This window comes from Rhipicephalus microplus, chromosome 10, assembly GCF_043290135.1.
Source record: "Rhipicephalus microplus isolate Deutch F79 chromosome 10, USDA_Rmic, whole genome shotgun sequence".
Taxonomy (NCBI): domain Eukaryota; kingdom Metazoa; phylum Arthropoda; class Arachnida; order Ixodida; family Ixodidae; genus Rhipicephalus; species Rhipicephalus microplus.
Genome location: NC_134709.1, coordinates 52,522,939 through 52,654,046, shown reverse-complemented (window position 1 = coordinate 52,654,046; position 131,108 = coordinate 52,522,939). Strand labels below are relative to the sequence as shown.

Genomic DNA, 131,108 nt, shown 5'->3' with positions numbered 1-131,108 from the left:
GATAATAAGACAGTGTGGACATACACGAATCTAATTAGACTCTTTGAGCTAGAGCTTGCCAAGACGCGTAACAAGTCACCCCGGAAAAGAAGACACAAACTCAAAAGTTGGTGGGATGAGGAAGTTAAGAGAGCCATAGCAAAACGTCAGGAAGCCTCTAGGGAACACAGACATGCTAAGCAGCGGGGTGAACCGACAGAGGATGTTGATAGAAAATGGGCAACCTTTCTAAGCTGTAGAAGGAATGCATCCCTTCTGATCAATGAAAAGATTAGAAGGAAGGGAGCTCAGTGGCTGGCAGAAATACATAAAAAAGATAGAAAGGCAGCTGCGAAATTTTGGAACCATCTAAACTCCCTAAGAAATGAGACGAGCCTAGAGCAGAGTTTTATAACTACAGCCCAAGGTGCTAGGCTAGAAGGGGACGAAGCTATTGAATATATAAGAACAAGGGTGACAGAAAAATTTCAACAAAGAAGTACTTTATGCACCACAATAGACAAAGACGAGTCAAGTGGCGCAATGGCTCCATTATCACAACAAGAGTGGGAAAGGGCTGAGAAAAGGGTTCCTAGTAGTACATCAACAGGCCCCGATAGCATTCCAATTAGGCTGATAAAGACATTAGGTCCAAAGTCTAAGCAGGCTTTGAGAGAGGCAGTGAGCACAATAATAATCGATGGTGAAGTTCCCGATGGATGGAAACTTAGCAGGATGAGCATGATCTATAAATGAAAGGGGGGCAAAGCTGACATAAACAACTACCGTCCTATAACAGTGACATCAGTTGTCTACAGGCTGGCGATGCAGATTATAAAGGAAAGACTGCAGGCGTGGATAGAGGATGAGGGGGTGCTGGGGGAACTGCAGAATGGGTTTCGGAAACACAGGAGGTTGGAAGACAATCTGTTTGTTCTCACTGACGCAGTGCATCGAAACAGCAGAAAAGGAACACAGGCCCCTGTGGCTAGCATTTTTGGATATCAAGGGAGCGTACGATAGCGTGGTTCAAGAGGAATTGTGGGGGATACGGGACACACTAGGCGTGGAACATGTAGTCACTAATCTTTTAAAGGGTATCTATAAAGGTAACAAGGTAGTTATAAAGTGGGAAAAACAGGTATCCAAGCCTGCAGAGGTAAAACGGGTGCTTAGGCAGGGGTGCCCCCTGTCACCCTTATTATTCATGATGTACCTACAAGGATTAGAGGCAAAATTAGAGGGAAGTGGACTGGGCTTCAACCTCTCTTTAGTCAAACAAGGAAAACTTATTGATCAGACACTACCATCATTAATGTACGCAGATGATATAGTGCTAATGGCCAACAACAAGGAAGATTTGCAGAGATTGATGGACATCTGCGGTAATGAGAGAGATAGGTTAGATTTTACATTCAGTAAGGAAAAATCAGCAGTCATGCTTTTCAATGACAACGAAGGTAGTGAGCTTAGAATACAGGAGGTCACGCTAGAGATAACAGATAAATACAAATATCTGGGCGTGTGGATAAGCAATGGGACCGAGTATCTGAGGGAACACGAAATATACGTGACGACTAAAGGTAACAGGAATGCAGCACTGATGAAAAATAGGGCACTGTGGAATTACAATAGGTATGATGTTGTGAGAGGAATATGGAAAGGGGTCATGGTTCCTGAGCTGACGTTCGGCAATGCGGTCTTGTGCATGAGATCAGAAGTTCAAGCAAGATTAGAAATTAAGCAACGTGGAATAGGTAGGCTTGCTTTAGGAGCTCAAGGGTATACACCGAATCAGGGAGTACAAGGTGATATGGGATGGACATCATTTGAGGGCAGGGAAGCTAGCAGCAAGATAAAATTTGAGAAGCGATTGAGAGAAATGGGGAAAGAGCGTTGGGCTAGGAAGGTTTTCAGCTACTTGTACATGAAGAATGTCGATACAAAATGGAGGAAGCGAACCAGGAAGTTGACTGGTAAATACTTAGAAAACAGCAGGTGGCCAAACCAAAAAGAACTATCGGTTAAGAAGAAAGTGAAGGAAACGGAGACTGACATGTGGGGAATGGGCATGGTTAAGAAGTCCGCACTAGAGATCTATCGAACTTTTAAGCAGGAAATTGCCAAGGAAAGGATCTATGATAATACTCGGGGTAGTTCTCTACTGTTTGAGGCCAGGACGGGAGTACCGCGAACCAAGACATATCGGGCGAAATACAAAGGGGTAGACACAGTATGCAGTGCGTGTGGAGAGGAAGAACAAACTGCCGAACACTTGATAATGTTCTGTAAAGGGCTTCATCCTATAGTTCAGGATGATGGCGCAGAGTTTTTCAAAGCACTGGGGTTTAGGGACCGGGAGGGCAAAATAAACTTTAAGCGGGTAGACTTAACTAGAAGGAGGTTATCTGATTGGTGGCTAAAGTCAAGGCACGAGTGAAAATTAAACTCTTCACTGCAAAGTACGAATCCTCAAACTCACTTTTTAAGAAAAAAAAAATAAATATAGTTCTTGGTTCATTAGGTATTATGGCTTGGTGGCACTAGCCACCGCCCGATCTGAAGGGTACAGCCATATCCATCCATCCATTCATCCATCGTCCATCCATTCATATATCCATTCTTCCATCGTCTATACATGAATCGATGGATGTACCGACTGTGCCCTTTAGATGGGGGGGGGGGGGCTGCTCACGTCACCTAGCCATAAATTACTATAACTATGCTACCAATATGGCCGTTGGTGGCTATAGGTGGCGCCAGCAACGGTGAGTGGTTGAACTAAGGCGGGCATACTCACTCCCATGGGAGCCCCGCTCTCTGGGCAGGTCATGAAAACAGTACGTCGAATTTACGGTGACGATCACGCACTCTGGTGGACTCACTTTGCCAGAAACCCCAGAAAACAGGGCACACAAAGGTCTGTTTGAATTAAGGTACTATGCTCCTTATCACATATATTAGCTACGTCGAGGTCGTAGAGGTGCACTTTGTATCCTTTCTGTGTAAATTGTGTGTCCGCGAATGACCCAACCAGCCCGCTTGGAGGTCACTTAGGGGGTATATAAAGCCGATAATTAGTTAAACGTGTCTATGATTTTGTGCTGTGACGCTAAGCCTAAAGCAGTTTTGCGATTTTTAAAGCATACAGTAAAAAATGATAAAAGGTTTATACTGGCGATCGGCTATATATAGCCCCCACAAAGCGACCTCCAAGTGCTGCTGGTTTCAAGCCAGAGTACAGCAAGCTTACGCAAAGAATATGCAACGTGTATGTTAATAGACTAGCGGTATTTATACTATACAATTATGAGCACTGTACATTTAAGCAAACAAACCTCCACATGACCCTTATTTTGATGAGTTCTTCTGCGTAAATATTTGCCGAGCGGACTAGAATCGCGAAATTTAAACTCCTTTTTTTCGCCCAAAGATGTCAGAAATGAAGAAAAAAAATTTCCAACGGTCTGTATTGAGGAGAAGCCAACCACTTGTAGTATAATGCATTATGGATGCAGAGGCGCGAAATTTTTTATTTATTTATTTATTTATTTATTTATTTCATCATACTGCGGGCCGAGTGCCGGCCCAAAGCAGGAGGGGCATACATATCACGACATCAACGTGAACAAGCGTATCCAGAATTTACACACTCAAAAAAAGGTTGAATAGAGAGACGACAATTGCATGTGCAAGCGGCACTACAATAACGCGTTCATAGGTAAGGTTACAAAGTGGACGCAAATGAAAAGGCGCATAAAACAACCAACACATCAGACAAAAAAAAAAAACACTGGAATCATATATTCACTAACAAATATTCCTCTAGACAGTGATGAAAATCGTGTGCTTGAACGACGAACTCTGGTAGACTATTCCATTCCGATATAGTTCTCGGAAAAAAACTATTATAAAAAGCAACAGTACGAGCAAATATAGGCTTCAATGCATGGGTAGACGTGTGACGCGTTCTTCTTGATGTCAACTGCCCTAGAAATGACGGTGGCGTTATATTCATCCTTTTGCACAGAATGCTCTGCAGGAAAAATAAACAGGCTATCTTCCTACGTGTTTCCAGGGGCGTAATCTGATTATTCTGCATTAGCTCTGAGATAGCCTCGTGTCTCCTATACTTTCCAAAAATAAAGCGAACTGCTTTCCTTTGAATTCTCTCGAGCTGGTGAATGTCTTTTTTTGTATATGGGTCCCAAAGCGCACATGCGTATTCCAGTTTTGGCCTTACTAACGCTAAATACGCCAAAAGCTTGATATTAGAAGGCGTGTCCTTAATTTTGCGTCTAAGAACGCATAGTTTACGAAACGCCGAGGAGCTAATATCTGTTATATGAGCCGTCCACGTTAAATCGTTGGTCAGTGTGACGCCTAAATACCGGTATTGCGTAACCTGCGGAATCACTGACTGATTTAGGCGGTATTCGAATACGCTTGGTTGCTGTTTTCTTGAGATGCGGAGTAGCACTGACTTTGAAGCATTTAATTGCATTTTAGAGTCCCCACACCACTGATCTATTTTCAACAGTGATTCCTGGAGAACTTCGTGATCGTTAATTGAATTTATTTCTTTGAATATAATGCAGTCATCTGCAAATAACTTTATGCTAACTGATTCCGGTAATATTTCTGTTATATCGTTTATGAAAATAATAAATAGCAACGGACCGAGCACACTGCCCTGTGGTACTCCAGACAGAACTGCCAAAGTAGGTGATAAACAGCCATTTATGTCTACAAATTGTGATCTTTTTCGCAGATATGCAGTAATCCAATTAACAAGGTATTGAGGAAGCCCAAGAACAGTTAGCTTGTGAAGCAACTTCGCATGTGAAACTTTATCGAATGCCTTACAGAAATCTAGTAGGAGCATATCTACCTGTCCAGATCTGTCTAGTATTGCTGCGAATTCGTGGACTGTAGTTACGAGCTGAGTAACAGTCGACATTCCTCGCCTAAAACCGTGCTGATGCTGAGACAGAATGTTATTCATTGTTAAAAAATCAAGAATTTCACCGGCTACAATGTGCTCAAGAAACTTGCATGATGTACATGTGACAGACACTGGTCGATAGTTTCCTACAATGCATTTGTCACCTTTTTTGTGGATAGGCACTACTCTGGCATTGTGCCAATCCTCTGGTACATCCCCAGACTGTAATGACACTTGGAATATTCTCGTCATGTATTCTGCTATTTGATCAGCATAACGGTTTAGAAATACATTAGAAAGACCATCTGGTCCAGCACTTTTTCTAATCTTTAGATTACGTAGCATTTTCAGAACACCCTCCACCGACACCACGGGAACATCTCCGATAGGAGAATTGGACACAGATGTCGCTGTAGTGTCGCTATCGTTAATAAATACGCTCTGAAAATATTCGTTAAAGCACTTGGCTAATACCGCCTCATCCGTCACTAGTTCTCCATCAAGTTTAACTTCTTTTATGCAATCTTTACGGTTGGAAAGAAAACGCCAGAACTTCTGTGGATCGTTCTTAATGTACTCTGGGAGTACATTAAGAACGATCCACAGAAGTTCTGGCAAAATACCTTACGCTTATCCGATTGATAGGCGTAAAATTGGAAAATACCTTACGCTTATCCGATATGTATCGCACGAAGAAGCCGAAGCAAGTATCGGGTTTACTCCATCAACGCATAGTGTGCCCTAAGACAAAAGTTTGAGCTTATCGGGGCTGATAAGAGCGTCAATTGTTTCGACTTGTTTTCCACGTACATTGCGGAGAAGACAACCAACCAGGGGAATCGCCAACTCAAAAGCGAGGTGTTTATGGCCATGACCTAATCTAGTCTTGACCAGCCAGACAGCCCTTCTCCAGCTCCCACGTCTAGTTCTTACATTCTGCCGCTGGGGTCGTATCCTACGAGTGGTGTGGGGCTTGTCAACACTTGTTCGCCGACATCTCCCTCGGCGTTCGTGGTCATATTTCGGCCAACAGAGCTCTGATATTGCGTTAATATTATGCACAAACAAAACATCATTCGGATATATTTATATAAACTTCATTCAGGAGTAGTTTGCAATTGAATGGACGCGTCATATCATAGGCCGTCCGACACTATGTGTGTCTACTGGTTCCCACGTTTGTCAACAAGTGTGCTATAGATACTTGTTGACAACTGCACTGAACAGCTTACTTGAGTCAGTGGTTGAACTAAGGCCGGGACACTCGCTCCCATAGGAGCCCCGCCATGTGGGCAGGTCGGAAAAACGGTAGGTCGCGTTTAGGACAACGATCACACATTTCGGTGGACTCACTTTGCCAGAAACACCAGCAAACAGGGCACATAGAGGTCTGTTTGAATTAAGGTACTACGCTCCTCATCGCATAAATTAGCTACGTCGAGGTCGTAGAAAGACACTTTGTGTCCTTTCTGTGTAAAATGTGAGTCTGCGAATGACCCAACCGGCTCCGCTTGGATGTCGCTTAGGCAGGGATATATATATATATATATATATATATATATATATATATATATATATATATATATATATATATATATATATATATATATATATATATATATATATATATATATATATATATATATATATATATATATATATATGGCCGATAGCAAAGAAAACCTTATTATTTTTCTGTCCTCTGACACTTAGCCTAACGAAGTTCTGCCACTTTTTTAGCGTAAAGTGAAAAATGATAAGAGGTATATATTGGTGATCGGTTATACATAGCCTTCACAAAGCGACCTCCAAGTGGTGCCGGTTTCAAGCCAGTGTCTAGCAAGGTTACACAAATAATATGCAAGGTGTATGCTAATAGACCAGCCGTAATTATACTATGCAATTATGAGCACTGTACCTTTAATCGAACAAACCTCCACATGACCCTTATCTTGATGAGTTCTTCTGTGTAAATATTTGCCGAGCGGACATGGAAGCGCGAAATTTAAACTCCTTTTTTTCTCGTCCAAAGGTGTCAGAAATTGGCAAAAGACTTTTTCCTCGGTCTGTATTGAGGAGAAGCCAACCACTTGCATTTTAATGCATTATGGGTGCGTGGCGCGAAATTTAAAAATACCTTACACTTATCAGATATGTATTGCACCAAAAAGCCGAACCAAGTACGGGGTTTACTCCATCAACGCATAGTTTGCCCTAAGACAAAAGTTTCGGCTTATCGGGGCTGATAAGACCGTCAACTGTGTTAAATTGTCTTCCACGTCCATTGCGGAGAAGACAACCAACCAAGAGAATCGCGATCTCGAAAGCGAAGTGTTTATGGCCCCGACTTACTTTACAGTGCTCGTAATTATATAGTATAATTACGGCTAGGCTATTAAGATACGCCCTGTATATTCTTTGCGTAAGCTTGCTCTACACTGGCTTGAAACTGGCACCACTGGGAGGTCGCTTTGTGAGGGCTATGTATAGCCAACCGCAAGTAAGTACCTTTTCTCACTTTTCACTCTATGCTCTTAAAGTGGGAAAACCGCGTTAGGCTTAGCGTCAGAGGACGAAAGAGTATAAAGGTTATACTTGCTATCCGCTATATATATACCCCCGTCTAAGCGACCTGCAAGCACGGCTGGTTTGGTCATTCGCGGAAGCACACTTTACACAGGAAGGACGCAAAGTGTACCTCAACGGCCTCGGCGTAGCTAATCTATACGATAACGAGCGTAGTACCTTGAGATTGCGATCTTCTCCCCCTTCAAGGCGATTACCAGCTCTCGCATAATCGCCTTGGCGGGGGAGTGTCTTTCCTGGTAAATATACCAGGAAAGACAAAATAAAAGGCAAGCATTGCGAGTCACAAATTTGAAACAGGCTCCTATCAGATCAAGTTTTTGCCGTGATCGTCGCCAGGCCTCCATACCCCTGCAGTCACTGTAGACTTTTTCGAATATTTATGATCTTACATGCACACTGATAGGGCAAAGCATCTAATTCCGATTGCCAAGTTGGGAAGCATATACCGGCATAAACACGAGGGAAAGATGCAACGGTACTTCGATGAAGTCGTAGACCATAAGCATGTGGCTATCATTTAACATTGGACCATACACATCCTCCTAATGCCCTCCAACCAGGATGCTCGAAGCTAACGAATTCTTAAATAGTGAAGGCTCCATAGCTCGCATCCAAAGATTGAAGATGGTTTGGCTCAACGACTTATTTGTACAAAGGTCGTGCTGGGAAGGTCTGCACAGTAACCTCAAGACCAAACCAAAGGAGCACCGAGTTGAGCCGTGTATGGCTGAAATGAAAGACTGCGGCCCAAGGCGCGCTAAACGCACGTGCTGAGACAGAATGACGCCTGCTTGCCTTATAGATAGACGAATTTGTTTTAAGTTGACAAGCTTTTTGTGTAGTTTGATGCAAACCAGCATCGACATACCACTACATTGCACAATGTGAACGGATGCCTCGATCATAAAAGAGTAACGTACCATATGCCATTCCAATTATTCCATATGTTTCCGTAACATACTTATGGAAAACAAATGAATTGTGTGAACGAACATAAGGGTTTATTGTAATGTCTTGTTTAAGATTAAGCCACATATGTGGTTTAATAGGCTTTCGATAGGGTTTAAGCTTTGAACGTGCACATCGGTATATCAATTGCACTGCAGTCGCATATGGTCGTGAAATAGGAACATCATGAAACATTGTACCAACTGCTAAGCTTATGTCAATAAATGCAGAATATGAGTCATTTATATTAGACATAGTCGCTAAAAACACTAGATTCACTGTATGGCCAAGGGTGGTCCCAGGGATCACTGGCATATCTCATGGAGGCAGCACAATAGGCATTCTGTCACCCACTTTTCATCCACAAGTGGTCACGGCGGAGTGATGACGAAGAGCACATCGTGAAGAGAGTCCTCACACGGAGTGAAGACCGAAGGTCAGACTACGGCAATCGGCTTTCTTTTACAATGCATTCTCCAGAAGGCAAGCTAGAGGCGAATCGTTGTGGACCCAGAGACACCATGACCCCGTTGCAGGGGTGCCTTGCCCAACCAGGAGGCACAGGCCAAACGTAAAAGGCGATTTTGGTTTGGCAAGCAAGACGAGGCAGGAACCAGGATGCGAATCCAAGTGGACGCAGAGACGCCATGACCATAGTACAGTGGTATTTGGAGGATTGCCTTGCTCATCCAAGAGGCATAGGCCGGATGTGGAAGGCGACGCGCGTTTGGACGAGGCATCCACTGGATGGGAGAATAGGCCGGAAAGCTGTAAGAACACCAAGATTTCACAATTAGATGTCTGCCAGATACAGAGTTAGGGTACGGACAGTAATGAAAGTTCATGGCGGGTTGGGACGCAATTTTCGACAATGCCAAATTAGGGCATGGCTTAGAAATAGATGATAGAACGGAATTTATTTTATTCTGCAATTGGTCGACTACTGTTCGCAATATTCAAAGGTTGTCAGTTTCAAGTGAACCGAAAAAGGCAGATTTTTCAGGCACCCAATTCAAGTCAATTACTGCATATTAGTCAAAGACTAGGTCCCCAATGCTTTGTTTCGGTAATGGATATATGGATTTATTTGGTAGTGCCTGACGAACAGATGATCCTGTGAAAACATTATTTTTAGTTTATAGCGAGCCTCACCCGGCAGAAATTATTCGCACTGTCCTTAGACTGATGCGCCGCACAGCGGATAGAGAGAAAAACACCTCGAGGAGGATCAACCGACGACGCAGCGCTCTCACGTGGCTGGTGAGGGCCCTGGAAACACTTGCCATGCAGGCAGAGAGCTCTCGTTAGCCTTTTTCACGAATGAGTTACAATATCTAACGTACGGGCGCCGTGCCGCGAAGCGCAAACCAGAGTCGCAGCAATAATATTCACATTCTTTCAGTGAAATGTAGCAACGGAAATTGCGTGGTGACCGGATGTGTGGTAATTTGTAGGCAAATCTGCGCCGCTTCGATGTGATTTGGTGGTGGGTTTCCCTCGCATTTCTCGTATGGTATTTCGTACACTGAATGCCTTAAAGTACAATTGAGAACTTAAAATGTCCCTTATGCCTTATTTTGCTAAAATGACTATTAGATTCATTTGGCGAGGTCGCAATGCAACATGTTTGCGGGGGACACTATAAGACACAGCGAAATATCTGCTCAGGCCAGAAACAGTAAGAATTAAGCCTTCGACATTTTTTGTTACTTAAACAATCTCGTAATAGCAAAAAAAAGTGGCTACATGGTGGAATTTTTCTTCCATAAGAATATGGTTGTTTCCAAGGGTGCTATCTCTAATGTGTCCAGCTATTACACATGTCCGCTTTGGCGCATCATATTCAGTTACTCGAAAAAGTAACAAGTCATGATATCATAGCACTCTTCAACATGCCACCAGCACATTTCCAGCGCATAAGCTAACTGAAATGACGAAAGGTACGGTAACAGGACTATTAACTTGACCATTTTAAACTTGTGTATGAAAGTTTCGAGCTTTTTGGAGAACGATGCAGGAATATGCAGGCAGGTAGGTGACCATGTAGGCAGGCGATGCAGGCAGGTGACCATGTTAAGCCTGACTCAAGAGATAACGTGATTAGAGCTCATGCACAGCCTCCGAGGTGTGCGTTGAAACACATATCTCTGGAGCTACCTTTGTTGCCGTTAAACGCATACAGTCTTTCCCATTTGTTTTGAGAGTTGCGAGAACCTCGCAATGTCTGAATGACGTTGCAGCTAGAATGACCTGAAACAAGGGGTGAGCTGCTTGCTGAGCTCCAACCAATCAATGGAAGTTGAACTAGACAGTCCACAAGGTGGACATATTGAAAATGGTGTACCAGGTGCACTGAATCTATATGAGCCCCAGTACGGCGGGGGAAGTGCGAGTTAAAATTATTTCAAGTTAGAAGTTGACTGTGGTTCTATTCGAAAAGGATTGGAACTACAGCCACGAACACATGCACTTGTAAAAAAAAAAAAAACAGATCTACAGGTCAAAAGCGTCATTTCCACATGACTTGATCACTGACACTTCACTGTAATTGGTGGAAGTAAAAGCAGTGTAACTAAAATAGGAAGTGCGGGAAGCTAAAAGGTTCGTCTGAAAAGTAAGGTAATGTGACTGTCTGTTAAAAAAAAATCTGTTTATCGTTGAGTAATTAATAAATGTTTTCGAATAGGCATGGGTGCACAACCTGCAACGTAATCCCCACGCTGCAGAAGTTCCCGGAAAGTCCGGTGACTTACGCCAACTGACTGTTTGTTAAATGGTGAGAACACTGTAAAACTGGCCTGCCAAGGCTGCTCCTGATCTTTGTGACAAGAAAGAAGACTGCTCGGATCACATCAGGACTGAATACGCCGCGATAGGATCAAGAGAAGCAGGGAAGCTCAAAAGAAGACTGTAAGACCAATTTCTACCGTGTTCTTTCCATTTGATGGGCCTACAGTCCGTGATAAGCACCGCAGCTGACTTTCAGGAAGCTTTGCGGCGTGGAAATCTTGCAGACAGAAGTGTATACGTATGCAAGGAGAATTTTAATAAGTACCAGATCGATCAGCAACCACTTTACCAGACTTAACGGCCAAAGCACGTAGATATGTATATGTAGGAGAGCAGGTGCAAGTATACAGAAACAAGGACATCACTTTGCGATACACATGCTTTCGAAATACATTATTAGCACTACTTTTACACCGGGAAGTTGGACCATCCACACTGCAGTCATCTGAGAGTCTGCACTTTCAAACATCACAAAATTTATACTACTCTTCTTTAACCTCTTCGGTCCCTGGGTACCCGATTCAATACCGTGTTAAGGCACATATCATCACAATTCAATATTCGTGACTCCAAATTTGTCTTGGCACAATGAGGATGAGTTGCTTTCACGAAGCCCTGAAAGTGGCGCCGTGCGTCTAGTCCTATTCGCAAAACAAGCGAACGAAAATGACTGAGTACTGCACGAGCTCGGGTGCGTCTCCGTGATAAGTGAAGGCTTTATTGCTTCGTGAACGACACTTTTTTAACTGTGGACGCCCTGTAGATCATGTTGAAAGTAATATCGGTACATTCGGACGCAAGCTGCGTTTTGCAGGTTCATTGGTCTAGCGGCTAACACAGAGCAAGATAGAGTATTATAATGGCGAGCGTTGGCACGTTTGAATGTGAAAAGACTGGGCATACAAACTTGCACACAAGAGAAGTCAAAGTATCACCATTGCTGACTCCAATTCTGCCCAATGAAAAACTGATATACGCAGCGCCGTGTCCTTACATATTTTTTATTCGCTGCGTAAAGAACGACTTCAGCGAAGGCATATGACTGTTCGCTGGCTCAGTAATCGAGTCCCATTTTAGGGACAATTATGCCAAAAATATCGTCTTTTTATTTTAAATGAACACAGCAAAAAAACTAATGACACGTGCACACTGAATTTGTGATTTATGTAAAAAGAAACGATGACTGACTGTTGAGTAATTGAACGTTTAAATGTGAATCAAGATCAATCATTACTACCTAAAAGAGCACAGTCATTGTCTTTCCTGGAACGCAATGTCGAGTGCCTTGGAAATGGCTGGGCAAGCATGACATTTGAAGACAGTATCACAGTTCACGCGTCGAGGCTGTTAAAAGATGAAAATTTGTCAAAAATAAATTTAGTCTTACAAATAGCTAATTTCAAGTAGCACATCAGCAACGAACAAAAGGGGAAACTTAAGGGCCCCTCTTTGTTCGCCATTACACCAGAACTAACTGACGAAAAGCCAAGAAAAGTATTGCGGATGCGATTTGGTTTGAAAATATGGAATGGAGAAGGCAGAGTGGACAAAAAGATAACCTGCCAATGGCAGAGACCGAACTGGCGACGTTCGAATAATGCGTCCGATGCTGTACCAACCGAGTTCTTCGTCCACCTTATGAGGTATATACGGGTTGTTTAAAAAAAGGTGTCCAATATTCTTTAAAATTGCAAAAAGGAGGTACCTTCGTTCTACTTGCGGCGTTGGCTTTTCTGTGGCAGCAGGCATCTTCAGATGGCTACAAGCATCAATCACGGCAGTAATTATAAAAATTAGCCCCATGAAATTTTTAACCAGTGGTGATAGCCGGTCGAGTCAAATGGGTGAACTCAAGCCCTCCTAACAAACAGTCCATAGCCACTTTCAAATTTTAGAAAAAGTGGCTGAACAGGCCAACTCGGACGCTATCCCACAATTCGGGCCGCGCTCCCGAGTCAGAATCAACGGATCTCCCACTGCCAAATCCAAGTCTGTTAGCCTCTCTCTGCCGTGAACATGACGAATGAGGTCCACTTGACCTCATTCTCTCTCTCTGGAAAAGCGGCCACTGGTAATCACCATGGAGCGATACAATCTGGGTTTCGCCAATTGAGCTGGCGAAACCGACACAGCAAACAACACGTCTACCATTCACTTCGACAACACTCTCAATGACACGCAGATACCAGTAGCACGCAGATACGTAGATATGTATATAACGAGTGAGCCCCCCCCCCCCCCCCCCCCCACCGCGCCAAGGGGCTTACGAGTTTTGATGCCGAAAACGAAGCTCACAGTGGCCGTTGATGATTGCCAGGTGATGTGGTTCTTTGTACGTAGTTCCATAAGCCCATGTAAAGTGCACATACACGCGCAAAAAAAAAACAGAAATGCGAAAAAAAAATGAAGCACGGCTTGCACGTACTACTACTACTATCGCGCGCCCGAACATCGTATCACTTGCCATACGCCGAAGAAGTGCCATCTACAGAACGCACAGCATGACGAGCAGCAAATGAAAAATGGAAGCCCGCCACCCGCGCGTACAGCGATGTTGCGCATGCGTTGTTGCAGCCAAATGTGGTGGCGCCATTACGTGACGATATCGTTCGTCGCCGTGTTATCGGCGAGATCGGCACGGGGCGTATTGCGCGGAAGAAAAGAAGTCGAAGGAAAGATGTACAAAGGCAATATCGACAGATGATTGTCGCGATCGGAATGTTGTAGAATCATGCTAGAAGCGCCTAGCAACAAAGCTAAAGTGCCCCCTCCCCACGGATCGCTTTCATGCGGCTGCCTTTTCGCGTACACCTCGCCCTCTTGAATTGCAACCCAAAGACCGGAGTGACTATCAGCGCCTTCCAAATGGACGCGTACGAATGGAGGCCCTCGTTCTCGGTCACCCATCGGAACCTGATAAAAAAAGGATAAGATTATGACTGCAATTGATAGCAGTCAGTCATAATCAGTGCGGAGGACGTTTTAGTAACAATGCACCGGGCGAAACATTCACGCACACTGTGACGTGAATCATGTATCGCTCATACTTTCTCATTATTCTCGTGTACCATTTGCTTAGTAGCATCTTAGTATCTTAATCCACCGCTAGTTATTCTATTTACTTATCATTCTCTTTCTTCTTGCAAAGCGTTGCTGATTCGTCGTGCTGCTGTAGCCCGACTCACTGCCACCGCTTCCCGACTTGGCTAGTAGCGAATTGTTCAATACACTGGGGTCTTACGTCCCAAAAGGACGATGTGGTTATGAGGAACGCCGTAGTGAAGAGATCCGGAAATTTCGATTCTCTGGGGGTTCTTTAACGTGCTCTGACATCACACAGGACATCTACCATTCGGCTTCTATCGAAATGCGACAGCCGCAGCTAGAATCGACCCCGTGACCTTCGGGTTAGCAGCGGTGAGCACCTTAACCACTGTACGCCACCACGGCGGACGGTGTATACCAAAGAAGTGGTGCTTTCTGGGCTATGACAGAGCGGTGGACACCAGCAATGTCGATCGCCTGAGGTTCTTTAATATGCCGCTCATAAATATGAGTAACACAGATCTACACGGTTACCACAAAAGTTTACGGACCACGCGAGCGCATGGCCAGAAACCTCTTCGCGACACTTCCGCTACGTCAGCGGCGGTCGAGAGCACCGCAGCGACCTGAAAGCATCCCTCCCCTAATCGATGGCCTGTCTCTTTTCTGGCTGGGTACAAACAATTTTCACCTTTCGCTTTTGAACGCAACGCGCTTTTGGCATCTGCGTCTACGAGCTTCTGCCTGGCCAGCAGTCTGTGAGCACAACTGTTATCAGTCGCAATCTTTATCACAAAGTGACCCCTAGCCAACAGAACGCCGTTTGAGGGACGCCGTGACAGTTTTGATCCTCCTATGAAAACAGCAATGTGATGGTTGGATGGATAGATGGATGGATATGGCTGTACCCTTTAGATCGGGTGGTTGCTAGCGCCACCAAGCCGTAATACTTAATGAACTCAAAATTATATTTATTTATTTTTTCCTTAAAAAGGGAGTTTGAGGATTCGTACTTTGCAGTGAAGGGTTTGATTTTCACTCCTGCCTTGACTTTAGCCACCAATCAGATAACCTCCTTCTAGTTAAGTCTACTTGCTTAAAGTCTATTTTGCCCTCCCGGTCCTTAAACCCCAGTGCTTTGAAAAACTCTGCGCCATCATCCTGAAATATAGGGTGAAGCCCTTTACAGAACATTATCAAGTGTTCGGCAGTTTCTTCTTCCTCTCCACACGCACTGCATACTGTGTCTACCCCTTCGTATTTGGCCCGATATGCCTTGGTTCGCAGTACTCCCGTCCTTGCCTCAAATAGTAGAGAACTACCCCGAGTATTAACATAGATCCTTTCCTTGGCAATTTCCTGCTTAAAAGTTCGGTAGATCTCTAGTGCGGACTTCTTAATCATGCCCATTTTCCACATGTCAGTCTCCGTTTCCTTCACTTTCTTCTTAACAAATGGTTCTTTTTGGTTTGGCCACCTGCTGTTTTCTAAGTATTTACCAGTCAACTTCCTGGTTCGCTTCCTCCATTTTGTATCGACATTCTTCATGTACAAGTAGCTGAAAACCTTCCTAGCCCAACGCTCTTCCCCCATTTCTCTCAATCGTTTCTCAAATTTTATCTTGCTGCTAGCTTCCCTGCCCTCAAATGATGTCCATCCCATATCACCTTGTACTCCCTGATTTGGTGTATTCCCGTGAGCTCCTAAAGCAAGCCTACCTATTCCACGTTGCTTAATTTCTAATCTTGCTTGAACTTCTGATCTCAGGCACAAGACCGCATTGCCGAACGTCAGCCCAGGAACCATGACCCCTTTCCATATTCCTCTCACAACATCATACCTATTGTAATTCCACAGTGCCCCATTTTTCATCACTGCTGCATTCCTGTTACCTTTAGTCGTCACGTATATTTCTTGTTCCCTCAGGTACTCGGTCCCATTGCTTATCCATACGCCCAGATATTTGTATTTATCTGTTATCTCTAGCGTGAGGTCCTGTATCCTAAGCTCACTACCTTCGTTGTCATTGAAAATCATGACTGCTGATTTTTCCTTACTGAATTTAAAATCTAACTTATCTCCCTCATTACCGCAGATGTCCATCCATCTCTGCAAATCTTCCTTGTTGTTGGCCATTAGCACTATATCATCTGCGTACATTAATGCTGGTAGTGCCTGATCAATAAGTTTTCCTTGTTTGACTAAAGAGAGGTTGAAGCCCAGCCCACTTCCCTCTAATTTTGCCTCTAATCCTTGTAGGTACATCATGAATAATAAGGGTGACAGGGGGCACCCCTGCCTAAGCCCCCGTTTTACCTCTGCAGGCTTGGATACCTGTTTTTTCCACTTTATAACGACCTTGTTACCTTTATAGATATTCTTTAAAAATTAGTGACTACATGTTCCATGCCTAGTGTGTCCACTATTCCCCACAATTCCTCTTGAACCACGCTATCGTACGCTCCCTTGATATCCAAGAATGCTAGCCACAGGGGCCTGTGTTCCTTTTCTGCTATTTCGATGCACTGCGTCCGTGAGAACTGTCTTCCAACCTCCTGTGTTTCCGAAACCCATTCTGCAGTTCCCCCAGCACCCCCTCATCTTCTATCCATGCCTGCAGTCTTTCCTTTATAATCTGCATCGCCAGCCTGTAGACCACTGATGTCACTGTTATGGGACGGTAGTTGTTTATGTCAGCTTTGTCCCCCTTTCCTTTATAGATCATGTTCATCCTGCTAAGTTTCCATCCATCGGGAACTTCACCATCGATTATTATTTTGCTCACTGCCTCTCTCAAAGCCTGCTTAGACTTCGGATCTAATGTCTTTATCAGCCTAATTGGAATGCCATCTGGGCCTGTTGATGTACTACTAGGAACCCTTTTCTCAGCCCTTTCCCACTCTCGTTGTGAAAATGGAGCCATTGCACCACTTGATTCGTCCTTGTTTATTGTGGTGCATAAAGTAATTCTTTGTTGAAATTTTTCTGTCACCCTTGCTCTTATATATTCAATAGCTTCGTCCCCTTCTAGCCTGGCACCTTGGGCTGTAGTTATAAAACTCTGCTCTAGGCTCGTCTCATTTCTTAGGGAGGTTCGATGGTTCCAAAATTTCGCAGCTGCCTTTCTATGTACTTCTGCCAGCCACTGAGCTCCCTTTCTTCTAATCTTTTCATTGATCAGAAGGGATGCAGCCCTTCTACAGCTTAGAAAGGTTTCCCATTTTCTTTCAACATCATCTGTCGGTTCACCCCGCTGCTTAGCATGTCTGCGTTCCCTAGATGCTTCCAGACGTTTTGCTATGGCTCTCTTAACTTCCTCATCCCACCAACTTTTGGGTTTGTGTCTTCTTTTCCGGGGTGACTTGTTACGCCTCTTAGCAAGCTCTCGCTCAAAGAGTCTAATTAGATTCATGTATGTCCACACTGTCTTATTATCCTCCGTGATTACTTTCTCAATTTGTTTAGTGGCTATTTCAATTTGCCTTTCTGAAAAAAGTTTTCCTGTAGTTGCTCATCTTGTCTCCTTCCCACTTTCACTGCTCTTCCAAACTTAGCTTGATACGTTTGTGATCACTACCCAGACTTCTGGAGCCACCTTCATCTATGTGCATTCCCCTGAGCTTATCATACATTCTATGTGACATCAGTGCATAATCTATCGTCGACTGCAGCCTCCCTACCTCCCATGTTATTTGCCCTTCACACTTCTCGGTACTGTTGCAAATGATCAAATCAAGCCTTTCACACATATCCATGATCATTTTGCCTGTCGGGTCGGTATACCCATCTATATCTTCTATGTGCGCATTCATGTCTCCTAGTATAAATATCTCGCACTCTCTTCCTAACTCCTGAATGTCCTTTGATATACACTCTACCATTGCCTGGTTTTCCTCTCTGGCCTTTGCTCCCGTCCACAAGTACACGAAACCAAGGAGTGTCATTTGACCTGCCACTTTCCCTTTTAGCCATAAATGTTCCTTGCACTCCTGCTTGACCCCTTGCCAGTCTGTACTTTTATGAGTGAATGCCCCAATACCACCCCCTTTCTGCTGCCTTCTGTTCTGTTACAATATTCCCACGCGTAGTCCGGATTGTTCGGAGGTTGTTCCATGTCCCTGAGATGTGTTTCTACAAAACCGTATACCATCGGCCTCTCTTCCCTTGGCTGTTCTTCTATCTCTTCCCACTTCAGCCTGTTCCTATCACCCTGCATGTTAATATACCCTATGTCTGAATGGGCTCGGCGCTCGTGGCTACGTCTATTTATGCCCCGGACTCTACCTATCTTAGACATTGGTGCCACTTTGGAATCGTATCTGTCCATAACACCTGTCGAAGAGTCTCCCTGGTTGTTTTCCTCATTACTAGCTATCCTGCACCCCGAAGGGCTCGCTTGCCCCCCAAAAAAGCTACTGCGCGTCCTGCAAGTCGTCAACCCACCTCATGACCTAGTCGCCCATCGAAGTGAATTCTGTCTCGTTGAAAACCACCCCACCTATGCACCTCTCTGTTTATTTCCACCACCTCAAAGCCTTTCTCTCGACTCATCCGCCATATCTCTTGGTTTGCGTTGACAACCGCTCTTTGCAGGTTGCTATCACGCACCGGTACCTCCGGTATCGTGCATATCACTACCTGTACCTTAGGAGAAGTGGCGCGCATGTCATCGACGCCTTTCGCCAGTGTGGCTGCTAGTCTTGCTGTATCTTCATTTAAGACATCGTTTAAACCACCTGAAATTATCACGAGGATTCGTCTATCAGCTGTAGTTTTGAGTTTTGCGCTCGCTTGCCTCATGACTGCTTCAAGCTTGCGTCCAACGCCCCTACTGCAACCCTCTTGTCACCTCTTACCCTGTCTTTGATGGCTTCTGTGCATCGATTTAAATTCGAGTCCCCGGCGATTATCACATGCTGTGACTTTTCAGCTGGAGCTGAAAGCGGTCATACGGTAGATAAGCGTTTTCCGTGAAAACTGTGAACTAACAATGCACTACGTGGCCGTAGAAAACTGAAAGGCCAGTCAATACGAACAAGACCCGTTTCCGGCACAGAACCGTGGTCGACGGTAGACGGCGCAGCGCTAGATGGCGCGGACAGCCAGTTTGGCACGTGCTCGCATAATCCGCAAACTTTCGAGGTCGACTTTACTTACAGTTCAGCTTCATCTAAAAGCAGCCGTCATGGCTGAGATTCAAACTCGTGTTCCCGAGCATACCAGCGCAACACCATGCAACCTACCACGACTACCAACTTCACGCAGAAGGCTGAAAGAGCTGGCGCCTCAAACGGCGCTGTCTTAACAGAACGATCCACAATCTCGAAGCTTCCCGAACACAGAAGCGTGGCCTGCGCCGAGCATTGCTGGTAGTCCTCGTGGGCGTAAACCAGATACCGCAAGATTTAATCGAGAACCTAACGTGGTATTAGCAGTGACGTCATTGAAGCATGATGCTAGATGGTCAGTAGGCAGACGCTTTCTTGTTCGGCTGTGCTAGCCTCAGTGTTAACCCGTCAGCATGAAACAAACACTATGACTTTACAAGTTTCCAGCATCAGTAAACAAACCGGTGTCGTTTAAAGGGGCCCTGAAACCCTTTTTTGAGTAACCATGAAATTAATTCACTGGAAAAGCGTATTGCCTCGAAAAATCAATGCCGCAAAAATGTTAAGAATCTGTCCAATACGAGCGGAGTCACAAAGCACGCTGCAATCGCATTCTCTCTTCTCTCGTCCCGACGCAAGCGCTGGAAGCTAAGAAGAGAGGGATGGCAGGGGCAAACAAAGAACGTCACGTGCGCCTCTTGTCCTTGAGCACTTTTTCTTCTTTTTCCTTCGAATGCGTGGGTTTTCAGTGTGATCGCGCGTGCACGCGTGGACAAGTAGTGGCCTCCCGCGGCGATATCTGTAACCACCGAGCGCGCCATGCTCAAATCAGCCAATGGCTGTTAGACGGGCTTACTACGAGTGATTTTTGAGCTTATTCCGTGATTTGTCGTGAGAAGAGAAAGCAAATTTTAGCTGACTGATATTTTTATTGCGAATTCCAGGTCGCGTGCTGCGCTATAATATTTGGCTCGCGTGTTGTCGGGAGCCTCTACTACCGATCAGCAACGTTTTCAGACCATGCTCAAAAAGTGTTGCAGGGCCCCTTTAAAAGCACCGGTTTCCCCATAAATCTGATTCATTATTGCGAGACGCTAAGTTTTCGTGAAGATACGTGGCAATTCGCACTTTCAATGACAGAGTACACAGATCAGCTTCGGCCAGGTTTACACGTAGTCACGTAGTCAGTTAAATGCTAACGTCTGGCCTCATCAGCCGAAACTCACCTTCTTTTGCTCGCATATATAGCAATCTTCACTGCTTGAGTGGTGCATGGATACCATAACATTGTGCGCGGAAAAACGCGCAAGCCTGCCATTTGATATCTCATATTGGCCAGTGCTTCGCCGCTTGTTGCAAGTTTATTGATGGATGATAGCACAATGCAAGCGATTTGCTTGTTGACGGTTCTCAGAGCGAAATTGACGAAATGTTCTCCGCGCACACGTTGTTGTTGGTGTTGTCGCAGTCGTTCGGCGGAGGGTATTCCTCAGACTGCTTTCAGCAGTGATATATATATATATATATATATATATATATATATATATATATATATATATATATATATATATATATATATATATATATTTATATTTATATTTATATTTATATATATATATATATATATATATATATATATATATATATATATATATATATATATATATATATATATATATATATATATATATATATATATAAACACATCTTGACGAATGAAGAGGGTTTCACGCTGGACAGTAGACGGCTGTGAGTGCACCGAGAGTGACACAGCGACGATGAACGACAGGCTGATAACTCGCTAGGAGTGAGTTGCACTTCACGTCCCCTCGTGCGTTGATGACGTTTAACACTCCCACACAAGTTCCTTTGATTGTATTTATTGTATCATATCCTTCAGCGAGGTCAATATAAAAGTCTCGCTTGTACAGACAATTATTACAAAAAAATGTCGTGAAAATCAGCAAAAGCTGCTTCAGTGAATTCTTCGAAATCGAGATGTTGTTTTCGCCGAGCACGGTTTAACATCCCCAGTTTTTATTGCATTACGACATACTGCCCTCAAGCACAGGCCACGAGGAGGGTTGGTTTTTCACAAGGAAATGACGTTGGAGTGAACGTCGAGAGAAGTGCGAGCATTCGAACTTGTGTAAGATGAGTGAAAGTGGACGTAGTACATGGATACGCAACAGTGACAGTGGAAACAAGGCCTCAGAGTGAAATCGTTGACAAAAAATAAACATGCGCGCATTCGCAAAACGAATCTACCTGTCATTGCCGTGAAACCTGCAGAAATCGATGACTTCGCCGGTATGGCAGTTCCTGCGGTGCCGTGCAATAGTACAGTGACTACCCATAATAACTTAGATGAGCGGATACAAAAATGCTAAAAAGAAAACAGAACGCCAAGCACCACGCCAAGTACCGGATGAAAACTATCTGCACATATGCGCGTCAGCTGCTTCCGACGAAAAGCTGTGGCACAGGTTCTCCACTTCATCACCGATAAGAGTATCCAGAGCAGAACCTTGTTCTTAACGCGCACGCGTTAAATTTACCCGTGTCTGTGCTCGTAATTCCTGGGTAGATATAAAGTGTCAATCACCTGTGGCACATACCTGCCGGCCGGTATGTGTCACGCGTTTCGCGGAAAGGATTTGACGACGTACGTGACGGGATTGGGAAATTAGTCATGTCATCACCATCGAGTCATATTTGTCAAACTATCTTACCCTTCCATACTAATTTGGTTTACCCCAAGTTGAGGGGATGATAAAAAGAGAACCAAGACGGAGGTGGATGGGTGGATAGATAGATAGATAGATAGATAGATAGATAGATAGATAGATAGATAGATAGATAGACAGATAGATAGATAAATAGTTAGATAGATAGATAGATAGATAGATAGATAGACAGATAGATAGATAGATAGATAGATAGATAGATAGATAGATAGATAGATAGATAGATAGATATGGATAGATTCACACTCGAAGTTCCGTGCAGTATATACGCAAAGAAATGTTTCGCAGCATTAATGTTCCGCATTAAGAAAGGGCAGTTAAAGACGACCAAGAAGCCTCAGGCGCTCCTTAGTGTTCGCAAAATTAAATTCAGTGGGCTATGAAGTACACTTCCATGCCTTTAATTTCGGTAGTGCTTGAAGTGCTAACAGCGTGTCTCCTACGCTGTTTGTACAGATTTCCAGTTTACTTGTCGATGATCTTTTCATAAGTTAACTGGATCAGGCACAACAATGTTTCTTTTCTCTCTTGTAGTCCTAAACATAGAATAATGAGACCGACAATACAAATGAAAACGTTGTTGAACGACTGTGAAACGTTTGCTGTATGCTGGTTCTGATGATACCCAAAGCCGGGGCGAACTGTAGCCGCTCAGACATCCGTCGATGCGACAGGAATGATAGCCGTTGGTGGCCGCGCTGCAAGTAAAAAAAAAAAATTATTGTGAGTGTAAATCTATGAAAAATCACTGTCACGTTTTGCGTCATGATACCGTGCGATAAGTAGACACATGCACACAGTATCGCACGACGCGACTGCGTCTTACAAGTGAGCGAGAGAGCTTTCACAAAGGGCGTGCTCTCAGAAAGATCGCATTTCGCTGTGATTACTTCGTAGCCAAAGAAGTTGATGCGATTGAAGACAATGAGCGATTTCATGGGCCTGTATCCTAGTGATGGTTGATATATGTCAAAGGGACATCAGCATCATAGTCATATTTGCATTTGACACTTTAACCTGTTACAGCCTCGCGTCAATCGCAGTTTTTGGTGGCGACGTGAGCCGCTGCTGCCGCAGCCGGTGTCCGACAAAGATATTGCCCATAATAAGAGAGAGAGAAAGAAAAAGTAAAGGTATTTTAGCTCCAACTTTGACCAGACTCGGATTTTGTGCGTGGGAGTCAGATACGTTACACTAGGACACGCCACTGCTTGCTGCGTCGCATGTGGCTCGCCAGAGGCGTCCAGTTAAACGGGGAGCTATGTAGTCATGCCTTGTTAGAGCCTGACCACATGTACGCATTGCAGCGCGTCAGCGCTTCGCGTCTGGACTCGGCGCCACGCCGAGAGATGGCGCGCAGCTTCGTCGAGACGCACGCCCTATCTCTCCGTTGGATGGATGGATGGATGGATAGATGGATGGATGGATGGATGGATGGATGTGGCTGTACCCTTTAGATCGGGCGGTGGCTCACGCCACCAAGCCGTAATACTTAGTGAAACAAAAACTAGATTTATGTTTTTTTCCCCTTAAATAGTGAGGTTAAGGACTCGTATACTTTGCAGTGAAGGATTTAATTTTCACTCGTGCCTTGACTTTAGCCACCAATCAGATAACCTCCTTCTAGTTAAGTCTACCCGCTTAAAGTCTATTTTGCCCTCCCTGTCCCTAAACCCTAGTGCTTTGAAAAACTCTGCGTCCTCATTCTGAACTGTAGGGTGAAGCCCTTTACAGAACATTATCAAGTGTTCGGCAGTTTGCTCTTCCTCTCCACACGCACGGCATACCGTGTATACCCTTTCGTATTTGGCCCGATATGTCTTGGTTCGCAATACTCCCGTCCTGGCCTCATACAATAGAGAACTACCCCGAGTATTGTCATAGATCCTTTCCTTGGCTATTTCTTGCTTAAAAGTTCGATAGATCTCTAGTGCGGACTTCTTAATCATGCCGATTCTCCACATGTCAGTCTCCGTTTCCTTCACTTTCTTCTTAACCGATAATTCTTTTTGGTTTGGCCCCCTGCTGTTATCCAAGTATTTACCAGTCAATTTTCTGGTTCGCTTCCTCCATTTTGTATCGACATTATTCATGTACAAGAAGCTGAAAACATTCCTAGCCCAACGCTCCTCCCCAATTTCTCTCAATCGCTTCTCAAATTTCATCTTGCTGCTACCTTCCCTGACCTCGAATGATGTCCATCCCATATCACCTTGTACTCCCTGATTATTACCGTGAGCTTCTAAAGCACGCCTACCTATTCCATGTTGCTTAATTTCTAATCTGGCTTGAACTTCTGATCTTATGCAGAAGACTGCATTGCCGAACGTCAGACCAGGAACCATGACCCATTTCCATATTCCTGTCACAATATCGTACCTATTGTAGAAAGAGGGCGTGGCGCCACCTACGGAGGGAGGAGGCGTATGTCTCGACGAAGCTGCGCGCTATCATCTCTCTACTTAGAGAAAGGGCGCGGCGCCGAACCTACACGCCAAGCGCTGACGTGCTGCAACACGTATGTGTGGTCAGACCTTTGCGTAGAGGGTGAGGGCTGTGAGGCGTGATGCCCTTTACAGGATATTCGAATTGTGAAACCTTGCAATTGGGAAAGCGTTGTTTGCGGATATTTGAAAAAAATCGTTCGTCTTATTAGTGTTTCCTTCACGATGCTAACATGTTCTCCAGTACAGTACACGTAACACAGTCGGCCTGAACCAAATAACACGAACAACTCTCTCCTGTAGAGCTTGAATTTTCTCTGAATTTATTATCGACTGGCGGTCATGGCAGTATGAAGCTTGCATACTATTGTGCAACCAGTAACCGGTGCGTTCTCTATTTTCTGGTTTTATTGAGCCGGCTTGTCATGCGTTCGCTAAATGTGTACCATCCGTGGGGTAAGTGGAGCGTGTGTACATAATATCAGTTGAGAAAAAAAATAATCAGTTCAGTTCACTGCGTAGTGCTGCACTTACTTTCGCAGTTCCCTTCGTACATGGTGATGTCATCTAGAGCGAAGCCTCCATCCGTGGCCTCCCCTTCGAAGTGGATCTGGAACGACGCACGACAAGGGTGTTCCGTGAATTTTACTGTCACTATCACATCTGGAACAACACGAAATGTCAGATGCTTTACTGTGGTAAAAAAAAAAAAAGGTAGACCGCAGTTTCTTATTATGGTAATCGCAGTTTAGGGAGGATGATGAGGGCTAACAAAAAGACCACAACATATCTACGGAGAGAATGATGATGAGCGGGGCGAAGCGTCCATCAGCCCGTCCGTGTTTCCGTCCGTTCGTTCTTGCTTCCGTCCGTCCACGTGACCATCCGTGCGTCCATTCATGCGTCCGTCTGTGAGTCCGTTCATCCATCTCTGTGTCAGTTCGTGCGTCCATCCGTCAGTACGTTCGCTCGTCTATCCATCTGTCCGTCCGTCTGCTAGTCTGTATGTCTGTCCATCCGTGCGTCCATGTAGTGAACACTCCAAGTACCGCCATCTCGCATTCCCTGTGGCACATACCCGCTCTAGAGTGGGTATGTGCCACCGGTGGCTACGTACTACATACATACATACATACATACATACATACATACATACATACATACATACATACATACATACATACATACATACATACATACATACATACATACATACATACATACATACATACATACATACATACATACATACAAGGGATGGACAGACCCACCCCTTAAGGAGCTTCGCCCCTAAAAAGCCTTGGAACATCTTATCCATGCAGTGTTCTGCTTGGAAGCTTTATCGATCACAGGAGCAAACTAAAAGAAAGGATGAATGCCGCCACGAAATTTATTGTGGGCTAAGAAGAACGTGTAAAATACATCGAAATAATGGTATTATAGGGAGCTGGAGAAGTTGTAGAGGCATAGGCGTATCAGTGACGTGCAATTAGTGACCTGCAATTAGCACTCGCATGAAGTGCACTAATATATAGAGACGAAGACATAGCTCCGCAGTCACTGATACTATGTGCAATCATGCTTAAAAAATAAATATTCCAAGAACTTGAGCCTTTCGGCCCTGGTGTCGTCAATTGGCGACACCATACACAACATCTCCTAGAACCTTGAAAACACAATAAAATCCGCTTATTCTAAAGAAAGTACTTATTGAACTATCCCCACTGCTATCGACACCACCGTTGTTTCATTTTTGCGGAGCATGGAGTCGTAAAGAAGAAGAATCTGAGCCGAGGTCGTTGGTGACGATGACGAAGGCAAGCAGAGGCGGGAAGGCGGCACTTTCGGGTTGAAGTCCTGAAGTTGCTTTAAGAGCTCTAGCACTTTCAAATACTACGTTTGTTCAGATTTTGTGAACTCTAGGGCATCGCAGAAATAACTTTGCTATATTTTTTTGTCAATTCATGACTATAGGGCATGATGATCTAACCTGATGTGAAGGTTGTAAATCGATTCATAAATACTTGCACTACTCTCTAATATTATTGCTTGTGGTTTTCTTAGACCCAAACTGCTAGTAAAATACGTACTAAGAATGTAACTGACAAAAACGAAAATTCCAGGGCTGATAGGGTTAAGGCGGCTTAGACTACGAGAAGTGCAAGTATATTTTTTTTCTGAAGTAAGTTCAAGTGTCAATTACGACTCGCAACTTTGAATCGACCTAGCGACGCCGCGACTTCTGAGTGTTGTAGATCCGCCACTGTTATCTAGTGGTTGTAAACGGTCGGCTGTTGGCCCCTAAGGTCGTGGAATTGAATCCAGGCCACGGAGGCCACACTTTCGATGAAAGCGAAAACACTCGAGGGCCACGTACTTAGATTTACGTGCACGTTGAAGAACCCCGAGCGGTCGAAATTCGCGGAGCCCTCCATCACGGCGTTCCTCATATTCTATCGCGATTTTGAGACGCCAAACCCAATCAATTATCATTATATCTGCGTGCTGTAAAAACGAAGAGGGGACGCATCACTCGAATGCTTTGAGTAGTCCTCTAATATTGAGTAGGCCGACTATCGATAGTGTATCTGTCAACACACACTTCCGTTAACAAATCTTCGTTATCGTGTGACGTCAGCAGGACGTCACACAACGAAATTTGCAGCGTCACATGACATCGTTTAAAGGCTCGACCGTATACGTACGCGTTGCAGCGCGTGGCTTAGAGACTCGGCGTCGCACCTTCTTCACAGAGAGGGGGGAGGGGGGCGCAGAATTGCGTAGCCACTCTCCCCGTCTCTTCTATAGGGAGAGGGTGCGGCTCCGAATGTGCACGCCACGCGCTGACGACCTGCAACGCTGGAACCTTGCCCCTGCTGCCGCCTGTTTGCCGCTTCAGCCATGACAAACACGCCTCGACTTTACACACGTACACTATCACATATACACATACACTACACATATCCCAGACATATTTCTACACATATATATGTGTAGAAATATGTGTAGGATGTGTGTCCAATAATTCCGTATGTTTCCGTAAGAACTTTACGAAAATATTTGAAAAAGTATAAAAAAATATACGGAAAACATATGGACTCTGTATGAAAACATATGGAATTATTTGACTCGCATACGGAGCGTTTCAGTAGGGATACTGAAACATATACTTATACTCTATCACCCCTATCCTATTCATACCCCTTCTTCTACAAGGCAATGCGCCGTGTCGCCCAAGAGGCAGACAGAAATTAGGTGCCTTCTTCTATCATGTCTAGAATCAATCAATCAATCAATCAATCAATCAATCAATCAATCAATCAATCAATCAATCAATCAATCAATCCATCAGTTACGCGTGGTCGGGCCCTAAACGTCAATGGTGCGCCGATCCACGATGCTTTGGAACACCACGGAAGGTGCAGAAAGCGTCAGTGGACGGGGGAGGAACATTGGAGTCGGAATGGCGATGAGAGAGCAGAGCTGGCGATGTCCCCATCAACTCCGCCGGTCTTTCACTAAGTGGAATAGCCCCGAGTGTCTAAATTCTCCAAACAAGGACTTTCCTCAACCTATATCTATTATTCAATGATTGCCACAACATAAAGTCACCTCTACCGGTTCGAACATTACTATATATGCAGAGAAAGACACGTTTCAAGCGGTAAGTTCATTCTGCCCGAGTGGCATGCATTTATGACGAAAGACCACTTGAGCTTACTGGAAATAAAATAAAGAAAATAGTCCCTTTGCAGTTCAAACTCCACATGACGTCAGCCTGTAGCATGCCTGTCATGTTTCCCTATCAATTCAAGACATGCAAACTTATGTGTATGCTAGTACGAATTGTTTGATGTGATTTTTATTGCTTATTTTCCAAATAAGTACCCATGTATAGCAGCTACAGGTTGAATGCTAATAAATATGCATAAGTATGTGTTTGCATATATCTATTATGAGGAATCCCAGGATCTCCATCACTTTTGAGGAATTGCTTTATTCAAGACGAGCTTGAGCTGACACACACTGACGATAAATACGGATGAGAAAGTTATACAAATAATGATGACACGTCCAGTTGACAATGAAGAATCAATGACTGCGCTCACAATATTGATATGATCAGTTTTGTTTACTTTCACGTTAGCTGTCCAGTAAGTACATTCCTTGTTGCACATTGTTGCACTGGACTCGCAACTAGCCACTTTAGGCTATCGGTCCAAATAACCGCTCTGTATTGAGTATTGCATTCATCAAAAAAAAGTTTCATTGATTGATTGATTGACTGGATTGATTGACTGGCTGCTTAGACTGACCTTGAATGGTGCCTCGGCGGCCACTTTGACTTGTCCGTATCGCCAGTCCGGCCGGCTGGTGTCCATGCGACGCGTAGACAGGCGCCACAGAAGAGTTCGCGGCGCGGCTGCGTTTCCGTTGGTGGCGCCATCGTCGCCCGCTGGGGGCGCCTCGGGTGCCTGGAACACGCTCAGAGTGGACGACTCGCCACGACCGAAAGGAGCGAACCAGAAGCTCAGGCATCGCTCGGCCTGGCCTTCGAGAGCCGGGATGGTCGAACTGCGGAGGACTGGGTTCTGCACCGAGTTCTGGTTGAATATGTCGAAGAAGATGTAGCCAGCTGCGAGCGGGGAGGCAGAAAAAAGTGTAACTTAAGTGATGACGCATGGATATAAATGAATAATAGTGACATTTTGCGCACAAATATGCCCTACCGGTAATGAGGGGACGCCGCAGAGGCATACTGCAGAATAATTTTGGCCACTTAGAACTATTTAGCACTTGCTTAAGAGTGCTTAAGTGTTAACTGCCTGAAGTTCACCTGGGCTTAAGTGTGCCCGCCGTGGCCAGGAAGTGAACTGACGTCGACAAGCTTAGCCGTGTCAGAACTTAACTGCTGAACAACCCCTCCGGGTGAAAGACAGACATCTGGCTGAATCTGTGTATGCAGTGAAAGATAGCTGGGTGGTCAGTTAGTTATTATGTGCACAAATGTGTATGTGCGAGAAAGCACCAGTAATGGGACATCTATGAACGTGAACTGATTTGCATACAAAACGCAAAGCAGATACGTCGTGTTCTTTCTTTCTCGGGGTCTGCTTCTCGTGCTTCACTCGCACAATGGTGGTACATAAGGTGTGACGTAACTCACTCGGTGCCCGGTACGTGTGGTCCTGCAGGTTGGCCGGTCGGCTGACCACCGACGCCAGCCTCCAGGTGAGAGAGTCTCTGGGCGCCGAGCCCACGCGCCCTACCAGGTTGGTCGTCGGAGCCGTGTCCGTGTGGTTGGTCCAGCCGCACATGTCGCGCTCGAACGAGCACTCGCCTGCGAACATGGTTTGATTGATTGATTGATATGTGGGGTTCAACGTCCCAAATCCAGCATATGATTATGAGAGACGCCGTAGTGGAGGGCTCCGGAAATTTCGACCATCTGGGGTTCTTTAACGTGCACCCAAGTCTGAGCACACGGGCCTACAACATTTCCGTCTCCATCGAAAATGCAGCCGCCGCAGCCGGGATTCGATCCCGCGACCTGCGGGTCAGCAGCCGAGTACCTTAGCCACTAGACCACCGCGACGGGGCGCCGGCGAACAGCGTCCACCTATGTGACTACACAGCGTGCCTGGTTACAACGTATTCAGGATCACTAGATCTGCGCGCCTTGTTGAGACGCGTTGGGAGAGGGGGAAAGGCGGCAGAATGATCGAGGATGAAGAACACTTAGCTACATCATCGGCACTGCCGCAAACAAGGGGTGGGTGGTGATGTTGATCCCCCTGCCGCTTTTAGTCATCGGCGTGAAAAGTTGAGTGCGAATGTATTTTTCGGGGAGATTACCTCGCGTCGATTTCATCGCGTTTTCAGTTGTCTGTATATGCGCGGATTCTAAATGCAGCCGTGCCAACGTGCTCTTCTCTGCTGTCGCAATTATGCTCGCGGAATCCCATTAGATGATGCTATGTCAAGTCAGGTCAAGTCAAGCTGTTATTACAACTCGTCAGTCCCATGTGGTAGAAGATGCTTACCCGGGATCGCCTTTGCTTTTTCGGGAAACGCTGCGGTAGAGAGAAAAAACAAAAACGTTACAAGCAGGCCCTATTGCCACAATACGGTGTTCAATCAAGTCACATAAAATCATTTTTTACATTACCTCGAACATCTGCACACTTCAGCACTAATAGATCGAGCAAGATGGTGCATGAAGCCACCTGCACCTCCCTAAGATTGCATGTTAGGGTAATCCACGTTGGTTTCCTTTGTATACTTCCGGGTGGCCCTCGGTAGCGGCAGTCTTTTTTTTCTTTTAAGAACACTGCTCTGGTTATTTGACTCCTATGAAGATTTGAATAGGGCATGCACGTGTTTCTCAACGTGAACCGACATGGCATGGTACACGGGCCTTTGGCATATCATCTCCACCCAAATGTGACCGCCTCGACGTTTGGGTCAGCAGCTGAACACCGTTACCACTGATCCACCGTGGCGGACTGAATACCTGCATGTAAGTTTGTTGTGTATGTATGTAAGCACCGCTGTATGTGTATGTATGGATGTATTAGTATAAATGTACGTATGCATGGATGCAGAACACCATATGAATGTTAATCCGGGCCCTTGAAAGTGCTACATACTTAAAGCATAGAGCCTACGTTTACCTGTACGACCGGTGTAATGCACTGAGTCGATTCCCATTCGCTTGTCGATAGTTTCAGCGCAAGAATGGTATGGAGAGATGGATGGACTGATGACTTTATTGAAGTCCTTCGGTGCATGTGCTTAGCGAGCAGCGGGACACTCCCACGTCGGGACCGAGATACCTTGCCCCTCCACCGCGTCACGGTCCCTATGAACTGTTTCAAAGCAGGTTTGCCTTTGGCTGGACTTTAAAATGCGCCAGAATTCAAGCCAAAAGTACCCAAAGTAGCCGTGTTGTGTCATATTATCACCAAATTGGTACCCAAACAAAACAGGAGCCCTATTGCGTAGAGGAAATGTAGAGAAACTAGCCATGGCGCCGTATAAAAATTTTTTTCGCCAAAATCGAAAAGTAGCCAATTTGACGCAAAGTCACAGACCCTCCTTTATGGTCCGAGCAGCACAGAGCTCGGTACCAGGACTACAACCGGGGGATAGGACCATAGGATGGTGAACTTCCTCATAAGTCGATTCACTCGGACTCAGATCGATTCGATAGTCCAAGTCTGAGCGAGTCCAAGTGAGTAATATTTTGGCGAGTTTGAGTCACAGTTATTGTGGTTGAAGAAAATTTTTCGTGATAGCTATGCCGAGTGAGTTTGGCTCAGGAAAAGTTTGGTGGGTCTGAGTCCGAGTGAGCCCAAAGCTCAATATCTATTTCTTGAGTGAATCTGAGTGAGTTCTATCAGTTTTTGCCGAGCTATGTACCAAGCAAGGTTTGGTAGCGGTCCCGGGAATGGTTCCATGCGTAACGGGTAGTGCGTGGTGAAGTGTTGAGTGTTATATGGTCCCTGTATTTCAGAACATGGCGCATATCCATTTTACTGGCGGATAAGACGGCCCCTTCCAGTCACGGTACACCGAAACTTTGTCATCTTCGAGGAGTACGAGGCCAACGGCCGTCTGCTCGGTCACCTCACGGCTATCCGTGCGGGCCATTCACACGTTTATGACCATCGAGAGAAGACTTGCTCGAGACAAAGAACTCCTCCGACAGCCAGGCGCCACCGGCGAAGCATGCTGCTTTGCGTATGCGGACAAGCACTATACGCCATCTTCGAGTTAACCGCGCAAAAGCAAATTTAGCCCCCAAGAAGTCATGCACTCAACTGTTGCAGTCACCGTCGAAGAAGCTGACGTCGTCCACTGCCACGTAGCCGACCCTTCCGTGGCCCCAGATGCCTTCGAGCACCACCTGCGCAAGAGCAAACCCGGATAAGACATAAAGAACGGGACAGCAAAATGACAGGACACACGCTAATTCGTAAGGACGACAATTTACCGCTTACGTACGCAAGATGCCTGAAGTGATTACTGACGTGGATTTAAGCTAAACGCTTCGGCCTCACAGCCTTGTGAACGGGGCTTCAGTGTGGAGCCGAAACGCTATCATTTTTTCGGCAACATCTTTCGATGGCGTTCGTTGTTGTTTATCTCAAGCGTCCTCCTACATTATTTTTCTTTTTTTTTCAGCTACCCAACTTCGCCTTGCGAAATTTCGTACAGCTCATTTGTCATACTCAGTCCCAAGAAAGGAAAACTACTTTCTCTCAAAACATCTCTGAGTGTATGCGTGTTTCGAGTGGCGATGCATGGTAGCAGTTCCCGTGTACCTGGTAGGCCTCGTTGATGGGGTTCCCGTCGGGCAGCTTGATGGGACACCGGGCCACGAGCCACCGGGAGGCCTGGTGGTTGTTGAGCCTCCACACGGTCTGCAGAGAGAAAAGACCCGGGGCCGCGTCTCGGAGCACGTGCACCCGCAGAGAGCCCAGGCTCGGGCCCGCCGGGTCGATGGTGCGCTCGAACATGTAGTACGCGAACGAGATGCACCGGGGAAGCGCGCTGTCCGGCCCCAGCTTCGGGCTCACAAGCCACGCCTTGGAGCCGCCCCGCTGAGGCAGGTGGCTCGAGCTGGCGAGGTTCATGTAGTACCCTGAAGGTATACAGCGACAGATTTCATTTACTAAGGCTGAAGGCCTGCTATCGGGCATTAAGTAGGGAGGAATAACAAGCAGTGATGTTGTGACAAAGGCACCAAACGTTAATGGACAAGATGAATGACCAGAATAAAGCATAAATAAAACACTAATCTCAGAATTCGCGAAATACAGTGCAAATGATATAAGCATGATGCAACGATAATACAAAGCAATAACACAAGTTCGACGTGCAGAAGTATTAGAGTAAATGCAAGAAAAGCACAACCAACTTCCAAATTAGCGATTAATGAGGCATATCGAACCAATAGTCAACCAACCGATGAGCTATAATGAAAGGTATGGTCGTTTTGGTTTGGTAAAGTCGTTCGAAAGGAAACTAATTTTTTAACAATGACCATGAATTGCCATAGTGCTTTATAAAGAAAGCAACAGAATACCAATCAAGAAGGGTGTAAGGCAGGGGGACACAATATCCCCAATGATATTTACCGCGTGCTTACAGGAAGTTTTCAGAAGTCTAGAAAGGGAACAGTTAGGGATAAGAGTTAATGGAGAGTACCTTAGTAACCTGCGCTTCAACGATGACATTGCATTGCTGAGCAACTCAGGGGACGAAGTGCAACTCATGATTAAGGAGTTAGACAAGGAGAGCAGAAAGGTGGGTCTTAAAATTAATCTGCAGAAAACGAAAGTAATCTACAACAACCTCGGAAAAGAGCAGCGCTTCGAGATAGGTAGTAGTGCACTTCAAGTTGTAAAAGACTATGCCTACTTAGGGCAGGTAATAACCGCGGAGCGGAACCACGAGATTGTAGTAATTAGAAGAATAAGAATGGGGTGGAGCACGTTTGGCAAGCACTCTCAAATTATGACATGTAGATTGCCACTATTCCTCAAGAGGAAGGTATATAACAGCTGTATCTTGCCGGTACTTAGTTACGGAGCAGAAACCTGGAAACTTACAAAGAGGGTTCAGCTTAAATTGAGGACGACACAGCGAGCAATGGAAAGAAAAATGGTAGGTGTAACATTAACAGACAAGAAGAGAGCAGAGTGGATTAGGGAACAAACGGGGGTTAAGGATATTATAGTTGAAATGAAGAAGAGGAAATGGACATGGGCCGGGCATGTAGCGCGTAGACAGGATAACCACTGGTCATTGAGGGTAACTAACTGGATTCCCAGAGAAGGGAAGCGGGTTAGGGGAGACAGAAGGTGAGGTGGGCAGATGAGATTAAGAAGTTTGCTGGTATAAATTGGCAGCAGCAAGCACAGGACCGGGTTAACTGGCGGAACATGGGAGAGGTCTTTGTCCTGCAGTGGACGTAGTCAGGCTGATTATGATGATGATGATGAATTGTGGAAGAGCGTTTCATTCAGTAATCGGTAAGGCAATAGGTAATTGCACAGAGTATCACTTTATTAATTAAGCAATGATTCTTATAACTAACTGCCTAAGTAAACAAGCTAGGAGAAAAGGTCCTGTTAGAAAGTTCTAGGTTTTTCGTAAAACGTCCGATTAGACAGTCTCTAACTTTCCGTTTGTTTTTCTTAAGTTTCAATTGCAGAACAACATTATTCACGACAAGTGCATGGATGCACAGAAGAACGCACACGCACACGGATGCGTGTGATGAAAGCAACATCAGCACTCTTGTAAATCACATAACTGAGCAAGTGTCCGTCTTTCAGTACGTCTCCGATGCTTTGAGCACCAAGAAAAAACGAAAAAAAACCTCTCGATGACATCCCCCCCTTCACCCCCCTCTGCCCCCGCCGTGCCTGGAACACTTGTTTGGACGTTACGCAGTTGCGAGATAAATGGCTACCTGACTGGCTACCTGAATGAAATGATCCGCTGCAACTGAATTGGGTCGTACGTTCTCAGCAAAAGAGTGTGATGTATAGGCAAAGGTCACTGACCGTCAGGTTTTCGCTTGGTGTGGTCAGCGGGAGGACCGTTGACCCCGTAGCTGTACTGTCGGGTCCAGTCTAGATCGTCCAGGCCGTCGGCCGGGTGAGGGTTAGTCCAGCCGCACGTGTCCTCCTCGAAGTTGCAGTCACCTGCGCGTTCGGTAGGACGGCTAATCGTATGAAGGCCTGACCACACGAACGCGTTGAAGCGCGTCAGGGCGTGTCTTCTAAGACGCGGCGTCGAGCCCTCTCCCTTCTGGAGAGAGGGGTGCGCAACTTCGGTTATCCAAGAGCCCAAACTCCCAATTGGGAGAGGCCATGGTGCCACGTCAGAAAACGCGCTGACGCCATGTGAGTGGTCAGTGTGCGAAGTCGGTCCCCTACGTTTACACAGTCAGACCAGTGCTATCTTGCGTAGAGAAGCGCGTAATTGGTTGAGAAGAATGAACACAGCACAGAAAAGACGCTCACTTGCAGTTAAGTTTATCGCGAAAAAAAAAAAAAAGCTATACACAAAGTAAGCTTATGCGCAAGTGAATTCCCCCCAGAAACTATCACAAAAATATTGCCAAATCGAAGACAAAATCGGTAACAGCCTAGATACATAACCGTTCAACTGCTGTGAATGAGTCTAATTTATTTCATCGTCAAATGCACCGAATGTGCGCTAACGCATGCGTCGGCTGCAAGAAGATAACCATATCTTTAAACGTATTTAATTTCAATGAACTTCGCATTCAGTTTTTGGGAAGGCATTCACTATGGAATCCTTCATCGCTCTTCGGTGAAGCGTGGTACCCGCTACACACTTGCAGCAAATTATATGAAATTTTTTGATGATGTAGCTGACGACGATAAAGAATTAGGCCTATCGCTATTGTGATGGGCTAGTCCCATTCGACGACCCCCCCCCCCCCCCCATTACGCAGTTCTCATTGTGTGACGCCTGTTTTTTTTTTTTTTTTGCTGTTCTAGACGCTATATTACACACACCGACATGAAGGCTGGCCAGGGTCAGTTTGCCAAGGAGTTCCAAGCACCGGCGTAGCTCAGTGGTAAACACTGGGCTGGCACGCAGGGGACCAAGATCCGAATTCCATTGTGTCCTTGCTGTTTTTAAAGACACTTTTTGGCGACCTTGGACTGAAAATTTTTGTCTGTCTGTCTTTCTATACATTTGTCTGTTTGTCCACCCTCATCGATACCTCAAACGGTACCAAACGGTGAACCCCATCCGCAGCGCCCACCAATATTGACTTCATAGTTGTGCGATTGTCAATTAAAAAGCAATTATTACGCATATCTGAGACAGCATAACAGTACGTTGATGTTTTGTATGTCTGCCTTTATACTTGAAGAGGCACACACAAGTAACTCTGAGGACTGTAGCGTTTATCGCGCTGCGCGGACAGTGCAACGCAATGCTCGAAAAGGCAAATGTTTCCAACGCTTTGTTACGACGATACGGCGGTGCAACCTGCCCGTCGCTTTGCGTTCTAAACCTTATAACCTCCGAGACTGGCGCGCATCTTTCTCCGGGGACGCGCACGCCTTCGTTTTCAAAGATAACTGCCAGATGGCGCTCGTGTCTAACGTGCGTCGATGCGCTCGTTCGCCTCCGCTGCATGCTCGAGGCACTCTAATGGAGCGCCTCCAGAATACCATTCAGCGATTTTCTTGCGCAGTACATCAAATAAGCGTTTTGTTCACTCTCTCCAGAAGCAAGACTATCGTTTTTTGACGACATTTGCAGTGAATATGCAGATTCGGGCAGATTTTTTTACCTAGTTTTTTTTCGCTTTGTGAAATTGTGGTTACGGACACCGGCAGTGGCGGCGGACAACTGTATACGGTGCGCGCGTGACCCCTGTTGGGATTTCATAATGGCTTTTGCAACAAACACAAAAACGACAAACCCAAAACCTAAAGACGTCACCTTTGAAAAGCTATTCACCGACTTTCAGCGCATGTTTTGTCTCGACGACACATTACAATCGCTACTATCCCTACATATTTAGGGGCGAAGCTCCATAAACCGGCACCCGTTCGTCCCTCGTCGCAGTGCGTAACCAGTCTTACGTTTTGACCTGAAAGGTGCGTGCCGGTGGGAGATTTCTTCTGTGCGCTGTTGAACAGTAAAAAATTCGCAGCGTGCGCGTTCACTAAAAGCCAAATCCTCCTGTCTGACAAGAAAGACAGGAGGATCTGGCAAGAAAGGGTTGCTACGTTATACTCGCTGGGCGTAACCTCCTTGGTTTTAGAAAGGTTTAGCAGCGTTGGGCCGCAGTGCCATGAATAAAGTGGACTACTATATACCATGAACTCGAGGTGGTTAAAGAAGTAGACACGAAGCGCAAGCCATAAGAAAGTGTGCATGTGACACCTCTCGTTTAGTCCTTGGAATGTCCGGTGGATGGCGGTGCTCCTATATCCGGAATATATAATGAAAAGATGCGAGATGGTTGTACTTGGAGTGTTGACTAGATGGACGAACGGACACACCGACAGATGTATGGACGGACACACAGATGGCTGCACGGACGGATGGACGCATGGACAGACGCAGGGGTGGATGCATGAACGAACGCAGGGACGGACGCACGGATGGACTAGCGAATATGCGAACAGACGCACGCACGGACGGGCGGATGGGCGCACGGATGGTCTCACAGAGGGACGCATGAACGGCCGGAAGCAATGACGAATAGACGGACCTATGCTTCGTCCCACTCTCCATCATTCACCCCGTCGATGTGCTGCCATTTTTGGCTTGCGCGTGTCTACGTGTATCTGGGCCTGCTGCGTGCACGTGCGCGCGCGTGTTATTTCAGGAGTTTTCGCGTGTTTGTGCGCAGCCGCAGGAGCGCTCCTCTTCTCTCTGTGCGTGAGTGCATCTAATCGTGAGTGCATCTTCTCTGTGTGCGTGGGTGCACGCGAAATGACGCATGCTTGCGTTTTAAATTTTTTAAACTACAATTTTTCGTCACGAAGCGAGTCGACACTGTTTTTCGAGTAAGCGCCGTTTATGACTGCATTCCTGGAGTCTTTCAAGGGGGAGACGTGAGAGCGTCACCTGCAGCGCCTTCGAAATGCTCCACGTTCTCAGTTCTATTTTGAGGGGCGAAGCTCCTTAGGGTGTGGGGTCGTTCCTTCATCTGATGTAGTATGTGTTAGTAGCCACTTCTAGTTAGTCTTAGTAATTGCTCTATATGCCATTGTGTGTATATCTCCTTGGAAATAATATCAATAGATGGCGCCTTCTTTGTCGATGCAGCTCGACCAGTGAATGGCAAATATACAGCAAGCGTCATTAATTGTGGAAAACAGGTTGATTGTATATCAGCCCAGGACACAGACACAACTATACTCGGCGACAGCTTTTCTTGACATTGGAGCGAAGGCTACGGAGGCGGGGCCTCCGCACATTTGTGTTACTACGCAAGTAGTCTGGCAGCTTGCAGACGATTTCGGTTCCAGTTTCGGTTTTAGCTTGCTCGCTGCACTAGTGTGTTTAGCAAAATGTATGCATGCAAAATGGGAACGTCAGAGTTAAACCTTGATGAGAGTGCATACATGCAGCTAGTCACTGTGCTGTTTATATACTGGTACATATAAAATTTTCCTTTGTTCAGAACGTTTTCCCAGCATTATTCAGCCTTTATAACAGTGAGGTTTAGGTTCCGTGTTCAGCCCAGTATATACGGGTACGCGCCACACGTGATCGAATGTTAACGTTGACGGTATTGAGCCCTGGTACAGGTGAAATGGAAGGCTGGTTGCGGCACGATCCGGCCACGGGCCTGTCTTGTTTCAGTTTTGCTGTATTCGGTTTACGCCCTCAAAGGCTGTCAGCAATGATCGGCGCAGACTGCGCCTCAGTGTTCGAGAAGCCTCACAATTGTTGTAGATCGTTGTTAAGATTGCGCGCAAGACGCGAACAGTGAAGCTTATTTCAGAGCTTGCGCGGCCACCAGTGATAAGGCTGGAAAGTTCGATGCGTGATGTATAAAAGACGGCGCGTCCCAGCAGACGCAGCCAGCGTGCGGAAAACGTGGTGCCGTCCAAGAAAAAAAAAAGAAAAAAAAACTAGGGCGCACGATAACGCATTTTCCATGAACAGCGTTCCATTCTTGTTCTATCCTTATAATGAAGAAAGCTTTATTTATTCGGGCCAAGTAACTATTAGAATCAGAAAATAAAATAGGTACTATTTCCTGGCGCGCGCGCATGCAGGCGGTTCGGCTCTATAGCTTCCACAGCGCTGTCAAAAAAAGCTGTCGCCGAGTATAGTATTGAAGAAGCAGGGATAACCCTATGAAACCCAAGGTCCACTTTCGTTCTAACAGATTCAAATGCAGCCTACCTAAATTTTTGTAAACGCTATATTGACTCCATTGTGCATCGACTTCTTACACAACTCTCCTCCTCACGCTCAGAGGGCGAATCGAAACAGCTGATACGGACCTCCGGCCACTGCGGAGTTAGAGGCAATGAGCTCGTCCATGTCTTGGCCAGAGAATTACCCTTCTGGACCTCTGACCCCGGCATATCGCACCACCCTCAGCTATGAGTATGGACCCGTTCCTAACATACACAGATATTCTAGAACATCAAAGACTTGAAAGACGGAAACTTACGCCCCCAGGGCCAAAGCTCAGTAAAGAATCTCAGGTAGCATGGCGTCGCCTGCAGACCTTGTCTTACCCAAATCCATGTTACTGTCCAAGATAGACATCGACACATGCGCACCAGAATGCAGGTTCTGCGTCACTAAAACAGCCACCCTGTACCACATAGTATGGGAATGCCCACACAATCCACCTCTACAACTCAGATCACAGCACAACACTGTAGGGTGGGAGGCAGCTCTGTCCAGCTCGGATCCGAAGACCCAAGAGGCCCTCGTGAGACGAGCGAGGACAGCGGCCCGTGCCAATGGGACCCCGAACTAAGGAGCCCACTCACCGACACTCCTTCCTCGGTCGCAAATAAATGTTTTTATTCCCTCTCTCTGACGATTAAAGAGGATCTATGGCACTGTTGTCATAATTCACAGCATGTCCAAGGAGTGGATGATGATGATGAGAGGGGCAAAGCATCCGTCCATCACATATGTGCTATAGTGTGATATGAGAGGATGAACGGACGGACGGACGGCTGCTCAAGACCTAGCCTGTCTCGCGTCCGGCAGCATGAACAGCCATAGCCCAGGTTGAATTACATCTATGAAAACATCTGTGACAATTAACAAAAGTTTAAAAGAACAAATTAAAAAGGCCAGACAAAATATAAAGCCACGAGATAGTAAAAACATCGACATTTAACCATCCCTAAATCAAAGCATGTGACAGAGCAAAATATTAACGATGAAAAAATAAAAGGCTCTTAACCAGAGCAAAAGAGAAGGTCAGAACACCATAAGAATAGCAAAGCAGCAACACCAACGTGTTAACAACCCGAAACATTCATGCTGTAGTTGCGTACGTGTTTCGGAGTTCAGACGGGACGGCTTTACGCTCTCCCATAGTAGAGTACCTAGTACTCTAATTTGTTACCCACTTTATCTAAACACACGTGAATGATACCGGATGTGGTCAAGGTACGGCTGTCAGCTCTCCCGTAGTACAGTACTATAAATCGTTAACCACTTCTTCTAAACACACGTTAACTAGATCAGCTCGGGGACTGTTGGTTTCACTTGACCAGGAAAAGGCATTCGATCGCCTCTAACATAGCTTTATATTTAGCGTAATGACAGCATTTGGCTTCTCGCAAAACTTCGTTGAGCTTCTCAGAAACGCATACCGAAATATACGCAGCACGTTGTTTCCTGATGGTTTAGAGAGTGCTCCATTTCCTGTTACCCGTGGTGTTCGCCAGGGGTGTCCTTTATCACCTGCACGTTTTGTACTCAGCCTCGAACCATTCCTTCAATCGCTAATCGCTGATCCTTACGTTAGAGGCCTGCCTCTTCCAGGTAGTGGTACCGTGATGGTGACAGCATTTGCTGATAACATCACGTTGTACTTGAAGAATGAGGACAGTTGATCCCGTAGCCTACGACTTTTTGCTATGTATGGCACGATTTCAGGTGCTGCGTTAAATTTTTCAAAATGACGATATTTATTCGTTGGTTCCCCAGACGCCTGCGTAAGTCCCTTTTTGGTTCTTCAAAAAAGTGGCTCCATTCACATTCTGGGCCTTGATTATACTTGCTACGACATATCAGCCTCCTTGTGGAATTCAGTAGTCGAAGATGTAAAACGACACGTCCGGGAAGCACAAGAGTATGATTTACCGATGCTCGAAAGAAGGTATTTAGCACAGACGGTGTTTTGCGGCCGTGCATGGTACATATTTTATGTTTTACAGCCCCCATTACGAATCACTAGGCCGTTGCAATCCCTCATTGGCTCATTTTTCTGGTCGGGTAGAACAGAGCTGGTTTCCCGAGCAGCTCTTGGGCAACCGAGAAACTGCGGTGGATTCGCATTCCCATCCGTCTCTTTTCGCTGCCGGCCGCTTGCCCTACGATTCTTACTTCGGTTGTTGCATGGTGATCAGTGCCCCGCGTGTGATCTTGCCTCCTATTTCTTAGGCACCAAGTTGCGCTATTTACTACCAGATGCACGGCTTAATTCTGCACCGCAAACACTTAACGTGCCTGCATTTTCCTCAACGGCAGTATCATTTTATCGACACGCGCAGCAGGTTTGTCCCGATGTGGACATTCTTGAAAGCCGCATTGTAGATACAACGGCGGCTCTTCTGCTTCCTCTGGTTCCTCCAGCCCTTCTAGCACAATCAAGACATGTCTCGTGGAGTGCGATAACGGCATCGTTTTTGCATGGTCACCTCCGTGACTTTATGTGGCGTCTTGGATGGAGAGTACTCCCAAGACGAGACAGGCTGGAGAAGTGGGGCATGGCCCCATCTTCCACTTCTCCTAACTGCCCGTTACAGGAGTCTAACCAGCATATGCTGCAGCAATGTGTCATTGCAAAGGTGTTTTGGAAGTCAGTTAACACTAGTTTTCTTGGCCTAGGGGTTAATCGCTTTGTAACATCTGGTCGCTGCTCGCGTAGACGCCTTGCACGCCTTCTAATAGCTGCGGGAGCGTTTTGTTTGTGGCGTAATAGGTGCGAAACTGTTGCGGCAGGTCATCGTCGTCGTGCTCTTTTTCCGATTCTGGAATGCCTCTACTATGAACTCTTATCGTTTCTGTCGGAGGAATTGTTCTTCCTTGGGGAGGAAGAATTTCTGCGACAATGGTCGTGCCGCTTTCTGTCCGCAGTTGACAGATGCGTTCGATTAGTCTTTCACCTGGCCTGGTTCCTATAGCCAGGTCACCTGTCAATGTCTGGTTAGTGCATGTAATCAGTATGTGTTAACTATTTCTATGTGTTTGTATATGTCCCATATGGGTGTGAGCTTTTGTATATATGCACTTCATTCTAACGCTTAAGTTATGTACTTTTTATGAATATTGATACCTGTTGTACATATTTTCTAATATATTCATGAAGTCTTGTAAATTCTGTACATATATCATCATGTACATTGTCCATATTGTGATTAGTGTATATATGTAGTGTATGTAGTTATTAGTACCATGGACTGTGGCCACCCTACGGACTTGGACCCTTCCGTTTAAATGTGTAATGTATGTTGTCCTTTGTCATTTGTTTGTTATTGTGCCTGTTGTACGGACGCTCGTTCCTTAGGCTTGTTGCGTCCCATGATAGACTAAACTTTTTCTAAGTAGAAAAAATTACCTCTGGCTGCCCTAGCATGTAGTCTTCAACAGTGATCGAAACGGCTGAACGCTCTCCCATAGTTGAGTAAGAAGTACTCGAAATCGTTAAACACTTATTCCAAACACACACAGACAACAAAAAACTGATGGAGGGGAAATCATTGCCTAGGAGTGAAGCCGGAAAGATGGCGGCTGCGGTGGCCATCTTACTAGGGGTATGATAAAGTATCACCGCTCAGAGATTACCAACAGAATGTTTCCCTCGCACGCCCAACGAGTGTAAAGTGGAAACTTTTTCGGGTCACGTAGTGTTCCAAGTGCGTCCTAGTGTTACTAGTTTTACTTAGAGAGCCTGTAATTGGAGGCAAAGTTCTTGTGAAATTCCGTCACCCATACTCGTTTTTGTGTGTTATTTGGCTGTGTTGTCTGTAGCCAACCGGATGTCCTTGTGGTTAATCTCCCTACCTTCCCCCTTTTGTTGCTTCCTTCCGCTGTCTGTTATTGTGTGCGTAAATACCTGTTGGGCGTCGGTATAAATAAGCTCACATTTCTCGCTAGTAAACTGTAGTTACTTTGAGCGTAGTCCACCTGCGTTCCTTCTTGTGTCTCTAACAATCCACATCAAAAGTGGGATGGTGGCTCTGCGGCGGACTCTGGTCTTTGAGGGTGGGGTGGGGAGTGGGCGCATCGGTGAAAATTCCGCATATGCACGGGCGTCACCAAAGTGGAGGTAGAAGGCAGATGTTTTACCCCCCCCCCCCACCCCGACCCAAAATTTTCAATTGTGCTAGCGTATATATAAAAACGCACACAAGACGCACGCATAACGTATCGTTGAGCCCCCCCCCTCCCCTCTTCCCTCACCGAGAATATATGTATGTGCGCGTGTGTGTGTGTGGTGTGTGTGTGTGTGTGTGTGTGTGTTTGTGTGTGTCACTATTTCGAAAGGTGCTGAAGCAGGACGTACCTGAATTCCTGGCCGCCGTCTGTGGTGAAACTGAAAAACAAAAGAAGAGGAACTTTTAAGACGGGGAAAAACGAGACACGCCCCTCGATGAGTGACGATAACTGCACTCTCACCACAATCGAGTGCGGTCGATGATGTCGATACTCACTCGGGCACGTGCCCACCCTGAAGGATATGTTGTCGATGGCGATGTTGCCCAGAGAGTTGGCGCCCACGCTGGCCTCCAGAATAAGCTGACAGAAGGGTAGGAGGGAGGAGGATTGAATGTACAACACAAGTTTCAATTATTGACGAAAGTAGGAAATTTTGACGACTTTTTTGCTTCATACAGCCTCAATGATAACCAACCGATAATGAAGACAGAGAACGTATAGGGGACGCTAATTGCACTGTTTCGTCTATTGCAGTTATTGTAATGTAAATGTAAAAAAAGTGAAGTGGATGAATAGACAACTTGTCTGAGGGTAATAACTGATAACATTAATATAATAATTGGGGTTTGAAGTCTCTAAACTACGATAGTTATGAAAGACGACGTAATAAAATAATAAGTGTTCGGCCTTAGCGTCCCCAAACCACCATGTGAGAGACACTGTTTTGGAGGGCTCCGGAAATTTCGACCACCTGCGGATCTTCGACGAGCATCTAAGCCTAAGCACAGGGACCTCGAGCATTTTCGCGTCCACCAAAAAAGTAACCGCCGTGGCTGGGATTCGAACCTGCGACCTGCGGGTCAGCATCCGAGTCCCTTAGCCACTAGACCACCGTGGCGGACCATTGTTCCCCGAGGTGGCCAAACCCTGAAAAAACGAAGTGTCAGAAAATTTGTTTGGGCTAATGCGGCCGAATCACAAAGAAACGCTCTGAAATCCTCCACAATCGATGGGCTGACGCTTGTGATATGTGCGCAGACTTCGCTGCGTAATTGAATAATGTCATTTTTTTTTCTTCTGAAATAAACCTGTGATTGCCCAACCTACGATGACAAAGTTTGAAAAGAGAGAGAGAATAAAATGAGGGAAAGGCAGGGAGGTTAACCAGAAAATGGAGCATGTGGTTTGCTACCCTGCACTGGGGGAAGGGGGAAGAAAGATGGGAAAGAAAGCGAAGAGGGAAATAGACGCGCGCAAAAAAAGAAAAAAAAAAGGGTGGGCTGGGGTGCTACAGTTTATACAATAGGCCACTGCCACGCAAAAAGTTCAGTAAGGCCTTCACTGATTTTCTGTGAGTACACCAATCATGTCGTCTTTCCAGCACTGATTGTTCAGACAAAGGTCAGTCGTCAAGGCGAGCTAACGCAGCAGCTAGTTGCCGTCTTTGCACGCTGTGACGAGGGCAGTGACAGAGAACGTGCTCTATAGTTTCATCGCTGCCGCAATGACCGCAGGCAGCACTGTCTTCCATGCCGATTCGGAAGGCGAAAGCTTTGGTGAAGGCGACACCAAGCTATAGTCGGCAAAGCACCGTTGTGTCGAGTCGAGAGAGTCCAGACGGAGGCCGGAGTCGACGAGACGTGTCCAGTCTATGCAGTCGCGTGTGCCGTAAGCACTCGGCGTTCCACAAGGATTTTAATTCTGCATTAGCGATTTTTCGGATTGTCATTGCAGCATCAGTCCTTGAAAATGGTATAGATTCTTCTTCACCATATTCGTGTGCTGATCGAGCAGCTGCATTGTCATGTTCTTTGCTCAATATGCCGCAGTGACTTGGAAGCCACTGAAACGTGATTCCGTGTCCTTCGTCGAAGAGGTGGTGAAGCAGCTCTCTAATTTCCAGCACTAGTTCTTCATGAGGTCCCCGGCGTAAGGCGAATATCAAACACTGTAGTGCTGCCTTAGAGTCCGTGAACATGCTCCATTTCTTGGCTTCTTGGTATTTAATAACTTTAATTGCGCTACGTAGAGCAGCAAGTTCCGCAGCTGTCGATGATGTCTGGTGGGATAACCAAAACTTCACCGTTGTCGCTGTTGCAGGAAAGATCACCAACCCTGCAGACCCATCTACTTTAGTTGAGGCGTCACTATATAGATGAGTATGCTCACCGTATTTCTCATATACCAAGAGAAGAGAAAGCTGCTTTAGCACTGGAGACGAGAGCCGGGCTTTCGACCCTATGCCTGGAACCGTGAGTTCAACATGTGCTTAGGTCATACTCCATGGGGGAGTTGAAATTCTGGATGGAGTTGTATATCCCGTAAGAATGCGTGTGTGATATGACATGACTGTCTGGCATAATGAGGCACGAGGTCGGTCTTCTGGCAGTGAAGCTAGATGACGGGCAAGGGCACGAGTAAGATGCCTCACGTGTCCTCTGAGCACTTCCATCATGATATGCGTCTTGAGCGGCTAGTCATTAGCGATCTCGATTGTCTCACCTGTTGATGAACATCGCGGTAGCCCCAGAGAAACTCGTAGAGCCATAGCCTGGATGCTTTCGAGAGTCCAAATGCTGGTTCTACAGGTATTGGTCAACGCAGGCAAACTGTAGCGCAAATAGCCAAGAAAAAGCGTCTTGTACAATTGCGTCATTGCATGTACTGAAGTCCCCCACGTTTTTCCTCCAGGATACTTGAATAAGTTAGCAATTTCTGTCAGCCTCTTCTTCAAGTGGGTCATATGTGGGCCCCAGCAGAGGTCTCTATCAATGAATACGCCTATAAATATGTGCGTCCTGACATATGGTTTGACTTAGCCGTCGATAGATATAGCGTATGGTCCCATTGGCTTTCGACTAAAAGCAATCAATGCGCATTTCGCTGGCGAGATTTTCAGACCCTGGTCCTTGAGGTACACTGATACCAACGACACAGCTTTCTAAAGTCTTGCGCGTACCTGAGGTTTTGTCACGCCAGATGCCCAGACGCAAGTGGGCCATATGTGGGCCCCAGCAGAGGTCTCTATCAATGAATACGCCTATAAATCTGTGCATCCTGACATATGGTTTGACTTAGCCGTTGATAGATATAGCGTATGGTCTCATTGGCTTTCGACTAAAAGCAATCAATGCGCATTTCGCTGGCGAGATTTTCAGACCCTGGTCCTTGAGGTACACTGATACCAGCGTCACAGCTTTCTGAAGTCTTGCGCGTACCTGAAGTCTTGTCACGCCAGATGCCCAGATGCAGATGTCGTCAGCGTACATGGATAACTTGACCACACTTGGTAGCCGTTCTACAAGACCAATGAGAACGATGTTGAAGAGGGTTGGACTCGAGACGCCACCTTGCGGAACTCCACGATGCGTTGGGTGTTGGGAGGTTGGACCATCTCCAGTGTTCACAAATAAGGTCCGCCGTTGTAAATAACTGCGTGTCTAACAATACAGTTGTCTGCCTAGGCCCACTGACTCAATGGTTTCGAGGATGGCGTCATGTAGAACGTTGTTGTATGCTCCTTTTACGTCAAGGAACATGGCAGCAGATAGTCGTTTACCTGCCTTTTGTTGCTGGACATATGTGACGAGATATATAACATTGTCGATCGAACATCGGTGACGGCGAAAACCAGCCATGGCGTCCGGATATATCTCATAGTATTCCAGGTACCATTCAAGCCTGGCCAAGATCATTCTCTCCATTACCTTTCCTACGCAACTTGAAAGTGCGATCGGTCGGTAAGAGGCAACGTCCAGGGGAGATTTGCCAGGCTTAAGAAAAAGTACCAAGTGGCTAATCTTCCAATCTTGCAGAGCGACGCCAGCTTGCCAGGAATCGTTGAAGATGTTAAGGGGTGCTTCTAGTGCCCGTTTACCAAGGTTGCACAGCATCCTGTATGAAATGTCATCCGGGCCAGTCGACGACGACTTATTACATACGACGAGCGCCGCATCGAGCTCCTGTGATGTAAACGGTAGATCCATGCGCGGGTCCCGTGAGTGAGGAACATGATTCACAGTATGTAGGCTTGTGTACGTTGTCTGGCCCACGGTCATAGCGCAGAAATGTGCTACCTCAATTTCGAGCCGGCGATGAAAAAGTGCAAGGGCTTTGAAGGGAAAGCGCTGCTCTGGAACAGAACGTAGGCCTCACACAATTCTCCATATCTGAGACAGTGGTTTATGAGGATCTAGCGACGCACAAAATTTCCTCCATCGTTGGGTGTCTAATTTGTCGAGGCGCCGTTGTATCTTCTTCTGGATGCGCCGGGCTGTTCATAGATCGTCCGTGGAATTGGTGCGTCGGTATCGTCTTTCGGCACGACGGCGGATCGCACGAAGTTCCTCCAGCTCGAGGTCAAATTCAGAGTACTTCGAATAGCATATTATTGTGCGCATAGCCGCATGTGCAGTTTCCTTAATAGCTTGCTGAAGACCATTGGACAGGCCTTCTTCACAAGTATCCTCAAGTTGAGTTTTGAACACAGTCCAATCTATTCTTTGTGTTGTGGTAGAGAAGCACGTGTTAGAAATACCTTTAGTTTTCAGGTAAGTGGGGATGTGGTCGCTTCCGTGTGTTTCAATGTCGAAAAACGACTTTACCCGTGTAGCAAATCGGCGTGAAACAAAGGACAAAGCAAGGCAGCTACTATATGTAGTGCCTCGCAAAAATTTAGGACTGACGTTATTCAAAAGGACGAGACCATGGTGGAAACCAGTGATCCTAGACGTCGTCCCGTTGAATTAAGCCTTGAGCTACCCAGATGGGATGATGCGCATTGAATTCCCCGGTGATAACCCACGGACCCGGATGTGCCCTTAATACGCCGTCTAGTTTGTTGGCGTCGAATTGACTTGATGGGGATATATACACACATAGAAGTGCGAATGTCACCTTTCCTTTTTTAACAGACAAGCACACATAATGATTGCCGTCGTTAGGTTGCACTTGCTGGACGACGTAAGTAAGCTCCCGGCGAATAAATACAACAACCTTGCTACTTTCGATGTCACTTGAGGAGAAACATGACTCGTAGCCGGATAGTCTGATTGGGTGCGAATATTTCGGTTCACATACAATCATGATAGGAAATCGGTACAGATGAACGAACTGGCGAAAATCAGATATGCGAGATCTCAGACCTCTTGCGTTTCACTGAAAAATCGACGCTTCTCTGACCTCCTGTCGGAACGACTTGTGATTGTCGGCCATTGCTTTACAGGAGGCTTGCAAGGACCGGGCTCAACCCATCCAGCACCTGTAGGCCACTCCTAGCAGATGGCGTATCGATGCTTGTCAGAAGACTTCTGATGACACTCACAATGGATCGCGGCATCGGAATAATTTGACGATCTGCTGTTGGAGCCTCGTCAACAGCAGCATTGGCTTTCACTGAGAGCAGAGAGCGGGAAGGCTGCTCGGAAGGCCGTGTGTTCGCAAGCACCGGCCAGTCTTCTGGGGTGAGAGGCTTCGCCACTGGAGGTATTCTTGTACTCTCTGGCTGTTGATGGTGGTGTAGACCTAAGTGGTGCATGAGTATCACCATGACTGGAGCGCTTCCGTCGGTGGCGACGTCGACGCCGGATTTTCTGTGAAGCTTCTCTATGGGTGGAGTAATCCCTGACCATTTTGTTCCAGTATACCCATTTCTTTCTTGAGTCTTGGGCATTCCTTAGACGTGGCTTCATGCGTACCTCGACAATTGCCACACCTATAAGTTGTTGCACAACAGGTGTCTACCGTGTGCGCCTCCGCGCACCGGGGGCATACGGTGGAGTTCGCACAGACGCCCTTGACATGGCCGATCTTGAAACACTTGTGGCACTGAAGCGGCTTTGGGACAAAATGCCGTACTACATGCCGGAAATGTCCCACCTTTACGTGCGTAGAGATTGAGCCGCCCTTAAAGACTATCTTTACGCAGCGGCTGTTCCCGAGGCGGCTTATATGCTTAATGACCACTCCTTCGTACGCCGGTTTAATCAGAATGGGTAGATCCGTGTTTGGGATTGCCAAGTCAATGTCGTAAATGACACCTGCAGTGCAGGCCCCACTCATCGGTACGACCGCTCGTACTTTGACATCTCCGAACTCTGTCATCATTCGAAGCTTCTCCAGCGTGTCTGCATGTGTTGTGTCAGCAGCTAAAACGTTCTTACGTGTGTTTAGCCGGACCTCTTTGATTTCATTTTGTGCTGTTCCCTCAAGAACAGTGGAGATAGCTTGCCTGTTCAATTTGCGAAGGCTGACGGAAGGATCCAAGGGCATGAAGAGAATGGTATGCGGACAGCGTTCACTCCTTGCCTTCACGGTTGACGTGCTTGCTGGTGATGACGTCTTGATGAGCCTCCTTTTGGCCTTCCGACTCTTCACAGACACGAAGCTGACATCTGATGAGTCGTCGCCGTCGACTGAGTAGATGTCTGTGTCTTCACTGGAGCTGCACCAAGAGGCTTGTTTCCTTGCGGAGCTTACGAATGTTGAGCTGTAGCCAGACGGGCCAGCAGTTGGCTCTTCGTCCATGGGCACGAGAGCAGGAGCATCTCTTGAGCCGTCACTGGTGTTGAACCATGAGCCTTGAGCCACAGAAGAGCTTGAGGGCTCCGACATTTGACCACGTGGGCCTGTAGAAGTCGCTGCTGCCATCACCACAAGGCGGGACGCAGAGAGCGTCCAAGGAATTGTGGAAAATGTAACGAAAAACAGTTAGTAGTGACAAACGTGTTCTATCACTAAGTAACTTCGTCGTCGTCTATAAAGTAAAAGTCTACAATTGTCGTCTACAAAAGTCTACAAAAGTCGTCTATCAAGTTTGAAAAGTCTACAATTGCAGTCAACGCCGGCTGTCGCCAAGGCTGGGAAGCATAGGAAGGCTCGGGCGAGCATTGTTCTCGCGAACATCTATAGAAAAGGGTGCTGCTTCTGCTGACATAGTGGCGTTTTTCATCGAAACTTAACGCTTTTATCAGCCCTCAGCAAAGTCCAGAAAGAATAGGGAGTTTTAGATTACCGTTTGCAAGCACTGCGGGCGTTGCAGGCATAGCGGGCACCATATGAGTTTTAGTTTAGCGTTTGCCCAGCTGCGAACCGCAACAAACGATCGCAGCGACACCATAGCCTCGAAACCAGCGCTTGCGGGCCACATGCGGGCCGCCATAATCACCCGTAGCCTCGAAACCAGCGCTTGCGGGCCACATGCGGGCCGCCATAATCACCCGTAGCCTCGAAACCAGCGCTTGCGGGCCACATGCGGGCCGCCATCATCGCCCGTAGCCTCGAAACCAGCGCTTGCGGGCCACATGCGGGCCACTTGCGGGCCGCCATTACTGCACGCAATTTCGGATTTTTTGCGTGCGGTCCGCGAATGCGAACGCCGACTCGCGTTACGACGCATGCGCAGTGGCAGCGACCGCACCACAAGTGCTCACGGTGCGCTATTCTAAAACTCCCTAATTGCTGCGTAGCTGGCTACGCGAACACGAGTGAAAACTCGCCAAAAACGCCATCGACTACGGCGACGGTCAACTGCCGCTGTTCCACGGATAGGATAAGCACTCGTGCTTCCTTTACGGAAGCGTTGGAACGATTGCCATGTTTATTTTTTTTTTGAGATCAATTATACAGACACTCTCGGCTGGATATCACCACCAGATTGGGCGTCGGCGTCGATGTCATGTACCGTATAGATCCTTTCACTGTTTACATACACAGACCGTCGATGACTTCCGGTTTCGTCCGCCAATGTGCCTTAATAGCATAGGTGGGCAAGAAGAGCGTTAAAAAAATAGCCCACTGACTTTCTACAGTTTCGTTGCAAAATATATTCAAACATATATCTTCTTTTAAGCAACATAAAAACTGCAAGAGATTGCTTTGAACATTACGCACGTTCTTTTTGTCTGGAAAACTGACAAGATACTTTCCTTACCTTTGAAAAAACTTCAAAACGTCCTTTCAGTTTTCACGTTATGAGCTGGTAAATGAGGTAACCGGAAGTTTTTTTTTTGGGGGGGGGGGTGGGGGACACAACGCTTGCAATCTTGAAACCATCCATATGTATATGCATCTATATATAAGAAAACGCAAGATGGAAGAAAATAAAAAAAGAGACTCCTGCGCGCGGAATCAAGCGTGGGACCTCCGCGTCGTGAATGCGAGGCGTTGACCACTGTGGGGTACCTCCTGAAACGTTCAAACGGCAAGCTATTTATATATACCACGTACCGCTGTTGGCGGGCATCTCGGGGGGAACTATCGTGTTTTGAGCATTATCAGCAAGATGGCGCAATGCCCGCGCGGCAGTTCTCATCTTTCACGCGTACTTTGGCCCGTAGAGAAGAGGGCCGTGGCGATCTCTTGCGCGCCCTTATCTCCCGATGGAGAGGACCATACGTCTTGGCTGGCGTTGGGCTTGCACTGGAACAATTCTGTTGTAGTTATGGGGCGTACAAAGGTCACTGAAATCGTTGCACAGCCTCCGTTTGCGAAAAGGGCGCGCATTTCATACACAGCGAAGTAAAAACTAAGACGCTTATTCGCGTGCATCTTTACCTGTGAGTACGTTTCGTGCGTCATTTGTGCGTAGATAGAAACGCGGGGCACGTTTCGATCTGCTTGCCATTCTGCGCGTGACCTTCCAATTTCTTGCTATCACGTTCATTGCTTCACCATTGCGGCAAAGCTGCGACTTTTTTTCCGCTTCATTCAAGTCACTAAAGCTTCACTGAACGTTACAACCTATATAGTTGGTCGTCTCGTCTAGATTTTACAAAGTACATTGTACACGAGGTTGTTGTTACCGATGTGGCACGATGCCTCCCCTTAAAATAGTTAAATAACAAATGATGCGAAGCGCAAAGCCGTACTATGTGTAGTCGAGTAATTAAGAAATCTTTGCACTGAAGCAATTTAGGGAAATGACCATGTGCTAAAAGCAAGTACAAGTAGCAGCACCCTCAGAAAAGCGCCGACTGAACCTAAGGTGCTGCGCGAATGCGGCTGCACCGCCGACCTATCCATGGCCCTGGCATGCGACCTTCGGTGCAAAATGTTCGCTGTGCTCTCACGTCAGATATCTGCATATTGGCTGTACAATCTGACAGCTGCGACAACTGACGACTTTGGATAGAACATTGGACCTCGTTTTGAATGCCTCTGCGCATGACTTCGTGGTTTTAAAAAATGTCTGAAGTTTAAGCGCTGACGTATGTTATCATTGCACATTAGCTTTACATAAGCTGTGAAATTAAAAAAAAAAGGTGATTCTGAAATCTTCAAGTTTTTTCGGCTGTGTTTCTTCTGGTGGTGATAGCTACGGGGTTTTTTTTTTGTACCTCTTTTGTACAAAATGGGTGAATGCAATATGCCCATGTTGTTTCATTGTAGTATTGGATCTCTTTATTACGACGAACACTTTGATTTGCAGCCAGCAATTTCTGAACGATGAAAGGTCAAACGATCCAATAAACTCCACCGACGTAGTCACTGCCAAAATCGAGGTTTATACGCGCGATTTTTCTCACGTTTACAGTGCTGACTTGTAAGTTTTATCAGCGCTGGCATTTCACGAGCACGGCTCCCGTGCAAACCATTCGCCCAGAAGGAGTGGGCGTCGAGGCATTCCACATTCGCCGGCGCGGCAGTGCCTCCTCAAAATCTACCATACAGAAACACACGACACATAAACGAAGCTAGTATGTCCATATAAAGAATGGTTCACGTTTAACTAAAGGAAGTCATTAGTGTTCGGGGCGTTACAAAGAAAGCGGCGTATTCACGATGAGTGCCACTTTGTAAGAAAGCTCGTTGATGTTTTATAACACAGGATTCATTTGGCGCGAATTTAACGATGGCCCATAATCCAAGAGAACAGGACGGGCGCCGAGCAAAATGGAAGACGGAGAGAGAACTAACGGAGGCGTATTACATAAGGCAAAAGGGGCTATGCCTGCGTCAGCATGGTTTCACTATCTCTTCAGGGTAAAGAGATTTTCTCAACAGGACGTTGCGGTTTTTTTGGCTGTCAAGAAAAAAAAGACTATGACACGCGCACACATCGCCGCGCACTGGTTTGATCGTGTCATAAAATCTTTCCACGGTGGAGTAAGATTGAAAGCTCGGCGTTCGTCCTGTTTTTTCGCGTTATCTGACCTCGCTCAGTTTGCCCCAGAAGTATCGGCAGTGGTGAATCGGTACCAACAATAGCTCAAACCAGAATTCTGCTATAGAACTTGTCGATGCTCGTCACGTGGCAAACACTTGGCGCGTATGGTGACAATGTCGTCCCATAGGGGCGTCAAATTGGACACATGTCCACTGTCGTTAAGAGTGGTTCCGTTGCGCACACTCAACTGCAGAAACATTAATTTGTAACGCGCACAAAGTGCAAATCACGCCCACACCATTCGCCCATGCTCGGAGTGAAAGCGGACGTCGCCGGCACAAAGGCCGCTTGCGGGTTACAACGGCAGCTGCGCACCAGCGTATGGTCTATAGTGGTCCCGTGAGTTGGCTGCAACTTCAGAAGCACAGAGTTTCCTATAGATACGCCAGAAGGAACTCTGGCGCTAGTGCCTATGGGAGCTGCAACTCACGGTGCTTTAACCAGCATGACAATCATGGACCGGCAGTACACGGATATGTGATATCTTCGTTATTTCGGCTACGTTTGGCTACGCGTGACCTGAAGCCGCTCGGTCACGTGACGACGGTCGGCAAATATTCAGCAGTTCCACTTCACCACCTCATTGTTTTAGGCTCATCAATTCGAAATGGGTCACGAAGTTCACAACGGTTTGTTCTTTTAAATGAAATGAAACCAAAACACAACAATTAGAAAAAAAAAGCCACTAGGGTGATCGAATCCCGCAAGCACGAAGACGATAGGCAAGCTGATGTGCTGCCCATCATTCCCACGGTGGCTGAACGATTGCACAGCCCGAGTCACCTCTAGCTAAATTGAGGGAACTACGTTTAAAAGTCCGTGACATTTACTTCTCAAACGCCCATGCATACGAACCTGCAAGAGTGGGCACGTACTCTTGAGTGAGGTTTTGAGACCTCGCCTTCTGAAAACATTGCAGAATACGAGAGTGGGACTATTTCATTAGTCGCGGTTATAGTGAACTAGAATATCGTATTCCAGTTCACTATAGTCACCATTCAGTTATAACGACGTATCATAGTGCGATTTTTGTTGGGGTTTTCGTTCCGCTGTTTTGCGCTACCGGGAAAAACGACGCTGCGCTCACAGCGTCGTACGCAAAAGCTCGACGGACGCACTTTCTCTTCGACATCTCCATCTTTACAACATACGATAAATAAAGATTGTTTGCTCTTAGTGACTTAAATTTTAAATATGAGAATAAGTGTACTAAATTTTTTTGCCTTATCTAGCAACTTGGTTAGGAATGAGACCATTGACCAGCACATTCAATGAGGTTGGGATAGTACATATCATGTGTGCAGCGCAGTTGTCAGTTGCAAGAAATAATGTAAAAGTAAGGAATGAACCAGGCTGGTGAGCGACATACAAACATGCTGTGTCCCAGGTCGTACGATCTATTCCTCGCTTGCACTGACTCGCTATTTATTCACGTACGCTACAAGAACACAAATATCTGGCATTTTTGCTTCCTTGGATCGGGAAAAAGCTTTTGATCGCGTAGAATGGAACTATCTCTTCGCCGTGATTGAGTGTTATGGCTTCCCAGCACATTTAACCGACACCCTCCGCTTACTCTACACAGACTTAGAAACGTAATTAGTAGTGAATAGCTATACATCTCAACCTATTGCAGTAAGTAGGGGCATTCGACAAGGCTGTCCCCTCTCCGCGATTCTCTTTGTATTATGCATAGATCCATTATTGAAACAAATCCAGAAATGCACTTCGATACGCGGTTTCCCTCTTCCAGGCTTGGGCGAAGTGAAAGTAGCGGCATACGCCGATGACATCTCGTTGTTTATTCGGAACATGAATAGCTACAGAGCCTTTCTGCGAACATTCCACACGTATAGTTATCTGTCGGGAGCACGCCTTAATCCCGGAAAAAGCAGGGCATTGTGCTTTGGGATGCACATTGAAGAGTTCCCTGATGGCGTCCAAATTGTCCAAGGCGTTAAAGTCTTAGGTGTAACTTTCTTTTCGACTGGTGAGGTAGCCCGCACCACATGGAGAGAAATCCAACACAAAGTGGACAGACGCATTGAAGTCGTCACAACGTTTCAACTACCTTTTAGTGAAAGAGCTTATCTAATTAAATGCAGCATAACAGCGCCACTGCTTTATGTAGCCAGAATTGCCCGACCACCTCGACGGGTTTTGCTGAGAGTGGCTACTGCGTGCGGCTCCTTTTTTTGGGATGGCCACGCCGAAGCTGTTGCCAGAGCCTTGGTCCGCCTACCAGTAAAATGAAGAGGGCTCAGTGTAGCCAACCTTGATGTAATGTGCCGCATGTTGGCTCTCAAACACACCTGGGTACTCTTAGACAACTCATCGTATAGAGGCAGGCAACTTGTAGTGTATCTGCTAGGAACCTCGAGAAGACTTTTTGGTTTAGAAAACGACACGGGACCAGCTGCTGAGCAGCCACCAGCGTATTACACACATGTTATAAAATCTTTGCAACAATAGCGAAACGATTTTCCAGTTGAAGAACTTATGGAAATATCCCCCACCGACATGAGCGAATTAATAGCATTTAAAAGCCTATCTGAAGAACAACGCCGGAAATGCCGGGCGAAAAGACGCTGGACTCTTACAAACAACAAGTATCTCCCCTCAGAGGTCCGTGACCTAAACTGGCTTAGGGAATGGGGGGCTTTGCCAACGGCCGACCACCTTGCGGCGTGGGGCGTGGCGCCCTCCGCCACATGCCCGCAATGCGGCCGCGTCGAAACACTAAACCATGTCTTCCATGAATGTATAGTAGCGCGCACCTTTTGGCGCATGGTTACCAGGATGTTCCAAACAAGTATGCAGTGGAAGTCTAGCCAGAGGGATAACTTTGTCGTACTCTTAATGGCTATCGGAGCCTTCGTCTTATGGAAACGAAGGGGACTGGCTTGCCTGAGGGGACGCCCCTAGAGAGCCATGTTTCCCCTACTACATTGGCTAAGAAACATAATATTTATGCACCTTAACGCAGAACTAGTTATGCTGGGAGAGGAGGCTTTCCTTCGACGGTGGTCTACGCGATTTATCATCGTAAAAAACAACAGAGTGTCCATGCCTTTCCTCCCCTATTGAGGAGGTGGGCTAGAGCTTGTACCACTGTGACATTACAGTTTATATTTTTCTTTTCTTCTTTAGAAACATGTCCTTTTGTGCAATATTGTTCTTGAGCGCGAGAGCAAATTGTCCTCACGGCTGAATGCAAAATATCACGCTACACTGTGAATGACCTCTCCTTGTTTGTTCATATAGCCTTACTGTTTATTTAAGTTTAATCATCTCGATGTCATGAGTGCCCTGTCTTTGTTGTACAATTTTTGCATTGTACATCACCGCGTACGCTATAAGTTCTTTCGCTGTATATAACAGCTTGCATTGTACATACGCATTGTTCACCATTGTCCATTTTCATGTGTGCACATAAGCTGTGTAAGATATATCCGGAAATAAAGTTCTCTTAAACTAGGCTGGCGGGACGGCTCAGTGCTTTCCCATATTGAGTACGAAGTACTCAAAATCGTTAAACATTTTTTTCTAAACACCCACGGGACGGCTTTTTGCTCTCCCATATTATAAAACCAAGTACTCTAAATTGTTGACCATTTTTTATAAACTCAAAGCATCACTTCTTTTTTCTTGAGCGGAACAGCTCAGTGTCTTTTCATAGTGGAGTACGAAGTACTCGACATCGTTAGACATTTTTGTCTAAACACCATAGAGTAAAGTCAGGTGCTGCGTTAAAATTTTCAAAATGTTCATATTTATTTATTGGTTCCCCAGACGCTTGCCCAAGTCACTCTTTTGATCTTCAAAAAAAAAAAAAAACATTGGCGGATCCCACGTACAGCGAGAATCGATCATATGCGAATGAGGAATGAGAAATGTTGCTATGTCCCTTTAAAACCAGCAGAACGTTACGAGCTGGAGGTAAATGATGCCGTACATGACTTCCGTGTCATGATTATCATGTTCGGATGTGTCGTTTATCTTCGTCACATATTCAAGCCGCGCACTCATACGAAACTTAGCATATGTGGAGCTAGCGAAACGGTCGTGAGCACGCTATGAGCGTGGTATGTTGTCATGTTCTTACATGACACGCGTGTCGGGATTATCATGTTTCCACCATTCATATATTTCGTCATCCATTGACGTCACGCAACACCAAATTTGGTATGTGTGGAGCTACAAAACGGCCGCGAGCGCATCATGAAGGGCCCAATATACTCCTAGGTAGCATTGACGCGCACGCGCGCTGGGCACAGCGACGCAACGTTAGCATAACGCGAGCACTGTATAGTCTGACGCCAGGCGCGAATAGCGTCCGTCGGTATGCGGCCTGACGGCAACCGGCGCTAAATGCGACATGCTGCATTTCGCGCCGATGCGTTACTCAGACAACACTCTGTCTCCCGCTTTTCGTGACGGAGGGGCGCCGGACGCGCTGAAATGCGCATGCGTCAAAGCAATGCAGCGCTGCGCGCGCCTGCGAGTACATGGCAGGACCAGCGCCTGGCGTGGCAACGCCGGCGTGACGCAACGAAATGAACGCCGGCGAGCATGCGCACCGCGTCACGTCGAAATGTATTGGCGCCTTGACTGTGGCATGTAGTCATGTTCTCACATGACACGCATCTCATGTTTATCATATTTGCACCCGTACATACCTTCGGCACCCACTCACGTCCCGTAATACAAAATTTGGTATAAGTGAAGCTAGCGAAACGGCCGCCAGCGCATCATAAGCGTGGCATGTAGTCATGTTGTTACATGACACGCATCTCATGATTGTCATGTTTGCACCAGTCACATACCTTCGACATCCATTCACGTACCGTGATACCAAATTCGGTATATGTGACGCTAGCGAAACGGCCACGAGCACATCATGGGCGTGGCATGTAGTCATGTTGTTACATGACACGCATGTCATGATTTTCATATTAGGGTCTGTCGCTTGTGTTCGCCATGCAATCATGCCATACCATACAAGTTTTGTAACATGCCATGTGAACGAAACCACCGCAACAGTTTCAGGACCCTAAAATGTAAGTCATGACATTCATGACATTATGACTAGTGAAATATGTTCTTCATACAGTAATGTTATGCCATGCCAAGTTTTATATGGATACGATCATCGAAACGGCCACGAGCACATCATGAGCGTGACATGTTTGTCATGTTGTTACATGACGCGCATGTCATGATTTTCATATTAGGGTCTGTCGCTTGTGTTCGCCATGCAATCATGTCATACCATACAAGTTTTGTAACATGCCATGTGAACGAAACCACCGCAAGAGCGGCAGGACTCTAAAATGTAAGTCATGACATTCATAACATGCATAACATGATTTTCATGTTATGACTAGTGAAATATGTTCTTCATACAATAACGTTATGCCACACCAAGTTTTATATCGATACGATCATCGAAACGGCCAGGAGAGCTAAATGTCGCAGACGGATAGATAGATAGATAGATAGATAGATAGATAGATAGATAGATAGATAGATAGATAGATAGATAGATAGATAGATAGATAGATAGATAGATACGCTCAAAGTCGCTGAAGTTCGCTAAGAAATGCTTCGCATTTAAAAACGCATTAGTAGGTTGGGGTCAGTCAAAATGAAACGCGATACTCGCGTCTCCCTGCCGGCGTGAGTGGGCGGATTGCAGCCAAGGAGGATTTAAAAATTGCTTCTTTAATCCTCCTTGATTGCAGCAGGGATACACGGGGTCTGCGTGCCCCTAACGGCCGACGTCAGCGAACATAAGATGAGATGACAAGAAGCTTGATTGATTGATTGGTTGATTGATTGATTGATTGATATGTGGAGTTTAACTTCCCAAAACAACCATATGATTATGAGAGACGCCGTAGTGGAGAGATCCGGAAATTTCGACCACCTGGGTTTCTTTAACGTGCACCCAAATCTGAGCACACGGGCCTACAGCATTTCCGCCTCCATCGGAAATGCAGCCGCCGCAGCCGGGATTCGATCCCGCGACCTGCGGGTCAGCAGCCGAGTACCTTAGCCACTAGACCACCGCGGCGGGGCAGGACGACAAGGAGGTAAGGTTCAAGGTGAAAGCCTCAAATGTAGGGTGTTCTGATGCACACTTTCTCTGCATCTGCGGGCCGCGTCTACTGCAGTGTGGAATGGGGCGCTCGCATCGAGGCACACTACTTTATTGGGCAGTTTTCGAATAGCGTAGGCAAACGCTTTCCGTTTCAGTTACTGCCGCTGCGAATGCGTCATAACACTAACCGCCGTTATAGCGTTTGCAGTCCACCCGCAAGAAATTCGAAATAGCGAGTGACCCTCGAAACACTTTGCGGTTACTTGAGCGTGCATCAGCGTTTGCGGGGGATTATAACGCTATTCGAAAACTCGTATGACGTTCATGCGCCAACGCCTCGCCCTCAACGCCCAGCTATCTTAGCGTACGCTATCCGACAACTCCTCAAAGAAAACAAGCACACATTCCGTTTGCGTGCCATTTCACAGGGACTGCAAAAAATTGGCGATTGGTGATGCCATTATCTTATGGCAAGTGGGAAAAAAAACATGGCGGATCCCTGGGTCATAGGAATCGTGCAACTTGTTTTCACAGATGTAGGGATTATTGCGTTGTGATGACGACATTTCGTACAATGTCCAACGGTGTTCGGTCACTGTGGAACCACATGACGAGAACACACCCACGCCGACGCCTTAGTGGCACATCTTCATCGCGACGGCAAACGCCTGTTAGCCTTTGCGGTAGCTGAAGTTGACAACATTTGCGTGGACATAGCGTGCCGTAAATCCCGAGCAAAGATCACACAAACAAGCACACGCTAAACACTGGTGCTCGAAACACGCGTCTTCAAATCGTGTTCATTTAAAAAGATAGACATCACTATGTGACCACCAGATTAATACGGTGACCTTTACGCCTGTGCAACAGAGGAAGGAATTAGACAGATTTAGTTGCGCGTTCACTGCAGCCGTACTGATGCGGCTTTAGGAGGTGAAACTCCCGTTAGAACGGGCATCCACGGGCGTCCAGATACCGTAACATAAAATACAAAAAATAACACGCTACGATGGAGACATTTCAGTAGGCGGTGCCTTGCAGCGGAAAGCCACAGCTACAATAAAAAAATCGGAGCATATTCACGGAGTGCATGATGAGTGGGACGAAGCGTTCATTCGTCCGTCCGTTCGCACTCAAGGACGGACGCTCGAAAGAGCTCGCAGACGGACGGACGAAAGCGCCAGTGGGTGGAAGCATGGACGGACAGACAGACGGACGCACGGACGGACTCACCGAACTCTCCATCTGTGACTGCGGCGGAACGCAAGCAACCCTCGCGGAAACCGAAACGGCGGCATTTCCCTTTTTGCGCAAAAGCTCGGCCGACGCACTCTGTCTTCGTCATCTCTATCCTACAAAATACGATGCATAAAGGGTTGTTTGCTTTTGTTGACTCAAACTTGACACACAAAAATAGCCATATTAATTTTTTTTCGTCTTCTGGTAACTTGGTTGAGAATAAGACCAATGACCGGCACATTCAATGAGGTTGGGATAGTTAGTGTGCAAGTGTGTAGTGCAGTTGTGAGTTGCAAGAAATGATATAAAGTATGTTTAACTGGTACTGCATAGATTTATAAGCACACTATAGAATAGGGACGGCATTATGCTCTCCCATAGTAGAGTACGATGTACTCTAAATCGTTAAACACTTTTTCTAAGCACAAATGTAATATTAAGATATATTAGCATGTCTTGAGAAGGCAACTTTTGGTGTGTCTGTGGATGTTGTGTTCTGTCGCAATGTTCTGTTGGATTGTAATTGATGTTCACTGTCTGTGAGAATAAATTTCCCTAAACATAGATGTATATTAAGATATATTAGCATGTCTTGAGAAGAAATAATGTAACACATAAATGTCTTCTGTGTATGTATGATTCTTTCAGAAATAAAATTCTCTTAAACAGGTGTTCTGTGGTATGTCGATGCTGTCCTTTCACTGTAACTGACGCCCATAGTAGAGCAGCTATAGTACTCTAAATCTTTCAGCACTTTTCCTAGCGACACACCAAGCCGTGATAACGGAGGATTGCCGGGGACGGCTTGAGGCCCTCCTATAGGGACCGTGCAGTCGAGTGTTCCAGTGTGACTGCGGCGTCAGAACGCAATACCTAGTGGAGAAAAAACGCGATAATAAGTTGGGGTCAGTCAAAATGGAACGCAATGCCCGCACCTCCCAGCCCGCGTGAGTGGGCGGATTGCAGCAGGGATACACGAGGACGCGTGCACGCGTCTGTTTTCTGCGTGCCCCTAACGGCCAACGTCAGCGAACTTAGGACGGGCTAGTGCCAGCAACGCAGCTCCCTTTGGTCAGCGGACGGTGCCTATGGTGAGAGATAGACTTTATTAATTTCCGGCAGATTGCTGGGATGGGCTCCCACCTAGGGGCCAATGGAGAGACCGTGTCTCCCGGCAGCTTCCTTGGCCTGCTGGATCGCCCAAAGTTGTTTGTCCAGGCCCGAACTGAGCAGCGCAGTCCGCCAACGCGCCCGAAGGTCTTCATTGGAGGCCGCGATCCCAGAATTTCTGACTAATGCTGGACATTCCCAAAGTATATGGTCGAGAGTGGCTCTGGTGGTACAGTACTGGCATAGATTAGAGCTATAGACGTCAGGATATATGTGGTGCATGATGACAGGGTTCGTGTATGTGCGTGTTTGTAGCTGTCGCCACTGAACGGACTGGGCCCGATTTAGCTTGGAGTGAGGCGGAGGGTACTCCCGCCTTTGCAGTCGATAGTGTTGAATTATGTCATTAAATTTAGTGAGCCGATCGTTCCATTCCCACACCGGCGCAGAAAGGTCCGTTTGGGTGGCCGCTTCGTCTGACGTGACTCGGAACGTAAGACCTCTAGCCACGTTGTGCGCCACTTCGTTCGGACTGGCCTCCGCGTTACCTAGTGGTGTGTGGGCAGGGAACCACAAGATGTGTACGTATTTGTCCGCCTTGTGAATTTTGCCTGTATTAAGAATCCGCAATGCCTCGGGGGAGATTCTGCCGCTGGCGTAGTTTCTAACGGCTGTCTGCGAGTCGCTGATTACGCATGAGGCGTTAGTGTGGGCTATGGCCATCGCGATAGCCACTTCCTCTGCCGTTTCTACGTTCCGTGTTATGATTGACGCGCTGCTTTTGCATTGTTGTGTGTGGTCTACGACAGCAGCCACGAAGTGGTGACGCTCCTGGTAGCGTGCTGCGTCGACAAAGACTGCCTCATGGTTGCGCCCAAACATCTTTGACATGGTCCTGGCTCTACTGACACGTCTGCCCTTGTTGTGTTCAGGGTGCATGTTTCTTGGTATGGGTGGTACTGTTAGCATAGCACGGATAGTGCGTGGTATGTCGTGTTTGTCTCCGTGTTGAGTGTGGTAAGTAATACCGAGATTACATAGAATCTGGCGGCCTGGCTTAGTCTTGGCTAAACGCTCGAATTGGGAGATTTGTTGCGCCTCAATAAGTTCCTCAAGGGTATTGTGTAAACCAAGTTGAAGGAGTAGTTCGGTGCTGGTGTTTTGAGGCAAACCTAGCGCTTGTTTGTAAATTTTCCTAATTAGGCAATTGAGTTTTGACTTTTCCGCGGTGAACCATCGGTGGTACGCCGCTGTATAGGTGATGTGAGTTAGAACAAACGCTTGGATCAAACGGATGATGCTGGCCTCTTTCATGCCTTTGTGTTTATTGGTAATGCGCCTAATGAGGCGCATCGTGTTAGACACTCTGGCTTCAATGTTGCGAACTGTCTCTCCGTTGGTACCCTTACTTTCTATGATCAAACCTAGCACTCTGATTTTGTCCACGGTTGGTATGGCGTGACCATCGCTTGTAGTGAGTTTTATATCAGCGTGTGCCTGCGCTTGGGGATGTTGTTTGGGTGGCCGACCTCTAAGTGTAGGGCGATATAGCAGTAGCTGAGATTTCTCCGCCGAGCAGGATAGTCCAGTTCCTTGTAAATACCGTTCGACTGTGTCAATCCCCTCCTGTAATCTCTGTTCGATGGAACCGTCACTGCCGTCGCACACCCAGAGGGTGATGTCGTCGGCGTAAATGGTGTGATGAAGTCCTTGGATGGTTTGAAGTTTTGAAGGAAGACCAATGAGGGTGAGGTTAAACAACATGGGAGATATCACGGAACCCTGCGGGGTGCCCGCACTTCCTGTGGTTATTTCGGACGAACTGAGTGCTCCCACAGTGATCGTGGCCGTTCTGCCCGTAAGAAATGCCCTAATATAGTTGTACGTGCGAAGCCCCAAGTTTAGGGTATTGACCTGATTTAGAATGGTGCTATGCGTGACAGAGTCAAAAGCCTTCTTCAGATCAAGACCAAGTATGCCCTTAGTGGAGCGTCCCGTACTGTCTATGATGTGATGCTTAAGCTGCAACATGGCATCCTGCGTTGAAAGATGCCTGCGGAAGCCAATCATGGTGTGTGGGAAAAAATCATTGTCTTCGAGGTAATTTGTCAGTCTAGCCAGGAAAGCGTGTTCCATCAATTTGCCTATACAAGATGTTAAGGAGATGGGCCTAAGATTGTCAGTATTCAGTGGTTTGCCTGGTTTCGGAATCAGAATCACCTTGGCCGTTTTCCAATGCGGGGGCAAGATTCCGGTCTTCCAGCAGTTATTAATATAGTCTGTGATATGCGTGATCGACTCATCGTCAAAATTGCGTATCATCTTATTCGTGATGTTATCCGGACCTGGTGCAGATTTGGTGTTAAGTTTTTGTAGGGCGGCACGGATATCCGCTTCGGTGAATTCTTCGTCTAGAGTAGTGTTGATCTGGCCCGTATAATCTGGATGCTGCTGAGTAGGAGCCTGAGAGATATATTTGAGTTCTACCTCCCTAAGAAACTCCTCCTCGGTGCCCTTGTAAGCATGTATTAGTTTGTTGATGGTTTGTTGTTGGGCGGTTTTGTTGTCTTCTGGGTCGAGCAGGAACCGTAGAAAATGCCAAGTTTTACTAAGACTTAGTTGCCTGTCCATCGCATCGCAGGTTTCATCCCAGTGTTGCCGGCTTAGCTGTGTTGCATACATCTCTATCTCTGTGTTGAGGAGTGCTATGCGTTTCCTGAGGTTTCTGTTGTGTTTCTGTGTCTTCCACCTCTTTTGGAGCGATTGCTTTGCCTCCCACATGTGGAGGAGCCGGCTATCGATCTCTTCGAGGTGTGCCTCGGGAGGTACGATTCGGGTGGCATTATTAATATCCTGTTTAAGCGTGTGTATCCAGTCCTCTATGTCGCTGATGGGTTGGACCTGGTTCTCACGTGATTTGCGGAACTGGGTCCAGTCTACCAACTTTAGCTCTTTTCCCGTGAATTTACGTGGGCCACCTTGAACATGTACCTCGATGATGTAGTGGTCGCTACCCAGGTCCTCTAGGGTATTTTTCCAGGTGGCTGCTGATGTGTTTCTCGTGAACGTCAGATCAGGCGTTGTGTCTTTACTGGAGCTAGTGCCCGCACGTGTGGGTGTGCTAGGGTTGGTGATGAGAGTTAATCCCTCTTGCTGCGAGTCAAACCAGAGGGCCCTACCTTTAGGAAACACATAAGAGTATCCCCAGGCAGTGTGTGGTGCGTTGAAGTCCCCCGCTATTAAGATGGGATTTTGGCCAGCGATGTTGAGGGCGCGTTTAAAGAGTGTGAGAAATCTGTGCTTTTTTTGTTTAGGGTTGCTGTATATGTTTAGTATAAAAAGACTTTCCTGTGTCTTGCGTTGCGGAACGAGTTCAATAAATATATTGTCTATATTGGTAATTTCCGTGTCGTGTTGCGTGAACGTAAGGTTTCGTCTAACTAGGGTGGTAAGGACAGTCGTCTCCCCGCTGACATGTCCGATCGAGCGGTAGCCTGCCAATTTAGCGAGACAATGTGTCTCCTGCAATAAAATAATATCGGGCTTAACTTTCCCCTTAAGGTATTGGTTAAGATTTGCTTGCTTATTCGCGTAGCTTCTACAATTCCATTGCCAAATTGTGTAGGCGTGATTTCTAGCTATGATGAGATGCAGGGGGTAGGAATGTTGCCGGCTGTATCACACTGAATGCCGACGAGGAAGGTTGCTTTACATTCGCTGTGGGGTCCAGTCCGCTAGGTGGCAGAGGGGTGATTCTAGCCTCCACAGCGATAAGTCGCTGTTGTAGGTGTTCGTTTTGTTGCTGGGTAATTTTAGCTATAGTCTCTACGCGGTCAGTAAGGGCTGAGATCAGTCGGGATGCGTTGCTCATCCACTCATTTAATTCTTTGACTGATTGCTGAACTTCCTTCAGGACTTTATTCTCGGGCGTTACGCGTGCGGGTTTGTATTCATTGGCCTGGGTTTCGGCTCTGCGCTTGGGAGGTGTTGGTGTTGTACCTTCCTCCAATGTTTCACTGGGTGTAACAGCTGAGAGCGGTGGTACTACTGGTGGAGCATGTTTTGTTGTTTTATAGTGGTGTAACTCCTCCTTGAGGGTCCTGTTTTCCTCTCCTAAAGCTGTCATTTTCTGGTTACATTGTGCTAACATCTGCTTTAGCTGTGCTATTTCAGCCTCTAATTTATCAAGTTTGCCTTGAGAAGCGGCCTCCTCAGACCCCGAGCGCGCCCCCTTGACTACGTCTACCCAGCCCACCTTGAAGGTTGCGCCAGGTCCAGGTGTACGGCTCCGAGATGTTGACTGCGACCGGGAGCGGCGCCGGGAGCGGGGCGGGGAGCGGGGCCGGGAGCGGGGCCGGGGGCGAGACCGCGACCGAGACCACGACCGAGATCTCGACCAGGCTTTCTTTCCGGGCTTCCGGGTAGGGCTAGTGTCCCGCTGCTCGAGGCTGTTGTCGACAGGCGTTGGCTTCGTCGGGTAGTCTTCATATCGTTGTTGTTGTCGCTCCCATCGCCGGCGTTTCACCAGGTACGGCGTCTTGTAACGTGCCCTGCACGCCTTCTCGGCCGTCTGGTGGTCGCCGCCGCATAGTTGACAAGTGGGCTGGCATTGGTGATCTTGCGGGGGGTTGGTCGTACCACAGCCACGGCACACGTGGTCTTTCGGGTTTGGGCATACATCTGCGCGGTGCCCCAGGCGACCGCATTGGTAACACGTCTCTATCTGTTTGCGGTAAAGGGAGCACTTCAACATTGCCCCACCGTATCGAACGTATGTTGGCACGCGAAGACCAGCGAACAGTACGATCACCGTCGTTGTGTTGCTGAGGCGTTTTGCAGCGATGGCTGTAGGGTTCTTTGTTGTAATCACATTAGCTGTAATATCTCGGGCAGTATCTTCCAACGGGATATCACGTATCACGCCTTTCGACGCACCGTCTGGTGCTGCTTCATATGCGCTGGTATCGTACGTCTTGTTGCCGACCACAATGCGAGAGATTTTCTGATATCTATCAGCATGCGCCTCGATGGGTGTGCTCACTACGATGATATTTTGCTGGAAATTTGGGCATATTGTGTCCTCATCTTGGGCGTCTCTCGGAATTTCAGCGGCGTGGTAAATGCAAGTCGCCAGTCGGGCGGCTCCATAATCAGCGAGTCGAAGGCCGCCTTTAGGTCGTATGATGATCTTGTAGTCACCTCGGGGCAGTGGAGGCATCCGGCTTAATCTTGTTATTTGACTCAGGCTTTGTTCACGCCGTTTCCTGCTGTTATTCCCTCGTTGAGAATCCGCACCGGGTTCTAGTGATTGCCCGCGGGTCGACTTCTTTGATCCTACGGTGCTCCATCCTGTACTTTCTTCGAATTCTTCACGAGAAATGGGTTCTCCCTCCACAGTGACCTCCATTTCTTCTCAAAAAGTCGGACGCGTCAAACGCGCCGACCGGCGTTTCTTGGTGCCCGCAGAGCTAGGCCGGCCTAGGCAGCAGCGTCTCTGGCAGCTACGCTGCCGGTGGCTTGGCAGGCGTTAGGCCTATCTCTCTCGCTAGCGTGGTTGACAAAAATGCGTCGGTAAAGGTGTCAAAATTCAAGTCCCCACCTGGAGCTTGGTGCCGGGCGATTCCTGATGACAAGCTGAATACGCGGGTACCAAAGTCTTGTGGGCTTCTAGGCGACTTCCGCTGCAAAACATTCGTTGAAACCGGAGCCGACACGACGCGCGTCCACTCGCTCCGACGAGAGCAGCGTCTCCCCGTGCCTATGGTGCCTAAAACATCTTCCAGGCACTGTAAAACCACTCTGCGCTCCAGCAACGCGGGATAGGCCGAGGTTCGTAACTTGAGCCGCGAACGCGGGCTGGCCTTCCACATCCCGCTGGCCTCTGTCTTACTCCGCCAAGGCACCACATTCACCCGTCTACATCGTCGCCTTGCTACAGCGCCCACTGCAACAGTTTTATTAGTCAGTGTTGTTCCGGCCACCAGAGTAGGCGGTTGCGAAATATTGTATAGCACATAGCAGCTGCACGGCTCCGACAACGAGCTGTCGCAAGCTAACACGAAGAGAAAGGCGAAAATAATAATAATAACTTATTCGGCGAATATCCGATACTCACGCGTCCAAGGTTGTTCACTGCTATCGAGAATCCTTAACCATGTCCTCCGAGACTGTACAGCGGCACGCGATATCGGACGCCATATTTTAACTGCATCGTCGACAAATCGTTCTCTCTCGGTGCTAATGTCATCCCGCATTACTTCTCTTCCCCACTCACAGACGGCGCCACCACCTCGCTTTGCCAGTTCTGTTCGGCCGGCACGGTGGATGGACGTGTTTTTCGAGCGCTCCAGATCGACTGCGCAGATAAGTGTTTTTGCATGTTTTGAGCTTGTCTTTATAATTATAAGGCAGCGGTTGAAATCTTCGTAGCACTAATTTTATGGTACGGCTTTTTCGGGGGCCAGTCACCAGGTATTTATTAGTTAGTGCGGGTGTGTGTGTTTGAAATTTTTTTGTTTTTTTTTCTTTTGCCACCTCGTGGTGGAGGTGCGCGTACATTGAACACGCAAATTTTTGTAGTAGAGCTTAGACTTTCTTTCTTTTTTTTCGTAGTGCACGGCTCGAGTTTAGTAATTATCGAGTATGGGGACAATTGGTGTCAGAAAGACATGGTTAAAAAGACTGTAAAGTGTTCAGGATGTGGAGTGGGTTTGAAAGTGGACTCAAGCGTAGAAGCGGATGGAGAAGAGGCTGACGCGAAGTGTAGGCAATGTGAGGTCGAGGAAAAAATGGAGAAAATGATGGTTGCCCAAAGTGAACTGCTGGTGAGAATCGATGAGCTCGAGACTGCGTTGGCGACAGAGCAAGAGAAAACGAGGGCAATGGAAGAAAGACTGAAGTCCACCGAGGAAGCACTAGCGAAGCTGAACAAAGAAGCGGCCTACGGAAAGAACAGTAGAGAACCGGCAACCAGAACGGTGGAGAAGGAAGAACAAGCAAGTTTGGAAAAAACAGGTTTAGCCGGTTCAACTGTCCCAAGGCCCAGCTTCAGCGAGGTAGTGGTGGGGCTGGGAGGGGACAAAGCAGCTGGCGTCACAGGTGCAAGTAGGCCCCAGGTGCAGGACGCTCCAGCTGAAAAGTCACAGCATGTGATAACAGCCGGGGACTCGAATTTAAATCGATGCACCGAAGCCATCAAAGAGAGGGTAAGAGGTGATAAGAGGGTTGCAGTAGGGACGTTCCCAGGACGCAGGCTTGAAGCAGTCATGAGGCAGGCGAGCGCAAAACTCAAAGCTACAGCTGATAGACGAAACCTCGTGATAATTTCAGGCGGTTTAAACGATGTCTTAAATGAAGATACAGCAGGACTGGCAGCCACACTGGCGAAAGGTGTCGATGACATGCACGCCACTTCTCCTAAGGCACAGGTAGTGATATGCACGATACCAGAGGTACCGGTGCGTGATAGCAACCTGCAAAGAGCGGTTGTCAACGCAAACCAAGAGATATGGCGGATGAGTCGAAAGAAAGGCTTTGAGGTGGTGGAAATAAACAGAGAGGTGCAAAAGTGGGGTGGTTTTCAACGAGACAGAATTCACTTCGATGGGCGACTAGGTTAAGAGGTGGGTTGGCGACCTGCAGGACGCACATTAGCTTTTTTTGGGGGCAAGCGAGGCCTTCGGGGTGCAGGATAGCTAGTAACGAGGAAAACAACCAGGGAGACTCTTCGACAGGTGTTATGGACAGATACGATTCCAAAGTGGCACCGATGTCTAAGATAGGTAGAGTCCGGGGCATAAATAGACGTAGCCATGAGCGCCGAGCCCATTCAGACATAGGGTATATTAACATGCAGGGTGGTAGGAACAGGCTGAAGTGGGAAGAGATAGAAGAACAGCTAAGGGAAGAGAGGCCGATGGTATATGGTTTTGTAGAAACACATCTCAGGGACATCGAACAACCTCCGAACAATCCGGACTACGCGTGGGAATATTGTAATAGAACAGAAGGCAGCAGAAAGGGGGGTGGTATTGGGGCATTCATTCATAAAGGTACAGACTGGCAAAGGGTCAAGCAGAAGTGCAAGGAACATTCATGGCTTAAAGGGAAAGTGGCAGGTCAAATGACACTCCTTGGTTTCGTGTACTTGTGGACGGGAGCAAAGGCCAGAGAGGAAAACCAGGCAATGGTAGAGTGTATATCAAAGGACATTCAGGAGTTAGGAAGAGAGTGCGAGATAATTATACTAGGAGACATGAATGCGCACATAGAAGATATAGATGGGTATACCGACCCGACAGGCAAAATGATCATGGATATGTGTGAAAGGCTTCATTTGATCATTTGCAACAGTACCGAGAAGTGTGAAGGGCAAATGACATGGGAGGTAGGAAGGCTGCAGTCGACGATGGATTATGCACTGATGTCACATAGTATGTATGATAAGCTCAGGGGAATGCACATAGATGAAGGTGGCTCCAGAAGTCTGGGTAGTGATCACAAAAGTATCAAGCTAAGTTTTGGAAGAGCAGTGAAAGTGGGAAGGAGACAAGATGAGCAACTACAGGAAAATTTTTTTATTCAGAAAGGTAAATTGAAATAGCCACTAAACAAATTGAGAAAGTAATCACGGAGGATAATAAGACAGTGTGGACATACATGAATCTAATTAGACTCTTTGAGCTAGAGCTTGCTAAGACGCGTAACAAGTCACCCCAAAAAAGAGGCCACCAACCCAAAAGTTGGTGGGATGAGGAAGTTAAGAGAGCCATAGCAAAACGTCAGGAAGCCTCTAGGGAACACAGACATGCTAAGCAGCGGGGTGAACCGACAGATGATGTTGAAAGAAAATGGGAAACCTTTCTAAGCTGTAGAAGGGCTGCATCCCTTCTGATCAATGAAAAGATTAGAAGAAAGGGAGCTCAGTGGCTGGCAGAAGTACATAAAAAAGATAGAAAGGCAGCTGCGAAATTTTGGAACCATCTAAACTCCCTAAGAAATGAGACGAGTCTAGAGCAGAGTTTTATAACAACAGCCCAGGGTGCCAGGCTAGAAGGGGACGAAGCTATTGAATATATAAGAGTAAGGGTGACAGAAAAATTTCAACAAAGAAGTACTTTATGCACCACAATAGACAAGGACGAATCAAGTGGTGCAATGGCTCCATTTTCACAACGAGAGTGGGAAAGGGCTGAGAAAAGGGTTCCTAGTAGTACATCAACAGGCCCAGATGGCATTCCAATTAGGCTGATAAAGACATTAGGTCCGAAGTCTAAGCAGGCTTTGAGAGAGGCAGTGAGCAAAATAATAATCGATGGTGAAGTTCCCGATGGATGGAAACTTAGCAGGATAAGCATGATCTATAAAGGAAAGGGGGACAAAGCTGACATAAACATCTACCATCATATAACAGTGACATCAGTGGTCTACAGGCTGGCGATGCAGATTATAAAGGAAAGACTGCAGGCATGGATAGAAGATGAAGGGGTGCTGGAGGAACTGCAGAATGGGTTTCGGAAACACAGGAGGTTGGAAGACAAGCTGTTCTCACTGACGCAGTGCATCGAAATAGGTGAAAAGGAACATAGGCCCCTGTGGCTAGCATTCTTGGATATCAAGGGAGCGTACGATAGCGTGGTTCAAGAGGAATTGTGGGGAATACTGGACACACTAGGCATGGAACATGTAGTCACTAATCTTTTAAAGGGTATCTATAAAGGTAACAAGGTAGTTATAAAGTGGGAAAAACAGGTATCCAAGCCTGCAGAGTTAACACGGGGGCTTAGGCAGGGTTTCCCCCTGTCACCTTCATTATTCATGATGTACCTACAAGGATTAGAGGCAAAATTAGAGGGAAGTGGCTGGGATTCAACCTCTCTTTAGTCAAACAAGGAAAACTTATTGATCAGGCACTACCAGCATAAATGTACGCAGATGATATAGTGCTAATGGCCAACAACAAGGAAGATTTGCAGAGATTGATGGACATCTGCGGTAATGAGGGAGATAGGTTAGATTTTAGATTCAGTAAGGAAAAATCAGCAGTCATGATTTTCAATGACAACGAAGGTAGTGAGCTTAGGATACAGGACGTCACGCTAGAGATAACAGATAAATACAAATATCTGGGCGTGTGGATAAGCAATGGGACCGAGTACCTGAGGGAACATGAAATATACGTGACGACTAAAGGTAACAGGAATGCAGCAGTGATGAAAAATAGGGCACTGTGGAATTACAATAGGTATGATGTTGTGAGAGGAATAGGGGAAGGGGTCACGGTTCCTGGGCTGACGTTCGGCAATGCGGTCTTGTGCATGAGATCAGAAGTTCAAGCAAGATTAGAAATTAAGCAACGTGGAATAGGTAGGCTTGCTTCAGGAGCTCACGGGATTACACCAAATCAGGGAGTACAAGGTGATGTGGGATGGACATCATTTGAGGGCAGGGAAGCTAGCAGCAAGATAAAATTTGAGAAGCGATTGAGAGAAATGAAGGAGGAGCGTTGGGCTAGGAAGGTTTTCAGCTACCTGTACATGAAGAATGTCGATACAAAATGGATGAAGCGAACCAGGAAGTTGACTGGTAAATACTTAGAAAACAGCAGGCGGCCAAACCAAAAAGAACTAGTGGTTAAGACGAAAGTGAAGGAAACGGAGACTGACATGTGGAGAGTGGGCATGATTAAGAAGTCCGCACTAGAGATCTATCGAACTTTTAAGCAGGAAATTACCAAGGAAAGGATCTATGATAATACTCGGGGTAGTTCTCTACTGTTTGAGGCAAGGACGGGAGTACTGCGAACCAAGACATATCGGGCCAAATACGAAGGGGTAGACACAGTATGCAGTGCGTGTGGAGAGGAAGAAGAAACTGCCGAACACTTGATAATGTTCTGCAAAGGGCTTTTCCCTATAGTTCAGGATGATGGCGCAGAGTTTTTCAAAGCACTGGGGTTTAGGGACCGGGAGGGCAAAATAGACTTTAAGCAAGTAGACTTAACTAGAAGGAGGTTATCTGATTGGTGGCTAAAGTCAAGGCACGAGTGAAAATTAAACTCTTCACTGCAAAGTACGAATCCTCAAACTCACTTTTTAAGGAATAAATAAATATAGTTTTGAGTTCATTAAGTATTACGGCTTGGTGGCGCTAGCCACCGCCCGATCTAAAGGGTACAGCCATATCCATCCATCCATCCATCCATCCATCCATCCATCCATCCAGCCTAAAGCTTCACCAGCATTGTGCGAAAAAGAATGTGTTTGAGATATGAGGCGCCTTTGTAACGGGATGTGTATCTGTATCGGTAGCTTAGTTGGAAAGCACCGGGCGCTTTTTTGTTGCCGGTTAAGGCGTCACAAGTTCGACTACCTGATTTTTTATTGCGCCCCGTCGCGGTGGTACAGTGGCTAAGGTACGCGGCTGCTGACCCGCGGGTCGCGGGGTTGAATCCCGGCTGCGGCAGCAGCATTTCATTAAGATGCTTTAACATGCTCAATTTGAGTGCACGTTAAACAACCCCAGGTGGTCTAAATTTCCGGAGCCCTCCACTACGGCATCTCGCATAATCATATGGTGGTTTCGGAGCATTAAACCTCACATATCAATCATCAATCTCGTATCGGAGGCAGCTCTGCAGCTGCTGCGCCAGTTGTCACTTAATAATAAAGGGCGGTGGTGAGCTTTCGGCTAGGTGGACCCTGCGTACCACGACGTCGCTACAAGCGCCACAGTATGTCGACGGCTCCTACCACTATTTACAAACATGGAAAAGGTTCATAGTATGCCGCCAACATCTAAGCGCGAAGGCCAATGCCTGGAATCGAACTGTTGTCCTCGATCTTGGCAGCGCGACGTCCTATAGCCTGCTAAGCCTCAACTTGAAAGTGTAATGATGATAGTATATAGAGTTACCTATAAGTACACTAGAGGAGAATTTGGAGCTAGTGTCAGTGGGAACTGCAATGCACGGGCGTCAGCGAGCATGGGAATGATGGGTAGTACACAACTTTGCCTAGTCTTCGTACTTACGGCTCCCTTTGGCTTCGCGTGGTTTGAAGCTTTATCACGAGATGACAATCAGCAAAGCTTCATCACGAAATGACAATCAGCAAACACCTCAACCTTTTTGGCTCACCAGTTCCAATTGGGGCCATGAAGTTCGAGCGGTTAATTTTTTTATTCCTAACAAAAGCAAAACGATACAAAAAACAAAGCCGAAAAGTGGGTTTGAAAGCCGTGGGCATGAAGACTTGGCAAATCTGTGTACTATACCTATCATTCCCATATGGCCGCTGATAGGGTGCCTCGATGCGCGCGCCCCCGCGCGGAGAAGCGAGCATAGATCGAGACACTCTAGTCGCTGAATGATCACAGCGCCGGGAAACTAGCGAAGAAAGAGAGCAATGAGAGGAGAGAGGGGGGGAAGGGAGGCGCACCGTGAATGGTTCCGTGGTGGCCACTTGCACTTGCGCCAAGTGCCAGCTGTTGCCCGCCTCTCCGGAGATCTCCCAGATTGGCCGCGGAGGCGTCTCGGCGCCCTCGGCGTGCTGCAGCACCCGAAGAGTTCCGATGCCGTTGCCGAACATGTGCGTGGCGAATCGCATGCACATGGGAAGGTTGGCGCCTGCCGGGGAGTGTACGACATCGGGGGGAGTTCGAGTGGGTACCAGAATGGGCCAACAACAACAACAACAACAACAACAACAACAACAACAACATCATCATCAACAACAACAACAACAACAACAACAACAACAACAACAACAACAACAACAACAACAACAAAAGGACCAAAGAAAGGAATGACTCTTTTGTTTGGATTACTCGCTTGAACGGATAATTTCACTACATTACTGAATTACCTGCAGGTCACAAACGTTTTTATTACATTTCTCCTCGAAGCGAAATATTGGTTACTTTAATTTTGTAAAAGCCTAGCCTGGAACATATGTGCCTTGCTCTTCCATTTTATATCTTATGGCAGCAGGTTAGAAATTAAGGAAGATGCAGACACAATTTTATCACCCTAAATATTCCTTCAAAGTGCTTTTCTTCCCGACAGCGACCGTTGACTGGGTTATATTGCCGCAATATGTTCTATAAGCGAAAATGGTGCTTGCCTCTTATCTCTATGGCTATTTTGTGGGTATGTGTGCGTGTGTTTGAAAGTGCTCTAACAGCACAGTTAGTTTAATGATTGTGAAGTGGTAAATTAATTGTTTGTGTTTATTTGCACGTATGCATCTGTTAGCTACCGATGAGCATCGCTTTCTGACCTTGCTGAACAAGTGTAGCCGGGCCACTTTAACGCTGCGGATGCAAAGCTGGCTTACCTGTCGCCTTCAGGGTCGGGCTGATCAGCCTTGCCCTGTCCAAGGGTCTTCTGGGGAAGGACGAATCGATGAATATGTATCCGCCTGCGTGACATGAAGTGTTGAATACAATACGGCATGTCCAACCATTCACTAAAGCACTATTTTAAGCGCAAAGCATAGGTGCTTTTGCGCACATACGCATGTGTGCGAAATCTCCGCCAAAATGCGTCACAATATATTGGTGGACCCCGGGATAAAACACTTTGCGTGTTAAAAAAAATTGGCCCCGTATCTCCATGTTACACTGCAAATGTCGTCGAAAGACGATAGTCTTGCGTCTGGAGAGAGTGAACAAAACGTTTACTTGATGTTCTGCGCAAGAAAACCGGTGAATGGTATTCTGGAGGCGCTGCGTTAAAGTGCCTCAAGCGTGCAGCGGAGGTGAACGAGCGCATCAAGTCACGCACGTCACACGTGAGACATGAGTGCTATCTGGCAGTTATCTTGGAAAACGTAGCGCGCGCGCCCTGCGCGCCCGTATCCTAGGTGATAGGGTGTAGAACGCAAGGCGACGGGTAGGTGCCACCACCGTGTCGTCTTACCAAAGCGTTGGGAAACTTTTGCTTTTTAGTGCAAGCGTTGCATGGTCAGCACAACGTGATGAACGCTACGGTCCTTATACTTACTTATGTATGCCTTTTTAGTAAAAGACACACATACAGAATATTGACGTGTTGTTATGGTGCCTCAGATATGCACAATAATTGCTTTTTAATTGACAATCGCACAAGTATGAACGCTGAATCTTGAGCAATATTGGTGGGCGCTGCGGATAGCGTCGGCCATTCGGAGTATTGTTTGGCCACTTTGGTGCCGTTTAGGGTACCGTTAAGGGCAGGCAAACAGACAAATGTACAGACAGACAGACAGACAGACAGACAGACAGACAGACAGACAGACAGACAGACAGACAGACAGACAGACAGACAGACAGACAGATCAAGCTTTTTGCGTCGAAGGTCTCCAAGAAACACTATCGTCTTTAAAAACATTGAAGAAAAAGTTTTCCCACTGGGTGTCGAACCTATGACCAGTGTTGTACACGTTATTTCCTCTTAAACACGAACGAATCCTTGTTCCTCGTCCTTGCACAATTTAGGAATGAGCCCTCACACACGAAAGGAATTCGCTACCGTCACATTTGGAAAAATAGAACATGGCGTTACGCTTACGTAACATTTGGCTTTTTAAAGAGAAGTATATTGTCGGATTAAATGAAATAAAGTGAGCAGCCTGAAACTCAATGGAGCTACATATAGTGTATAAATTTCACATCGTCGAGAGCAAGGTGTCAGTAAGTAAAATAAATCTAAAAAAGCCAGCTTTGCCGCAAAGGCAAGAAATGAACGTGATAGCAACAAACTGGAAGATCACACGAAGAATGGCAAGCAGATCGAAACGTACCCCACGTTTCGCACGCTCAAATGACGCACGAAATGCACTCACAGGTACAGATTAACGCGAAAAAGTGTCTCAGTTGTTACTTCGCGGTCTCTGAAGAGCGTGCCCTTTTCGCATATGGAGACTGCGCAACGGGTTCAGTGACCTTTGTGCATCCGGCAACTACAACAGAATCGTTCCACTGGAAGCCCATGGTGTATGATTGTCCCCACCACGAGATAAGGGAGCGCTCGTGGGGCAAAGTACACGTGGGAGATGAGAACGCGCGCCGCCGCGACGTGAAGATTTGGCGACGCTAAGAACTTGTTTCGACCAGGGACCGTAGTGATGCGCGCTCATGGCGTCATCTCGCTGGTAATGCTGAAAAGACGATAGTTTCCCCCGAGATGCCCATCGCCAGCGGTAAGTGGTAGATGTAAATAAATGGCTGCCGTTTGATGATGGAAGACGTGCTCCTTCGTGGCTCAGTGGCTAAAATTCCATTCATGCGCCAATACAATTAACTTTTTTGCATTGGAAACAACGTTGAAAGGGACAATAATGGGCTTTTAATGAGTGCGAATTCAATATTTCAGTGAGTATAAAATAATGTACAACAAGCAGTTTCCCCTCAAAAACCTGCACCTTGTAATCCGAGTAGCTGTCCAGAGAGATCGGTGCGGGACGCAGGGGTGATGAGTCTGATCACGTACGCCGAAACGGTGACTGGGAACGGTGGCGAGATGAACGAGAAGGATAAGGCCCGGCTTGAGACCGTGGAGGGGAGGGCGACCGACGGGAGGTGAATAACGGATCGTAGGCACCGGGTCTTGGGGCAATGTCTCTTTCGTAAGCTGAACAAGCAGGTCGTTTATTCTGCTGACGGCGGTGGCAGAAACGGGATATGTGACCCCTTACTCCACAGTAGAAGCATAGGGGGCGCGGAGGATGCCATGGCCTAGGCGCCTGCGTTGCCATCGCCGCAAAATTGTCACATCCAACCTCCAGAGGCATGGTTGGAACTGGTTCAGGGGCCCATGATACAACTTCTGCGTACGAAGGCGCACGTAAGGGCACAGGAGACGGGTCATGTGTGGCACTTGTCATCGATGCCAGCTCGTTCTTGATTACCTCACGCAGGTTGGCAGGAGGAGTGCGGACGGACGCAATGATTGGGTTGCCCGGAACAATGCTGTGGAGTTCCTCTCTGACAATTGCGCGGATAAGGGCTCGCATTTTATGCTCTCAAGTAAAGCGAGCGTCGCAGAAGGCGTGTGAAAGGCGCATGGAATGAAGCGCACCCAGGCATGTGGTGATGACGTCCCGGACGGTAGTTGGATTCTGGATCACGAGAGCATTGAAGGCCAAAGAGTTGATACCTTTCAGTAGGTGTCGGATGCGATCGGCCTACGTCATGTCATTTTGTGCACGGCGACAGAGAGCCAGAACATCTTCGATGCAGGTCGTATATAATTCGGCGTCCCCCTGGATGCGGGTAGCGAGCTTCTGTTTCGCTACCCCGGAGCATCCTTCAAACGTGCCAAATACCTGACGAAGATGATGTCGCGTGAAGGCCAACTAATTGTAGAATCCGCTCTCGTGGTTAAAGTACCAGGTTTTAGCGACGCCATTGAGGTAAAAAGGAGCGTAGCACGGTTTGTGCTCCTTGTCACAATATATACAAACGCTGGTTCGATCGTAAATGTCCAGCCATTCTTCGACGTCTTCGCCGCGAAGGCAGTAAGATACCGGTGGGTCTCGGTGAGAGGTACTCATGGTGTAGTGAGGCCTATAGTGGCTCAAAAGAAGTGGTTGCAACAGCCGACGCGTTGGGTTCTGCCATTGCTGTTGTTTGAGGGCACAACAGTCGGCCAGACCGGAGCCTCGAAACGTCGGACTAAACTGCTAAAACGTTCATCATGTTATATATATATATATATATATATATATATATATATATATATATATATATATATATATATATATATATATATATATATATGTGTGTGTGTGTGTGTGTGTGTGTGTGTGTGTAAGCCGGTTTCAGCGTAGCTGCGCTTAACCATGATAAAACTCCGTTCCGAATAATTAGCGCCTCATACTAACAGAATCGCATCGCCTTATGTGAATCTATAAGAGAAGGGATAAACGACTGCTGTTAGATATAGCAAGTAAAAAAGAAAGAGAAAGAAATGAATCAAGGAGAGAAATGGTAAGGAGGTCTACCTAGTGCACCCATGGTTCACTACCCAACATTGGCGTCAAGAAAAAAAAAACTAGCTACAGAACGAAGGACGAGCTCTGTACGAACAGAAAAGAGCGCACCGCAGTATTACAAAGCACCACTAATGCCGACATGCTGGAGAATCCCGAACAAAGCCACAATGTCCCTTACGCACTCCTATGGCGCTCTAGGGTGAAAGGCACCTTTTCCACCATTTTCTTTTGCCAGAACCCAATCCTCGCCTAACCATTCTCCAATGCTAAAGCTTTCTCCGATTGTGATGTTAAACCCCATCAATTACTATTCAAGCTTTCTGCATGTGACGCGGTGTTGCGTTGACTCGTGGAGCCGCTGCCAACCTTGGGCCAAGCGACGATGTCCCCTGAAGACGTCGTCATAGGACCTCATGGTGACGTCACCGATTTGTGCGATTTCTTACATCATTGTGGCTTCAAGGAACAGCTACGAAATTGACAGAGCAACACCAACAACGACAAAAAAAAAAGAAAGACGGACAGCTCACCCGTCTTCTACCGCTGTCCTGTCGCTGTTCGCGCTGCTTGTTAGATTACGTACACCCGAGAAACAGAACTATCAACACATTTTTTTCCTCATGCTGGCGTCATTGTTGAACCATGGCCTCCGAGATGTGCCTGCAATCTCGGAGGCAATAGGTTAACATGTGTCTTTTTACGTCATTCATGTTGACGGCAGCGCCACCATTCACTTTTTTTGTTCTCTTTGGTGGGGCACCGAAGGCCTTTGCCGCATCAACGGCGACGGTCAAAATGATTTTTTTTTTTCAGATAATGTTGGTGGTTGGCTGAGAGTGGTGCTTGTCAACAAATAGGTTGGGCAACGGTGGAGCAGTGGTTAAAGTGCTCGGCTGCTGATCCTAAGGTCGCGGGTTCGATGCCGGCCGCGGCATTTAGGTGGATGCGAAACGGTAGAGGCCCGCATACTGTGCGACGTCAATGAACGTTAAAAAACGTTAAAAAAAACGTATATTATCACTGGGAAGTTTTTGAATGGCGCACGCTAAGTTAACGGCCGTTAGGGGCGTCGCGTTTGCGTATAGGCACCGCATGAGCTTTAGAGTATATAGCGTTTGTCCCCCGCGGCGCATAATCTCCTCAATATACCCGCAAAGGGGCTTTGTGGGCCGAACGCTATTCCGGGTTTCCTGCGGGCGGACCACGACTGCTAACGGTAGTTAATGACGCATGCGCAGTGTCAGTGACCGCGACAAAAAGAGTACGCAAAGCTTGGCGTACGCTATTCGAATACTCACTGTTACGTTAACAATTAAGCTAAACGCCGTATCGAGTGTTTAAGCGCACGATAGGTGCTCGTCAAGTGGACACGCATGTTTATAGACCCTTTCACTGTTTACAAGCGCAGACACTTGATGACCACCGGTTTCATCCGCCGATGTGCTTGAAGAGAATTTGTGGGCAAGGAGAGCGTTAGAAAATAGCCCGCTAATTTTCTACACTCTCCTTCCCTCATTTGGCAAAATACATTCAAACAAATGTTCTTTTGAGCGACATAAAACTACAAAAGATCGCATTGAACATTGCACACACTCTTTTTATCTGAAGAGCTGATAAAAGATTTCCTTGCCTTTGAAAAAACGTGAAAACGTCCTTTCAGTTTCGACGTTACGAGCTGGTAATTGAAGTGACCGGAAGTTTGTTTTTTGGGGGGGGGGAAGGGGGGGGGGCACAACGCTTGAAATCTTGAAACCGTCTATAGCTTAAGCCACACAGCTTGATATGGTAGCGAATAAGAACCGTGGACCGACCGGTCATTTCGTCCTTCCCGAATGAGCTGTAGTCCCTGGACGGTCCGGTGAGGAAGCTCTGGCTGCCCCGTCCCTGTTCCCAGTTGAAGTCGTCGTCCGTGTCGGCGTTCTGCCAGCCGCAGTAGCCGCCTTCGAATGTGCAGTGACCTGCACACAAAAGGAGAGGGACACAGACGTCTATAATGATGAACTCGTTTAGACACGGCATTGCGTGAAAGGAAAACCTGTAATCGAGAAAAATTCATCCCTCCTTATGGTATACGTCTTATGAGTAAAAACAACTTATACACACAAGGCGAGAACTAGAATGATTTTGGGATACTTCAAGAATGAATAAAGAAAACTAATGAATGTAAGTAAACAGTCACGTGATAATAAAGTGAACGTACGTGTGCTGTGAGCGTATTGCGAAGGTAACATCTCCTCAATGTTACACGATGCAACCAAGGACGCCGAAGATCGCCCAAATCTGCGACGTCATGATTATGTCATAACTTGACCTTCTATGATGACGTCACCACACCCATGATTACGAAGTTGGAATGCGAAAAAGTAGGCAAGAAACTGGAAAAACTAAGCATAAAATAACGAACTAGGTGCAGAGGCAGTGGAAGTAGCCTAAAAGAGTCATGCGTGTGTGAAACAACTGGCACGCTTTAATTTAAATTGCTTAATGCAAATGCCTTTTAGTGCAAATGTAAATAAGCCCAAAAACCCTTCTGAATAACAAGTTCTGAGATTGTGTTATCTTTAGCAACAATTTCTTGTAGTATGGTGGTAGCTTTGTGCATTGGTGCAGGAATGACAGTCTCTTCACGCGTTTTTTTCAGACTTGTCTTAAAAGGACTACAACTAGCCACCTTGTGAAAAAGAAATGATCATCGCGTGAATGCACTCAAAATCGGTGTTGCTGCAATTGAAACATCAGATAATTCCTGTCTGAATCGTTTGTAGTGCAATGAGGAAGTTAGAGTAGTTAATACTTCCTATCGTCGCAGTCCGTACCTAATATAAAAAAATAACGCGCCCAGGCTGTCGCCTAAACGATCGTCGATGAGTGCGGATAGTCCAGGACGTGGAGCGTTTTTGATTCTGTCGTTGACTTCCACTTAGAGTTTAAATTCATGTTCGGCAATAAATTCCGAACATGAATTCTATCCAAAAGCCATGTACCCAAAAGTACCTTTTTTCATGTAATGCGGCAGCCAAATACAACTTTGGGAGCGGCAAACATGTCTTGACCGCCATGTTTTGACACCGTACAATAGAACGTCAGCGGTTCCTGCTTCAAAACACATTGATAATTTCGTTCAAATTGAGATATTTTTTCTGCGACTACTGGCCTAAAGAAAGGTACAAAGTCGGCGCAAGGTAACGAAACCGGACTACACTGAACGGAGGCTGCACTAAACCGCGTTTAGTGCAGAAATCTGTCGAAGCGAGAGGCAGGAGGAGAAGTATCGAAGCAATAGACTGAGCAAAAAGAGATGGCTTACTAATAGTTTAGGAGAATGCATAAGAAAGGATGCAACTTTTCGCTTCTTGCTTCTTTGCTAATTTGACATAGAATTCGCGACATTTGAATCGATAACCCGCTCTAACGCCGACTACGAATCTTATACGCGCCGATGTTGCCACATACAGATAAAAAAAAAAAGATATTGCGACTGCCTCGATGCATCGAGACACTCTAGCCCTATAGTAGTGCCAAGCCTCAAGGAAGTTCCGAGCTGGGCAGCCTTGTTTCTCTTGAGCGTTTCTCTCTGTTCACTCCTCTCTTTCTTTCTTATTCTCCTTTGCAGTTTTTTCATGTGTTTTTTTAATTTTTTATTTCTATTTATTTTCTCTCTCTTCACACTTTTAGTTTGCTTCCTCTTCCATTTTTTTTGTTTGTGTTGTGTTTCTCTCACCGCAATGTCAGCACCTTATATCCCCATCAATGCGTTCGAAGAACTACAAGAATAACTCTATTTGCGGCTTGCGCTCGCTCAATATGCAACAGCTGGCTGCATGCTGTAAGTGGTTTTCGCCTGCGTTACGCCAAGCGACCACGAAGGGATACCACAGCCTGGTCCTCTGAAGTGCTCCACACTTGAAACAACATCAAACATAGCCGAAAGAAACAATAAAAAAAAGCCGAGAAACGCACCGAGGCAGTTGTCCCCGGCCTCCTCCATGCGGTCGAAGAGGATGTCGTCCAGGGCGATGTAGCCTCGGAACTTGCGCGCTGGGTCACCGCGCGGCTTGGGCACCGCCTCGAACCACACCTGCGATCACGTGGTTTCGTGCAGCTGTTTGTTCAAGTTTATATATCTACGAGGATGCGCTCACGCGAGGCATGAAGCGAATGCTCAAGATCAAGAAGGAAAAAAAAAAGAGACAGGTAAACGACCACACAGACGGAAGTGCGCCATTAAAACTGAGGACTCAGCAGGCCCGCGGAGCGGCCAACAGGCTTAGCCTGACGGTCTCGACGTGGGGGTGTGCCATTGCGCGCTAGGGCTAGTCCCGCAGGACCTCAATAAAGTTATTTCAATCAATGAATGAATCAATCAATCAATCAATCAAACAAACAAACATATAGGTCGTGCTTGTATGTGCATATATGTGTGACGATAGGTCGGAAACATACTAGTGGGAACCCCATTTCGCTAACACGACATTAGACCTGTGCAAAGTATAACGACTATATATATATCCCCTTTCAAAGTCGCATTGCACGCAACAAACTTTCACAGGCAGTCGGTAAGCGTTGTTGCCTTGAAGAAGGGCCCGGGTGGGCTCTTTCTGCGCTGGCGTTCTGTGAGACCATGCTCCCAAGAACACCTTAGCACGAACGTACCTGATGAACGTCGCCGTAGGTGTACGCCACCTCGCCCTTGGTCCATCGTCCGTCGTAGTTGTCCTGGCTCTCCCAGACGGTGATGTTGTCCTGCGTCTCGGCGTCCATGATGACCACCTTGAGCCGGTCCACACTCAGCCCTTCCAGGGCGTAGAAGAAGCTGACGCAGAAACCCATAGGTCCTGGGGACGAGACGAGGACCAATCGCAACTTGTTTGGCCGAGGAAGCTCTCGCCCCCGTGCCCATGCTAAAACGTTTTCTCTTTTTTTTCTTCAGAGGAGAAAAAACTGTAACAGCATTCCCCGTAATATTGCCACAATCACCTGTACATCCAGCTTCAAGCATAGTATTTCAAATGTAACTTCAAATTTACGATCTCTTGTGACAACACTACATATCGATTGTATGTTAACCCACCCCTTATGTAAGAACATCTCAGTCGTTAAGAAAATAAAAAAAATGAATGAATGAATGAATGAATGAATGAATGTGCATTTTTCAGCTTATGAAAGAGCAAGGTCACACTTCTGAAATGAGTCATCATACGAAGCAAACACACGGTGATACGAAAGATTCGCACACTGGAAGATATTTGTATTCTTTAATTGAGCTACATACGCTCTGAAAAAGGGAGTGATAAAAGCCGGAGAAAGCCCACTTGCTTACAAGTGCCAGGTTGACAACCCTAGCTGAGGGAATAGGGAAAGGGGACAAAAAATATAAGCTTCAAAGGAAGTCTATTTGTGGTAAATAGCGAGCACCGACCCAAATCACAAAGAATCGATTTATTATTTTTTTTTCGCGTTTCGGCCTATAGCCTGGCGAAACGTCACTTGCGCTTTTTTCTTTGTTGTAACGATTGGTCGGTGCTTCCTATTAACCGCCCAGAAGTTTCCCGAGCAGACGGGTTTCTGACAAACCATGAACTACAAAGGTCTACCACTTTATCTAGTCATATCATGGGTAACCACTCTGAAACAACTCCAGCTGTACGCAGAAGTAGAAAAAAATAATACATAATAAAGGGTGACAAAAGCAGACGAAATGGTAACGCCACAGAAAGGTTATTTACGCTTGGAAGAAATCCTTTGAACGTTATGCGACAGACAGCTGCAACTACAGCAGTGAAAGGAAGGGACACAATGCAAGCGTGCCCGTGTGAACGCATTTACGAATAGACGAATTTATTGGAGTGTCCGCCTCTTTATATCCACTACTAGATGTAAATGGCCTTGTACTTTAATGTCTGAATATCCCTCATTTAGCATGAGCGTACAGGTCCTGCAACGTGATGTCAGAACTGGCTCTCTTATGGTGGACGATGTCTTAAGCTGAGAGCGCTGTCTCAATTCATACACAGCACATCCACAAGAACTGGTTTATCTCGAGATCTGTTATAAGCTGCCTTTGGGCAGATGAGTGAGCTGGCATAAAGATCAGCACTCCGCATCAACTGACTGATTACTTCAAGGATGCTGACCAACCAGGAAGCGAAGACAGAAAAGAAATGGGCGAGTTGGGAAGGTAGCCATGTAATTAAATGCAACGCAAGTAAAGGAACAACACTGCCAAGTCGGAAGTTAATTGGGTGCGTGCGTATTCATTCGCATGAAAGTAGGAAGTGGACCGCGCACTTCCGGTGGGTGCGTCTGCTGGTTCCGTAACGAAGTCGCCCAGCGCTTATGCGATTACGCGGCCTTCTGCCACTCCGCAAAATGGCGGCGCTGCAGTCACGGTTCGCTGCGCAGCTTTAGGGCAGACCGTTTCCCCTTCACCGCTTGTGTGTTCGTACAGTTAGTCCGTCCCTGCTGCGTTTGCCATTTAGGTATTTGGGTGTTGTTGTTCCGCTGCTGGCTTCTCTTCTCGTTCTTTCCGTTGGTGCCGATGTTGCGTGCATGCTGTCGTAATCAGCGCTTCTAGTTCCACGAGAAAGAGAGTAATGCGCCATCTAATGTGACATTGCTCGAACGTATCAATCACTTCGTACGAGCCTTGCTTTGGCAACGCCTGTTGTGGACGTGACACCAGGCTAATCATGAATGGTGTCCGCCGTGCTCGGCTATTGACCAGGAGGTCTCGGGTTCGATTCCAGCCGGAAGCGGTCGCATTTTGGTGGGGGCGAAATGCTAGACGCCCCTGTGCTGTGTCATGTCAGCGCACGTTAAGAGCACCAGCTGGTCAAAATATAGGGAGCCCTCTACTATACCGCGTCTCTCATTAACATATCGTGGTTTTGTGCCGTAAAACCCCAGACCTCATGATTAATCTTAAATGAAGATTCAAAATATAGAGAGCCCTCTACTATACCGCGTCTCTCATTATCATATCGTGGTTTTGTGCCGTAAAACCCAAGGCTTCATGATTAATCTTGAATAAAGATAAACTTAGGTGTTTATGCCGTGTAATTAAAGCCATCAAGTGTGCTACTAGTAGATACTGAATCACAGTTAGTATAACTTGGTCGGACCGTTAATTGAGCTGCATGTTTACCATGATGCAAAGTGCGAGTCGTACAGTATTCTCCAATTGCTGTAGCAGAGTTAATCCTTCTTCTATTCATGGTAATAGTGGGCTCGTGCCATTTCACAACCACAGAAACATTCCTACTACAGAATTGTTACTACAGAAACCTTGGCAACACCGGTGCCTCGCACTTGGAGGTTTCCAAATCTTCTGCCTTTCTTCGTATTCTGTTCCGCGTATACTTTTGAGAGGTCAAAGCCACACATTGATGGCGTTAGTTGACAAATAAACTTTCGATTCAGTGCCGACAGCTCTATAATTGGGCCTGCTTTAGCATGCGACAGTTACGCATGAAATCACCCTGAAACAACAAAAAAATTCTTGGGTATTGCGTAAACCACGATTTCAGTACGAAAAAGCAGTGGCAGGCGCCGCAAATTATCTCTAAGTATTCTAATTCGCGTACATTTAATGACAGCTGCCATCGCAGCAAATCGAACCTGAACCTTCGTGTTCTGCAGCGCAATGCCATGACCTCAAGGCCAACCACACAGGTGCGCACCCATGATGACAACACGTTTGAAGCTACATTTCACACAACAAAGACAACACACTGTGTTTTCAATAGCATGTTTGGATAGATACCTTTATCTGTGTTTAGTGAAATTTATACTCAGAGACAGTGCGCATTACTAACATTTCAACAAAACAGAGCATGCACCGACATAAAAAATTGCTACAAAATTATATCTATACATACGTGCAATACATGGTAAGGAAAATACACAAACGAAACTTCAATATGCACGTTTTGCGTATTTACATGGCATTTCTGCCGGGACTGAACAAACGTCAACCTGCCAAAAAAGTTATAGCTTAGCCGCAGAGGCAAAACAATGAACGCGATAGCAGCAAAGTGGAAGGTCACGTGCAGAATGAGAAGCAGATCGGAACGTGGTCCGCATTTTTCACGCACGAAGGACGCTTGAAACGTACTCACATGTACAGATGCACGCGATTATGCGTCTCAGTTGTTATTTCGCTGTATCTGAAAAGGGTGCACTTTTCGCAAACGGAGACGGCAATGATTGCAGTTACCCTTGTGCGCCCGGCAAGTACAACAGAATTGTTCCAGGTAAATCCCGAGGTCAGCCAAGACGTACGATCTTCCCCTCCTCCCCACCGTGAGATAAGGGCTCGCGAGGGAGCATCGCTCCCCTCCTCTAAGCGGGGCAAAGTACGCGTGGGAGATTAGAGCGCGCGCTGCCGCGTGATGAGGCGACGCGCGCTCATTGCGCCGTCTTGCTTGGAATGCTGAAAACACGATGATTTCCTCGAGATGCCCATAAGCAGCGTTAAGTGGTAGATATAAATAGCTAGCTGTTAGAACGGTGAAGGACGTGCTCCTCGGTGGCTCAGTGGCTAACGCCTCGCACTCCCGATTGAGAAAATCCAAGTTTGATTCTGCGCGCCGGAGTTTTTTTCTGGGTATTTTTTTCTTTCTTGCATTTTTAGATATATAGATATGTATACATATGCGGTGAGTGACGTTGGCGGCAAAATACAGCGGAGAGTGTCCATATAATTGATATCGCGATAAAACAAGCTTCACGCGTCTCTCATGCGTGCTTAAAATAAATTAACGCTTTAGAACCCTATACTGTGGGACAGTCATAAGCTTTTACGGTTACGCACGTGTGTTTAGAACAAATGATCCGCAATGTAGAATGTGGTGCACTCATTTACGGAAAAGCAACAAGCCTTTGTAGCTTCAAGACGCAGAACTAATCAGAAGAGACTCTGTTTAGAAAAAATATTGCAGCATATGCACGGAGTGAATGATGATGAGTGGGGCAAAGCTTCGGAGGGCTTTATTGGCGAATCATCCAACTGTGTGTGTGTGCCTGTTTGCCTGTCTGTCTGCCCATCCGTCCATCCGCACCTGCTGAGTGAGTCATCAAACTAGGCGGTCACGTGATCAAAGCCGTCCTGTGGCTCTCACACTTGATTAGATGTGAATTTCAGGAAGTTCATTCCAAGGAGGTTTAAAAACATTGCTGGAGTGGAAAATTTTGGCCACGAGTGAAGCCGTACCAACCGCAAGATGGCGGCTGTGGTAGCCATCTTACTAGGGGCATGATGAGCTGTTGGCGTTCGGCGATTGCGAAGAAGCGTTTTGAGAAAGAGCACGCGCAGTGGGGGTGTCGACGACACCGCCGACGCCACATTTGCGAGCAGGTGCTACTCCGTATTTTATAGTCGCACATCTGCCACATGGCATGAACCTGTCACTCGAATCCTACTATACTCCCGATCCCAAACTCCACCCGGAAGGAGGGGCAGGTCACCCCGATTGGCCATTCTGGTTGTCAAGCCCAAACGTTCTAGTCCGGACGAGCTTAGCCAGCAGTATAGTTAACTAGGGTATATTCTAGTTCACTTCCAACGGGGTCACGTAATACGGAGTGCCACCTACCGGTTGTAGGCACCGGTCCCTCACGGGGTGGTCTCTGCATACCTTCTTTTTTTTTTCTCCTTAAGGAAACCAGTAAACATTATAGCTCCTTCCTCTCACAAAGCGAGACATACGATGCGCCGGAGGAATCTATTTTAACTTAGCGGAGAACATGATGGCGACGGCGAAAATGCGAATCGAGAGGTCATATAATGGATATCGCAACGACGCGGCAGGGGAACTAACAAACCCTCCCCTCCGTATATCGAACTCGTGCTCACCCGTGGGCGTGATGTTCCTGGTGGCGAGCACCACGGACTCGTACAGGTACTGGCGCACCTCGGGCGCTCGCGTGGTGACTGCGGCCGAAGCCGTGGGCGCAGGCGGGTCCGCGGTTCCCGCTGCGGCGTCGCCAGCCGACGACGAGGCGTCGCCGGAACCCACGATGCTCGGACCGGGTCGCTCGTGGAACGAAGTCTCGAAGAAGACGTAGCCGCCTGCGTGAACGACGGCTCTCGTCGGACGTGGTCGTATCGCGGTATTTGTTTGTGAACGGACACGCTCTATACGAAACGAGATTCGAAAGAAAAAATTATAATAAAGTTCAAGCTTATCATTCGCCTTCATCGTTCGTGCCATCATCATGATCTGGCCACGTTGATTTCGCACGACCTCGAAGTACACGCAACAAGGGAATATGATGACTATTTTTGTGCTGATTCCTGTACACTCGCACCACAAGATCGCTGTCAGTTGTCTCTTTTTTGTTCGCGCCATCGTCAAACCAATATATGTCACTGAGGGGTCATTGCGGTATCTCCTAACAAACAAACAAACAAACAAACAAACAAACAAACAAACAAACAAACAAACAAACAAACAAACAAACAAACAAACATACAAACAAACAAACAAACAAACAAACAAACAAACAAAAAACAAACAAACCAAAAACAAACAAACAAACAAACAAACTGAAAAGGGGTTTATCGCCGTGTGCTGCGACGGTGGCCCTACGATGAAAACACGACTGGGACAGAGCAACGGCCAAGCAGACGCTGGCGACGATCAGCACGAGGCGAGCGAGCGAAGCCCAGGGCCCAGTACCCAAACGGTGGCGATGTTCCTTGCCAACGATGCGTTTTCTTCTTCACAAAACCAAACAAACAAATAGATAAATAAATAAAGCCATCGATTAACAATACTCTGCCAGACAATGGTCGCGTGTCTCACTTAGAGGTTGCTATAGTCAGGAATTTTTTGGAGTCACCACACACTCTTGTTTTGTTGTTTTATGCTCTTGTCCTCCTTTCGCTGTTTACACTCCCCTTTCCAACACAACGTAAAAAACCGGGGATTTCCTCTAAGTAAAGGGACAATAAAATGAAATGATAAATTAGTTTAGTTTGATAAATCATACCTTTAACACACTGGTGCGGGTGATTTCGCCACCATATAGCTTTGTTATTGCATCACCGTTCCAAAAGTAAACGAAAGCTCTGTTGCGTTTTCTGAAGGATATGGGACTCGTTCACCCTCTGTGATATCCAACGAGGAATAGTGATGTCAGGTGATACAGCGATGCTTCTCTCCTCCTCTCCAACTTTCCTTCCCCTCCCCCCTTCCCGTGCGCAGGGAAGCTTTTCCGGCTCAGCCATTTTTAACCTCACTTTTATTCTTATTCGCTCCTTGTCTTTCTCACACAGAAAATCAATGTAGAAGTTTCACTTCTAAGTTTCCCGCTGAAATTTTCTGTGCTGACTATGTGGGTGTTGAAGTGTTTCCTACAGTGACCACATTGACTCAACAAAATTTTCTGAAATTCAATGCGCTAAGGCTCTGATTCTCTCACAAGACAATCTAACACAATTTTATTGATTGGAAACTACGCCGTCAAATTGTGTCACTGATATGGGAATAATAAGATTGAGTCATCATTGCCATCGTCCATGTCTTCGTTTGCACGCTTACGAAGAGCCTTTTCGCAGCATGTGTCGTGTTTCTGGCATCGCGAAAAAGTAATTTACTAATACGAGAAAAATCATTTTGTCCCCGTTTAACCCCGTTTGTCCTTTTAACCTCCCGGCCATTTCCATGTATTTCTCTGTCTCCCTGTCTAAACGCTGTAACTAGCTTGCCGGTCTCTGTGAGCAGAATGCCGCAGTTCAAACAACACCGATGAGACAATTCCGCATACCTTCCCCGGTGTTGAGCGTGTGGTCTGTCCTGGGTCCCCCGAGCCACAGCGCAGTGTCTCCCTTGCCGGGTTTCCAGGCCATCTTGGGCGTCGCGTTGAAGTAGTTCGTCCAGTCGCACAGACTCACTTCCTCGGCCTGTCCAAAGTCGCACGGCTCGGGCTTGACGATGAACTCTGCGTCGTGCGCCGACAAGTGGCGCAGGTCAACGTCACGTGGCATGGCGAAGCACGTTTCCACAACCTAAAGACAGTGGTGTAGCTAGGAGGTGACACGCAGGGCCCGTGAATTCCGCCCCCCCCGCATACGGCAATGTTTTTCGCCATGGCATGCAAAGAGAAATATGACATTTGAAGGGGGGGGGGCCCTCCCCCCCCCAAAAAAAATAACAACAAAAATCGAGAGGGCTCTTCCCCTGAAAAAATATCTGCCTACAGCCACACCTAAAGAGCACAGTAGCCGCGGAACATACTGTCACATCCACGTGCAGGAGGGTCACGTGGCCTCAGTGGAAACGTGACATATGACGTCATCGGTAGACGCAACGAATGAAATCAACAGACATTTAAGCCGAGGAAAGCATAGGGACCATTTTTGTTGTTTTTACTTGCGTTAAAAAGCTTATGGCCTAAATTGACAAGAACTCAAGTGATAAAAAAATCACCCTTTAACTCGATGGGATTAGGACCGACAAGTTTCGCAATTCGCATCCAATGCTGTACCCTCCGAGATATATGGCGAAGAGCACGCCCTTGTCCACTTCATTGAGTATTTAAGAGTGTGTAATTCCACACCCCGCCAAGGTCGCAGGTGTGGAACCCTCACTGGCACGTCTCTGTCAGGACTTCATGTCGAGTCTCGTTGAGGCCGCGGGTGCTAAATACCGAGGACAGCTAAGCGCCACGGCGGGTAGATACCAGCATTTTAGGGAAACGGCTGAATTCCTTGCACTGAGAGTGCCAAGAAATCACAACCTACCATGCAATATGCAGAAAAACTTCCTATAATTGAAAATTTTTGCGGTGTTATGACGACGGACGTCATGTTTCCGCTCTAGTCACGTGGTCATTCCGCACGCAACGGCGGCCAAAAGTTCCCAATACTAAGGAATTTTCGCACCTGAGCGGACTGAAACACACGATGGTACATCGTATCAGAAGTGGCGACCGATACTGAATGCCGTTGAAAGAAACATTTACAATGTGCGGGTTCTAACAGCCCCTGTAAAGTGGTTTGCGCCTCGTGGCGCACATGTTTCGCGCATAGGCCACCGCATTCAAAGGTCGCAGCTATCGAGCGGCAGGTGGCGTTCTGTCCGCGAGCGTATCACCATCATCATCATCATGGTTAGAACGGTAGCGCCGGCGGTGACGCCTGGTGGAGAGCCTGGGTGGCGGCAGATGATAGAGAATCGGTTCTCTTCTGCGGTTGGCGGTTGGAGCAAACGGTTCCCCCGCAAACGGACTCACCACGGACTCACGGACTCACCACGGACTCACCACAGACTCACCACGGAGCAAACGGACTCACCACGAGGGCCCTCGGCCCTCGTGGTGAGTCCAGCGTTGGCGAAGCCGCTTTGTGGGTGTTGTTTTGTTGTTGAGTGTTGTGTAATATTGTGTAAGGCTGTTTTAGCATGTTGATCACAACCGATGCATATTAATTCGGCATGACAATATCGTCGTTCTAAAGTAGTCAAATAAATGTGTGTTTGGTTCGTTCCGAGCATGTCTGCTGTGTCCGTGTTCCGAGAGCGTGGCGTTCTCATTTCGGGAACCCACCACGATGAAACTGAAAATGCGCGTAGAAGCGGTCTATTTCAGCCCCCCACTTAGCCATGGTTGCACGACAGATCACATGGCTTGCAGAGTGGCATTGCAAAAGTCATGGCGAACGAGACATAGTGCTTAGAAAACAACGACGCTTACTTTCGACTTCTTCTTCCTCTTCTTCATCTTGCCGCTTTTCCCGTTGCTGAAAAGAGGTGGACACGATTATTTTATAAGACACACATATATGCCCCCCCCCCACACACACTGATACAAACAGACGCATGTACGCACACAAAATCGGGCACATGTTAGATCTGTGTAACACCTGAAGGCTAAAAGCCTGTTGCACACTTCATAGTGCACTGACTTATTATACAACTGGTGCACCAGACTTCCTGCAAGGCATAACGAACCCCGGTGTGAAACGCGTCAAATTACCATGACCTAAAAAAACACTTCATTTCAGACACACGACGCATTCGAACAAGCATCCCCTCACACCCAGGCATCTGCCGTGTCTGCACTTAAATATTCTTCGAAATAATTTACCAACTAGCCCAGCAACAAATTATTTTATAATTATTTCAACGCTTGCAGCAGGTTCCAGCGTGTTAATTTTTTTCTTGGTCAGAAGCTTTCGTGCCCTGACATGATTTCTACTGCCTCTGAGATCAGCTAATCTTTAACCAAGCGAAGATGCCGAGTGATGACGCCATCATCCGACGTCACGTGATGACATCAGAAAATTTTACGACGAAATCATAATGACGTTGCAAATGAGTGTGATGGGCGTTTCCATTACCACGTCACAAATAGACGTCATGACATGACGCATCGACGAGGCAAGTCACGTGGGCCTTTAATTTTGCCCGCCATGTTTCGCCGACGGTGCATCGTCGAGCGAGACACTTGATGGTTTTGCTCTGACACAATAGGCCAGTTTGTTATAGGAGCCGTCCTAGCATTGTTACAAGTCACTGGGCTGGATAGCAGGTCCTTAGATTTGCCTCAGCGTTACAGAATTATATTAACATCTCCCTACCTAACCATCGTGATTCATCACTCTTTACTTCCACTGTCACCTTTCTCTAGTGTAGAGTAGCAGGCCGAAGCAAACTGTGAATCAGGCCGCCCTCTATGCCTCTCTGTAAATAAATTTTCTCTCTATCTCTCTCTCTTTTGTTGAAGCGGCGACAATGGCAACCAGGCCGAAAACAAAATTATACGGCACCGTCACATGTCCTGTTCGGTCTGCAACGCGCCCCATTGTGGTGGTATAGTGGCCAAGGTACTCGGCTGCTGACCCGCAGGTCGCGGGATCACATCCCGGCTGCGGTGGCTGCATTTTCGATGGACGCGAACATGCTGTAGGCCCGTGTGCTCAGATTTGGGTGCACATCAAAGAAACCCAGGTGGTCCAAATTTCCGGAGCTATCCACTAAGGCGTCTCTCGTAATCATATGGTGGATTTGGGATGTTAAACCCCTCGTATCTATCGGTCTGCACGCAAACCGCTATGAGGGCGCTTTGCGGTTTCTCACGGAAGCTTGACTGAACAACGAACTGTCGACACCGACGTGTTGTTTTTAGACAGTGCTATCGGCCCAAATATGTAGCGTTGTTATAGACTCGTCATCTCTTCCCTTCTTTCACACTTTTCCTTCTCAAGTATATACAAGGTATGCGCAGGTACGTACAGGGTCCACTTTTCTTTTTTTTTCACATTGACATCACAAATTATTGCTACAATAATAACATCCACCTATACTTTTCTTAGCATCACTGTCTGTCAGCGCTCGTTATTATCCTGCCTATGAAGAAAACGAACTCTGAAATTCTTAAACTACGTGAGGCGCAGAAGTGCTAAGCTACTTCGGGAGAGCAGAGCTTTCGGATGGGATCAATAGAAGTAACGGAGAAGAAAAATATCACTTTCGCTTTGCAGTCGTGTTATACAAACGCGCAAGAGATGGCGTGACTTTTAGTACCACTTGCAGCGCTACTGCTTCGTTGCGATTACAATGGATTGATACGGGCCTGGCACGTAGCGTGTTGGCAGGATAGCCGCTGGTTGTTAAGAGTAACTGACAGAATTCCCAAAGAAGGCAAACCCACGATGGCGAGACAGAAAGTTAGGTGGGCCGATGAGATTAGAACATTTGCAGGTATGACGTGGCACCACAAAGCACAAGACCGCGTTGATTGGCGGCACATGGGAGAGGCCTTTGCCCTGCAGTGGGCGTAGTGAAGCTGATGATGATGACAATGAATACATAGAGTCTACGAGCCTCGCAGAAGCTGCTATGGCGCTTGTTAGACTGCGTTGTCAGTTAATTACCTAATGCACAAATCTTTTCCGAATGTATTGGCAGTAGCAGTCCTTCAATAGAATTTGCTTTCTGACTGATGCTTATTGTAAAGGCGAACTTGGTTGGCGGCCTGTTAATCGTGATAACAAATACTGTGGGATAAATTGGAGTGCCGCATGCGACAAACTAACTTATATTACTGCATTTTTGTACAGCGAGCACTTTCAAAGTGATGACACCTTAATTATGGTCAGTCAGGCGCCAAGTCAGTATGACAACGCGGAGATTAAGCTGCTTCAGATTGATAACAACGTCACTGGAAAATTGTTGGGCCTCTGTGATATCAATGACGAAGGTACCAGCATGCGTTGTACCAAGAACATTAACGTGACTTCATAAAGTTCGCGTCTCGCCATGTAGGCGTTCCAACGTGGCTCTTTCAGTGAAGTCATAGCAAGTCATTTAGAGCTGTCGGAAAGATAGAAGCCACGAATAGATAGGTGCCATCATATTACGTCAAATTCATTTAATAATATTTAATATTTTCGCCTTTCATATGTGCCCCCCGGTAACGTCCAGCATACATTAAAATACCGCGCAAGTGCCTTTCCACCTACAAAGGAAGAATGATCCAGCCACATATGAAGGGGAGGAACAGGGGGGACGCTTCTCGGTTCCGGACCGAAATTTAAGATGGCGGCTGGCAAGCCGCTAAAATCAAAATTAAAAAAAATGTCCATCTATGTGTCTAATAAAACATTTCATTCACTCTTTTCATATTCCCTCGTAACTGTCAAATTCGTTAAAATCTCGTCTTATTCGGACGCAAAAGTCGAGTCTGTCCACTCGGCCGGCAGGAACCTGCGGTTTTCTGGTGGTTTATCACTGACACCGGGGAGCGTGGCGTACTGTGCACCATTCCTCTCTGCTTCACACTTCCTATCTATGGCTGACATAGCACTTCATATCTCAAACAAGATTAGACATAAAGACAGAAAAACGTTATTTCTATTCCAGAGTTCAACATTATGGTCAATTCTCCTGGTCCAGGGATCCCGGGATGTCCAAACACACTTGAAGTTTTTCTGTCTTTATGTGTCTGTCTGTGTCTGTCCATTCTCCGAATTTTTCCCTGTTAGCACCCCCTTTCCTCAAAAATGCCTTGTGGCCACCTCAGTGTTGGCTTCATGAAACTAGGCCCTCCTTCTCAAAAGGTTGCCTACTCATGATCTCGTGCATTAGATATGTCACACCCGGTGAATGATGTAGTCATCGTTTCAACCAAAGCGGCTGCCCGAGCTTGGAATATGAAGCACAGGACATCTTGCCGGGAGGGTTTGGGAAGGTTTCAGAGAGAAGGGTGGGGGCGGGGCTTGCTTGGTCATTGCGGCTTATTTCAGATCTACAGAAGAAGAGAGGGAATCGCTTGAAGGAAGGAAGAAGTGAATGGAAAAAACCCGTAGCTTCATTTCGCTCTCTTAATTCAGGTAATATATTGAGTTTGGGATCTTTTTACGGTGTGTGCGGTGGGTGGACTGTCTCCAGAGTGGCAGCTAAACGTCGGTGAGTCAGAGTTTCACTACGCATCGAGTTAGAAATTGCCCCTTAGCGGGCCCGTGCCACACACCTGGCAAAGCCCGGGTAGGGGGACAACGAGATGCCGCTAGCGCCAAGCGGAGCACCACTTATCCCTCCCGCTCGACTTCAAGTTACTGCAGGCTCAGCAACGATAGCGACGTCCCATACAGTGAGGCCTCACAGTGTAAGAAAAGGCGTGCAGAGGAGGAAGAAGAGGTTGACAACGATGATGCCACATCGACATATTCTCTTAATGACATGACACAGATGGATACAGAAGCACCCAAGGAAGACGAGGGAGCTTACGCGATGGTCACTCCTCACAAGAACCGAGCTACGGGGATACCAGTGGTGTTCGGACCAATCGCCACCGAGGACTCCTTCTGGAAGGTGAATCCAAATTGCATGGCATCTGTGATAATCTCTGCTATCAATGAGAAAGTGACACCGTCTACAATAAACAGAGACGGAAGTCTTTCTGTTGGAGTACGGTCTTTGTACTCGGCAAATAAGTTGCTACTCATTGAGAGTCTGGCTGGCTTGCCTGTACATGTGATGATACCTCAGTCTTACATGAAGACCCTAGCAAAGCTAAAGACGTTCCACTTGAATACAGTGATTATGATCTACTGGAGTATCTTAAAGATGTCGGAGTAATATCAGTCACACGACAAAAGAGATGGGCAAGAAATGAAGGTAGAAGTGCCACAATGCAGCCCATACGTAATGTAATACTCCAGTTTAGGCAAGACATGCCATTGCCAAAAAGAGTTACTCTCGGCTTTGCGGTTCACAGTCGAGGAATAAATTGAGCTGGCTGTAAGGTGCTATAACTGCCAGAGATATGGGCATATGGCTAAGACTTGCAGGGGAACCAAGAGGTGCAAGGTATGTGCGGGCGAACATGATTACAAAGAATGCACCTCGAAAAGTAAACCTAAGTGTGCCAACGGTGCTGGACTACATCCGGCGTCGTTTTCAGGCTGCTCTCGAAACCATTTGACATCGGCTGCTCAAAGAAAGAGAATTGTAAAAGGGTACCATAAAATACAAAAAGGTCAAGCGCCCAATGGAGATATAGTCGAAGATGTTCCTGCGGCACAAAGAAATGCAGAACAGTGGCGCCACGACTCTTACTCGGAAGTATTGAAGCGCTCAGGACCAAAACAACGCGTTGGCAAAAACGTCCGGGCCCAAGAACATGCTGAAGTAGAACCTTCTCCCGGGCCAGACAACACCAAGGAGCCACTGGCTACCAAAGGGAAGGGTCACGGCAACCTGCTAAGGAAAAATTCTTCAAGAAATGCGATCTCGGCGGAGACAACTGGAAACGAGCAAGCCAATTTGCCAATAATCTTTAAGGCTCTTAAAGCAATTCTACGATCCCTGCCACAAGCAGGCTTTTTACCAGAAGTGAAATTGCTGCTAGATCTTGAGCATCTTATCTTGTAGTAATCATGGCTACCGGACTGTCTAACTGGTACAAAAGAATGCAATATTCCAGTAGAACTGCAACGGTTTGTAGAATAAGAGCGGAGATTTTCGGAAATTCATCGCTCAGCACGGGTTTCCGATATTGTGTATTCTGAAACAAGAGTATCCACTAACTATCGCTTGTCCAATTATGTGGTGTACCAAGCAGAACGTCCTGTTGCAAAAAAGCAGAGTGATGTTGTGTGTGAGACGCGATATTCCATCGACACTTGTGGCTACTTCAAAAACAGATGCGCCGGAATTCGTTAGACGCAAGGTGAAGTTTGGTAACGTTACTGTAACTGTAGTTAGTGTACACGTGTACCCTCAAGCTAAAGTTTAATACGCAGTGTGTAGATCTGATCATGATTCCATAATTATATGGGGTGATTTTAACGCGCACCGTGAAGTGTGGGGTAGTGAGCATTGTGATGTGAGGGGATCTGCTATAGTAAAGGTATGCGAAGACCACGGCTACGCTATACAAAATGATGGTTCCCCGACGTTCCTGCGGGGGCATAACTACTGCAGCGTACTAGACACCACTGTGTGCTCCTCTGAATTAGCGGCTGGAGCGGACAGGGCTACGGACGCTGATACAAGAGGAAGTGACCACTTGCCAGTATTCATATATCACCCAAATTTGAAGAAAACGAGAGATACCCACACAAAAAGAATGACAAATTGAGCAATATTTCGAGAACTACAGAGACAAAATCTTGAGCCTAGTTTTTACGCAGAAACGTATTCATTGAAGATAAAGCATTTTCTGATTGATATGTATGGTTTAACGTCCCAAAACCACGATATGATTACGAGAGACACCGTAGTGGAGGGCGCCGGAAATATCGACCACCTGGGGTTCTTTAACTTGCACCCAAATCTGAGCACACGGGCCTACAACCGCTTCCATCGTAAATGCAGCCGCCGTAGCCGGGATTCGAGCCCGCAACCTGCGGGTCAGCAGCCGAGTACCTTAGCCACTGAACCACCGCGGCGGGGCTAAAACATTTTCTAGCAAAAACTACTGGTGCAGTACCCATTTCATATGGGTATGCGGCTGTTGACGCTGAGTATGAGCGGCTTTGGGCAATACGACGCCGATCTGAAATAAGATATCGCAGGTCGGGAAATTTAGGAGATTTCATGGTTGCACTGAAAGTACATTCTGCAATGCATAACCAACTGCAGGAGCTTTCAACCAAAAGGTGGCAAGATTTATGTGCCTCACTTTCTCCATTTACCTCGCCGCGTCAACTGTGGAACATGGTACGCGCCCTGCGACAGCCAGTAGTCCACTCGAGACAAGAACAGGTTCTAGCGCTGTCTCAGTGAGTTAGCGAACGAGTGATTGCCGAAGAATTTTGCTATCTTATACTGAGAAATGGAGAGGCCGTTCAAACTAGCGAATATAAATCCTCAGCAGAATCAGCTTCGGCAGTTGTAACAAAGTTCTCTGCAATCAGTTGATCAGATCTGGATGACAGCTTCACACCAGAGGAGCTACAATATGTGCTGTCTTCAGTAAAACGAACAAGTTCACCAGGACCAGATGGGGTTACATACTCTGCACTTGCTAATTTGAGCGAGAAAGGAAAATTACACCAGTTGGACTTCTACAATAAAAGTTGGCAAGAAGAAAATGTTCCAGAAAGTTGGAAGATATCAAAATAGTACCGTTGCTGAAGCCACAGAAGAACCGTATGCAGTTGGATTCTTTGAGGCCGGTTAGTCTGACAAGTTGTATTTCGAGAATGATGGAGAAAATGATCACTGAACGAAGTTTATGGTAGCAATACATAAAAAAACTACTACCAGAAAGCATAGCCAGCTTCATAAGAGGTAGATGCACAATGGGCTGCATTATGGATTTGATCACAGATGTGGAAAAACAACGTACGCAAGGAAACATCACTGTCGCTGTATTCCTTGATGTCCAACGAGCATACGACACAGTGAGTCACGTTCACGTTCTGGAAGGCCTGGCGTCGCAGGGATTCAAGGGCAAGATATTGCGTTGGATCGCTGACTTCCTGAAGCATCCGCACATTTTTGTAGTTACGCAGGAGGGCCCAACGTCAGAACATGTCGTCAACCAAGGAGTGCCAGCGTGCTAAGCCCTACTCTCTTTAATGCAGTCATGGCGCAGCTCCCGTATAATCTCCCACCAAACATCAGATGTTCAGTATATGCTGATAATATAAGTATATGGACGTCTGGTCCATCGTTTTTGGATGTCCAAAAAACTTCACAAGGTGGATTGGATTATGTAGACCGTTTTCTAAAAAAAGCGGTATGGCACTGAGTATGGCTAAAACAGCCATACTACTGTTTACATTAAAAAGACCTGGAGATTTCCAGATTATTCTGCAAAACCAGTCTATTCAAACGGTAAAAACTCATAGTTTCTGCGTAGGATTTTAGACCGGAGACTAACATGGTCGCCTCATGTCCAGTTCGTTCAACAAAAAGTCAACCAAGCCATTTGAAACCTCCGGCATCTTTGCGGGGCTGAAGGGGGTGATAATACAAAGTCGCTATTAGCCCTACATGTTGCGTGGATACACCCCACCGTAAGTTACTCACCGCCTCTGCGGCACGGACTTCCAGCCTCCACCGAGAGGAGACTTCACGTGTTATTGACAAGGAGCTTAAGGGTATGCCATGGTCAACTTCCGGTGCTTTAGTGTATGCACAGGCTCGACAACCACCTTTGGCAGTACTCCGAGCTAAAGAAACATCTCGAAATTTATTTAGAATTTTCGCGCAACATGAAAGTCACCCTTTATCTGGTGCACTAACACAAAGGACGGCAATGAGACCACAGAATAGTGTATCATCATTCCAAGCAGTAGTACCAGGATTTAAACGATGGAAACCTTCAAAACCACCTTGGACGCCGCAGCTGCCCAACGTTATCATTGAAATAGATGGCATTCAGAAGAAAGCAGACATGACGCCTCCAGTAGCGGCGCAGATGGTACTTGATGATTTTCATATAATGCACAATGAAAAAAAAACGAAGATATATAAAGATGAATCATGCTCTGAAGAAGTGTCAGCCTGTGCGATCTTTATACCCGAAATTCAGAAAAAGAGAACATACAAATTATCGCACAAATTTCCATCGACGACAGCAGAATTGGTGACTGCTGTCGTCACAAACCTGCCCTTCAGCTAATAAGAAATGCGAGATCACTTTACAAAATTGGTGAAATAGCACAATGTATTGGAGAAACTGTAGAATGTGCCTCAGCGCAGGATCACAACATCGTATTCCAATGGATACCCAGTCACATTGGAATAAAGGGTAATGAAGAGGCAGACAGACTCATCAAGAAGGCATTGAACGAAGGACGGGATTGCGCAATCCATGTCTGGGGCGGATATTCGACATTTTATAACGCAAGGAGCTAACCATTTTTCGATTGAGAAGTGGTTTAATAGCCTTAAATCAAAGGAAAGAGTGCTTTATGAAGTTGACCCACACAGAAAATTTTTCATAGCACCAGATCTCCCACGCACTTAGAGATATTAATCCACAGACTTCGATTTAAAGTAGCATACACAAACAGCTTCCTGCACAAGATACATCGATCCAACTCACCAGAATGCCATTGTGGCCATGCAGAAGAAAATGTTTGCCATATTCTTTTGGAGGGCGGTAAATACGCGAATGAAAATGAAAATTTGAAGAACAAATTAGCAAATTTGGACAAACGGCCCCTCACTATTAGGAAACTACTTGGACCATGGTCTATGATGCATATTAAAAAAAAGCGAACATCTTCCCGACAGACTTTTTAGTGGAGACCGGACTGGACAAGCGCCTGTGATACACAACCAGGGATGGATATATATGAAATGTGTTTGTGCATATAGAGACAGTAAAAAAAGAAGGTGTGCGTGTAAACAGTTTATGACTCTGTGAACTGCTGTAAGAAAACTGTGTATCGGCATATCTGAACTGGTTTCAGTGTGCTATTATATGTTTTTTCCGGATTTTTCCTTTTTGGGCACCGTTCACTACTATTTTTTTTTGCTGCAGAACTTCGTGATATGGAGTAGCCGAGGCAATATGGACCTCGACCTCTCTACAGCGAAACAGTTAAAACAGAGGGAAGCGCTTGCTCGCCATTTCGTCGTATTTCTATCTCGCTTCTTAAGCACACTGCTGTTTAAAACGTGAGTCCCTGTCACTGGCAGCGATGTCGAAGAACTTAGGTGATAAATGTCCAGGACACAATAGTGACGTGAACGTGATCTTTCAAAGAAGTGCTTGTAAATCCTCTGCCTCTCTCTCTACCCATTACGTTCCTTCGAGTTTCGCATTCGTCAACGATTATCTATAAACCAAAGCCACAAATTTCACGGAGCAAAAAAAAAATTCGTGATAACAAGAAACACGCAAAGCGAGATATCGCTGAATCATTACCGTTTTATCTAAACTTAAGAAAAAAGTGTGCATCCTAAGGTGAACTGCTTGTTCGCTTTTTGATCGACTCGACGTCACGCAATACAACTTCATCGCTAACGCCGACAACACGTGATCAGTCTCTACACATGCGAACGTTTTGTCATCTCAAAGAAATGTTTGGCGCATGCACTAATTCAACCACTCACCAAGAAGTCTCGCTCCAGCTTTGTATCCGCCAGCGGCGTTTCCGGAGTCGAAGTCACCGACTCTTGCGTAGTAGCCACTGGCAATACCACAGACTCGTCCCTTTCAATTAAGGACGTGACTGTCGGAGCTACGTCCAGGAGAAACGGCAACTCCGTCGTGGTCGTCGGTGCAGTCATATTGGTGACGTTCGTCGAAACTCCGTCATCTTGGCGGTGACCTTCAGGCGTTCTGTCTTCGCGTCTTGAAGTTCTGTTCGTCGACAGCACAGCTGCCGAGACGGTCGTCACCGAGCTCCAGCCCTCGGAACCCACCCTCTGGGTGACGTCATCGCCGGGAATCTCGAATCCGCAGTCGGTTTCCTCGGCAGTTACAATCCCGACGCAGTAGCAGACGCTCATCCACAGAACCACGGACGACATCTCCGATGATGTGCTAAGCCTCGTTTCACAAGACCAGGAAGGACGAGATCGACGACGCCGACGAATCAGCAGACCGCGGGCGACATAATGAGCCTCGTCTGGTAGGGTTAGGAGAGACGAGACAGACAATTAGCAATTACCAAAGACGGTGACTAATTAGCATCTTCTGTTCGTTGTAACACAACGAGACTTCATCGTTTGCCGGAAACACATTGGTTCGGAATTGGAGCTAGCGCGCTGACTAGTCCTTAACCAGGAGCAGACGATCGCGCTGCTCGCCCTTCTGTCACCTAGAGCAGACGTCGCGACCTGACATCATCCCGTAAGCCAGAAGGACTGCCTAATTTGCGGCTGCTTGAAAAAAAAGCCGGCGAAAAGGACAAAGGACAGGACGCTACCTCGAGCGAGACAAAAGGCGCAACACGCTGAAAAAAAGGGGGAACTGCGATGAAAACGTGACCAGCGCTCTGTTGTTCTAACATCCACCAGTTCGTTTGCTTTTTTTTTGTTATTCGCAGGCGGTATCAAAAGAAGCGGTCGCAGTTGGCCCTCTTTCCCTCGGCTGGCTCTCCGGCGCTTATCAAAAATCGCGAGGCCAGTGAAAGCACGCGGTGTATGTATGAGCAGACCGACAAATGATGCGCCCCTGCGTACCCGGACCGAGAGAAACAGCCAATGGAGTCGCTTCTTCCTGGAAACGCGGCCGAGCACTCGGTTCTCTACAGACGGGCAAGGCCTTGTGCAGCGAGCGGCAAAACAATATAGTTTCAAAAACTTGTTTAGCCGGTGAAAGGTGTTTCTAATTTTAATTGACTGCGTAGAGGTAAGCACACGCCTGGCGTTTCACTATCGAGTTTCGCAAGTTTAAAGAAAAAAATTGTGGTCTAGTACAGGTACCTCTCAATCACCTGGGGGAAATTGTACACACAATCGAGTGCAAACTCATTGTCTTGAAAGATAACAAAATAAACAACACTAGAAATGTATTTGGTCAGGAGGTCTGGAAACTGACGTTTAATTTCAGTCGCGACTCTGTTATCTTACTGCATGCGTGACTAAGCACCTTGCCCGCATTTATCTGTTTTTGTTTGTAGAGTGGGTGGGTAGGGGGGTTGGGGAGGTTAGAAGTATGAGCTCATACATATTGGCCCAATTTAACCATCGGATCAAGTTAAAAACTGATGCATTTTCATCTCATTTTCAGTGCTTAGACAAGTGGCTTATCGCTATCCACTATTGTTCATTTGTTTTCTTTAGACACCATTCACGTCGCAAAGCTCAAGGACGTTGCAACGTAGTTGGCGGTGTGTGTGTGGCGGGGGGGGGGGGGGGGGGAGGATACAGCACGAAATAAATTACAGCATCGTTCACAGTGTGAACTTGGTTTTTAGTCAGCCTAGCTGTTTCATGGGATAATTGTTAGGGCGGAAAACGAGTCAGCACACACGTTTCCATCTTTTTCTAAGCATATATTTGAATATATTTTAGTAAAACTTCTTGTTGGGCTGGTTGGTGCATGTTACAAGAAAATTAGACGACGCATAACACCGGGGAAAAAGGAAGTGGAAGGAAATAGTGCCGTTTGGCAACTAAGGTTATTCTTGCCAAACCTCCGCTATATATGCACCATGTCACACATGCGCCAACACACCATAACATGCATCGCACAAACAGACACTCACACTGCACGTGCTAGTTCAGAAATCTATAAACAAAATCAAATTCAGCTGTCCGGAGTACCGCCGACGTATCGCTAATACAGGGGGGGGGGGGCGGTGTGGTTTTAAGTGAAAAGAAGAGAAAAGTGAGTCCCGTAACTGTTTCTCAGGGGGAGAACACCTCAACAGTAGCTCACGTGGGATGGGGTAAGGAGGGATTAAAAGAATAGGAATAAAAGGTATAGAGATAGAGAGAGGGGGAAGGAGAGAGCGGAGCGCAGGGACAGCCACATGCGGAAGTAAGGAGAAGATAGGAAAGCTGGACACGGTCGCAGGAGTGCGAGGACGGGGCACCACTCGGCGAGAACTTTTGTCGGCGTCAGGAGATGGCGTATATGGCGAGCCAGTCGGCCAGAGCTGCGCTGTCGTCGGAGATCGCTGGGGCACAACCGGTCGGCACGAAATCCAGACAGCTCGTCTTCTATCGCTATTACAAATATCTTTTTTTCTTCCTGAGGAAGTATACTTCCTCAGAAGCATATATGCTTCTACCATCAATCGCTCAATCGCGTCTTTTCTTCTATTTAGAATGGCAAAATTATAAAAAAAGTCTTGCCACACATCCAGACGTGCTGCAGTACATAAGCAAGTGTGCCAAAAGATTATTCTTGATCGAAAAATCATGCTCGTTCACTCGATTGTTTACGTATCGACTGGTTTGGCCGATGGAGGCCCTTCCACAGGAGAGCGGAATTTCGTAAAGCACTGCCATAGCACACGGGACGTTGTGCCTCGGACGCCTCTTACGATGTACAGACGTCAAGCAATGGCGACGAGGACCTCAAGAACCCATTTCGTTCTCCGTGTTCGTCTTTTTCGTGCTTCTAATGGACCTACCCTGCTAACCCTAGACGCTCTTGTTCCCAGCAAGGTGGCTACTGCGTGCTGCGTCGCTTCATTCCTTCTTCATTAAGCTACGCCGCCTTTATCGTCTTCTTCAAACAGTGTGCGTTGGGTAACCGTGGAGTGCGGTTGTTGTTCTTTTCTTCGGTGCTTCGCACCAACCCGCGTGTTCGGGCTGGTCGGCGTCCCCGCCGGCCGCGTACGTCTCCGTCGGCCGTCTTCTTCTGCTTCGTCGGGACCAGCCAGCCGCCAACACAGCAATGGCGTCAGCACTTCACGCTCCGACGCAGGACCTCGGCTCGCTCGGACTGACGTCAGCGCTACCAAGTATTGAAATGGGTATGGCTGCCTCAGTTAACGATAGATGGAGCACGCGTTGGTTTCACTAGTATATTTCTGTTTCCAGTCTGCCTGACCAGCTGGTTGGACGTTCTCACTTGGCATCCCGTTTCTGCCACGTTTCGCTTGTGGCTACGTTATCGCGGCGGCATGTCGTCAATGAACCATTGCATGCGACAGCTTACACACCTTTCGAGTTTCAATTCGCGGTGGCTCCTAAGAGAAATCGCATGTACCAAAAAAATTACAGCGTATCCACGAAGTGCATGATGATGAGTGGAACGAAGCGTCCGTCAGTCCACCAGCGCTTCCGTCCGCCCGTTGTTGCTTCTGTCCATCCGTGCGTCCATCCGTGCGTCCGTCCCTGTTTTCGTCAATCTGTCCATAAGTCCGTGCGTGCATCTGTCTGTCTGTCTGTCCGTCCGTCCATGCATCTGTCCATCCATCTAGTGAACACTTCAAGTGTCGCCATCTCGCGTCTTTTCATCATATAGAAGTACCTCCATCTAGCGGACATTTCAAGGACTAAACCAGAGGTGGCACGGCCGGACTAGAGGAGTGGCACGTGTGCACTCTCTTACGGCCTGCGCTTCGTGTCTAGTTCCCACCTTTCGCCGCCGCTAGTTCATGGCACTGCGGCCCAACCCTCGCTAAACTTTGCTAAAACCAAGCAGGTTGCGCCCAGCGAGTTTAACGTGGCAACCATTTGTGGTGATATAGTGCTGAAAGTGCGTCCTTCTGTTACACGTTTTGTTTTAGTAAGCATGAAATTTGAGGCACATTTTATTGAAGGCACCGATACTCGTCTCTTTAAGTAATTTTCATGAAAAACAACCATCTTTTTATTTAACGTGCGCGGCTTTCCTCCTAAATTTGAAAAGGTGCCTGCGTGCCACTCCTCTATAGACTCTTTCACTGTTTACAATCACAGTCCCTTGATGACACCCGGTTTCGTCCACCGATATGTCGAAATAGCATCGGTGGGCAAACAGAACTTTGGAAAATTGCCCACTGATTTTCAACACTTTGTTTTATCTGACAAAATATATTAAAAGAAACGATTATGTATTACAAACGATTCCCTTTATCTTAACGCAAGTTTCTTTTATCTGAAAAAAAAAATAGACATTTCTTACATATAGAAGGAACTTGAAAACGTGCTTTCAGTTTCGAAGTTATGAGACGGTAAATAGGGTAACCGGAAGTTTTCTTGGGTACAACACTTGTGACCTTGAAGCCATCTATAGGCCGATCGCGGCTACCTACTACTACTACTACTACTACTACTACTACTACTACTACTATTACTACTACTACTACTACTACATACATCGCTGACGCACGACCCACGGCTAAGGGAGTTTCGCTCCCAAAAGCAGAGCAAACGCACGATACTTTTTTTCAAACCGCTGACATATCGTCTTTTTCCTTTAGCTTTTTGAAGCACCGCTTCAGCCGCTGCCGCAACGAACGAGCGAGGGTACACAGCTTAATCTGCAACGCAGAAGCACAGCTCCACAACCTGCTGAAGAGCTCTTTCATGGAGTCGTAGTTGTGGGATAAGTGTCCTATTTATGGTAATTACGTTTTATGTATTCACAATATTCAAATAAGGTTTCAGGCTTTTTGAAATAGAGCAATAGAAGAGCTCCTTGCGGTAGAAACATAAATGTAATCTCGACAAAAAATGTTAGAAATATGTCAACACAGCCTGTATTCGCGACGTGGTCGAAACGGCAGAGCACTGGGCTGGAATAGCTATCATATATAACCGCTCGTAGCACGTATGTGGGTATTCGAACCTTAGATATATAGAAACTTCCATCAGGGTATCGGGGACGGCTTTCAGCTCTCCCATAGTACAGTATCAAGTACTGTAAGTCGTTAAAAGTTCTTTCTAAACACATATATGCCAACATTGTCATGTATATTATGTTATAGGCCCGTGTACTCAGATTTGGGTGCACGTTAAAGAACCCCAGGTGGTCAAAATTTCCGGAGCCCTCCACTACGGCGTCTCTCATAATCAAATAGTGGTTTTGGGACGTTAAACCCCACAAAATAAATCAATCAAATGTCATGTATATTTGAGCAAATGTCTTACATTGTAACGTAGTGATGTTAGTCGTGAAACATAGATGTGCCGAAGTGTATGTGCCCTGTTACTGGAATGGTATGAAGCCTTTTTGTTTTGTACATGCTGTAAATAATTTTTTTCTAAACACAGAGCCGTCTATGTAGCTGATACAGACCGGTTGCAGTATCTTGTATTGGGAAGGCTTTCTGCTCTCCCATAGTAGAGTACTGAGTATTCTAAATCGTTGGATATTTTTTCTAAAAAATTTAATTTTATCCTACTGACGTGATCAGTAGAGTATATCATACGCTAAAATTTCGAAAATTTTGATCTAATCCATCAAAACATGGCCTCATCCAGTGTGAGGCCCACAGGACGGCTTTGTGCTCTCCCATAGTAAAGTACTCTAAATCGTCAGCCACTTTTTCTAAACACGGGCAAGTCGACAGATTAAACCTTTTGCGTTGAAGTCATAGTTCAGTACAAGGTACTTGAGATCATTAAACACTTCATCTAAACCCACCGCTTCGAAAGGTATAGAATGGTCCCCATGTACGCAAAACAAGTCAGCAATCTGTAAGGCAGTGCGTCATTGCTCGTGTTTTCTAAAGGGATTTTGTGGTCTCAGAGTAAATCGCTTCGTTTCTTCTGGGCGTTGTTCTCGCCGCCATTTTACCTGCCTTCTTTCTCATTGTTGCTTACACTCTTCGGCGCAATCGTTGCGAGGCGGTTGCAATATGCCGTAGCACTCTCTTCCCGATTGTGGAGTGACTGCACATAGAGCTGCTATCTGTTCTGTCGGAGGAGCTCCTCTTTCCCAGTGAGGGGGGATGCTTTCGGCACTGAACCCTTTGCGTTAGTCTGTGCCGAAGCGTGAAGCCTTATGGTTGGCCTGGTTTTGGTAGGCTGATGCTTGTTCAGTACCGGCAGAAATGCCATGTAAATACGTAAAATATACATATTGTAAGCACAATATTCACAACTTTTGACCTTCATCTTCTTCATCTGTATATAATCATCATCACAAAAAACGTCGTCTTCATTCCAAGCGTTGATCAGGCGATTCGGCCTAATAAACGCCGTCGAAACTCCAACGCTGCTACTGTCTTACAGAGTGGTGGAGGTGCTGGGTACTTACTCTCCAAGAATACGAGTTTGACGCTACCAACAAATCCGGCAAGAAACACAACGATGCCGATGCCCTTAGTCGCTGTCCTTTACAATCGTCATGAGGCACTCCTGGCCTGTCGCCAACTGTGAGTGAACCCATCAAACCGTCTTCGTCAGTTCATTCACTCGCTGCTGTCGACTTTCTTTCTGCCTTCGGCATCGAGACGTTTGCATCCCACCAACGCAGCGACACTTACTGTCGCTCTATAATGCAGCGCCTCCAAGGCTCCTCTCGTCCTCCCAACGCCCGCGTCCATCGACAGCTGCGGAACTTCAAGACTAAAACTCAATCCTTTACCGCTTTGTCTTCCATCCCGAAGGACAGCGCTGGGTTCCTGCTGCTCCTCGTTCCCTAAGGGCGCAGATTGTGGAGGCGTTTCACGATGACCCCAAGGCTGGTCATCTCGGTTTTCAAAAAAAAAAAAAAACTTATGAACGCATCCGCAGTCGTTTTGCCTGGCCTGGGCTTTTCACCTGCGTAGCGCGATATGTTGCGTCATGCTTGCTGTGCAACACTTCCTCCCCGGCAGTCTCCTACAACCTCTCCCGTGTCCTGACGCTCCCTTCGATGTCATTGGCATCGACCTCTACGGACCACTACCAATATCAGCTGGCGGCAAGTGCTGGATTGTCACAGCAGTTGACTACTTAACAAGGTACGCCGAAACAGCTGCACTTCCTTCAGGGTTAGCAGAAGACTGCCACATTTTCCCCGGAGGCAATCTTTCTAAGACGTGGTGCACCACGCATCCTATCGAGCGATCGCGGCAAGGCGTTTCTCTCGAAACTACTCGAACAAGTCCTCCACGCATGTAATACGATTCATAAGACGACATCCAGCTACCATCCCCAGACTAACGGCCTCACAGAGCGCTTCCATCGAACTTTGACCGACATGATATCTATGTATATCAACGACGACCACACCAACTGGGATACCATCTTGCCATTCTTGACTTTTGCGTACAATACCGCTACGCAGCACACCACGGGCTATTCCACATTCTTTCTCGTCTATGGCCGTCAACCAACATCTCCGCTCGACATCTCCTTTTAGATGCGGAGCATCTAATACTCGAGGCTTGTAGTGCGGCGCCGTCCGCAAGCTTCCTCCTCCTTCTTCCACCATCTGTGCATCCCTTCCTCCTCTACACACCGCGCGCGCTTCACTCCTCCACCATCTGTGCACCCTTCCTCCTCTACACACCGCGTGCGCTTCTCCTCTTCACGAACATTCGCTAGCTGTACAATGTAGCGCGCATGCGCCGTCACGCTTCGAGAACATCGGCAGCTGACTCGCGCGCATGCGCCGTCGCGCTTCGAGAACATCGGCAGCTGACGCGCGGGCATGCGCCGTTGCGCTTCTCCCCCTTCTCGAACATTCGACAGCTGACAGTGCATGCGCCGTCGCGCTGTATATATACTCAAGGTCGGTGCTCGCTCGCTCAGTTGCCGCTCGTCGGTTGGTTTGTACGGCGCGTCGACGTCCGAGGTCGCAATGATCGACGTCCCTTCGACCAGCGCCGGCCAAAGTGTTGGCGGAACCGCAACCAAGTCGTCGTCCGAAGACAAGGCAGCGCGGAGAAGAGCTCGCGACGCCGAACGTAAACGTCGGCGTCGAGCGGAAGATGCTCAACTTAGAGAACGTGAAGCCGCTGAGAGACGTCAGCGTCGAGCGGCAGCACTGGATTCGGCCGCTTTGAAACGTAAGCGTCGACAAGAGGACCCGGACTTTCGAAAACGGGAAGCCGAGTGCAAGCGTCGGCGACGAGAGGCCGATCCCGATGCTGCCCGCGAGCGCAAGCGCGCCGAGGTAGCGGCGTGGCGCGCCAAGCAGTATGCCACGCCCAACGCTCGCTTCAAGCGCGACTTCCTCGACCGAAGCTTCGGCCACACCTGCAAGGTGTGTGATCGTCTTTGGTTCGATAACAACTTAACTCGGATCGGCAACATTCAGAACAACTCCAAAGCGTTGTCGGTTCTTTGCGATACGTTTGAAAAGGGCACCGACTATGCCGACTACGTCGTGTGTGCTACGTGCAAGCAGTCGTTGATTGCTGGTCGAGTTCCCTCGGCTAGCGTGAGTTACGGCTACCGCTACCCGCCCCGACCCGAACATCTACCCGAATTGAACGCGGTTGAAGAACGACTCATCGCTCCTCGACTCCCGTTCATGAGTATACGACGCTTGACTCACGGCAAACACCCCGTTAACCAATTATATGCTCCGCATCCTCCTCAGTGTTCCCCCGAGGGAAGCTGCGGGCAATTTTTTATTGATGTCCCTGTGAATTCGTCATCGTCATCGAGGGAGCACTTAATCTCTCGCCTGGCCGATTGTCGCCGGCACGCCCGCCTCCATACAGAGGCAAGCCAACAAGAGCGGAAGACTCGCTACGATGGCGTCCACCACGTAGTTCACTTCAATACTGGAAACTAAGTACTGTTGTGGACCCCAACGCGGGTTCCCGGCCTGTGTGATAAGTTTCACTCATGTTTCATCGGCCCCTACGCTATAGTCGAGCAGACGTCTCCTGTTAACTATCGAGTAACCCCTGTTGTCATGCCTTCTGACGACCGTTTTCGTGGTACGGAGGTTGTTACCGTGTCGCGCTCAAAACCATTCGTGCGACGTACACCACCATCATAAACAGCGGTTAAATTGGCCGCTTCCGCGCGAGGGGGAAATTAGTGTAAGCACAATATTCACAACATTTGTCCTTCGTCTTCTTCATCTGTATATGATAATCATCACGAAAAACGTCGTCTTCGTTCGAAGCGTTGATCAGGCGATTCGGCCTAATAAACGCCGCCGAGACTCCAACGCTGCTACTGTCTTACAATATTAACGTTTTATTTGTGTTTTTCGTTGACCATGTAATGTACTTATGTATCACATTTAAGTAAGAAATGTTTTTGCGTGTCTGTGCATGTTCTGTTCTGTTGAGATGTTCGGTTAAAATGTTATTGACGTCCACTGTCTGTGAGAATAAATTTCTCTAAACAGAAATCGTCTAGCATTTTTTTCTAAACAGACTATGTCTTTTTCATTATCGTGTGTCAAGAGCTGGGACGGCTAAATTTCTGCTCTCCCATAGCAGAGTACTAAGCACTGAGTACTCCAAGTCGTTTAGCACTTCTTCTAAGCACCACACATCACTGGCACCTCTTATTATTGATAGTGCGCCACAGACGTTGTTGTACTTAGCGTAAACTACGTAATGTTTGTGGCGTAAATGTTGGCAGGCCCGCGACTTCTACGACAGCTACTTTGCGGCCGTTACGTACGACCAATGGCCAAATCAGTTTTGGTTTTCACTATTGGTTCGAGGGACTTCCGGCCTCCGCAGAATCCGCGTCATCATGCCAGTTTTGAAAGCTATGCAGTAGCGTGTGTGTGCAGTCGGTTTGCCGGGCTAGAGGGCAGACGCGACGCGCGTTAATGAGAACGCATGACACGTCTCCCATTCAGCCGAGGCAGCCCAGCCATGGCCAAACCCGCTAACCTTGCTAGACTGGGACAATTGTAGCAAGGACGCAAGGCACATTCACAGTGGTGATGGGCGCGTCGCAAAAAAAGAATCACAGCATATTCACCGAGTGAATGATGATGAGTGGGCCGAAGCGTCCGTCCATCTCTGCCTGCGGATACGCTCTGCTGGCTACGCCGGAGAGATGGACTGCCCTATGCCATAAGGAGCTTCGCCCCTAAAAAATTAAAAGCTTATCCATAGAGTGAATGATGAGTGGGGCGAAGCGTCTGTCGGTCTGTCCATCCACTCCTATCCGTCCACTCCTATCACACAAGAGCACGCATCGAAGTGGATGGATGGATGGATGGATGGATGGATGGATGGATGGATGGATGGATGGATATGGCTGCACCCTTTAGGTCGGGCGGTGGCTAGCGCCACCAAGCCGTAATACTTAATGAATCAAAAACTAGATTTATTTTTCCTTAAATAGTGAGGTTGAGGATTCGTACTTTGCAGCGAAGGGTTCAATTTTCACTCGTGCCTTGACTTTAGCCACCAGTCAGATAACCACCTTCTAGTTAATTCTACCCGCTTAAACTCTATTTTGCCCTCACTGTCCCTAAACCCTAGTGCTTTGAAAAACTCTGCGCCATCAACCTGAACTACAGGGTGAAGCCCTTTACAGAACATTATCAAGTGTTCGGCAGTTTCTTCTTCCTCTCCACACGCACTGCATACCCTGTCTACCCCTTCGTATTTGGCCCGATATGCCTTTGTTCGCAATACTTCCGTCCTGGCCTCAAACAGTAGAGAACTACCCCGAGTATTATCATAGATCCTTTCCTTGGCTATTTCCTGCTTAAAATTTTGATATATCTCTAGTGCGGACTTCATAATCACGCCAATTCTCCACACATCGGTCTCAGCTTCCTTCACCTTCTTCTTAACCAATAATTCTTTTTGGTTTGGCCCCCTGCTGTTATCCAAGTATTTACCAGTCAATTTTCTGGTTCGCTTCCACCATTTTGTATCGACATTCTTCATGTACAAGTAGCTGAATACGTTCCTAGCCTAACGCCCCTCCCCCATTTTTCTCAATCGCTTCTCAAACTTTATCTTGCTGCTAGCTTCCCTGCCCTCAAATGATGTCCATCCCATATCACCTTGTACTCCCTGATTTGGTGCATTCCCGTGAGCTCCTAAGGCAAGCCTACCTATTCCACGTTGCTTAATTTCTAATCTTGCTGGAATTTCTGATCTCATGCACAAGACCGCATTGCCGAACGTCAGACCAGGAACCATGACCCCTTTCCATATTCCTCTCACAACATCATACCTATTGTAATTCCACAGTGCCCTGTTTTTCATTACCGCTGCATTCCTGTTACCTTTAGTCGACACGCATATTTCGTGTTCCTTTAGGTACTCGGCCCCATTGTTTATCCATACGCCCAGATATTTGTATTTATCTCTTACCTCTAGCGTGACCTCCTGTATTCTAAGCTTACTACCTTCATTGTCATTAAAAATCATGACTGCTGATTTTTCCTTACTGAATCTGAAATCTAACCTATCTCCCTCATTACCGCAGATGTACACTAATCTCTGCAAATCTTCCTTGTTGTCGGGCATTAGCACTATATCATCTGCTTACATCAATGCTGGTAGTGCCTGTTCAATGAGTTTTCCTTGTTGGACGAAAGAGAGGTTGAAGCCCAGTCCACTTCCCTCTAATTTGGCCTCTAATCCTTGTAGGTACATCATGAATAACAAGGGTGACAGAGGACAGCCCTGCCTAAGCCCCCGTTTCACCTCTGTGGGCTTAGATACCTGTTTTTCCCGCTTTATAACCACCTTGTTACTTTTATAGATATTCTTTAAAAGATTAGTTACTACATCTTCCACGCCTAGTGTCCAGTATTCCCCACAATTCCTCTTAGACAACACTATCGTACGCTCCCTTGATATCCAAAAATGCTAGCCATAGGGGCATGTGTTCCTTTTCTGCTATTTCGATGCACTGCGTCAGTGAGAACAGATTGTCTTCCAACCTCCTGTGTTTCCCATTCTGCAGCTCCCCCAGCACCCCTTCGTCCTCTATCCAAGCCTGCAGTCTTTCCTTTATAATCTGCATCGCCAGTCTGTAGACCACTGATGTCACTGTTATAGGACGGTAGTTGTTTATGTCAGCTTTGTCTCCCTTTCCTTTATAGATCATGCTCATCCTGCTAAGTTTCCATCCATCGGGAACTTCTCCATCAATCATTATTTTGCTCACTGCCTCTCTCAAAGCCTGCTTAGACTTCGGACTTAATGTCTTTATCAGCATGATTGGAATGCCATCTGATCCTGTTGATGCATTACTAGGAACCCTTTTCTCAGTCCTTTCCCACTTTTGTTGTGAAAATGGAGCCATTGCGCCACTTGATTCATCCTTGTCTATTATGGTGCATAAAGCACTTCTGTGTTGAAGTTTTTCAGTCACCCTTGTTCTTATATATTCAATAGCTTCGTCCCATTCTAGCCTAGCACCTTGAGCTGTAGTTATAAACCTCTGCTCTAGGCTCGTCTCATTTCTTAGGGAGTTTAGATGGTTCCAAAATTTCGCAGCTGCCTTTATATCTTTTTTATGTACTTCTGCCAGCCACTGGGCTCCCTTTCTTCTAATCTTTTCATCGATCAGAAGGGATGCATCCCTTCTACAGCTTAGAAAGATTTCCCATTTTCTTTCAACATCATCTGTGGGTTAAGCGCGCTGCTTAGCATGTCTGTGTTCCCTAGAGGCTTCCTGACGTTTTGCTATGGCTCTCTTAACTTCCTCATCCCCCCAACTTTTGGGTTTGTGTCTTCTTTTCCGGGGTGACTTGTCACGTGCCTTAGTAAGCTCTAGCTCAAATAGTCTAATTAGATTCGTGTATGTCCACACTATTTTAGTATCCTCTGTGATTACTTTCTGAATTTGTTTAGTGGCTATTTCAATTTGCCTTTCCGAATAAAAATTTTCCTGTAGTTGCTCATCTTGTCTCCTTCCCACTTTCACTGCTCTTCCAAAACTTAGCTTGATACGTTTGTGATCACTACCCAGTCTTCTGGAGCCACCTTCTTCTATGTGCATTCCTCTGAGCTTATCATACATCCTATGTGACATCAGTGCGTAATCTATCGTCGACTGCAGCCTTCCTACCTCCCATGTTATTTACCCTTAACACTTCTCGGTACTGTTGCAAATGATCAAATCCAGCCTTTCACACATATCCATGATCATTTTGCCTGTCGGTTCGGTATACCCATCTATATCATCTATGTGTGCATTCATATCACCTAGAGTAATTATCTCGCACTCTCCTCCTAACTCCTGAATGTCCTTTGATATACACTCTACCACTGCCTGGCTTTCCTGTCTGGCCTTTGCTCCCGTCCACAAGTACACGAAACCAAGGAGTGTCATTTGCCCTGCCACTTTCCCTTTTAGCCATATGTTCCTTGCACTCCTGCTTGACCCTTTGCCAGTCTGTACTTTTATTAATGAATGCCCCAATACAAGTGCAGCGAGTGCCGCAGCACCATCTAGTGTACAATCCGAGTACTAGCGGTGCGAGCGCCATCGCCATCTAGTGAGCGCTCTGAGTACTAGCAGCGGTGCAAGCTAGTACGACTATACTACGACGCTGGACTAGCCAACACACTTAGGAGTTTCGCCCCTAAAACGCATCGTACCGAAAAGATCACGTTAAACATACGTGGTTGCCAGATAAGCAAACAATACAGACAACACAGCTGTCACGCGATGCACTTTTTACAAATGCGACTGCAGTGTGAACGCGGCTTTACAACGCGGCTCTTAACGACTATTATTTAAACCACCCTGTTCTGAGCCCCCCAGCCTGTACCATTACCAGCATTAGATAAAATTTGTCGAAGTATTTATAGATGATCAGTTGACGAGTTCGAAGCGCGTGTTCCTCGTGCATTTTGAAGGCTTTTAATACGCCATGCTGGGCAATTCGGTGCATCGCTACTTGAAAGGCATGGCGCTAGTCATAGACCGAGAGTTTTCTAATTCCCGGAGAAGACGCACGGGGCACCCAAGTGGCTCCTATTTGAAGAGCAAGTTGGTGTGTGTGTAGCGAGAGAAGCACTCATCGAAAGTATTAACGAGACAATAAAGAAATGTTTGTTACTTAAAAAAAAACTAATTTTCTCGATGCGTACGCCTATATACCGTACTTGTTTTGCACACGAGCCGTGAAACTGACGCAATTTTCGTCATCCTGTGACTTCGTTCTCAATGCCGCCACGACCTACAAACTCCCGGCCTACTTGACCCTGCCTCACTATTCCGAATTATATAAGCCTGAAAGTAAAAGGAGCGGCCATATATAGTCCCTCGTGAAATAGCTGCAAGACAGGATGGCCATGGTCTGTTAGCAGTGAGTGAGAGCCTGAGCAAAGCTTTAACCGAATGTCCGGGGTTAGTTAGCACCACGGTAAGGGGAACTTTGCCCCCATGAAGCATTTCAGAGGGGGCCCGAGCCGCCACCCCTTCTCCCCATACTCTCCACCTATGGTGCCAGATAAAAAAAAAAAACTGTGAACGAGAAGTCTGTCCTCGTTCTTCTCGGTTTCTAAGCTTGCACAACGCATTTTATGTAGCTTCTGAAGGCACCAGCACACTCGATTTGGCGTATCGATTGCGGGATTACATTCATTGCTTGACTCGTGGACTAAGTAAGGTAGGGGGCGGGGTTAGATACAGCGTTAATGTTGTCTTTACGGCTGCCAATAAGCTATAGGTAAATATATGCCGCCGTATAGGGAAGGTTTAGGTGGTTGACGGATAAGATGTGTACTAACATTTGTTTCGCGAAACAGACCGACAAATTTACCGATTGACGTGTGTGGTGTATAGACAAGAACGGTCATTTCTTGCAGAGGGCGGCCATCTTTGATGGGGGATCGTGTAGAATGGACGACCACAACAATGCCCGGCCTGTGCTTATCACATGCTGGTGGCGCTGGCTGCGATAGTCAGTTGGCCATAAGTTAGGACGTAACCAAGCCCGCGGCCCCTGGCGCAAGACGCACTGGCTTGTCATAGCTGCAGTCAAGCTTACGTGCGATTGCCCTAAACGTGGTTGCGAGAATAGACACAATCCGGCTAATAGGATTCTGTTTAGCTGCAGCCTCTTGGACATGAGGCGAACGGGTCGCAGTGTTAACAAGATAATAATAAAGCTAACGAGATCGCTAAACCGAGGCTCAACATTTACCTTCGCACCATCGCGAGTGTAATTTCACGCCGAAATTCGATGAACGGGCTACTTTGTACCAGCACCGGAACGAGTAGACCGGTACAATAGTTGAGACCTTGCACATATATAGTAGCTGTGGAGCGTGAGGGAGTCGACCATCGAATAAATTGCATACGGGAGAAAAGAAGTGTCTGAATAGGTATCTCTCTAGCAACCACGTATTGCATGGCCACGCTCAGATAGGTCTTGATGCATTCTTTATTTTGCACCGTTGTGCGCATTTGTAGTTGTTAATCTGAATATGTGGTGTCTTCGCTTACCTCTTCTGTTTAGGTGTGTCCGCCCTCTCTCGAACACCTGTCCCTGTGACTATGCTCTTTCCCAACTTATGTAAAAAAAAAAAACGTTTTTTTTTTGCAGTGATCGATCCCTGAGGCAATAAAACTCCGATACTGAAGTCTTTCAATGATTACTTCAAACATTGCCTCAACATCACAATAAATCGTTAGGTTTTATTTGTGATGTTGAAAAAAAAGAAAAAAAAAACATTCACCACATATGCGTGCTTCCCAGCAAATGTCGTAAAAAGACGGACGATGGTCTTCTGCCACCTTTTTTTCGTGCATAGCGTCGCATTTTCAGCGCCGCCTAAGAAGAAACACCGAGGTCTTTAGAATTACGTATCCACGTATTCTGTAGTAAAGTAACACACCAACTAGTGCAAATGTATTCGTGTTGCGCCTACGATAGGCGTTTTTTTTTTTTTTTGACAGACAATGTTTCCAAGTATGAACGAGGCTACCAGTTCAAGATGAGTGGGCGGTCAGGAAGTGCCTAAACATTGGCCGGGTGGCTGAATAATGTGATAGGCAGAGAAAGACGGACCAATATTTCGCCTTTCAAGCATAGTCAAAGAAAGTTTCAACGAAGCAAGCATGAAGCAGTAAGGTTCGGTCTGAGACGTGGAATTGTCGAAAAATGTTTATTTCACACAATAACCAGCGGTACACGCATCATTATGGTGCATCATCTCTTTGGCGAGGTCACTTGAGCGGTGATAGTAAAACAAACACTAGCTGACTAACAGTGCATTATAACCGCGTGGATCATTCAAACGTGGCCTCGATCACGTTGCGTTAGCAATAATATTATAACTTTCCACGTGTATTTTCTGCTTTTCTTTCTTTTTTACAGTAGCAAAGACTTGGAGGCACTCTTACACGCAAGCACAATGCATTCACAAAACTCACGACAAGCCAGCCGTAATTTCGTATATACACGCATGTGACGTCGAAACAACCCGTGCTAGGACAGACATAATGACGCATTAAAGATCTCTATGCGACAACATCACAGAGAGGAAAAATAAACAATCGATCAGGTATTACACAATACACGAAGCAAAACTTGTAGAAGTGTACACAACTTCAGCGTTCTCATTAAAAAAAAACAGCAAGCATAACAGCTTGATCGTAGAACACGACTAATTTGTCCTGTGTATTTTGCGTATCAATTTAAAGGCGCCATTTCGCAATATTATTTTTTTGGTGTCGCCGTTACGGCTACGCTGTAGAGAGGGAAGAAGAGAAGGACGACGTGCTCTGGTGAGACGCAGCCACCGTATTGACTGTCGGGCTATTTCCCTCTGTAAATATCTTGTAGATACATGACAACAATATTAAAAAAAATCTTTTCAGGGGGTAAGATGGAGGCGCGTGGTCATGAAAAATCATTACCGAGAGAGTCAAACTGGAGTTGACGTTTCGAACCGTGTGCAGGGGTCGAAACGTTGGTTTCGAAAAGACTTTCTGTTAAGCTATCTGGCGGTCCACCCGCAAGCTATAAGAAAATCCTCTATTAGGAAATCTTCGATCAATCAACCAACCATCACTTGCAGTGAGTGAGAAGGAGCCATTCTTAGGCATCATGCTAATTTCAGACATTTGTCAACGACTTTATTTATTCAATACTGCAGACTCCTGGTCCATGAAGGGTAGTTTTTACATATACAAATACAGAATAAGTAGCAATGACACAACAGCAATGAAAGCGAAGAATGCTATTTTGCACTCAGATCACATGTATCGCTAAGCGAATTCCATCTACTAACGGTTCTCGGAAAATCTGAATACTTAAATAAGGGCAGTATTTAAATTAAAAGCAACGAACAAGGCAAATGGACGACACCGCATTCACTTTACTAAGTCGTTGGAAACTGCAACCACTCGGATCAGTTTGCTAACCACATGATTAAGTTTGCAATGACGTTGCCGCTATCAATACTTCAAAGGCTCGATATGACGTCAGCAACGACTGAAACCGTTTTGAAGTCGGTGGTTCGTCATTCGAATACCAAAGAACTTGTGTTATTTTTCTGGCCTCTGTGCGCTTAATGTAAATAATGCGCTTTTGAAAGGTTCACAAAAAAAAAAGAAAAAAAAATAGAAAAGGTAGAGAGCTGGAAAATTTTCTTTGGGCGTAATAAGATGCGGCGAGAGACAGTATACGTAATTCCCTTGCCCAGTTTGCGAGGGTGCGGACGCCACTGTCTACAATACAACGAACTTGGCGCCCTGTACGCTTCAAGCCTTTTCACATTTGATTTTAGACTTGGTTTACTTCATCATAATTGATACATAATAATATATATACACAGTTTAAACAAAGGCCTAATGGTTTTCTAATGCGATCTTTGCGGGCTGGAGGAAAAGCTTGTTATCTATGGAAGGTTCAGACACGTTCAAAAAAAAAAAAAGGAAAAAAGTCTGTACAGTGACGAGTCACAAATGCTGTACAAGGTACGCTATATATTCCTTCGAGCGAAAGCAGGGGCGCGAATGTCCATCACGTGGAGCGCGAACGTGAGGATTCATTCATTCACATTGTGCGCTTTGAGACGAATCACGAGATACCGTTATGAGATACCGTTATGTGTTAGCTGTGTACACAAGGCTACTCTGCGAACTCCTGTCTACACAGAAGAGAAAGGCGACACAACGTGTGTTTTTTCATCTGGTCCCTATTTGTGTCCGGCCTGTCCGTTTGTCTTTTTTTTTCGTCTACGCGCTACGTTCCGCAATGCTTAGGGCAAGGAAGTAAGCAAAGTGTTTATGCGGCCGTTTACACCCTGGTAATTGAAAGGGTGTCTGAGTTCTGACGGAGGGACGGCGAAGTTTTCAAGCTCGTATAGACACTCCGAGGCTAATCCTCTCAACGATAACGAGAACCAAAAAAGAGCTCCCTAAGAAGTCGGGAAAAAAGATGCTCAAGGTTCAAAGACTCCCTAAATACTCTAAGGATTCTCGGCAGCATATAGGACACGCTGTGAGGGAGGCCGGATGGCTTGCTATAGCACTGCGGCATAGACTTGAGTGAGGCGTTGCTTAAGAGGCAACTCAACTCGTCTTTTATTTTGTTTTTCGCAGGAGTCGAAGCATCGTGCCGTGGCGACTTGCTCGCTGTACACCAAACATCATCGGTATCGTGCGTGTACGCAATGGGATTACCCCGATTCATGCGTAACGAAGTGGAGCCACGTAATACACGTCAATCTGAGAAGCTTTGGACGACACTCTATAGCTATAAGAACTGTACAAGGCTATAGGGCAGTGGTCCAGACAATGCTTAAGCAAGCATCGTGCGGCCTGCACAGATACAAAGTATCATGGCAACGCCCTCTGTAGTGCTGTCCGAGCGTATACCCTCACGTTCACGTACACAGACGTGCCATAAGCGTAGTTCGTTCTACGAATGGTTTGTATAAAACGCCTGTCAATCACGCCACACGGGAATCGCGCGCATTTGAAGACATTTGAAGAGAGCGCACATGATTTAGAATGCTATCGATCAGCGTGCAAGTGATTGGCAACTACGTTTCCGTTTCATATTTGGTCGAATGACCAATCTGCACGTGTAATATGCGCCTGCGGCTCCGCTTGTGCGGGTGGTAAGTGCGTTGTAGTCTACATGCAAAGCTTGGTCAACGAAAATAAGGTCCAGGCTTTTGTTGCATTGCCTTTCTTCACTAGAAGCTTGGGAGACTGGTCGTACATACACTCAAACTTCTATACAACGAACTTGAGTATAACAATATATCGGTTATAACGAACGAAAGTAAGAATAGTTTTGCGATAGATACAGTGTAAAGAACACACCTTTATGCATTTATAAGAAATTTTCGGTTACAACGAAGTTGTTTTCGTGTAATATGCGACGTTATTATAACGAGGTTCGAGTGTTATAGGTTTTGGCACTTCCACTGAGCGAACGGCACAGAGTTAACTTCAGTTCTTTGTGGCTCCAATAAATGCTGTCGTGTGCAAAACGAAACTATGAGTACGTCTTTCATGCACGCGGCATACTACCGGCACCTTTGCGTAGTTGTCACGTGAAAGCAGCGGCGCACACATCTCAGAAACAAGCAGTTCACTGGGCCTGTTTATATCCACTGCAACTGACGCTTTCAAACCTGAGAGAGAGACAGGTTTTGGGGCAGGCGCTGGTACCGTATACTCTTGATGGCCGGCGCGTAGCTTTACAGGCGTAGCGAATGCCAGTAATTTCACAGACCTACCACATCGCCTTCATCCAAACGGTACCGCTATGGCTGCGATCGAACGGCGACCTTCAGACGAGCATCCGAACAACGCATCGGAGCACCATTCCAGATATGTTCGCTATTGAATTTAATCTGACATTTTTTATATGCATGTTATATCCCCCTGAAACGCTAATTCATTCATGGTTGTAGTCGTTAAGTTACGCTCAAGCACTTCTACTGAAACGCACGGTTATGTAACCGTAATGCAAGTGCGAACTGATGGACGAAATATACAAAAATGCTCATCAACACTGTATAAGAGTTCCCTCAAGTTCTCCTCTCGAAGTGGGAAAACTGCTTTCTGCTCTTTATTATATCACATCAACGTACAAGAAACGCACGCAAAGGAAAAACAACCAGGTGAAACAAAAAATCACGGTTAAAATACAATAAAAGCACAATAAACAAGGCGTGGACAACAGAAACATCCCGCATTAAAACTAACGGTGGAAGCACGGTTGCTAGCCTACCACTTACTGACGCTCTTTAAGTATAACAGCGCCAATTTAATCAAGGCTTGTGATTCCTTTGATAGAGCGTTTAGGAACACGCCACTGAATGCACGTATTGTTAGCAGATACTTCAGCTTCTCAAGACCGGCATCGTTAGAAAAGGTCGACGCTTGGCGTAGTGCCCTGAAACACCAAAAGCCGTAGTTAGCAACTAAGGTGAGCGTTGACGTTATTTAGGTGAGCGTAGGGTTGGAGTTAAGATGGGCATGGTGGTATATGGAGGTGACGTGGTACAGATGTGGGCAGTAGAGATGATGATCGAGGTGGGCATTGCGGTTACATTGAGGTAAGAATCGCTGTGGCCATTAAAGTGCTATAGGGTTTGGCGTTGCGGTGGATTGAAGGTGGCATTGATATGGCAGTGAGGTGGTATCTAGGTGGGTGGGCATTGAGGTGGACATTAATGCGGGTATTGTGGTGAGGAGCTTCTCTTCAATTGGGAGATATCTTCCTGCGTGACGTATTGGCAATTCACATCTGCTAACATAGCAGGAAAATCGTGCTTTGCGCAGAAAGCTTAAGCAAGACATTTCGCATAGGGAAAGGGGGATTGCATAGACATAGTTGGACCGGAGCAGCAGACTTGTGCTGTGCTAGAGATAGATCATTCAACTTAAGCTATAGCAAAGCGGCGTGGTACAAGATGGCTTTCCATTGCGGACATGCATTTTCAACTATCTGTCAGCACTTTGAGAAGTATGGAATCATAAGAGCCTATATGGTATCGAATCATATCGAAGCTCAAGTTCTGGCGTACGTATGTGCAGTATTTTAAGGGATTGCACAGTACAGCAGTAATAAAACATATTATATAGAACACAGAAGAAACAAGAATAACTCATACCTTCCCACTGCAACCGCCACCAACCTCATACTACACGGAAACATTCCGGCTTTTCTACGGAGTCCCGCACAACCGTACGAGACCATTCAGAATGAAAGGTACGAGGAACACGTTCTCTAGAAAAGAAATCTTTTGTGGGAAACTCGAGGGTGAGGAGGATTTGGCTGATCAGGACGTGCGCAAGTTGTAGTAATTGCTCCAGTACTGGTGCGTACGCAAGTAAGAAATAAAAAACAGCATCAAAAAATGATGCGTCGTAATACACACACCACTCTAAAATGAGAAGCGCCTCTCTCTGAACTTATTGCGTTCGTGTGTCGCTGTTCTGATGGATCAATGATAAGTACAATCAACGTAAAAGCAACGAAACTTGTCAAACAGAAACGTCGTTAAAGCTCTCCTCAAGCCTGTAAAGCGCTTAATGATATAAAAGCGCGCGAACGCTACTGTTGCAAGTTGTTGCGCCGATTTCGAAGCACAGCACCCTGCGTTCGCTATAGTGAAACAAACGATAGTGCGCCACAGAGTGCACGAACACATAAATGACGCCATTCTAAGTGGTTTATTATAATGCGCTACGTGTTACGAGATTCTGAAGCCATTATTCGGTAAAGTTGCCGATACTTAATCAGTCTAAACAAGAAACGAGCGGGCCGATAAGCGTGTAACAGTGAACTACCCGATTGGATGACTTCGGCGGTGTTTGTTTGCCGATTGTGTGCACACTTTTCACCGTATACGCAGACGGCTAAATACGCAGCTTCAATGGACATGACACCACAAGCCTCTTTCAAAATCTGGGCAAATCGGAAAGAAATAAAACATAGCAGGAATCGGCGCGAAACTTGAAAAAAAAAATCAATGGAGTGCGAGCTGCGTTTTGCTGCAAAAGAAGGCTGGGCGAGAAGTCGGTTGGTTAAGCACGATCTTTTACCCACAAAACACGGCTACACTGCCTTCACCCTTAAGGCTGAATATGAGCGTTTGCAAGTTTCAAGAAACAGTGACCGCATTTGAAAACGTGCGTCGGTCCCGATATTTCCTTCTTTCCCCCACAGTTATACCGTCTAAGCTTCAAACTATAGCGATAACAGCAGTTTCCATTCGTTTTAATTTTTTGACAATGTGGTCGAGGAAGAGGCGCTACGAAGAAAAACAGACCCCGGCAACGCAACGCTCCAAACCAGTTTCACAAACGCCGGTTAAAGTATAAACAGGCTTCGATGGTGGCATACGCCCTTATATCATGGCAACACGTCGAATACCGCCACGTCGGCGTTTTTCGAGCCAGTCAACAAAGCTGCTAGAGGCAGCGTCGATAGCCAAAGGAGAGCTTTAAAAAAATGAGAGCAGCTTCGACAGTTACAACAGCAATATAGTTTCATAATAATGCACTATAGAAGGCAATCTATCTCATGGGAGTTGCAACGCACGGGACTACAGCCAACAGGCGAACAGTTCATATGTTTATTGACTGGCCTATATGCTTCTTTTATTTCACCTCCACGTTTAATTTTTTTTTCGCCTGTTAAAAGTAGTAATTGTCGAAAAAAAAAATGACTCATTCCAGATCATCAATTTAGGGTCACCATTTGAAATCGGATCGCAAAGTTCACTGTGAGTGGTATGTTTACACGAAACGACAGCCAAAACGCAATAAACAAAGCCACGAGTGCATTGGGCGCCACAACCCCGAAGACCATAGACAAGCCCATGGACTAAACACCATTTTCGTAGTATCCGAGCGATCGCAGCGCCACGGTTATACTTAACCAGTATTGTAGGGACTACAGAACAACGAATGCTGCCACAGCGGCGCCCCTAGCTGTCTTCGTATGGCCAACACGAGAACACACACTAAATACGAAAAAAAAAACCTCTCCTCGTAAGAAAAATACTGCAAGGTACAAAAACCACGGGAAAGCAATACTAACTAAACAAAGTTTTTCCACTGCAGCGCAGCACGGCGGCGAGCAGAAGACTTAGGATGACAGACCGGCGCCTTCTTCAAGGATGTGAACAGCAGTCCGCGCACAGACTTCAATTGCCATCCCACGACAACGCCGCTTGGAATGTTAGCCGTTGGTTGGTGTGATCATTGATTGATCCGTGTGACCATCGGCTGGTGTGACCGTTGATCGATGTGACAGTTGATCGGTGACCATTGCTTACAATTCATCATATATATAGCTGTTGGTCGACGCCCGTCACAAATCAGGTCTTTCCTTGCTTCTTCCTTTCGCGGAAGAGGGCGTTTACGTAAGTTTAAGTTGCTTGATTGGAAACCATGTCGTCAAGTCACCATCGTAATCACTCCTTGTTCAGGTAGTGCAGCACGTAGTGCTGGATAAGGTCGTAGCAGTACTTGTACTCGGTCTGAAGAAGAGAATAAAAAAGGCGTAAAAAACCGCTTTAAAAACCACACACATGTAGCTATGCCGAGTTAGCATCTATGAGAGAAAAAACGAATTCGCAGACATTCTTGAAGGCATACTGGCGACTCTAAAGCGTCAGGCGGCTATACAAACAAGAATAACGACAAGAACAACAACAGCAACAACCCGTAAGGTATAAGAATCATGTTACCCGCAATATGTAAACAAAATGTAAACACGAACTGGCTGATGGTTTCGTTGGAGCGGCGTGCTTTAAAGAGTTTAGTGCAGAGACTTGTGAACACTGCGGAAGGCGAAGGTGGCAAAGTGACCATTGCTGAAAGTGTAAGCGTCTCTGTGTACCTCCCCCCCACCCTCACGTCGCTGCGACAGACACTTGAAGTGAAATCTCATGTTCGTTTCATGTTTCATAATAACGTGTTTTACCCCGTCGGCGAGCTTGACAGCACGACGCCTGAACAGCAGAGCTAACCCCGACTCGTGAAAGGCGTGTGTGCGCGCAATATTTATTATACTCGCCATGTTCTCGACGAGCTGCGGCCGGTGCCTCCGCACCGTCCTCACCGCCTGGAAGACGTCGACCTCGCCGTGCTCCACCACCTGCTCGATGGCAACGTTGGCCGCGCAGTAGACGCCCGCGCGGCTCTTGCCGTTCCTGGGAAGAAACGTGGAGAAAGACAACCTTCACTTAGGCATGAACAACAAACGTGAAAGAAAGCTCAATTCCGCAAGCCTGGATCGACAGGGAGTGGAAGACGTTGGGCTCTTGTAATGTTGGCCCACATTCTAAGATCTATACTCATTGGGTGCAATAAATACAATGTATAAACTCCGCTCCTGCCGCGTGCCAGTTGCGGTAGTACCCACGTGGATATGACGAGAACGGGGCCGTAGGTAGTCCTCTGGCGCCACCTCTCGACCATGTTCATGAGCTCGACCAGTGTGTTGGTGGAGGTGGGCACCTTGTGGCGCTCGGGCCAGCAGGTAATCTGGAAGATCTGCGTCGTCTTGGGCTCCGCCTTCACGCCCGCCATCAGCTCCGTGAGCGAGACGACCTGCCGTACACAGCGACAACGGAATTATGTTACGTATTCTTTACTCGTCAATGTAGAGAGTTGCAACTAAGTTAAAGGCACAAGGTCCTCTAACACATCCACGGCGCGCCTTCCCTACAGCTGCGAAAGAGAGTCGGGCTTTACTGGTACTTGTTCGGTCCAGGGGCACTTTTTTCCAGGCTAGAGTGAACACTATGGCTAAGAGATAAACCCTCATCGTAATTGATAGAACGCTTCTGCTTTCGGCTCCGAGCATTGTTATCAAGTTTTTCGCTTTCTACGGGAGACGCTGCTCCCTGCCCCAAGGCGACGGACGCGGAGTCATCCACTAATCCGCCCAGCCAGAGGTCTGCTATGGCGAGCTCCTCGGTAAATCAGCGCGCCTGGCCCAGAACCAGTGAGGCCAACGGTGATAGTCACTGCATCATGGCTGTGGACGTGGAGCCTTCTGCGGCTATGTCCGACCATAGACCACCTTTGGCAAGCTCGTCGCGGAAACGAAGCACCTGTTCGAGCACCAGCGAGGACACGGAACTGTACTCGGCCACTGGCGACGACTCGTCGGATGACGACTTCGAGACCGTGAGAAGCAGGAAGGCCAAAAGAAGAAGTATCAAGTCGTCTTCACCAGCAGGGACATTAACGTCTCAGTCAAAAGGAGAATGCTGGCCGCACACCATCCTCTTCATGCCCGAGGACTCCACCATCAGCCTTCGAGCAGTAAACAGGCAAGCTCTCTCTATGTACTTTGAGGGGGTAGCACCAAACGACATTAAGGATATCCGGGTGAACACGCGGAAGAATATTCTAGCTGTGGACACAATGACTGCCAGCGCCATAGACAAGCTTCGCAGAGTATCAGATTTGGGAGGCATCAAAGTACGACCGGTTATTCCAATGGACGGTGCCTGCACGGCGGGAGTAATCTACGACATTGATTTGGCCATAGCAAACTCGGACCTCCCAACTCTCATAAAACCAGCGAACGAAGGAGTTCTCATCGCGAATGTACTTCGCCTCGGAAACACCCGATGTGTAAAGATAATGTTCAAAGGAGATTCCATTCCGTCGCATGTCAAAGTGGGACACTTCCGACATCCTGTTCGACCATTTGTCCCTAAACCACTCCAGTGCCATAACTGCATGAAAATTGGTCACATCAAGAGTGTATGTACAAACACCACAGTATGCCCCCGATGCGCTGAGCCGCACACTGCAGACGCATGTCGGGCAACAAGTCTGAAGTGCAGAAACTGTGATGGTCCGCATGATGCTGCATCCAAGGAATGCCCTCGGATTAAGAAGGAAATCGCCATTATCAAACAAATGGTTAGGGACAATTCAACCCACAGAGAGGCTGCTGAAAGGGTACGGCGGCGACGTAGTCGCCGACGGAGGCGTGGAGGACAGAGTGTTGCGCATAACCCATTTCCTCCGAGCACGAGTGAAGTAGTAAGCACGAAGCGAAAAGAAGTGGAGAAGCTCACAGCTGCGGATGAGTGGCCTACGCTTCCGCGTACACAGCCTGCAAAGGAGCCTCCTGCGAGGCCTCGCCGCCCTACACCTACCACCGAGTCTACTTCCGTTGAGGATGTGTCAAGGGTCGATCGACAGATCATCCCGATGTTACGATCCCTCGTCGCTGTCATGGCAGACATACTAAGAAGCCTGGGAACTCCAACCGCTCGAAGCGGGTTACAGGTGTTGGACGCGCTGAGCCCAGTCCTCGCCTCCCTCGCGTAGAGTCATGGCAGGAGATCAACAATCGTTCCGCAAAGACGTCAGAGAAGCATCAGTCATCCAGTGGAACGCAAGAGGACTTAGATCACGGATTTCCGATTTTCGTCAGTACGTGTTTTCTAACCTTTTCCCAATCATCGTAATATGTGAACCGAAATTATCAAACCCGATCAGGCTATCTGGCTACGAATCAATCCCGTCCAAAACCCGAAACGAAAGCAGCAAGGTCATTGTGTATATTCGTCGGGAGCTTACCTACATCATTCAACCTGTGTCGCCTCATGATGAGAACCAATATGTTTGCCTGACTGTGAAGCAGAAAACCCTCACCTTCACATTAATAGGTGTCTACTTATCTCCCTCAGCCCGTTTTGATTGCCAAAGACTGGATGACATTCTTTCGAGCGTCCCGGATCCGTGGATAATTATAGGAGACTTCAACGCCCACCACCCAATCTGGGGAAGTTCAAAAGTCAATACCACGGGCCGGAGGCTGGCTTCATTTGTATCGACTCATGAACTGTCTCTACTTAATGATGGGAGCCCTACATTTCTGCGAGGATCAACGTACAGCAGCTGTTTGGACTTGACGTTCGTGTCACGTCGCTTCGCCACAAGCGTTAAGTGGTTTTTAGACATCGAGACACATGGTAGCGATCACATCCCCAGTTATCTCACCATCGAAGGCTTTGCTAGCGACCACCCGCCGAAAACCGTACGGAAGATCGATCTTTCAGCATTCAAAACCAACATTGAACACGCTTGTGAAAAAGGCTTAACCTCTGACATTGAGCAAGCGATCAAACAAGCAGCGCAGAGTGCGATGCGCACGCTGGCATATTCTTCAAAGCCCTCAGAAACGGACATGGAGTTAGAGCGACTCCGTGCGACTCGTCGGCGTGCGGAGCGTAGATATCGACGCACAAAATCCATTCAAGATCTACGGATGGCCAGGCGCATGCAAAAGAAGATCCAGCGTCGTATAGACAAACTGGAGTTTCAACGGTGGGCGAAATTTTGCGCGAGTCTAGACCCTCGCAAACCGCTTTCTCAAATATGGCGAACCGTGCGAGGCCTACGCACATTTCCCCAACAACGTTTTCCGTTTAAAGCCTTGGCCCTTTTCCAAAATAGAAGGGATATCGAGGTAGCGGAAGATTTTTGTAGGAAGATTGCGGGCCCACCAAATTGCACAGAAGCCCTTACTGCTCATTACACGCCACATTCACTTGACCCGCACCTGGACCTGCCTTTTTCAATGGAAGAACTGAATGTGGCTCTTGCTTCATGCAATCGATTGTCATCGCCTGGGCCGGATGGCATATCATACCGCCTATTATGCAATCTCGGTGATCGAGCACGAAGTGCTTTGCTGGAAGTATTCAATGAGTCTTGGAGAGATGGAACGGTCCCCAGAGAGTGGAAAACAAGCCGGTTGGTTGCACTTCTCAAACCTGGAAAATCGCCTCTAGAGCTGACATCATACCGCCCAATAGCGCTGGCTAGTTGCGTAGGGAAGCTGATGGAGCGAATGATCCTTGCCAGACTCGAGTGGTTCCTAGAACGCCATAGAATATATCCAGACGCCATGGCCGGTTTTCGTCGTCTTCGGAGCTCCATTGACAATGTCATTGACCTGGTGACCTACGTACAACACCAGAAAATGAGCAGACGGTTATCTGTCGCACTATTTTTAGATGTCAAAGGAGCATATGACAATGTTTCTCACGAAGCCATACTTGACGCCCTCGAGTCAGTTGGTTTGGGTGGGCGAGTGTACCGCTGGATCCAATGC

General features: G+C 46.8%; 2 protein-coding genes across 3 annotated transcripts in view; both read right to left on the bottom strand.

The window, feature by feature from the left end:
- Nucleotides 1-21,268: 21,268 nt before the first annotated feature.
- Nucleotides 21,269-103,687, bottom strand: LOC119181695 (MAM and LDL-receptor class A domain-containing protein 1). 2 transcript variants are annotated; one of them, XM_075875653.1, is made up of 19 exons: nucleotides 102,872-103,686; nucleotides 93,045-93,090; nucleotides 91,119-91,292; nucleotides 89,203-89,418; nucleotides 84,003-84,184; nucleotides 83,310-83,427; nucleotides 81,161-81,307; nucleotides 75,711-75,794; nucleotides 74,814-75,001; nucleotides 44,035-44,119; nucleotides 43,887-43,916; nucleotides 35,173-35,313; nucleotides 32,923-33,242; nucleotides 32,420-32,504; nucleotides 30,640-30,669; nucleotides 29,763-29,936; nucleotides 28,912-29,231; nucleotides 25,130-25,205; nucleotides 21,269-22,849 (listed from the first exon to the last, which is right to left on the bottom strand). In XM_075875653.1, exons 1-19 carry the CDS (start codon nucleotides 103,289-103,291, stop codon nucleotides 22,803-22,805), a joined length of 2,883 nt encoding a protein of 960 aa, XP_075731768.1. In that variant the 5' UTR covers nucleotides 103,292-103,686; the 3' UTR covers nucleotides 21,269-22,802. The 2 variants fall into 2 exon arrangements, with proteins under 2 accessions (XP_075731768.1, XP_075731769.1); XM_075875654.1 differs by lacking the exon at nucleotides 89,203-89,418 and having other exon boundaries at nucleotides 102,872-103,687.
- Nucleotides 103,688-125,575: 21,888 nt separating this feature from the next.
- Nucleotides 125,576-131,108, bottom strand: part of Ptp36E (protein tyrosine phosphatase 36E) — a 102,820-nt gene continuing 97,287 nt past the window's right edge. The window contains exons 15-17 of the mRNA XM_075875647.1: nucleotides 127,386-127,573; nucleotides 127,038-127,173; nucleotides 125,576-126,498 (exon numbers count right to left, since the gene is read on the bottom strand). Of these exons, the coding sequence (XP_075731762.1) occupies nucleotides 126,433-126,498; nucleotides 127,038-127,173; nucleotides 127,386-127,573 (390 nt within the window). The 3' untranslated portion in view covers nucleotides 125,576-126,432. The remainder of the gene's footprint in view (nucleotides 126,499-127,037; nucleotides 127,174-127,385; nucleotides 127,574-131,108) is intronic.

What these genes read in the sequence shown, in the direction of transcription:
- LOC119181695 (XM_075875653.1), bottom strand. Translation starts at nt 103,291, where the DNA reads ATGTCGTCCGTGGTTCTGTGGATGAGCGTCTGCTACTGCGTCGGGATT. An exon ending in AGAGGAAGAAGAAGTCGAAA is followed by an intron (nt 91,293 to 93,044) that starts GTAAGCGTCGTT and finishes CGCACGACGCAG; the next exon opens with AGTTCATCGTCAAGCCCGAG. An exon ending in AAAAGCAAAGGCGATCCCGG is followed by an intron (nt 29,937 to 30,639) that starts GTAAGCATCTTC and finishes CCATGTTCGCAG; the next exon opens with GCGAGTGCTCGTTCGAGCGC.